Source organism: Ochotona curzoniae, unplaced genomic scaffold, assembly GCF_017591425.1.
Source record: "Ochotona curzoniae isolate NIBS_2020 unplaced genomic scaffold, NIBS_Ocur_1.0 contig_3622, whole genome shotgun sequence".
NCBI lineage: Eukaryota > Metazoa > Chordata > Mammalia > Lagomorpha > Ochotonidae > Ochotona > Ochotona curzoniae.
In genome coordinates, this window is record NW_024465926.1 from 2,421,392 (window position 1) to 2,550,497 (window position 129,106).

Consider the following 129,106-nt stretch of genomic DNA (forward strand, 5'->3'; position numbering starts at 1 on the left):
CTTTGTGTTTGAGATCTGTGCTCACACGAGGCTGCGCCCTTGCACACCACGTGCGAGCTGCCGGCAGCCCAGTCCATCCTGCACACGAGCCGGTTCCTGAGGCTCGGAGGTCATTTCTCTCTACTGATGACAAAGAGGTGATCTTCCCCAACCCTACCCAGCTCACACCAAGCTCCCCATTTCTCAGGCACGGACATGAAGGCCTGGGAGGCAGCAAGCCTGGAGTCAGAAGCCCAAGCTCTGGACGCTCAGCCCAGTGCTCCCGCTGAGCTAGAAGGCAGCACCCTGTCCTGCTGCGCCCGTATGCAGCCTTGCCATCCAGCCCTGAGTGCAGCATCCTGGAAAGGGAGACAAAGGAGGTGGCCTTCTCGGCGGCAGGCCTGGCCCAGCCTGCCGCTGCTGCAGCTCCTGCAGTCAGCACGCAGAGCCGGGGGGTCAGGTGCTTGGCTGTGTGTGCCTTTCGTAACTCACCTTCGCAGTAGGGTGAACACTGAACTCCGTGTGACATGCAACTCGGGAACAAATCTGGGCACCTTGGCCTATTATTAGCCCATCCTGCCACTTCCAAAAGCTTCTACCGCACTTGGCCGATGACCAACCTGGATGCCCCACTCCACCCCTACTCCATATGCTCAGCTCAGCGGTTTCACCTCACCTCTTCCTAACCTTCTCCCCAACCTCCCTGGGCAGCCCCCAGAGAAGCATTAAACAACACCAAAAGCTGTTGCTGTGGCTTCCCTGGGGTCCTGGGGCATGGCTAGTCCTGAGGCTGGGATGTGGGAGGCGGTGGAGAGGTGGAGGGGTGGTGACAGGATGGGGAGCACCTGGGTGGGCCATGGCTGGTTTATGGGGCAGTGTTTCCTGCGGGCAAAGCCTGGCAGAGACCCAGGTGGCAGGTGGAGAGGTGAGAAAGCAAGTGTGAAAGGAGTTGAGAAAGCAGTAAGGTGAGCTGGGCTTGCAGGAAGTCCTGGCTGGGGGAGAGAGAAGGGACCGGAGTGGTGGAGCTGAGGCGGTACTAATGCGCGTGCGTGCGTGCAGCCAGGGACTGCAAGAATCAGGGTCGGCTCCCCTGAGGCACACTTGGGCCCCGTGCCCCACCAGGCCTCTGGGTTTCTCCAGAAGTCCCTGCCAGGACTGCAGATGCAAAGAGGGTCCCACGCATAGCTCAAAGGGCGGGGAAAAGCAAATGGGGTTGCCTTTGAGGTACACTGAGGCTGCGCAGCCCTGACAGTGCTTCCACAAGGGGGATTTTCCAAAGCAGTTCATTGGCCAGGCGCATTTGATGGGTGGGTTTGTGGGCCTCAGCCAGCTGATGGGTTCTGCCCAATCCTGCCTGTGTTGCACCTCCCACAGGTGCAAGTGCAGCCCTCTCACCATTCCTCTCGCTTCAGAAAACCTTGGCCTTCGAGACTTCCTGTTCTTTCACGGATACCAACAAGCACCAGTGGAAGAGGTGGGTGGGGAGGTGTGTTGCCCAAGCGGGCAGCTGGAGCTCAGGCCCCCTGGGAGATGGCGTAGACCAGGGAGAGGCCAGGGGTTTGCTGCACAAAAGCAAGCCTCATTCTCATAGCAGACTTGCCCGTCAGTGGCCTAAATACCTTCTAGAATACACTTGGACAATGACTTGTGACTTCCAAGGACAGGAAACTGATTGCATTAGACTTCATGAAACAAATAGAGGAGCCAATAAGATAAGAGTCACTGATTTCTATAACTGAAAATCCACATGGAGTTCAGACACGATTTAATCTAGTGGATCTGTCAACATGAAAACAAACAAGCTCGGATGCAATGCACCTTCCCGCTTCCTCCCTAGGAGGGTGGCTTGGCTCCAAGCACTTCTGGCCTCCTGCTCCCCAGCCCAGTGCCCAAGCAGCCAGGCGCCAGGCTGCAGGCAGGTGCCTGGGACAGACCTATAGAGACCCCACTCAGCCTGCTGGTTCACCCAGTAACCCCCCAGAAGAAGGGGAAGAAGCACAGGGCCTGCGACCAGGCAGGGCACAGGCCCCCTCCCATGCTGGAGCAAACAGGACCCAGCAGGATCACAGGCTGGGCAACCTGGCTGAGGGCTTTCCCCTCAACAAAGGTCACTCAGCCCGGGGGCACCAAGACAGGCTCTGCCTACACCTCCAAACACCATGTCACCTGCTGGTTCTGGGCCCTGGGGAGGAGGGCTGGGAAGGGGGGATCTGCAACCACCACAGGAAGCAGCACACCCCAGCCGGGGCACACCCTCCCACCTCCTCTAGCCCCTCCAGTGTGGGCAGCAGTATGGACAGTCTCTCCTCCCCGAAGCATTCCCACTTTTGTGGGCAGGAGCTAGGGCATAAACTCAGCAATGGGGGTGCAGGAAGATGTATGAATCCCAGGATGGGCTGGCAGCTGGATGCCCATACAAACAGCACGTGGAGCCCAACAACAGCATCTTTATTCAAGCCCAGGTGCTACCGCCTCCTCAGCCATATGGACCCCTTCTACCTGCCCCTGCCCCCCTCCCCGTGCCTCCCCCCGCCCGGCCCCCAGCACCACGGTGCCCTCCTCCAGCAAGGCGCTGTCCCACGGGGTCTCAGTCCAGACATCTGTCTCAGTTCCTGAATTTGCCCATGAGCGGTTTCGAGGGCCAGGCCCCCAGGCCCTGCTGGTCCAGGAGGGCAGAGAGCTGCTGGCGAGCCTCCTGGTAGGGCCCAGCCTAGGGCAGGAGACAGAGGGGCCATGAGAGAGGTGGGAGGGTACGGGGACAGAGGAAGGGACCGAGAGGGCAAGAACTGACCTTGGCTGCCTCATAGGTCTTCAGGGCCAGCAGGTGGCTCTTGCGCAGCGCACGGGCGGCCTGGCGGAAGGCCCGGAGAAAGGCTGCCTTGCAGAGGCGGGATGGAGGCCCGAGGCTGCCACTGAGCAGGGAGAAGGTGGTAGGAGCTAAGAGGAGGGGAGAGAAGAGCAGAGGCCCACCCCAGGACATCCCGTGATAACCAGCACTCGCTTACTCGGCCTTCACACGCCCCGTGGTGACATCCACCACCTCCACGTCAGGGTCCCCCAGGCTCCAATTGAGGCTCAGGTTGTGGCAGGTGTTGGAGACGGGGTTGGCAGGGGCCACAGAGGGCCCTGAAAACAGGTGCAGGGTGTTGCGGCCATAGGGTGGCGGCAGGCATGGCCCGAGGGTGCTGTCCAGGCTGGGCCGTGTATGCACGGCTCTGTTCACAGTGGGCAGGTGGTGGCAGGGGTCCGCTGAGGGCAGGGGGGCAAGGGGCCAGGTTTGAGCCATAGCTATTATGGGTGCTTCCCACACTGCACCCACAGCGTCCCGGCTGCCCCATCCCCTCACCCAAGACGAGGCTGGTGGCATAGAACGGCGGCAGGAAGTGGCTCAGCAGCGCACCACCCAGCCCCAGCACAGCCCAGCGTGCCAACTTGTCACTGGCCGACAGGCACCCCATGTGGGTGTCACGGAGTGAGGGGGCCAGGTAGCCCACAGGCTTTAGCTGCCCGTGCACATGGGCCTGCAGGCAGAAGGCGGGGCTGTGCAGGAGGCCTGCTTCCAAGGTCAGCGGGAGGCTGCAGGGGGAAGGGCACAGGGACCAAGCGTCAGCGGCCTTCCTCGGCAGCCCCTACCCTGCCGTCAGTCCCAGGCATCCCACCCAAGGGGAACCGCACGCACTAGACGTCGTGGGCTGCTCCTTTGGGCGTGTTGCTGACATAGAGATGCAGGAAGATCCGGGGCTTGAGGGCAAAGGGGGGCCCAGGGCCCAACTGAGGGGCTAGCACGGAGCGCTCCTGGCCCTTGGGGCCTCCCAGCGTGGCCAGTAGGAGTTGTCGGAAGAGGAACCTGCAAGCATGGGGCAGGCAGACAGCTGTGACGGCATCCTGGCTGGGCCGGGCTGGGCCAAGTGCTGGCCCTGCCTGCTCCTCACCTCAGCAGGGCCCTGCGGGCCACAACCAGGCCGTGGCAATCATGTAGCTGGCGGCCTGAGAACTCCAGCCGGCCGCCACAGCTGCTGCTGCCCGTGCCCAGCGCCACCAGCTGGTAGATCTCCTTGGCATAGCCCTTGGCATCTGGGATCTCTGCAGAGACAACGAACAGGGCTCGACCGTCCACTGGAGGTGCCTGAGGAGGTCCTTCCAAAGAGGGGGGACATGGCTGGGCACCCCTACCCCTTTCCAAGATGACTGCGGCCACGGTCCCCTTGCAGGCCCGGTACGGCGAGTTTTCGTCCAGCAGGCGGTCAAAGCCGGCACTGACGGCAGCTGCACAGCGCTGTTCGTGCGTCAGGATGTGCTCTGCGCAGGGGGACGAGGCGGTGGTGTGAACCCACGGCCAACCCCCACATCCCTGACATGGCCCCCGGCCAGCCCCGGCCACCCACCTACGCTCACAGAAGTGAAGGCAGGCCTGCTGGGAGTCTGCACGGGATCTAGAAGAGATGAGACTCTCCTGCTGCCCCGGGCAAGGGGGGCAGCTGGGGCCACCCGCCCAGACTTCGAGTAGAAAGGGAGGAGAGGAGGCCCAGTTTTCACCTTGTGGACACGGAGAGCTGCTCAGCTTGCCCCCAGAGTGGGTGAAGGCTCAAAGGACTTCGCATCGAGTGGGCACCCGGCCCCCTGCCCGGCCCCCTGCAGGTCAGCTCCTGGCGCCCAGACAGTCCTTGCACAACACACACTGTGCTTGCAGGTACACATGCCCACCCCGGAAGTAGGACAGCAGTCACTCCCCCCAGCCCCCTGCACCCCCTGCGTCCCCCTGGGCCGCTCTGACCTGGGCTCTCCAGCTGACTCCGGATGTAGCGGAGGGCGGACAGCGCCGCCTGCTGCTTGGCCTCCAGCTTGTCGCTGGCAGTGCCCGCCGGGCACATCACGCCATCCAGCTCCACTTGTGCCGAGAAAGGGAAGCACGCACCTGCGGGAGGGGGGCAGGGCGCAGGCCTCAGCCTGGCAAGAGGGGCATCAAGCGGCCCCCAGCCCTTGCCAGGGCCGCCCACCAACGCCAGCACCACGGGGGGAAGGGGCGCAGTGTGCTGGGGGCACAGCGGCACAAGGTGCCTGCCGGGGCGGGGTATTACACAAAGGCAAGCAGGGACAGTCAGCTGCCCTCAGCAGGCCCCGGGCCAACCTGTGCTGGCTTGCGGGACAGGCCTGGGTCACATGGTTCCTAGCAGGACCAACTTTTTTTTTTTAAGATTTATTTATTTTTATTACAAAGTCAGATATACAGAGAGGAGAAGACACATAGAGAAAGAGCTTCTGTCCATTAATTCACTCCCCAAGTGAGCGCAACGGCCGGTGCTGTGCTGATCAGAAGCCAGGAGCCAGGAGCTTCCTCCAGGTCTCCCACACGGGTGCAGGGTCCCAAGGCCTTGGGCTGTCCTCGACTGTTTTCCCAGGCCACAAGCAGGGAGCTGGATGGAAGTGGAGCTGCCGGGATTAGAACTGGCACCCATATGGGATCCCGGCATTCGAGGTGAGGACTTCAGCTGCTAGGCCACTGTGCCAGGCCCAGGATCAACTTTTTGCACGAGGACAATGCTACTACAAGGAGCCCTTGGTCTTTAGACCCGCCAGACACAGGCAGGTCGATCAACTGCTTCTGACCGCGGCTGGGCAACTGGGTGTGTGTGCCAGGCAGAAGGCCCGGAAGGCCACAAGAACACGACTGCTGCGTCCAGCTCACCATTAATACAAGTGGCTGACGGTGGTATCACAGTACCTGGGTAGGATTTCCTGTGTGAGGGTCTTCCGTTCTTAAACAGGCACTGCAGTGTCAGACCCCAAAGGACCCTTGGCCTCGGGACAGTGGATACAATATTGCTTTTACCAAGTGGGGGAGTAGCCTCACCAAGGGTTCCCATGGCAACCATAACTGTCTGCAATGGACCCTTTAAAAAACAGTTTAGATTGGAAGGCAGAAGCGGGATGCGGGTCTCCTCACCTGCCAGTGACTCAGCCACAGGAGCAGGTGTGGCCTGTGGAGCTGCGGCAGCCCCACCCAGCTCGTGGTTCCTCTGGCCTGCACCTGGGGCTGTCCCACCAAACCTCTCCCCCACAACCGTGTGTTCTGGGCGGGCAGCGCAGCGCTCCCGACTCACCTGCCCTGTGGTCCTCTCTGAAGACAAGCGAGATGCCCAGGCCTGCCGCATACTGGGCCAGCAAGGACACGGCCTGGCTAGGGGCTGGGTCTTTGAGTGGCAGGCTCATCCGTCTGGAGGCCCCTTGGAAATCTCCAGCGGGCCCTGCCGGGGGACCCGAGCCCCTCGGAGCCTTCCCCATCTGTCCCTCTACATCTTCCGCAGCCCGGGCTGTCCCTACTTCCCCAACTCCGGCCCCTTCCCCGGGGCCACCGTCCACCACCACCGAGACCAGGGCCTGCTCGGAGCCCTCCAGGTCTTCGTCCACGCTGGGAGTAGACGGGCGCTCCCAGGTGTTCCGGTTCAGGCTGGCCGAGGGGCGCCAGGGTTTGGGCCCCGGGTTGATCTGCAACGAGGCGGCCAGGCGGGGCTTCCTGCGGGCACCATCATCGGAGGCCTGGGCTGAGCTGGCCAGCGAATCCATGGCTGCTCTGGAAGATTCCACGATGCGCCCGCGTCCGTTCTGGCCTCACCCTTTTGCACGTGCCCTTGGACGTCCCACGTGGGCAGCACGCGAACCTCCCGCTGCGAGCTCCACCTGCCAGCCTCGCCGCTGGCCAATGAGGCCGCAGAGCTGGGAGGTAGGGGGCTGGAGGCAGGCGGAGCGCAGGCGACTGGTCCGCTCGGGAGGGAAGGCCAGATGCCCAGCTGGGCAGTGGGCGGGAGGCACTGCCCGGCCCCGCCCCGAGTGAAGCTTGGAAGGCTAAGCTGGGAGGACGGCTCGCTCCCACCAGCCTTGTCTCTAACTTGGGGTGATCCTGGGGGGTCCCAACACCTTGCCACGGGGTTTGGGGCTTTGAGTGCAGCTCAGACTCCAAAAAACACACAGCCCATCAGAGCCCTTAGCCTCAGCCTGGGTCCCGTGTCTGATCAACACCCCTGGGTCAGGCAGAATCCACGTTTTATGTATTTTTTAAGATTTTTTTTTTTAATCGGAAAGTCAGAATTACAGAGAGGACAAAGTTGCACCATCTGCTGGTTCACTCCCCAAATGGCCACAACAGCCAGAGCTGGGCCCATCCGAAGCCAGGAGCCTGGAGCTTTTTCTGGCTCTGCCACATGGGTGCAGGCTCCCAAGGCTTTGGGCCGTCCTCCACTGCTTTCCCAGGCCACAGGCAGGGAGCTGGATGGGAAGTGGGGCAGCTGGGACACAACCAGCTCCCATATCAGTTCTTGGCATTTGGAGGTGAAGGATTAGCTACTTGAACTAATCCCAGAATTTGCATTCTAAAACCTTACTGGCCAAAGGTTACCTGTTCCCCTTGTTCCTCTGTACTCTCCCGCGCCCCAAAAAGGATTTTGTATTAAATCATAACAATACCAGAAAACCACAGATATTAAAGGCGAATGTCTAGCGCCCAGAGATCGGGAAGGGCGTGGCCGTCTCCCCTGGGGTCTCTGGGTGGGAGCACAGCCTGCTGACCCACCTTGAACTTCTGACCTCCATAGCTGCCCCAGTGTTCATTGGTTACAGTCGCCACACAAAGCCAAAGTTAGTGCCATCCGTATTTTTGCAGAGGTAACTCTTAAAATGCTTTTTAAACAGACTATATGGCCCTGATTATTAATCACACATTTAAATAAGCACAGCAGTGACTTCAGATTTATGGTGCGTTAGTCATCCTCCTAAATGTAGTCTCCTCAATCCCCAGGAGAGGATGCCTGAGGTCACCTGCCAAGGCAAGTGCATTCCTGACGATGGACCGGCCGAAGCCATCAACGAAATCAGCCCTCCTTCCTCTGGGGGACCGCCTGATTTCATTTCTTTCATTCACGTAAAGGCGTTGATGTGTTCCCAGAATGGCCATCATTTCATCTCCTCTTTCATTGATGCAATATTTATCAAGCATCTACCCTGCCAGCATCTTGTGCGGCAGCAGGGGCCTGGTCCTAGTGGGCGGCTTTTGAGTGGTTTCCGAGGCTAGGAAAGCCCTCAGCGGGACACCCAGGTGAGGTGAGGCAGCCCAGCGGGCGGTGCGGAAGTGTCAGAGTCTGCACCTATGACAGTAGGAGACCAGTCCCTTCCTGTCTGGTCTCCAGACCTAGGGCTTAAGCTTCCAATCTCCCACCCGCCCCCTGCCCCCAGTGCTGGGGCAGCCCTGAAAGAAACGCGAACTGTTGGCAGATGCCTACAAGGCTTTCAAGCGTTTGCGGGACGCAGAACTAAGACACTGTCCAAGCGCTTCTTGAGGGAACCTGCAAATGGTCATTTAAAGCACACTCAGAATCCACGTCATCAGTGTGATGGCGTGGGGATCTGTCAGCAGGAAGGCAGGCTGTGAGTCCATGCACTCTGCAGCCCAGTGAGCCAGCAAGCCCGCCAAGGGCTTGATCCCCATGCAGCTCAAGGCCTGGGCCAACAGCGGGATGAGATCTGTGGTTGGACAGTGATTCTGAAAGCACCACCCCGGGGGCAAGCAGGGTCCTGGGCACCTGCAGCCTGGAAGGGCCAGTGAGCTGACCCAGCCACGACTTCCACCTGCTTCACCGCAGGGGGTGTGGGAACCGCTGCCTGGAGCTGCCTGCCCTGTTAGGTCGTTAAGGCACTTAAAGTTCTTACCCTTCTCATGCTGTTACACGCAGCTAATTCCCGCAGCCAAGTCCTCTGTTCACGATGTTTACCGCAAGCCCAAGTCCAGATGCAGCAGGGTGCTTAGTAGGTCCTTTATTCCAGCAGGGTAGGAACAGGAGCAGGGGTGTAGGGGGTGGAAATCTGGAAGGCACACACCTCCTGCCATGGTGGCAGGATGGGGGCTGCCAGGCATGGGAAGGGCCCAGATGGAGGAGAACGGGGAAGAGCCAGGTGAGCAGGCTCCCTCCTAAAGGCCTGGGAAAGCAACAGGATGGGACGCTGCCAACCACGTCCGAGACTTGACAGAAGCTCCTTGTCTCCTGGATTCGGTCTGACTCAGCCCGGGTCATGGCAGCTACTTGATGAGTGACCCAGCTGATCTTTCTTTGTGACTCTAAGTGGATGAAACAGGTGGGATTCGAATCGCGCCTGCTGGCCAGCGTGCAGTAAGCATGCACTTCCCGCCAGCACCGCCTCCGTGCTCGTCTGCCCTCCGCCCAGGAGGGGGCGCTGCAGGACCCGGGGAGGTGGCCCTCCAGGCGCCGAGGAGGCGGGACGGGGAGGCGGGACTTCCTGCCGTGGAAGGCGCGCTTCCGCCCAGACCCGGAAGACCGGCGCTTGGCGTTGTGTGGTGGGTCCCGGCGTGCGCGCGGTTAGTGGGGTGACCGCTGCGGGTGCCCCCCGGCACGAAGACTCGGCGAGCATTACGCGGGCATCCGAGCCACGTAGGTGAGCGCTCCGTCCGTGCAAGGGGGCGGGCGTGGGGGTGCCGGGCTCCGCCCGCTGCGTCCTCTCCATCGCGCGCCTCGCTCCTGCGGACGATGCTGTGGGCCTGTCCCGGTGCTGGACTGCCCCGAGGGCCGGGCCTGGGGCGGCGGACCTGAAAGTTCCTTGCGCCCGGCCGTGGGTGAGGATCTGGTCGCCCCAGGCTGCCGCACGTGCTCTGGCGGAGGGACCGCACCCCCTTTGGAGCGCGCAGAATTGGGGGGGGGGGCAGCCAGAGAGAGGACTCAGGGGCTCGGTTGGAGAGAGCAAGTGGGGAGGTCTTGTGATGAGGCGATCCTAAAGGTGCAGGGGGCACGGGTGGGGTGCTGTGTGTGTGGCGCTACCGTCAGAGATGCAGCCCCCTCCTCCCCGCTCCCCCGAGGGCCTGGGGGCTGAGACTGCAGTGGACAGCAGACCGGCCTACAAAGCAGGGTCTCACCAGGATCTCCCCCCGTTGCTGCCAGCGGAGGCGGCTGGCTGCAGCTGCAGCAGTGGGTACCGGAGGTGGGCAGCTGGTCCAGCGCCTATGGGGGGCACACGGTCCCGGGAGAGCTGAGGGCAAGAGGGATGCGCGGTTGGGGTGTGGCGGGCAGTAAGGCGTGATGCTGGGGGTGCGCGGATCGGGAGGCGGCTGCCCCGTCACCTGGCCTGGACTGGCCCACTGGTGCTTGCTCGGGCTGCAGCTGACCGTCAGGTGGACCCAGGCAACTGGCCACAGACAGGGGAAGCAGCAGGCCCACATTTGGTGGGTGCTGGCCCTTGGTGAGTGAGTGATGTTATTGTTTGGGGTGATGCTGTTTTGTTAACATTTTTTTTTTTAAGATTTTATTTTAATTGGAAAGGCAGATATACAGAGAGGAGGAGAGACAGAGAGGAAGAGCTTCCATCTGATGGTTCACTCCTCAAGTAGCCGCAACGGCTGGAGCTAAGCCAATCCAAAGCCAAGAGCCAGGAGCTTCTTCCAGGTCTCCTATGCTGGTGCAGGGTCCCAAGGCTTTGGGCCGTCCTCCACTGCTTTCCCAGGCCACAAGCAGGAAGCTGGATGGCAAGCAGGGCTGCTGGGATTAAAACAGTGCTCATATGGGATCTGGCTCATTTAAGGCGAGGACTTTAACCACTATGCTATCGCGCTGGGCCCTGTTTTTAACTTAAAAAGGGGTGGTGGTAGTGCTGCTGCTGTGCTGTGTAGCTGCTCATACTCAGAGGAGCTTGGGTTTCACCAATGCCCTCTGCCATGAGTGTATTTGATCAATGCGTAGTACGTTTCCTGGGCGGCAGTGGGTCTGACTCGGAGGTTGGGGAGCAGGTGATAGGGACTTGTTTCTGATCTCGAGGCAGAGGAATGGGCAGACATAAGCCCATGAGGCCAAGAGCTCCCAGGAGCTGACCACCTACCCGTGGCTGCCCCTGGACTTGTCACGTGCTGGCCCTTCCCCTCGGAGCCCCTTGGCGGTGGTGTGTCCTCCCCTCCCCACAGGCTCAGGTGTGCCCAGACAGCTTATGGGGGGGTGGTGCTTAGTGCCCCGAGTCTTGCACTTGGCATTGGCTCTCTGACGGTGCCTGACTCTCCGGGAAGCCACAGACCTCCCTGGGAGCCTGCCCACAGGCCGGTGGTGGGCCAGAGTCTGTTGGGAATGCCAGTGTGATGTTTTCTAGGCTCCCGTGGGCCAGCATGGACTTCCCCGACTGCCTCCGCCCCTCATTGTTCATGAGCGGCCCCCTGGGCCTGAGCGACACCCCTGACCTGTCCTTCATGTGCAGCTGGAGAGATGCGCTCACCCTGCCCGCGCCCCAGCCGCCCAAGGTGAGGAGGTGGCAGGAGAGACCCCTGCTGCGGCCTTGGTCTCCTGAGCTGCCTGGCCTGGCAGGGGCACACAAGGGGATCAAGGGTCCGATGGAGCTGGGTTAGGGCAGTGTGGCCTGGGAGTGCCAGGGCTCCCATCAGACAGGCTCCATGGAGCCTCAGGACTCGCCCTGGGTGTCTCAGGATAGGTGACTGTGGGGTCTCCTGAGAGGAAGGGAGAAGGGCAGTGCGCACTGGCGCGTGGGGGCCTGTGGGGGTGGTGGGCACAGGCGGCCCGGCTCACACAGCAAAGCTCCTCTCGCACCGCCACTGTCCCCCTGGGAATGGACGACCTCCCTGGCCTCAGCCCCCTGGGAAGGATGACAGTGGCCCTTGCCACGACACTACACGGTGGCTGTGAGGACGAAGCGAGCTGCAAACTGACCAGTGTTGCGCACAGAGCCCGGCCAGGTGTGCCCCATCATCACGTTGTCACCATCATCGTGTCCCCTCCAGAACAGGCTGCCACCCCTGGCCAAGGACCTGCTGTGGGAGCCGGCCACGCCGGGGCCCCTCCCCCTGCTGCCTCCTGGCCCTGGTAAGGAGCACCTTTCTGAGGGTCACCGGGCTGCCCCACCATCACTTCCCTGCAACACCTCCTGCTCCTTCCTGCAGATCCTTGGGACCCCGGTGTGACTGCGCAGGACCTCCTGTTCCGTACAGGTTACCTGTACCGCCGGCGACCACGCGTCGTGCTGGATGTCACCGAGCAGGTTGGCGGCCCCGTGGGGTTGGCGTAACGAGCGGGGGGCAGGGGCAGGGGGCTGTGCCGGGCTCCTGCTCCCACAGCTCAGCCGGTTTGTGTAGGATCATGGGGACATGAGCAGGCGGTCAGTGCCCACCGGTGGCAGCTGTGCCTGGTGACTGGCCCCTCTGCTCCCCCAGGTCGGCACCCACTGGCAGGAGGCTGTGCCTGGTGACCGGCCCCTCTGTTCCTCCAGCTCAGCCGCTTTCTGTGGGATCATGGGGACATAGCCTTTGCACCCCTGGGGAAACTGATGCTGGAGAATTTTGAACTGGACGGAGACCCGGTGAGTGAGCAGTCGCTCTCAGACCTGGCTGGCCAGGTTCGTGGCCTGCCCAGGGCACCGTGCGGGCAGCCTTCGGGCGTGCGTGGCTCTAACGAGGCCCTCCCCTACAGAAACGCACTAAGAAGCGCACGATGGTGATTGTGAAGAGGCTGCTGGAGGACCTCGGAGGATACCAGCCATGGGGGCAAGTGGCTCAGGAGAGAGGGCGGACGGACAGGCTTGGTCGCCAGGGGCGGGCCCGGGGCTGGGCCACGGCTGCAGATCCTGCGCAAAACTCCCGCCGGCCAAGGGGAAAGGGGTCTTGCGGCTGACGGACAGGACAGGGGCTGGCTGGCTGGGCACAGTTTTTGGGATGTCTGCTCGCTCTCTCATCCGCTTCCTCTGCCTGGCCAATTTCTTAGACAGCTTTCCAGTGGCGGTGACATGTTTCAGGACTGAGGGAAGGAGCCGCTGTCCTCTCTGTCGCCCACTCTGGCCTTCCCGTCCACAGGTGTCCCTGGGCTTCCCTCAGCCATCGGCAGCGCCGTTTCTCCTTCCTGGGGGGCTCAGTGCTGGGCAGGTCGGTGGCCAGCGTGCTGGGGGAGCTGCTGCACGAGGAGCTGGCCATGCGCTGGGAGCAACTCCTGCTGGACGAGGCCTTCACTGGGGGCGCCTTGGCCTGGCTCCCTGGCAGGACGCCCCGAGTCGGACAGCTGGTCTACCCTGCTGGGGGTGCCCTGGACAGCCTCCGTATCCTTTGCCCAGGTCCTTCTGGGTTCCCTCTGGCGTGGCACAGGGGTAGGAGCTGGGGGGCATGGAGGGTGGTGTGAGCACTGAGCACAGATCCTTAGCAAGGAGTCCAGACTTCCAAGAAGTCAGCCTGGCCTCCAGCGGCAGGCCGCGCGTTCTTGGAACCTCTGGACGCATCCAGCTCCGGGGACCTGTCCGGCAGGTGGTGACCTGCACCGTGCAAGGGGAGGGTAAGGCCCTTGGGCACCCCCATCCGTCCCTCCCTCGCTGACCCATTATCTGAGTGTGGGCACTGAGCCCTGAGCCCCAGCCTTCTCCTCGCTCCCTCAGCCTTGCTAGCCGTGCGCTCCAGCTACCACTGTGCCGTGTGGAAGGTGGGGAAGCAGGGGCCGCCGACCCCTCTGCAGGTGCTGCAGGTCAGGAAGGGTGCTGCGGGCATCAGCCTCAGGTGAGGGGCAGGTGTGGCTGGGCAGCAGGGCAGGGCCTGGGCCAGGGGACAGCCCGCTGACCTGTCTCCCCCTGTACTCTAGCCCTCACCTGCCAGGGGAGCTGGCAGTCAGCAGCCACTCTGGAACCATCTGTCTGTGGACCCCCGAGGATGGGTAATGCCCCTTCCCCTGGTTCCCTCCCCTCCCACCCATCCAGCCACTCCTTGCCTCACCACCCCCCGACTTTCCTCTCTTCCCAAGGCTGCGGCAAGTGTACAAGGACCCTGAGACCCTCGTGTTCCGCGACCCGTCTCCCTGGCGCTGGGCGGACTTCACTGCCCATCCTCGGGTGCTGACTGTGGGTGACCGCACTGGCGTCAAGCTGGTGGACACTCAGGTATGGGGCTGGGCCGAGGCCTCCTAAGTGCAGGAGGAGTGGGGCAGACTGAGGCTGACCCCGCATCTCCGCAGGGCCCTCCCGGCTGTGGTCTGCTGCTTTTCCGTGCTGGGGCAGAAGCTTCCTGCCAGAAGGGGGAGCGTGTGCTGCTCACCCAGTACCTGGGGCTGCCCAGCCCTGGGGCACTCCCTCCCACGATGCATCTTATCTGTACCCAGGTGAGTGCCCCCAGTCTGGTCCTCCGCTTGGCCTCAGGATCGCCACAGCCTGCTTCTGGGCTGACGCAAGGCCATGTGCCTGGTGGGCAGGCCAGCGGAGAGGAAGCTCTGCAGTGTGACCACGGGTGGCAGGTAGAGCAGTCCCATGGGAGGAGCAGCTGAGGTGACCACCACCACCATGCAAAGCCAGGATGTTAGTGGGCATGCCTCAAGCCCACATCAGGGTCAGCCAGATGTGGATATGGCCACTGAGACCCTGCAGCTCCACCTGGGCTAGGCCTACAGGGGCCTTAGCCAACCCCTGAGCCCACCGCCTTCTCGTCCCCAGTTCTCGCTCTATCTGGTGGACGAGCGCTGCCCTCTGGTGCCAATGCTCAAGTGGGACCATGGCCTCCCCTCCCCACCCCTGCTGGCCCGGCTGCTGCCCCCACCTCAGCCTGGCTACCCACAGCCCCTGCTCCTGGGCGCTCATGGCGGGCAGCTGCAGCTGCTTCAGCTCACAGGTGAGAACCCACCAGGGTGGGGTGGAGGTGGGTGGAGGTGGGTGGGCTGGCCAGCCCTGAGCAGGGCCTCATGCATCTGTCCTTCCTGCAGGAGACATGAGCTCCACACCCAGGCTGGCAGGACCGCCCCAGTCGCTCCCGTCCAGGACCGACTCCCTCTCTGCCTTCCCCTTGCTGGAGCCCAGGAGCCACTGGCAGCTGCAGGAGCGCCTGGCAGCACCAGCCATAGGTAAGCTGGGCTGGCGGGGAGGAGCACCTGGGAGCACCAGCCGTAGGTAAGCTGGGCTGGCGGAGAGAAGCGCCTGGGAGCACCAGCCATAGCTGTGTTGGGACAAACTGAGTTGGGGGCACCCCCACAGGCTTCAGGGTCCCCGTCACCCCATCTGCAGGTCTGGCTGCTGCCTTTGTCCCCATGGCCCCGACACCAGCACTGTCGGTCTTCCAACTCTCGTCGGCGGGAGACATCTTCTACCAATACCTCCACCTCCAGACCAAGTCCAGCCCCGGCCAGGACAAGCCTGTGCCTGACTGCCAGACCTCCCCGAACAAGCCACCCACATGCCCCACTTCCTGGACGCCCCAGGCCACTGCCTGCTGCGCCCGGTGGCTGGATGCCTTGCTGGAAGTACCCCCGACCCCCCCAGTTTGGGCTGCGCCCACCTTTTCCCACCGACGACTGCTCCCTCGACTGGACGCCCAGTATGTTGGAGGGAAGGTGCCAGAAGTCCTCCGGACGGCCATGGCTGAAGGGCGGCTTCTGCAGCCCAAGGACCTGGGCTCGCTGCCTGCAGCTGAGCCACCTCCCGCACCGGAGTTGGGCCCAGAGGACGAGCTCAGTGAGCGCCTCGGGGAGGCCTGGGAAGGCCGCGGGGCCGCCTGGTGGGAGCGGCGGCAAGGCGGGTCAGTGGAGCCCCGCAGGCAGCTCAGGCGGGCCAAGCGGCGGACACAGCTGTCCAGCACCTTCTCCTTGCTCAGCAGCCAACTGGACCTCTCCGGTGCCAACAGCCCGCCTCCCACCCTGGACCGGACATGCCTGGAGGCCAGACCATGTTCCCCAGTTACTTCAGCTTCCCAGGAGTCCAGGGCTCAGGGTGTCCTCTTGGAGCGGCGGCAGAGCCTCCGGAGCTACGGGGCTGAGCTACCCCTGCAGAAGGACACCCCAGACTGTGCCGCCACAACCCCCTCTCAGGTCGCTGGCCTCCGGGCCACCCCTTCCCAGCATCGCACCCCTGTCTTCCCCAGCCCTCAGCCCCAGCGCAAGAGGCCTCGCATGGGCTTCTGAGGGTGCAGGCTGGGTGCCTGGTGCCTTCCACGGGACATAGCAACCTCCAGCCTGCCCTGGGCTGAGGGATCCCAGTGTGGCTTGCAGCAAGTCTGAGGGTACTTGACCTGTTTGCCTGCTGGTAATTGCATAAGGCCATTGCAAGGTACTGGCAGTCTGACCCTCTTGGTGGTACCAGGAGGCAGGTTCTCAGGTGAACCAGGTGGGCAGTGACAGCCCCTTGCCAGTGCACTACCTGGCAGTGCCACTCGGGGACAGTGCAGCATGGTGTACAACTGCTATGGGTGTGAGTAGAGAGAGGCACTGACTGCCAGCTCAGGGCAAATAAAATGAACCACTCTCCTGGACTGGGCTCTTGGCACCAGATGCGGGAGGCCTTGTTTCTTGTGCAGTACACATCTGTTCTCCCATGGGAGACAGCTCTCACGGGAAACCTTCCAGGCCCCAGGGTCTGATCAGGGTAGTGTGTGGCTCACAGCAGTGTTAGTGACACACACGTGGATATGAAAATGCTTAAGGCATTTGCAGGTGTACAGTTGATACTACAAATATGGGAAACTAGTGTTTTGGGTACAAGTTGCACAGTGCCCCTCTGCCAGGGCTGGGGGCAGGAGGTGTGAAGAGACCGGGGCGCAGGTGGGGTCCGAGGTCCCAGCAGCTGGAGGGGGGCCAAGGGAGGCAGGCTGCACCTGTTCAGTCCTGGACGGGCCATGCCACAGTCAGTCCAGGCCAAATTCAATGTCCTCGTGGCCTGGCCCTGCCCCATGCTTCTTGGGCTCCACTGCAGACAGCGCCTCGTACCCAGCCATGTGGTTCCCTAGAGGGTTCAAGAAGAAGGCCACTGGGCATTCCTGCGTGCAGGTCTAGGACCTGCTGTGGTGCTGCCACCACAGGACCAATACCCACCAGACCTGGCCAGCAGTCTGCAGGACTGCCCGGCAACAGCTGCTGACCCAGGCACATCCTGGCCTGCTTGTCCACACTATGTCCTCCAGTACCAGCACCCACCTGCTACGTCAGGCCTCTGCATGCAGGCCCTACATGGCACATCAGACCTCTGTCATCCCAGCCTCAGGGAGCCCTCTAGAAAGCAGCCCTGTGCTGGCACCCTGTCTTTGCTCCCCCTTGCCAGCCACAACATCCATGGCCCCTCCCTCCTTCACAGTTTGGTCTACTGGCTGAGGGACAAGGAGGAGGTGGCTGAAAATGCTGCTTCCAGACCTGCTGAGCCAGGAGATCTGGGACCCGTGCAGGGGCCTGCACACAGTGCTTGCCTGCTCACACACACATGCACTGGTGGCTTTGGAGCCCTCCACCTGGGAAGGTGATCTGTCCAGTGGCCCTCTGAGTACAGAGCCCAGCGGATGGTCAGCAGTGGGTCCCAGCCAGGTGGGAGCGGCGGCTGCATTACCTGGTGCAGAGACTGCATGGAGGCCACTGTCCCCATCCTTGCTGCTGTTGGGGGGCATCGGGGGGCTGTGTGGCAGCTCGGAGTCACTGAGCTCCTCTATCAGCGGTTGGGGAGGCCCTGCGTCATGAGCTGGGGTCCTCTTGGCCTCCTCTGTGAGTAAGTCTGCAAAAGGCAACGTGGCCTTCACAGATATGTCCTTGGAGATGGCAAATATGCTTGAGAGGGTGTCTGTGGGTGGCTGTCCCAGCACTGAGAGGGGCGGGCAGTCCAGGTCAGGCTCACTGTCATCGCTCAGGTTGGAGACAGCCTCGATCCTTGGGATGCACATTTCCTTTTGGAAACAGGAGAGCTGTGTTGGAACCACACCCTTCCCACAGTTCCAGTCACACTTGGTAACACTGGCAATGTTCAGGGGGGACCAGGGGATCACTCCCTCTGCATCTCTCCAAGCTTCTGGGTCTTTGGGCCCTGTGCCCCAATCCTCTGTCCTTCCCGTGTCCCTGAGCCCCAGCCTCTGCTGGCACATCCCTTAGCCCAGCTTTGTTCACTGTAGTGAGGACTAAGGGCTGATGTGGAAATGCCATCCTGGGCATCATTCCCCTTGGGCATGGCATGGCTCTGGGGGCATTGCAGAGGAGTTCCTGTTAGCTCCCGGCACCCCTGCTCTTTCTCTTTGCCGCCTGCCTGGGCCATTCCACCTGGACACACTCCTGAGATGTGCACAGGGATGGGGCGTCCACGCACAACATGCCCCCGGCTGGACCTGCACGCACAGTGCTACAGCTCAGCCAGAAAGCCCAAGTGGTGGACGGGAAACCCTAAATGAGCAGGAACAAGCAGCTGCTCGTCCATCGGGCCTAAGTCGGCGGGCAGCCCTGCATTCCTCCAAGGAGCATGCTACTGCCAGGTGAAGGAGACGCCTAAGGGATCTTGCCAAGTTCATAGAAAATGCATTCTATGAAAACACTGGGCGCCAGAGCTTTCAAAGCTTTGGGCACCAAAACAAACTCGTCCTTCAATTCCATTTTCCATGTGCTTTGTGAATGACGAGAATGAAAGTGAGATTGGGTGGGCTGTGGGGGACGCACACCCCAATAACCTGACCTGGTCTTGCCCAGATTCTCTTGTGCCATCGATGTCTTCCAAGTCGGGGAGGTCCTAAAAGAGCAGCATGTCACAGGGAGCACATGCACCCCAGGCCCGGAGAGGACCGGAGGAGGCTCCCTTGCCCAGTGCAGAGCAGTGAGCAATCGCCTGACCCGCTCAGACGGCCCCTGCCCGCTACCGGAGAAGCCACCTGGGCACCCCCTCATCACCATCGGGCCAAGAGAGGGAGAATGCCCGAGGTGTGCTGTGGCTGGGGCACCTCCAGGCCCTCCTCGGGGTGCAGGAGAGACAAAGGGACCCCAGGCAAATGTGGGAGTGTCTGAGCACTGTGTGGCACGAACTCATCTGGCACTTCCCCCAGACTTGTACCACTTTCCAGTTATTGTGCTGTGGGCTTTTGTTTGGCATCCTCTGTAGCAACTGGCACAAAAGTGGGGGAGCTAGCATGGTATGTGGAGTGGCTGCACGCCAGTTCCCAGCTGTGTGGCTTTGGACAAGGCATGTCACCTTTCTGCCCTCCAGCCGCCCCCTCCGAAGCTAGGCTGACGGCAGCCTAGACATCTTGGAGTAACTGGCGGGACCACATGAGCAGTAATGGGTTCCACCCAGAACACCAGTGCAGCACAGGCTGGCAACGGCACGGACATTCTAGACATGGTCAGCTCTCAGAAGGGGGAGACCAAGCCGACCTCCCTTCACACCTGAAGGTGCCAGCCATGACCAACTTGGCTCTGGGTGAGTCCCGTGACATTGTCAAACATGGGGCACTCTGAGCCACAGTGTGAGCTTGAGTGGGGAAGTGGGTGGGGGCAGGCTGTGTGCCCCAGGCTGGCCATGAGCACGTACGCTGATCAAGAGCGGCCTCTCCTCCACGTTCATGTCTGTGGTCGCCATGTCTTCGGTTCCAGCTCGGCCGGCTTCGGTGAGCAGGGCACTCAAAGCAGCCACCGGCTCGGGAGCAGCTTCTAAGGAACAATGCCAGTGACTCAGTGGCTGAAACGACAAGCCCTAGGGGAAAAGTGGGTCCTAGGAGCAGTGACAGGCCCTCCTCAGGGGGCTGGAGGTCCGGTGGGGGGCAGAAGCCACAGAGCAACAGCTTGGAGTGGTGCTGCAAAATGTCACAATGACAGTTCTTGCACTGAGTCCCTGGTGAGGTGACCAGATTTATAGTTTAACCCACTTTTTTCTAAAAACACATTTCAGAGATAAATTTACTTGGGTTCAAGAAATTTTTGAAACCCAGGCCTTCTGATGGAAGGGCCTTCAGAAAACCCATGGGAAAAGCCATTGTGTGTGGATTTTGTACTTTTGGCACTCAAACTGTCTCCTTCCACTCCAGACATGCCTCCAGGATGCCTGCCGGGCAGCCCTGCTGCAGACACTGCCAACCTACAGGACCCACGTGTGAGAAGCGACCCGGTATCCCCCGTGCAGCCCCGCCCATATGGGCGCCTCTCAGCATGCCTACCTTCCCTGGCAGCCCCAAGGGCTGGCGGGCTGGGGACTTCGGCCAGGAGGGCCTCCCCAGGCTCCTGATGGTCCGTGCTCCCGACAGCCTGGGCCGGCAGCTCCTCTTCTTCGTAGGCCTTCTCCGGGAACAGCTCATCTTTGGCCTCAAAACTTTCCTCAACAAACAGCTCCATCTTCCGCTGCTTTTCTCCATCCTCTGGTGGCTCATCAGCACCTTCCACGCTGGCACGCCTGCTCTCACCACCACTGGGTGGAGGTGTTTCCCCTGAATAAGGCAAAGACTCAGGTGAGTCTGGCTATGCCTGGCCGACCTGGACATCTATGCTTCTGAGAGCAGAGCCTGGAGCCTCAAGGGGGCTCGTCACAGCACTGCCTGGGAGCCCACGCAGGGTGCTAGGTGGGAAGGAGGGAGGACAGCTGCTCCATGTGGCAGGCAAGGTTGTCAAGAGAGCAAGTCAGAAGATGCAAGTGCTGCATCTGAGGCTTAAGACCTGCTGGTCGGCCTCCCCAATCCAGTGGCTCAGGAGAAAATCAGTGTGTGTGTGTGTGTGTGTGTGTGTGTGTGTGTGTGTGTGTGAGAGAGAGAGAGAGAGAGAGAGAGAGAGAGAGAATGAACACCGAAGAGAGGAGAGAGGTGCAGGTGCAAACAGCTAGGCCACCAGACACACCAGCATCCTCTACTGGAGCGCCAGTTCCAGTCCCAGCTGACTGCTGCCGATCCAGTTAACACACCGGGGAAGGCTGCAGGTGGTGGCCCAAGTACCCGGACCCCTCCCACCCATGCAGAAGGTGGATGGAGTTCCATGCTCCTGGCGACAGCCGGGCCTTGGTCTGGCCAGTGCAGGCATTTGAGGAGTGAGCAGGTAGATGAAAAACAGATCTCTGTCTGTCTAAGGCTGTCTAGGGGCTGGGTGTACTTTCTTAGGGCATTACAAGCTCAGCTGATAAATAAATAAATAAGTAAATAAATCTTTAAAAAGAAACAGTAGGCAGAAAGTAATATCAGTATGCCATTGTAGAAAAGAGATAGAAAAATACCAAGTAACCTTTGGCTTTTCTGTGATTTCATTCATAGCAAACATGTTTTCTTTTCTAAGATTTATTTTTATTGGAAAGTCAGATAGACAGAGAGGAGCAGAGACAGAGAGGAAGATTTTTTACTTGCTGGTTCATTCCCCAAGTGAGCACAACAGCCAGAGCTGCTCCAATCCACAGCCAGGAGCCAGGAGCTTCCTCCAGGTCTCCCACATGGGTGCAGGGTCCCAAGGCTTTGGGCCGTCCTCGACTGCTTTCCCAGGCCACAAGCAGGGAGCTGGATGGGAAGTGGAGCTGCTGGGATTAGAACCAGTGCTCATATGGGGTCCTGGTCACGATCAAGGCGAGGACTTAAACCTCTAGTTTCTAAAATCACTTGAGAGCTCCTGAAATCCTAGTAGCGAGGCATGCTATGAGACTCTTTACTTTTTATTTAGCTTTAAAGATGTACTTGAAAGAGCTACTGAGGCAGAGGGAGAGAGACGGGTTGAAGCTGGGGGCTTCCTCCAGCTCTCCCACTTGGGCGGTCCTCTGGCTTTCCCAGGCTTTTGACAGGGGCTGGATGGGAAGTGGAGCAGTGGGACGGGAGCTGCTGCCCAGGAGATGGAGGTGTTGGTGCATGTCACACCACGGCACCCAGCCAGATGGTCTTTACTTCTAATATTTGATGTCTGACGCCGGTTTGGGGCATAGGATGACAGGGGCAGCTTTTGTTCTGATGAGGTGCTTCTTGCTGGGTTCCCGCATGGGGCTGGTTACCAGGAAGACTAAGCCACTTTCAGAAACCTGAGACTTTCTGTCCCACCCACTGCGGTCTCCAGACCGAGGACGGGGCTGGAAATGAAGCCAGTCTCTCCTGTGCATGCGGGGACGTCTCCATAAAGACCACCGAGCCATGGGGTCAGAGCTTCCGGAGGGTGGGACTCTCGCAGGTGCCTGGCGGGTGGCTGGCTCAGGGCAAGGGGAAGCCGCAGCCTGCCCCTGCACCTTCACTGCAGCTCACCTGCAGCCTTTATCACACCTTTCCCAGCACAAGCAACCGCAAACCCCATGCCTGCTGTGAGCCAGCACAGCACGCTACTGCATTCCAAGGGTGGGAACCACCTGGGACTTGGAATCAGCGTCTGAAGTGGGGGCAGTCATGTGAGGCTGCACCTTCAGCCTGGGCCTGCCTCTTAGGTGGGTGAGGTCGCCTGCAGCTGGATCTGTGGAGAGCTCAGGGACCCTGACCCTCCTGAGCTGCCCAGGGGGCCTCGGGGTGCTGTGGCTATGACTCCTAAGCTCGCCAGGGGCAGACGTGCACCCTCTCGGGTCATATGCTGATGGCACCCACTTCCCGGGTCTGGGAGCTGGGCCTGATGGGAGGACCTGCCCCAAATGGGAGTTGGGGTAAGGCTCCAGGATCTGCGCTGGGGTTGTTCCCCTCCACCACTGCCGCCCTCTGGCCTCACAGCATGCTCATGGCAAGGGGCGTGCCTGCCCGTGACCCTCCAAGACCCGAGAACCCGCGTCCCTTGGGGCTGGGCAGGTCCGCAGCGCCTACCCCTCTCCTGGCTCTCTTTCTGTCTCCTTCTCTCCTCGGCGCGCCGCTTGATCATGGCCAAGGCCTCGATGCTGTCCGTGATCTTCTTCTGCTCCCTGCTCTCCCACCGCTGCCTCTCCTCCTTCTCGGCCGCGTACCCTCCCCTGGCCCAGGCCTCGGCACAAGCTCTGTCAGAAGCACAGAAGAGAGGGTTGAGATGGATTTATCTGGAAGACAGAGTGACAGAGAGATCGTCCAACTGCTTCACTCCCTGGATGGCGGTGCCAGCCAGGGCCTGGCCACACTGAAGCCAGGAGCCAGGAATTCCATCCTGCTCTCCCATGTGGGTGCAGGGGCCCAAGAAGTTGTGCCATCTTCTGCCACCTTCCCAGGTGAATCACCAGGGCGCTGGCTCAGAACACTGGCATTCCAAAATGCAATGCTGGCATCGCAAGTGGTGCGTTAGCCCGCTGTAGCATGCGACTGCCACGACGCTGGCCCCCGGGGGTACAGTTTAGTGTGTCCTGTCTAAGGGCTGGGTGCGCTTTCTCAGTTACGGCACCACAAGCTCAGCTGACAAGAGGCAAACCAGTAACAAGATTCCATCAACATTGAAGCTTCTATAATGCAAAACATACCATTAATAAAGTAAAAAGGCAGGCTGCGGAATGTGGGAAGAGTTTTTGTAAACCATCTATCTCCCGAGGCCTAGAGAAAGGAAGCACCACTCACTGCCTGCTGGGGAGCGAGTCTGAGTCCTGGAAGACTGCAAGCTACCCAGGCATGGGCAGCCTCGGAGAACGCACCACTTCTGCCTTCCAGTCAGCGAGATGACCGCAGAGCCCTGGATCTCAAGGTGGGCACAGGCCAGGTGCCATCTGGGGGCTGGGGCTGGGATCCACAGTGAGCACCAGTTAGCCTGGCATGGGCTGGGACATCAGTGACGCTCAGCAGGAGTGTTCCCAAAGCCCCGGGCCACATTCTTTCTTCTGGACCACCTCGGGGAGTCCTTGGCCAGAGGTCAGAAACATATACCCGGGGTCAAAGGCCTGGAAACACCCGTCCATGCTCCTGTCACGGGCAATTCTATAGCCACAAAGTCTGCATCCTTAGCCAGGCGTAAAAACGCCCAAAGCTCAGCAACGCCAAAAAGGCTGTGAAGCAGGTTCAACTACTCAGCACTACGATGGCAGGAAAAGGCGTCTCTCCTCCTACCTGTCCTTTGGAAAGACGGGTCTGTCATCCAGGTACGTTAGGTGTTTCAGTCGCACGGTGACAGTCCTCCTGTAGCTAGGAATGTGCTTGATCACGGGGTTGCCCATCAAGTTGAGTACTCGCTGTGTGCAAACAAGAACCCAGTCAGCTGGCTGCAAAAACCCATGTGGTTAAGTCACTTTGTATGGTGCAAAAGTCTCATCTGGGCGTGTGCTGGGGAGTTGGGGGAGAAGCATGCCATAGCCTGGATCAGAGACGGGGAGGTGGTCGGTGTTGCCCTTGCACTGTGCTGCCTGACCAGGGCCAGTGAGCGCGCTTGCTTTGCTGCCCCTTCTCCGTTCCTGAAATGAAACTTGATCTAATGATTGTTCCCCTCCCTTCCCAGCCAGGACCTGCTGAGAGCTAAGGCTCTTGGTTCCCAGGGACGGATGCCTGTCTCCTGCAGGGGACCAGGGTGATGAGGAGTCAGCAATGCCTACAAGCCACCATTCCCTGTTACACACTGTCACCTGCCCTCCTGCCCTGAGTATCCCACAGGAAGTGCAAGGTTAGGGTCCTGTGCGGGTGAACCATCTGTTTGCCAGAAGCAAGGGAACGCTTTTCGTGTCCACTGAAGTGGATTTCATCGCCAGGAAAGAGAGACGTACGGAACCCTTCCCACACCACGCCCCACGATGTTCTTGCCATCCTTGCTGCAGGAGTGGGGTGGCTGGAGCGCCCGCTGCATGGGCAGGCCAGGAAAAACGCGCATTGGGATGAGGCATGTGAAAACCCTCGCAGAACAGCTGTATGGAGCTGGACTGTGACCTCCCTGAGAGCCTCGGCCCCCAGAATGGGACTGAGTCTTTATAGAGGCGTCAAGGGAGGGCCTGAAGGTGACATGACCCATGTCAGGACTCAGTAGGCGTGCGGCACAGAGAATGACCGAGGGCAGACACGGGGAGGAGGTGGTAGCAGCCGGCGAGCCCAGCTCGATGGCATCACTGTGCACAGGTGTTTGTCCCTCCTCGTCGCTCACTCTGCAGAGCGTGGCCACCACGGTTCACTTGCTGCCCCTCCTTCACCTGAGTCCATTTTCCCTTGAATCATCCATGCCCTCAGCACTGTGTGCTCGCTTGGATCACTTTTCTGACGCACATCCCAACACGCACGTGTGCCACCAGGGCCTCCACTTATTTCCCTGACAGATGATCAATACTGGGTCAGAGGCCAGCACCTCCTGTCCTCGGTAGCAGGCAGCAGTGGGGGGTGGGCAAAGCCTGCTGATAAGCACAAGCAGAGAAGGAGTGGCCTGCCTGCTATGGAACATCGCATGTCCCCAGGCTTGTCAGTACTGCTGGCACGACTGGCAGGCACACGGGAGCCTCCGCTGGGTCAGCTGATCCCACCTGAACCCACTCATTGACCTGAGCCCCATAGAAAAGAGACAGGCTGGCAAACACCACCAGCCCCCTCACATAAGGCAACACCTTAACGTGAGATCACATGTTAAGTGCCCGGCCCCCCAGCTGCGGCACAGTGAAGGTCAGGCAAGTGGGAGGAGTCCAGGCAGCCCGGTGTGTGGTATGGGACCCCATCTCCCTGTCACAGGAAGGTGGTGGACAACAGGAAGAGGGCACTGCCTTAAAACAAAGCAATCCCAATGCAACATCTGTAGACGCCTTGAGTTTGAATAACCCAGTCGCCCAAACGTGTCTTTAGATGGGAGAGGGGCCGCCGCACCCCCTTCAGCAGCCAGTTCCTGCTCTACTTCTGATCTAGCTGGTTGCTGCTGGCCTGGCAACGCCCACAGTGGGTGGCCCAAGTGTTTGGACCCCTGCCATGTGGACGGAAGACACACATCAGGTTCCTGGCTCCTGGCTTTGGCCTGGCCGGGCTGTCTGGTGATGGAACCAGCAGAGGGGAAGACCTGTTTGTGTCGCCCTCTCTGTAACTGAAATAAATATATATATATATATATTTAAATAGATTAATTAAAGAGATTGCTGCATGTAGATTGGGTAGACTGGGTGTTAAGTGCGCTCATTCTGGCATCTTCCTTGTTGTGGCAGTGGCCTGACTGTGCAGACAAGCAGACACCCCGAGACTCAGCGGCGACGTACCAGATCGGGCATGCGCTCCAGCACGCGCAGGATCTCCGGGTTGCTCAGCCTGTTGTGAGACAGGTCCAAGACGCAGAGCTTCCGGCACTCCTGTAGGTGCTCGATGTCTTCCACCGTCTCCAGGTGGTTGTGGGCCATCTGTAGCGTGTTCAGGACGGGCAGGCAGGCTGCAGGCAGAGGGCGGCAGAGGGCGGCAGGGAGCGGGCAGTCAGCACGCAGGCCTCTGCTGGGACGGTGCGCCACGGGCGGGAGCTGGTCCCCCGCCACTCACCGAGGTTCTCGATGGTCTTGATGTAGTTGTTGCTGAGGTTCAGGGCGTCCAGCTTCTGCAGGGGCTCCAGGTTCTCAATTCTGTGCAGCAAGTTCACTTGCAGGAAGAGGCAGCGCAGTTCCGTCTGGGCCTCCAGGTTCTCGATTTTCTGGATCCCGTTGCACTCGAGCCAGAGACAGCGCAGGCCCGTGTACTCCTCCAGGTTCTCGATGCGATCGAAGCCTGGCAAGGGTGGGGTGGGGGTCTCTCAGGCCTTGGGGTCACAGCCTCCCTGGACCCTGGCTTCTCAACAGCAAGAGCCATGATGGGCAGCCTTACTCATTGGGATTCTGTCACCAAGACAATGAATCTGTCTTCATTGTTCTTGATACCTTTGTCTTTTCCAAACTTGCTGTACACCTATCATGTGGTCTCAGTTACATTTAATTATAGCTGCAGCACAGGTAAGATTTTTTTGAGGTTTTCTTTCAAATCCTTTTAAATAAGAATGCTTACAACATAAGAATTTCCCATGTTGCCTTCCTTCCTGCCCTGCTTTTTTCCTTAAAGATGACCACAAGTGTGACGCAAGCCACATGTGTTCCCGGATGGCACCAAGCGGCCACTCCCTGGGCACGTGTCTTTGCTCGGACTGTTTTCTGTGAAGCAGATGGTGAGTCAGGTCTAGACACCGTCTTCAGGAGACTGGAGCCCCGGCTCTGTCCATCTCTGCAGCCAGTGACATCTGACGGCTCTGTCCCCTTGCTGTCATTGTTGTCCTGCCTACGACAAGGTCCCCTCCCAGCGGGCCTTCTCTCCTTTTCCTGGATTTCTCTGGGAGGGACCCTAGGTCGGGCACTCATTTTGTGCTCACTAGTGTTTCAGGTGCAGTAGGATGGGGACCCACCCTGGGATCAGACAACAACACAGCAGCAGGGGTGACGGGCCGCTGGCAGGGACCAAGGCTCCCTCCTGGGTCTCCCTGTCCCGGGTGCCAGGCTCCCTCCTGGGTACGAGGCTCCCTCCCTGGGTCTCCCTGTCCCAGGTACCAGGCTCCCTCCTGGGTACGAGGCTCCCTCCCTGGGTCTCCCTGTTCTGGATAACTTGCATTGCAGGACGACCCAGTGACTCTCCTGGGTCATGGCCAGTGAGGACTCTGAGGCCTGGCGCTGGGGTGTGGGCCCTCAGGGAGATAGATATTCATGCAGTGACAGGTGACACAGGACCTCTCCCTGCAGCCCTCCTGGCTTTTTGAATCATCCTCCTTAGTCTAACATGTGGATTCCTCTTCCCTCCTGTCATGTGCTGTGCCCCAGCCTGCCCTGCTATCGCCACTGCCCACGTGCAGGCTGCTGGCTGGAAACTTCAGGGGGTGTTTCAAGTGGAGTGGAGGCACCCAGCACGGCCCTGTTACTGTTCCGCCAGCCACTTGTGCTGTGGGAGGCCCAATGCAACCCTGGGAGACCACCCCACACCCCTCGGAACTCACCCAAAGCCATCCTGACCCTACCCCTCCTTTCTAGCTCTGGATTCAAGGCCAGACAGAGGGGGCTCTTGGAAAATAAGCAGCGAATGATTTTATGCATCAACAAATGGCAGGAGAAGTAACTGCCCCAACCTCAGCTCCTCAATACCACTGCCAGGAATGGCCCTGCCCGTGAACCTGAGCTTGAGATGCCAATCTGGAGCTCCAGGGGGTGCCTGTTTACCCCGCTCCAGTCTGAGAATCCTGAGACCTTCTTCACTTGTTCTCCATAACAGTGGGCCTTCACAACATATCCCATTCCTACCCACCCCAAGCTCTTACAAACCAGACCCTGTTGTGAGCAATTCTAAATCAGGACAGGCATGTGGGACATTAAAATCACCACTTGGGACATCTACACCCTCTCCTGGATGCCTAGGTGGATGAGCCCCTGGCACTCTGCATCTGATCCAGGTTCCTGCTGGCGTGTGCCCTGGGAGGCACCAGGCAATGGCTCCAGGACCTGGGTCCCTGTGCTTGTACTGGGACTTGGGTGGGGTCTAGATCTCTCTATCTCTGGAATACAATGAAGGTAATATTTTTTTAATTAAAGAAAAATTCTATGTCCTTAGAAAACATAAATAAAAGCATATCAGTGTGCTGCTTTGGTATTCATATATCCATACTGTCAGGCAAGACCTTTCCTCAGGATAAACACGATTCCTTTTCCATGAATCTCGTATCGTCTGCTTAACAACACGAGCTGGGGCGCAGGGGCGCAGGGCGGATGACGCTGCGTTCGCCCGGCAGCCCGCTCCCGCTGGAGGCAGCTGCCCTGCCAGTGCTCACCTTTAAAGTGCAAATACAGCGTGTCATTCAGCGCTGGGGTGACGTAAAGCTTGTGTTGCTTGCAGAGTTTCTGCAGGAAACGTTTAGTCATTCTGTCAAAGTGGAAAACGTCAGTGAGAAATGTATTTCAGGGGTCAGCACAGTGACACAGCAGGCTAATTCCCAGCCCTGTGGCACTGGCATCCCGTGTGGACACTGATTTGTGTCCTGGAGGCTCCACTTCCATCCGGCTCCCGGCTTGTGGCCTGGGAAATCAGTGCAGAATGGCCCAAGGCCTTGGACCCCTGCACTCACATGGAGACCTGGAGGAGCCCAGGCTCCCAGCTTCAGGTTGGCTCAGTTCTGGCCATTGCGGCATTTGGGGGGTGAACCAGTGGATGGAAGATCTCTCTCTCTCTCTGTAAATCTGCCTTTCAAATTAAGTAAATAAATCTTTAAATTCATTCATCTATCTATCTATCTATCTATCTATTTCATCCTTCCCCAATTTTCTTACCATATTCCTGTGAGAGCAGCCCCAAAATGCTTGGAAAAGGTGTGCTATGATGAAACTGTGTGTGGATTTAAACACTTTTTGGACCAAATTTGTCAGTCCATCTCTCTACAATCTTTTGTAAATTCCCCTGGATGTGCCTTATTTACTTGAAAGGCAAACACACGCACACACACACACACACGCACACACACACACATACACACACACACACACACACAGAGTAGCTATCTCTGGTTCAGTCCCTGAATGCATACAATTTCCAGGGCCAAGCCAGACTGGACCAGGAGCCTGGACCCTCCTCCAGACCTCGCTTGTGGGGAGCAGGGGCCCACACACTGCAGGGGTCAGGGCGCTATCAGTGGAGCGCTGGACTGGAAGGGGAGGTGCTGGGACTTGAGCCACGCACTCCGAGAAGCGATGCAGGCAACCCTGATGGGGCTCTAACCCTCTGTACTAATGTTAAGTTCTCCTTGTTGTTGTTCCACTTTCAGGGCCTCATCCGATACTGTCTCCTTCAGCAGTCTGAAAAATTGCCATATGTGTTCAAATAAAAATACCATTAGCAGTGTCAGGAAGAGAGCTTGCTTTCTTCAGGCCAGCCATGAAAGTTTAATGAGGGAGCGTCCCGAGGGCTGCACCATCCTGGCTCCTCCACTCCACACATCTCAGACACTGGGCAGACAATCCCACCTCCACGAGCTCGTAGGAGAGGCCGAGTCCATCCTTCGCGCAGCACGTCCACGCACCTGGGGCCCCGATCTTCCCTGTCATCATCCCGTGGGGGTGCTAAGTGGCCGTCCGGCCTGCTGTCGCCGCCCTGCTTCAGCTGGTTTTGGTAGGAAGAGTCAAGAGGAGCGACGCAGGCTTCCTTAGCATCACCAATGTCTGTAAGACAAAAGACATCAGGGTCTAGGGAGATCAGATTCACACGTGTCTGCCTTCAGCACGCTGCACACCGGTGCTGCTCCGATGTTCAGCCAGGCGGAGAGCGTGGGCAAAGCCACAGAATGTCCCACCCAGAGAGCTCCTCTCCAAAGCTGCCCTGCAGCCGAGAGCACGATGGGGACACACTTTTCAGTTCTTAGTGTACAGGCATTTGTTATGTTTTCTGTTCTTTAGTTTGTAAATAAATTTTCTTAAAAGGAAACATGTGAAAACACATAGAATAAAGGAAATGTCTTTGGTAAGAAAGAAAGGAGCACATTTAAGTGCATGGAGTTTTTATTTTAAAGATTTTTTTTTTGAAAAGCAAATTATATTTACAGAAAGACAGAAAGATCTTCCATCCAGTGGTTCACTCCCTAAAATGGCTGCAATGGGCAGAGCTGAGCCAATCCAAAACCAGGAGCCAGGAGCTTCTTCCAGGCTTCCCATGTAGGTGCAGGGTCCAAAGGCTTTGGACCGTCCTCCACTGCTTTCCCATGCCACAGGCAGGGGACTGTGTGAGAAGTGCAGCAGCTGGGACTAGAACCAGCGCCCATACGGGATCCTGGCACTTGCAAGGTGATTTAGCTACTGAACCACTGTACCAGCTCCCCACCTTTGTTTTTTTTTTTTTTAAGATTTATGTATTTTTACTGGAAAGGCAGATCAGATTTACAGATAAGGGAAGTCAGAGAGAAAGATGCGTTATTTTTTTTTAAGCCCACTCAAGCCTGGTGCTGTGGGCTGTCAGCTGCTGCCTCGTGTGTGGTCTGTTGAAGCCGACTAAAGGCTCCGCACTGGGATTTTGCATTCCCTGTTTTCCCACTGCGTGCAATGTCTAGTGAATGATTATAGAAGAAACAAACAAACAAACACCAGGTATACACAGTTGATTGGTCACATTAACGAGGACTATATCCAGTAGAGGTCCATCTCATGTCAGATGTGACCACTGCACAAGCCTGCGCAGACAGAGACACAAAGGCTGCATGCCGAAGCTGCCCACGCTGACAGTCGGAAAGCCGCCTGGCAGGGCTGCTGCAGGGGGAACCCAGCCTGGGCTCTCCACCGAGCAGCACTGCTCACCAGGCAGTGGCTGGCCTGCACAGCCAGGGCTCTAGGTGGGTTGCTGACTGGGCTCAGCCACGGTCCAGCGTTCAACACAACAGCTAAGACGTGGCTTGGGATAGTTGAGCTTGAGTCTTGACCCCACTTCTGATTGGTGCGCCCCGCCGGTGTACACCCTCAAGGCACCGGGGTATGTGCCATGTGGGAGACTGCACTGAGTTCCTGGCTTCTGGCTGGCCTGATCCCAATTCTTCTAGGCATTTGGTCTTAGCCAAAAGGCCGAGAAGCGATTGTTGTAGGCATCTGGATGGAAGATCTCTCTGTTCTTTCTTTTTTAAAGATTTATTTATTCGGGCCTGGCGTGATAGCCTAGCAGTTAAAGTCCTCACCTTGAATGCGCCAGGATCCTGTATGGGCGCTGGTTCCCAGGTCACAAGCAGGGAGCTGGATGGGAAGAGGAGCCGCCAGGATTAGAACTGGCAGCCATATGGGATCCTGGTGTATTCAAAGCAAGGAGTTAAGCCGCTAGGCCTCTGTGTCGAGCCCTGTCTCTCTACTTTTTAAATAAGAACAAAAACATGGGGTTCATCCTTTGCCTGTGGTGCCGGCATCCCATATGAGCGCTGGTTTGTGTCCCGGCTGCTCCACCTCCCAGCCCTCTCTCTGCTTGCCATCTGGGAAACCCACATAGGAGACCAGGAAGCTCAGCTGGGCCCACCTCTGGCTGCTGTGGCCATCTGGGGAGTGCATCAGTAAATGGAAGATCTCTTTCCCTCCCTCTCGCCCTGCAATTCTTTCAAGTAAAATAAATAAATAAATAAATAAATAAATTTTAAAATGCAAAGTGGCTTCTTCAACTAGTCATTAAAAGATTTCGCTTAGAGCCTAGTGGGCAAGTCTGTCTTTGAAACCTAATCCTGGAAACTTTGCTAAGAGGACAGGCACTGACCCCCAATACCACCGACCCCTCGGTCTGTACCACCTGTTGGTGGGACCCGTATGTCCTGCAGGCTCAAGGGGAAAGACACCTTCCATCTCACACGTTGAGAGCAATACTGGGATCCTTCAAGACATCAAGTTGAGAGTGGGAAGAACTGCGTGTCGGACAAGAGGCTGGGCTCTGGAGTCACCTGCGAGCCTGGGACCCTGCCCTGTGGAGCAAGTGTCGTGTGGAGCAAGTGTTACAGCCTATTTAAGCCTTGGTTTCCTCAACAGCGGCTGCAGGTGCTCGGCACCCCATACTAGCGGATGCTGAGTGCTGCTGATTGCTGGCTGTGCAGGTAGGTAGCAGGGTGTGGGAGGAGGCTGCAGCGCCCAGTCACAGCGGCCCACCACCCCCCTCGCCCTCCCTGGGGCGACGGTCGGCACCTTCCTTGCGGCCCGCAACGCTCCTGTCCCTGTGGTCACCCGCGGATTCCTCCTGCACGCAGTCCGGCTCCGCTGTCCCGTCGGCCGCTGGCTCCGAGGCCTCGGGGTGCATGTTTGTTCTTCTGACACGGAACACTCCGTATTCCGCGGGGTCGTTACGGCCGGCCGATCCCCGGTCCCTTTCTCAGACGCCCGGCTTTCGTTCCCGGCAGACCACACCGGCCTGCGTCGTTGGCGGCCCAACGCCTCCCCGTCGCCGTGGCAACCGTGGCGCACGCGCTCTCGAGGACGCCGAGGGCGGGGCCTGAGCGGGCGCCGCCCCCGGCGCGTGCGCGCGTCACGTGGGGCGCGGACCGTCGGCAGCTGCGGCGGGACCCGGCCTGGACACTGCGCCGCCTGCAGGTACCGCGCCCGGGCCCGCGTCTCCCCGCGTCGTCCCGCGCCTCCCTCGCGGCCCTTCGCGCGGGGCCCGTCTCGTCCTCTTCAGTCCCGGCTGGCTGCCGGCCGACCCCGCGCTCGGCGCCCCCGGCCACGCCCCCGGGCCCCGGGTCCCCCATTTCCCTCAGCCCGCCTCGTCCCAGCCCGAGCCCAGCTTCCCTGCATCCCGTTCGGCTGTGGCCCTTCACTTGGCGGCCACCGGGCCTGCACCCACTGCCCCTCTGTGGGCTGCAAGTCGCCGCTGCTTTATTCTGGAATCTGCACAGGGCAGTGTGAGCAGGACTTTGTCTCTGAATAATGGGGCGGGGAGGGCAGGGCACACGCGTCCCGGGCCGCGGCCGTTGGTTCCCCCATCGCGCGCGGTGGAGAAAGAGAGAGAGAGACAGAGACAGACAGAGACAGAGAGAGAGAGACCAACCCCTCGGCTGGGCCCTGAGTTGCCCCATCTGTCAAGTGGGGGTAATGAACAGAGCATCGGGTGAGACCATGGGCAGCGGTTGTGCCCAGGGTCGCTGATGCAAGAAGGCGTGACCCCACCCAGGACGCATCTCACTCCCCATTCTGCGGGAGGGCCAAGGGTACAAGGAAGTGGGGTCACTTTTGCTTTTCTTGGAATAGAATTCACATGGCATTCATCCTTTGAGTCATTTGAAAGGTGTAGGGCTTGCTAGTGTTTAGTGCTTTTGTAATCCCAGAACGCCACTCCCAAAGGAAAGCCCAGCCCTATTAGCAGTAGCTTTCTGTTGCCCCCACTGCCCTTCAGTGATTGGGAAGACAGCTGCCCAGCGGCCACTGGTTCACTCTCCGGGCCTGGGCTGGGATGAAGGTGGGAGGCTGTCAGTGCAGTGGCCGAGGGCTGCTTGGGACCCTGTTACTCGGGCCCTCAGCAGGAGTCCTCTGTGTGGTGCAGGCTACCTGGTCAGCACCCTCCCTGCTAGGCGAACGGTCCTCCCGGCCCCCTCTGCTCTGTCCCTGGAAGGGCTGACCCACCCTGGACACCCCGTGCAGTTCCCGCTTCAGGACTCACGGCCTCCTGTGTCTGGTTTGTCCTCTGGCGGTGAGTGCTTAAGGTCCGTCCGTGGCGTGGCCCGTGTCCTGCACTCCTCTCCCTGCCGAGTGGTACTCCGTGGTGTGGGTGGACTGCATCTGCTTAGTCCTGTATTCACTGGTGCTCGTGGGGGTGTTTTCCTGCTTTGGGCTCCCTGAATAAGGCTGCTGTGAACACTATGGCCAAGGTTTCCAGCTGTCTTGGATACACACCTAGGATGGGGTTGATGCTGTTATTTTAATTCCTGCTGTATACAGGAGACATAAAGATTAGGAACTCTGGAATTTGGATAAGAATACAGATTTCTATTCCCCTGTTGTTGCCTTTGCCACGCCCACAGTGGAAGGCAAGAGAATGCAAAGTGACTTTCCCAAGTGCTGACACTAAGTTTGGGTCTTAAATTGTTCCTCCTCAGGAGTGAAATTTGAGCTTTGAGACAAAGCAATATTTGATTCTGTTTGTTAAATGGAGCATGTACCCAGAGTAGCTTGCCAGGTTCTGTGGAGGAATATTAAGGGTGTAAGAGACTTGAGCCTCACTTCGTCACAGATCTGCGGGGGGATATTTCACTTAAACCCGGAAAATAAGGCTGTGACACTCCGAGAAGGTAGTGTGGGGCTAAGGTGGGGGTTCCTGGTGTAACACGAGATGGGAGAAGTATGGAGAAGTTTGGAAATGAAGGTCTTTGCTTCCTCAGGTGTGCTGTAAAGAGCTGTGAAAGGTAGAGGCTGTGTCCACATGTGTGGAAGGATGCTCCGGTGCAGGTGCTCACCGTGGGGGGGAGGTTAGGACGTGTGGCTTGGTATCTATCCAAGTGCTCGCAGTGATCTGGGAGGAGCAGCGATGATGCCTCATGCTTGGGTCCCTGCCACCCACGTGGGAGCCTGGATGGAGCTGCTGCCTCCTGATTCTGCCTGGCATCTGGGGAGCGCATCCGTGCATGGGAGCTTGTCATATGTCAGTGTGTGGAAGGGAGCTTGCCGTGTGTGTGTGTATGGGAGCTTGCCGTGTGTGTGTGTGTGTGTGTGTGTGTGTGTGGATGGGAGCTTGCCGTGTGTGTGTGTGTGTGTGTAAGGGAGCTTGCCGTGTGTGTGTGTGTGTGTGTGTGTGTGTGGATGGGAGTGAAGGAACAGGAGAGCGGCCTTCTTTCTGCTGGCTCACTCCTCCAATGGCCACAGGGAGCCAGGAGCGCCGTCTGAGCCTCCCACACGGGCGCTGGGACCCAGGCGCTGGGGCAACCCTCCACCCTTTTTCCAGGTGTGTTTTCCAGGGAGCTGGAGCAGAAGCAGAGCAGCAGCGATCCAACTGACTCTCCAGTGTGAAAGGATGACTCTGCAAGTGGAGAGAGGCCTAGCCCCCTCCCTGCCCCTGACATTCTTTTTTATAATTTTTATTTTAATAGATTAAATGAGCGCTGGTTCTGGTCCCAGCAGCCCTGCTTCCCATCCAGCTCCCTGCATGTGGCCTGGGAAAGCAGTCGAGGACGGGCCAAAGCCATGGGACCCTGTACCCATGTAGGAGACCCAGAAGAGCTCCTGGCTCTTGGCTTTGGATTGGCTCAGCTCTGGCCATTGCGGCTGCTTGGGGAGTGAATCAATGGATGGAAGATTTTCTTCTGTATCTCTTCTCTCTGTATATAAAAATAAATAAATACTTTTTAAAAATTTATTTTAAGGGGAAAGTTAGATTTTCCATCATCTGGTTCACTCCCAGAATGGCTGCTGAGGGCCTGAGCAGGCTGGAGGCAGGAGCCAGGAACGGCATCCACGTGTCACAGGCACTGCACGGGAAGTGGGGCAGCTGAGGCTTCATCCTGGCATTTGGAAGTGTGGAACAGGATGCCTGGTGTCAAAAGCAGCAGCTCTCAACTATTAAAAAAAAATCATAAAATTGTGAGAAAAGAAATCTTAACAGAAAAAAGGGCAATGATGGGAGTGGCATTTCTCAGAGTGGAAAGCTTGACATCGTGCACCTGTCACAGGCGTTTCAGCCTTACCTGTGATCTGCGATGACACCGCTCTGTTGGAGGAGGCCAGCCGCTGGCCCTTCCTGCCGCTGGTGGTGTGGCAGTGAGAACGTGCACCTGCCTCTGCTGGGTGTGCACATTAGCCCTGCCACCTTGCAAAGTGGCTGAGGGCTTGTGGCCTGGCGTTCAGGGCACTTGCACAAACCTGTTCAGCATAGTGCTGTCGGCATCTGTGGGCCCAGAACCCCACCCCCACAAGCCCGTCAGCGACAGGGTGGCCGTGTGCATTTATGGCAGGAGGCACTGGACAGCAGTGGCCACCCCGCTGCGGATCCTTCCCAGGGAGCACTCTGCGGTACTGCGTCTCAGAGTGCATGCTTGCAGGGTCCAGCTGCAAGGAGAAAGGCGGGGGACGCCTGCTGTGCAGTCTTTGAGTTATCCGCTGGATGGAGGAGGCCCTGTGACCAGCAGACAAGGCCACAGGGCCTTCAGGGCACTGGATTTGTTTGGGAAGTAGTCCGATGGCATAGTGTGGGTAGGTTTTGTTTTTTGAAGGTTTTACACAACTTCTGTGTTTTTCTGAATCACAGGGCAATTAGTTTAGCTAGGTCCCTCACCCTCTGGAGACCTGTTCTAATTGGAGAGCCCGAGAAATGAGGTGAGTCTTTAAACTAAGGCCATGTGGATGGCGGGGGCGATGCAGTGGTGCAGGCTGGCTTGGCGAGCAGGCGGGAGATGCGCGGGCAGTGTGTGCCACTCGGGCTGCCTGGAGAACTCAGCGCCTCCCGGAGCCCGCAGTTGAGGCTGGGAGGGACCTCGGCTCTGGCCTGCTCTCCCAGGAGTCTCTGCAAACTTAGTGGCTCCAGAATACGCTTGATGGGTCCGGGCTGGGTGCGGGGGGCCTTCTGCCAAAGTCATTGGATATTATAAAATCAGTCAGTCTTGGGTCTACAAAACTAAAACTTAGCCTGTTATAGATTTATTGAACTTCAAGTGCTGCCTTGTGGTTGCCTTACTGGGTCAGACCAAAGGTTGTTTTTTTTTTTTTCACAACTGTCTCATACTTTATTTATTTATTTACTTTATTTATTTTTACTGGAAAGTCAGATCCACAGAGAGAAGGAGACGTGGAGACATAGATCCTCCATCTACTGGTTCACTGCCCAAGTGGCCGCAGTGGCCGAAGCTGAGCTCATCTGAGCTGCTTCTGGGTCTCCCACACAGGTGCAGTCCTCCATGCATTTAGGCTGTAACCCATTGCCATCTCGGGCCACACGCAGGGGACTGGATGGAAGGCGGAGCAGCTAAGACTAGAACCAGTGCTCCTGTGAGGATGCCGGCACTGCTGACGGAGGCATAGTGTGCTGTGCTACCATGCTGGCCCTGTATTGATTTATTTGAAGGCAGAATTACAAAGAGGGAGAGATGTAGAGACAGACGGATCTTCTCTCTGCTGCTTACTCCCTAAATGGCTGTGCTGAGCAAGGCTAGGCCATGCTGAAGCCAGGAGCCAGGAATTCTGTTGGGTCTCCCATGTGGGTGGGGAGCTGGCTGTGCAGTGGAGCAGCTGGGGGTCAAGCTGCCCTCGGATGGGATGTTGGTATTGCGGTGGTGGTTGGATGTGCTGTGCCACTGCGTGGGCCCCAGGCTGGCAGGACTTACATGGCTGAGATTGTTCAATTTTCAGCTTGTCCCTGTTGTCTTAAGAGCGACTGGTGAGTGCTCTGAGTATGTGTGTTCCGTCATGTTACACCAGGCCACTGTGGGCCTGTGGTTCTGCAGCTGGTCGGTTGTGTGTGTCTGCTCTCCCCGGCCGGCATCCTCCTGCTGCTGGAAAACACTGTGGCCACTGTGCCTGAGTCCTGCGACCTGCCACCCCAGCTGTCCTGCTTCTGTGTGGCTTGATTGCGTCTGTGTTCAGCCAACATGTTTCCCGATTGATGAGGGTGTGTGTGGGGAGCGGCTTTTGGGTTTTGTCTTCATGCTGCTAGCTGGAGTCGGCTGCGGGCCTGCCTGGCGTGATAGGCGCCAGCAGTGGCACGGGGCAGGGGTGGCCTTGCCCTTGGTTCTGATGCCTGTTGCCCTGTGGAAGAAACGCGTCCAAGACAGAGGGGAGTTGCTTTTGTCCCTAGCTTGGAGAAAGTTCTGATTTTGTTTTGTTCACCTTCTATATTTTTGAGGTATCATTGACAGAATTGTATACAGCTTGGTGGACAGTACAATTCAGGCACCTTGCAAAATTAACAGAAAAAATAAAATTGAAAGTATGACTATTTTGGAGCAAAATTTTTTTCCGTGGTATGTGAAAAACATGTATTCTGGAAAAGCTGTGCTTGGATTTCAAACCTGTTTTTGTGCCAAAATAAACTCATTTTTAAAATTCCATTCTCCACCAGCTTTCTGAAGTAGCTGGGTACCTGCACATTGTGAAAGAACCTGAGGCAGCCACCACACCCCTCTCCTCACATTGTCTCCTTCTGCTTGGCTGTGGGGAAAGGCTTGGCCACCTGCCCCGTCCTAGAACCTGGCCCTTGAGCCCAGCAGACAGCTGGTGGAGCAGAGAATGCTGTGCACACCTCCAGGCCACAGGGCCACAGGGCCCCCCAGCTCTTGCAGGCAGGCCCCGGTTCTCCCTGGGTGCTGTGCCAGGCCCTGGGGGCTGCTGACTGTTCTAATGATGTGGATTTCCTGTCCCAGGTGTCTGGCCACAGTTTTGTAATTTCTCCTCACATTTAGTTTGAGAAGGTTGTACTGTAGGAACGATTATTCTTTGCTTTTATTTTCCTCGTGGTGTGGGATCTGATTAGTTATGACAAAAGCCATGTGATATTTTATTTTACTTATTTTTTAAAATCTGTATTTATTTATTTTTATGGAAAGACAGATTTACAGAGAGAAGAATCTTCTGTCCACTGGTTTACTCCCCAGTGGCCACAGTGGCTGGAGCTGAGCTGATCTGAAGCCAGGAGCCAGGAGCCTCTTCCGGGTCTCCCATGCGGGTGCAGAGTCCCAAGGACTTGGGCTGTCCTTTGCTGCTTTCCCAGGCCACAAGTAAGGAGCTAGATTGGAAGTGGAGCAGCTAGGGCACAAAACTGTCCAAATGAGATGCTGGTGCCACAGGGTGGGGGATTAGCCTGTTGAGCCGTGGTGCTCATGCCTGTTTTATTTATCTGGAATGTGCAGACAGAGCCCTCCGCCCTCTGCTTCATGCCTCAAATGCTCAAGAGCCGCTAGGGTTGGACCAGGCCACGCTTGGCAGTCAGGAACATGGTTGGTGGGGACCCAGCCCCTGAGTGCTTACCATTGCCTCCCCTGGTACGCATCAACGGAAGCTGGCATCCAGGTTCAGCCAGGACCTAGAGCCTGACGCTCCATGGTGGCATGCAGGCACCCCAAGTGCCAAGTGAAAGAGACAAAGATTTTCCATCCACTGGTTGAAATGGCCACAACAGCCAAGACAAGTCCAGGCAGAAGCCGGGAGCCTGGGCACTGTGGGGTCTCCCGTGTGGCCGTCAGGGGCCCGGGAGCCTGGGCACTGTGGGGTCTCCCGTGTGGCTGTCAGGGGCCCGGGAGCCTGGACACTGTGGGGTCTCCCGTGTGGCCGTCAGGGGCCCGGGCACCTGGGCCCTCCTGCCCTGGTTTCTCAGGTGCATTAGGGAGTTGGATTGGAAGTGGAGACGCCAGAAAGTGCCAGCCTCCAAGGGGCACCCTAATTGCTGTCCCAGCTGTGTGCCCCAGGAAACAGCATTTTACCCGTAGGAAATCAAATCTGCCTCAGTGAGACAGCGCACATCTGCTGGTCACTCCCACTTGTCCACGGTGACAGGTGAGGAGGGGGCGTGGGGGGGCAGGAGCCAGCTGATGGAGGCCGTGGGGACTCAGCCAGGGAGTGCTCCAGCAGCGCGCTGGGACAGGACCCCACGTGCTCCAGCTGTTCCCGTGTTACAGGACCAGGTGTGAACCCACCTCCTCACTTTTCCCTGGAGGGAGACATTCTGACTCCATGCTGTCGGGCAGCTCAGGAGCCCCTGGCTTGGACAGTGCCTTACCATGGGGCATACAGTAGCACTCCGCCGGTGACTTCTTCCGTTTTCTGCTGTGTTTCTGTTGTGTGTATGGTTGGCTTATAATCTGGACAACACATTCAAATGTTGATTCAACAGTGGTTTCCATATTCCATGGGCCTTTTCACACAGTAGCATAATTCTGGTGTGTGTGCCATTTCCTATGGCTTAGTTTCACTTTGTTCTATAGAACTTGTTTTAGCTCAGATTACATTCCAGGGGAGTAAGTGGGAAGGAACCCGCTCCTTAGTTCGCTGCTATTGTTAGGTGTTTTCTTAGTTTTGGGGACTCCCCCCTTTGTTCAAGGGATTGAAGAGGGGCTCTGCCTGGAAGGTTTGTATTTCTCTTGATTGGCTTGCGTGCACTTTATCCCTGTGTCTGAGCAGCGCAGCTCCGTAGAGTCCAGGCCCGTCTGCTGGTGCGCCCTCCCCTGTCAGCTCCCGTTGGGAACAGTACTGCGGCTCCCTGTCTGAGCCAGCGTGGAGTGCAGGGCCCTGGAGTGTGTCCTCCACCTGGGCCTGCCCCGCGTCTGCCTCAGAGGGGCTCTTTCTCACTGCAGGCACATGGGCATCTGCCTCAGCCGGACACGATGATTTAATTCACCTGTGACACGTTAGCCTGTGTCGCAGGGAGACGCTGAGAGCCAGAGGCGGTGCTTGGCGAGTTCTCCGAGGTTGTCAGACCTCGGGGGCTGAGGCAGAAATGCAGGTGTCTGAGTCAAGGTGGTGACACAGAGAACTCAGCCTGTCGCATGTAAGAACACCATTTCTTCTGGTTTGGGATTTCTCTCTGCTAAAGGTTGTGAAAGCTGGCTTTGGTCTCAAGTGAACTGTGAGCTCCTTGAGGCCAAGGCTTGCTCATTCGCACTCTGTCTGGTGTCTGTGGCTTCTAGGTGGGTGCTATCCTGTGTATTTGCTGGTTGTGGATGAAGCGGAGACCCGTGTGCCTCCTGGCAGTGCCCTTGTTACGTGGCGGCGTTTCTGGGGCGCAGAGCATGTGCCGATTCCCTCTCTGCAATGTCTGGATTTCAGGAGAAACTTGTCCTCCTCGGAGGACAGTAACTGTTAACTTGATATGCTAAGCAATGAGATGGTGAATTGTGCTGAATATATGAGCTGCTTGCTTTTGAAGTTATTCTTGAGTGCCAAGTGGCTAACATTCCATGTCCTCTGAGGTCTTTCTTTACTCACGTGGCGCATTTTTCTTTAAAGTATGAAGCAAAGAACCTCTGTCTTCCCCCTCCTTGTAGGTTGCCATGGCGGCCGTTGACAGCTTCTACCTCCTGTACAGGGAAATTGCCAGGTCTTGTAACTGCTATATGGAAGCCCTAGCCCTGGTTGGGGCCTGGTACACGGCCAGGAAGAGCATCACCGTCATCTGTGACTTCTACAGCCTGATCCGGCTGCATTTCATCCCTCGACTGGGGAGCAGAGCAGACCTCAGCAAGCAGTACGGAAGATGGGCTGTCATCAGCGGTAACGTAACTGAAAATCAGAATGATCTTTCCTCTTGAAATGGTGTTTTCAGTTGGGTGCCTTGCCCGAGGAGCTGGTGGATTTAGTCGGGTGGTGTTTCCTGAAGCGTGCTGTTCGAGGGGGTGTCCACAAGCCTTGCTGCCCTCTGCCGAGGAAGCACCGCCTCCTGCTGTCTGTCCTGACTCCGGCTGCTCCTGATGCCAGAACACTCCAGCTGCTTTCCTGCCCCCTTCCTGGCCTTTTCCAAAATTATTCTTAGAAACTGCCACCATGTTCAGAAATGCCTCACCTTTTTTTAAAAAAGGGATTTATTTATTTTTCTTGGACAGGCAGAGAGGAGAAACAGAGAGAGAATGATCTTCCATCCACTGGTTCACTCCCCAAATGGCTATAGTGGCCAGAGCTGAGCTAATCCAAAGCCAGAAGTCAGGAGCCTCTTCCCACATCTTTCTTGTGGCTGCAGGGTCCCAGAGCTTTGGGCCATCCTCTGCTGCTTTCCCAGGCCATAAGCAGGGAGCTGGATGGGAAGTGGAGTAGCCAGGACAAAACTGGTGCCTATATGGTAGCTGGTGGTTCCAGGTGAAAGATTAGCCAATTGAATTTTTGCACTACCCTTGAATTTTATTTTAATTTATTCTTCTTCAAAAAAGCACCTCTTGGCACTCATTGAATCCAGATAGGCTTTTGAAGACACCTTCTTGTTGTGTCTCATAATTAATTTGGTAACTAGAAAATGACCCCCCGACCTTGCGTGTTGTTCCCTGCTTGAGTGCCCCTGACGGAGCCCTGAGGGGAGTGTCTGGTAAACCTGACAACAGGTACTTATGGTTCCACGTAGAGGTGACGCTGTGGGACCAATGCGCTCCCTTTCCGGGCCGGCCTTGCAGGTGCAACAGATGGCATTGGGAAAGCCTATGCCGAAGAGCTGGCAAGCCGCGGACTCAACATCATCCTCATTAGCCGCTGTGAGGAAAAGCTGCAGGCTGTGGCTAAAGACATAGCTGACACCTACAAGGTAGAGACGGATGTGATAGTCGCCGACTTCAGCAGCGGCCGAGAGATCTATGTGCCCATTCGTGAAGCCCTGGAAGACAAAGACATTGGCATCTTGGTAAACAACGTGGGTGTGTCCTATCCCTACCCGCAGTATTTCACGCAGGTCTCAGAGGACAAGCTCTGGGACATCATAAACGTGAACATCGCCGCCGCGAGCCTGATGGTCCGCATGGTGCTGCCGGGGATGGTGGAGAGGAAGAGAGGCGCCATCGTCACCATCTCGTCTGGCTCCTGCTGCAAACCCACTCCCCAGTTGGCTGCGTACTCTGCTTCGAAGGTCAGGCATCCCCCGAAATGGACACTCAGCCAGCAGGGCATCTGTTAGCACTGCTGGGGCAGAGCACGGGGCCCCTGGTCACGGCATCTGTTGGCCCAGCGTGGGTTGGGTCAAAGTCATGGAGCCCCTGGTCACAGCACGAGTTGGTTGTAAGTGTGTCTGTCTGTCTTCTGAATTTCAAGTTTTCCTAAATGAAGAGCCTTTTCCTCTACTCTGTTCTAACAGGCTTACCTCGACCACTTGAGCAGAGCGCTGCAGTATGAATACGCTTCCAAAGGCATCTTCGTGCAGAGCCTCATCCCGTTCTATGTAGCCACCAACATGACTGCACCCAGCAGCTTTCTGCACAAGTGCCCATGGCTGGTGCCTTCGCCAAAAGTATACGCACATCATGCTGTCTCTACCCTTGGAATTTCCAAAAGGACCACAGGATACTGGTCCCATTCTATTCAGGTAGCAGTGTGCCTCCAGTTCTCTTAAATAGATCATGCATTCTAAACCTTGTCCATGACACAGGACATGTGGCTGAAGCCAGAAGTGCAAAGATGAACATGGCAAAGTTTACGTAATAATTTCGGTGAAGGTATTAAGAACTTTGACAAGTCAGCCTAGCAGGAGAAAAGACTGAGACGTTTGTTTCACTCACCTTCCCCCGGCCTGCTAACCCTCTGCAGCCTACGCGGAGGCTCCCACACACAGGCTCAAGTGTGGCTACTCTCCTGCAGTTTCTGGTAGCCAGGGACTTGGCCTTCCCTTCCAGTAACTGGTGTTAGCTGAAGGGATTGAGGAGGCAGTCCCTTGGGCTTATTTATCCAGTCCTGGAGGACTCGCTTCCTCTCTCCTCCTCTGTTAGGCCCTGTCTGCTCAGGGCCGGCACGGATTGCCTGAGCTCAGTCAGAAGCCCGGTCAGGGGCTTTCGTTACTGAGTGAGGTGCCCTGCATGGCCAGACTGTGCTTGGCAAGAGTGTGCCCACAGTATTGCTCAGCGCACAAAACCATTGTGCTGTGTGCGGGATCAGGAGATCTGTTGGAGAGGGCAGGGTTCCCCCCTCCAGCCGAGTCCGTCTCTGGAGTGGCTGCTTCCTGCTGTGGGCACGTGCCGTGCGTTGCACTGGGTGAAACAGCCTCAGCCTCTGCTCGTCACAGATACCTGCGCACCCACCCCCAGCGAGGCAGCCAGATGTGTTTCTGGATGTTGCCTTATGTCCCCTGGTAGAGACCCCTGGAACCAGGGCACAGAGCAGCATCAGCAGAATCCCCTCCTGGTTCCCTGAGCCCCTCATCTCAACTCAAGACATTTCCAAGATCCTAGCATTGGATTCTCTGAACTGCTCCATCTGGCCCTCAGACCCTGTTGTTCTCGCACAGGACTTGGTGTGTACATCTCTGCATCCCACCTGCTTTATTGCTCAAGTGGATTTGTGGTTCTCGAACAGTGCATATACTGTTCATGTCACATTAGGATGGAATCTTGTTACTTGTGCAGGTCTATCCAGCCTCTTAAGAAAGGGGGTGGAGGAGTGGGGATTGTGTTTCTGTTTTCCAGGGCCTCCAGGATAGACGTGTGTGGGGACACAGTCCCCAGTAACCCTTCACAGGGTTGTGGTCCACTGGGGATGCAGCCCCCAGTCACCCCTTCACGGGTTGTGGTCCACTGGGGACGCAGCCCCCAGTCACCCCTTCACGGGTTGTGGTCCACTGGTCTGTGGACCTGCTCCTTCTGGGTCGATGATTTGAGGTTCTAACTGTGCTGTCTTTCTCTTTGTTTCTAGTTTCTTTTTGCACAGTACATGCCTGAGTGGCTGTGGGTGTGGGGAGCAAACCTTCTCAACCGTTCGTTGCGCAAGGAGGCCTTATCGTGCAGAGCCTGAACCGGGTCAGCCGAGAGCGTAGCCGTTCAGGGTAGCCTGCAGTCTTCCGCCGTTGGGAACACCGACACTTCATTTACGCTGCGTGCTTCTTTGATTGCTGATTGTCTAGTGTAGGAGAGTCGTCATTTGCAAAGCAGACATAATGCTGCCGAGTGCTGTGACAGCCCCTCTGCGGTGCTGCGGCCTTGGGCTTCTGGGGTCTCAGCACCAGCACAGGACACCTGCACTTCCAGGCTGCTCCAGGAGCTGTGGCAGTCAGAGACTGGAATGTTACATGATGTGTCAGCTCTTAAAATTCTTTGTGCTGGCTGTTAAGGGAAACAACCTACCTTCCCTTTCCAGATGACTTACAGTATTGGGTCTCAAATATTCATCAGGAAAAACAATTGAGAAGTGTTTTGTGACTGAAATTGCTGGTGTTATTAGCAGTAGACGTCTGTATGTGTGCTGTTGTGTAGCCCCAGCTGTTGTCCTGTATGTGAAAGCTCAGCTCTTGCACAGAGGCTTCGGCAGAGAACCCTGTGTGGATGTGTTGCCGGAGTGCCTCGGGCTGTGGTCACTCCACAGAGGCGCCTGGAGGAAGCTGAACTCGGAGCCTTACGCGGCGTTCCAGAATTGGACCGTTCTAGTAAATGAGGCTGCCCAGCTCTGGGCCTTGGCTCTGCCATGTGTGCCACTTCCTCTACTATGTCTTTGTGTTTTCTAATGTATGGAATAAATTCATTTCTAGATGTAGCTATGGGTGACCCTCAGCCATCTTTGGATTTGGAAGATAATTATGGTGAAGCAGTGGTTCCTCAGCCTGTGAGCCACTGTGTAAGTGAAATTTATCCTTAGAGCTCTTTATGTAACATTAGTCTGTTCCACCAGCATTACTGATATAAACATCTGGTATTTGAGGAATGGTAGTTATGGACAAATTATGTGTGTGATGTGTAGCTGTTGAACTAAGTTAGCAGCTCATTCTTGGTTCCTGCAGTGAGATTCTGTGCCGTGGCGTGTGTTTACTGGCTTGGGTTGGCACTGAAGCCTACTGTGAAATGTCTTTAATTTTGCTCCTACAAATGCAGCTGTTCTGGAGGACCACATGCCTCGTGCTTTAAAATCTGTAAGTCACTGCATCGATCGGACTGTGTGTCATTAGAATCCAGAGCCTAGGAGTGTGACGTGGGTGAAGCACTACTGCATGGGCTCAGAGTCGGACTTGTGTGGAACTGTCTCCCGTGCGGTGATGGCCCGCTGCAACAGACCCGCTCTGAGAGGCACACTTGGTTGTTGAGCACACGGTCCTGCCTGTGACATTGCCCCGTGCTATTCCAGCTGAGATTGGTTAAATTCCACAGTTCTACTCTGAGATCCTGACTTCAAAATCTAAGATGTGCAAAACTACACACTGGGGATATTACATCAAACCAAAGGTTTTGTGGAATTAGTTTGGAATCCTCTTAATTTCATGTCATGTTGATCTGAGCTTTAGTTGATGTGTAATAAATAGCAACTTATGTGAAAGCATTGTCAGATTATCACGTGTACAGTTGTGTCTGACACTTAGGTAAGGGCTCGCTGCTGTGTGATGACACCCAGCCGACCCACTCGTCAGCCACGGGTCGCCCTCTCCTGGGCCTGGGCGAGTGTGCTGAGTGTCGTGGCGCTGGCGGAAAGCTGTCAGCGCCTTAGTGCAGGATCGGACCAAGAGTTTCCATAGGGCTCTCAGTTTTCATTAAATACCTCTGCTCCCAGCTCCTTTGGGAGTTCATTGGACCACTGTGGATGGAGTTGCTTAATAAAATGTAGGAAATAAGACCCTCTGAAACTTAATCTTTGAATTCAAAGTTTAATACTAAAAACGGTTGCTTCTGTCTCCTCTGGAAGAGACTTTGGTCCAAATGTAAGTTACATTTTTCCCCCTGTAGAAATGCTCACAAAAATTTAACCTGTGAGCACATGGGATCCATATCATTAAAGCTGATGTTTCCATCACAATATTGTATGTCACAGTGTGCTTGTGAACCTGTGGAAGCAACTAAGTTGATTTCCTGGTGTCATTCCCCGTAGATTCAGTAAAATGAGCACTTCTTGGGTCACTGCATTTGCTGTGTGAAGACTGTTGATATTGCTGTGAGCCATTTAATTGAGTGGAGAGGGGAGCAGAAAGCTGGGTTGTAGGGGATTCTAGAAAGAGTGTGAGGAGAGACTAGCAATGCTTCCAGGAATCTCTTTGTCTTCCTGTGAGGACGTAAGATCATGGTTGGGAACCAGAGGGTTAGTTGGTGTGTCCTCTGAGCCCAGCTGCACACAGTCCCTGCCTCCGAGTGTTTCAGTTAGGGACTGTGCGGCTTTGCAGTGGTGTGAAAGCACGCTTGATAGAAACTGTGCACGGAGGTTTTATCTTTCCTGTTCCCAGGCTAAGCATGTTCAGCAGAACCCTCACCCAGGGCATGAGTGTGTCTGCTGCAGATTGGCTCTAGGACACACCCACCTTGGGGCCTGACGGCTTTCCTATAAAATGTAGGGGGATTTGCTTATAACTTAAGCACATCCACCTGAAGACTTTTTTTTTTTTTAAAGATTTTCATTTTTATTTGAAAGGCAGATTTTACAAAGAGAGCAGAGAGCTCTTCCATTCACTGGTTTACTCCTCAGCTGCAGCATCTGGAGATGAGCCAGTCCACACCCAGGAGCTTCCTTTGGGCCTCCCACCTGGGTGCAGGGTCCCAAGGACTTGAGCCATCCTCTGCTGCTTTCTCAGGACACAAGCAGGGAGCTAGATGGGAAATGGAGCAGCTGGGACACAAACAATGCCAGTGTTTGCAGTGAGAGGATTAGTCTGATATGCTACTATGCTAGCCAGCACCTCTACAACTTTGACATCCTTTCCATATTACTTGTAATACCTTACACAATGTAAATATTCTATAAATCACTATTATTTTCTATTGCTTAGAGAATAATGACAAGGGGAAAGAAAGACTGTACTTCCTGTTCGGTACAAATGGGGTTTCTGCCGAGTGTTTTCAGCCTGCGGCTGCTTGAGGCCGAGGACACAGAGGCCCCAGGGACGAGCTGCCCAGCTGGAGGCACCGGGAGGGCTCCTAGCACCTGCCAGGTGGGTTAGGGCGACCCAAGCATCACCAGGAAAGTTCCCACGCACAGGTAGTAACTGCATAGTCCATCCAGGAGCACCTGCTGGGGCTTGAAGTTAGGCTTTCTTCTCATTTCTTAAAAATTTGCACTTGTTTAATGTTTAGAAAGTCAAGCAAAAGATAGTCCTGAATGCAAGAGAAGTATTTCATGCAGTTCCTATGGTGGGGTTGAGAGGAAAGCATATGTAAACGGAATGCACCCTTCCCCTGCCGGATGAAGATGTCCTCTGCCTGCCCCAGGGCTAAGGATACATGCAAAAAGCACCAATGCAGCACTTGGGAGCAGGGCCAGTCTCAGGCGCTGGCAGGAGGAGGCCCAGCAGCGGCAAAGGCTGGACTCAGCTCTGCCACTAGCTCAGCAAGGTGGGGGAGTCTGGGAGCTGGCCCAGCTGTTGCAGCAGCCATTCTTGGAGGAGGTGCAGGTCACACTGCCGCTAATGGTGGACACAGGCTGAGCTTGGGATGCGCCTGGAAAAAGGCGACCTACAGGAGCCGTTACTGCCTTGCAGGTGCAGAACCAGGGGTGCAGAAGGAGTTGAGAACTCAGGGTGATAAGGCAATTCGCAGGTCATCTGCTGTGTTTAGCGTGATTAACGTAACCCTTAAGTTACAAGCAGAAGAACTAAATAGTCCTTTGAAGATTTGAAAATTACAAAGCTCAAATTCACGGAGATCCAAGTTTTGGGAGGGACTTCATTTAAGGAATTACACAAGTAACTAAGGTATTAGTATCCCTAACTGGGCTGACAAAGCTGAGATACAGCGGCTTCTCAGCTCGGATCCGTTTCTTCGGAAAGGGTCCACACTGCGCGCTCCGGGCCCCCGACACGCAGATGGGCTCCGACTAGAGCCCCGGATGGGGGCCCAGAGCCCTCGGCCCACCAAGCCCGCCGCCCCTGTGCCCATCACGGCCCTCGCCCCGCCGCCCCCTTGGACCTCCACGGCCCAAGGCCCGCCGCGCCCTCGGCCCGCCCCGCGCGTTCCCCGCCCAAGGCCGCAAATGTCGCGAGACCTCGGGCCGTCCTCCCGGCCCCGGCTCGCGGCCCTCGCGGCGTCCGGAGCGCGCACGCAAGCCCCGGGCGCGCGGGGCACGCAGGGCGCGCAGGGCACGCCGGGCCGGCGGGGCTCGGGGTGCGCGGTGTCGCGAGAGTTGGAGGTAAACAGCCCCGAATGGAGCGCCGAGGCGTGCTGGCCGCGGCGGCGCCGTGTCCCCGGGCTTGAGGCGGCCCCAGGTAGGTTGGGGTCCGCGCGCTCGGCCGGGCCGCTCCCCAGGTCCCTCCGCACGGGGCCCGCGGCGGACAAGGCCGGCGCCCCGCGACCCCTGCGAGTCGCCGTGCGGGGTGGGGAGCCGCGCGGGCCGCGGCCTCCCGCACGGGTCTGCGGCAGCCGGGGAGGACCGCAGCCTGCGCTGCCCGCACAGCTGGTCTGCTTAAAATAATAATAACCGTCATGGTGCTGTGGCAGGCCGCGCAGGTGGGACCCCCGGGGGTGGCTGCCCGAGCCAGAGCGCTGTCGACCCGGCGGAGCTCGCCCGCAGCGCCGAGTTCCATCCCCGTTATTATTATTGTTATTTATTACTTGAGAGAGTGACAGGGAGGCCCCAGCCGCCGCGTGCCTCCCCCACATGCCCGCTGCCACCGCCACCAGGCCAGCAGTGCAGCTGTCGCCCGTGGGTGCCCCGTGCGGTGTGCCAGGCGGGAGCCCAGGGCTGGAATCTGGGGGAACGTGGCGCTTCCCTGTATTTCGGGGAGACCCCTAACAACCCCAGTTTGTTAGGAACGCCGAGGGGCTTGGGGCTGGGTCTTGCTTGGAGTGTGCAGCCAAGGCAGGGGCTTAAACAGGAACAGCATCTCCCCCATCCCTAGTTTTTTCTTTTCAGACTCCCACACCTTCCCCGCTTAAAAATATATATATATATATAGTTGGTGGAGGTGAATTTACACACTCGCGAGGTGTGTGTTGTAAGTGAAGTGTCTACCAGTTTCTCACGTGTTGGGCAGTCATGACCACCAAGTCACTGAACGTTTCCGTGGCCCCGGGAAGGCAACCCCGGTCGCAGACACGTATGGACTGGTGTGCGCACTGTCTTTCCTGAGTATTTACCAGTCCTGCGGTAACTGGTCCTTCAGGCTCTGTTTTTCCAGCGCTCACCTGCATCGTGGCGTGAGTCTCCTCCTGTAGGCAGTGTGCGTGGTCTGGATATACCGCGCTTTAGGACGCTTTGCTGAGAGCGTCAGGTGCTATGTGGTGTGAAGTCGGTGCAAGAAGGGCTGTTTGTTGGGAGTGGGCACTGGCCCCTGCCCCCCCCACCTCCGTTGCCCCCAGGTGCCCCTTTCAATCTGAGTGAGGTCCTGGTGTGCACTCAAGAGGGAGCAGGGGTCCTGGAGGTGCTGGGAGCCAGGTGGTGCTTTCCTTGCTGCGCGTTTTTATTTAAAAGCAATTTTTAAATTTGTATTTGAAAGTGATGTTGGAGAGGAAAAGGCAGAGAGAGTGAGCGCGCGAGAGGGTGCAGCCACTGGTTCCTTCCCCAAATGGCTGCAGTAGCCAAGACGGGGCCAGGTGGAAGTCAGAAGCTTCATCTGAGTCTCCGCGTGGGTGCAAGGGCCCGAGCGCTTGGGCCATCCCCTGCTGCTCGCCCAGGTGTGTCAGCAGGCGGCTGGATGGGACGAGCAGCGGGACTTGAACTGGCGCCACTCCGGTTGGTGTGTTTAGCATATTGGCTTTGCCCTGGTGCCAGACGCTGATTGCACTCATTGGAAGATCAGACAGCTTCAGCCCCTGCTGACGTGACTGCGGAGGGCTGGTGTGGAATCTGATATGTGGGCGAGGACTGAAGACCCTGCGGCTGCTTGTAGTGTTTGGCCTGTGGCCGAGTAAGGTGGTCCTGGAGGTGGGCTGCGGCTCCTCCCTGCCCTGTCGGTTTTCACGCGTGTGGAGAACCAGCAGCTGACTCGTTCTTCACCTGGCCCGTGTCCTTCTGCTGAAGCAGATGGACTTCAGTGAGTGACGACAGTGGGAAGTTGCAAGGGCCCCACGCCCGGCCCGCCAGCGCCACGGTGAGAGGCCGGAATGGCCGAGAGCAAAAGGTGAAGCCGCGGGCGGTGACAGACGCGTAGGCCAAGGTTCTCACTGTTGACACATTGGGCTGGACGCCTGATGGGCAGAATGTGCCAGAAGAAGCGGTTCGGTTAGGTTTAAGAATACACCTTTATTTTAAGATGATGTGTCCTGGCATTGCTTAATTGTTAGCCTATTAAACAATGATGACCCAGCCAAGTCTGCAGTTAGTTTGGAGGTGGTAGTTTCCAGTCAGCTTTGAATCGCGCTCTAAATGCAATTCAGTATTCGGAGTTATTTTGGGAACTTGGTTTATTAAAAAGCAAGGCAGAGCTACATAATTAGATGATTATTGGGTGATACAAGTCATTTCCTTTCATCTTAGGTTCTTTAATTACTTTCAAAAAATTATTTCAAATATGTTGTATACCTGTAAGTATAATCTCCATGGTCCGTCAGGGGTGTGGGCAGTGTGGGCCGTCGGCGGACCCGCTTCCGGGTGCCGCAGGAGAGCCTTCCTCTGCTCGTCTCCCTCTTATCCACGCCCGTCACCGCTTGTCATTGAAACTGATTGCACGTGTGTTCAGGCTGTAATCGCGTTTGCAGAGAATCCGTCCGTTTTTCAGGGTGTGCCTTTGTGTGAGAAGGTCACCAGGGCTCTGTGAATGCCCCGAGCACACCATGGGCCCCTCGGAATGCACAGCCGGGTCTCCGCTCTGCTCTGCAGAGGCCGGGCCCTTGAAACTCCATCATGTGTTGGAATGAAATTAAAGCCAATATGTCAGAAAAGTGACTTTTTAATCTTTCAGTGTATTTTTAGAAGATTTATTAAAATGCTTGTATATGTTTTGTCCAACTGTAAAATAACATTTCTGTTTGTAAAAATATAAACAAATTAGGCTGAAGCAGAAAATGTTATGTACGCACACTGATGAAAGGTGGAGCCACAGTTCATTACTATTTGATGTCTTTCAGTGTGACTTTTCCTGTACATATTTTAAAAAATCCGGACCTGAGTCCTGTGTGTAAACTGTTCCACTCAGCTTCTTGTCATTATTTTCCCACATTTGGGTTGTTGCTGTAAGAGGTCGCCACAGAGAGAGGCAGAAACCAACACGTAGTACTTGCTTTACTGTTCTGGGGTCAGAAGTCCAGGCTGGGTTTCGCTGGGCCCCATGGCGGTGCGGGCAGGGCTTGCTCCTGGGAGGCCCTGCGGAGGCCCCGCTTCCATCCGTTCTCAGCTGCCAGAGGCCACCTGCATGCCCAGACTTGGCCTCCTGCTTTCCTGCCCACGTCTGGCCACTCTCTGGCCACCCTCTGGCCCTGACCCTCTGGGTGGCAGCGGAGGCTCAGGTCCACAGTTAGCCACAGCCCAGAGCACTGTGACCTTGTCAGGTGCCCAGTGTTGGTTCTGGGCGTGAGGATTGGGATGGATGTCTCTGGCCTCTGGAGGAGCCTCCTTTGCCTTGGCCCTGTGGCATTCCCTTGTGGGATGTGTTATGGTTCCTGGGTCAGTCTGCTGTTTGTACCTTAGTTGTCCAGTTTCTCTGTTATGAGCCTGCAGGACACTCCTGGGGTGTCCATCACCCTGAGGTTCCGAGGGAGGCCTCAGAGGGCAGGATTCCATGGCCTGAGGCACCTGACCCCGGGCCAGGCAGCTGCCTCTGACTGACCCGGCCCGCAGGCATGGGCTTAGCATCTCGGGCTGCTGCATTTTCTCGTCTGAAAATGAGAGCAGACAGATTATTGTGAGGATTCAATGAGTTGGTACTTGCAAATGACTTTAGAAACATGTCTGCCCAAAACTAACACCGAAGGAGTTCCTGAATTTATTAGGCCCATTTTTTTAATGTTCATTTAAAAAGTTCAACCTTTTGAAAAAGGATTAATTATTTTGTTTATTATTTTTAAAATTATTTTATGGTACAGTTCCATAGGCCTTGGGATTTCCCTTGGCTCCACTCCTAGTCCCCTCGCCCCCCACCGAGTTCCCCTATATCGTTACTGTAGTATAGCTCATGCAGTCATATGTCCATCATTGCGGGCATCGTTGGTCTGGAAGTAGAGGTGCACACTGCATTGTATCCTCACATCTGGATATGATAGTCTCCATTACACAGTTACTACACATCCCCTTAAGTGAAAAGCCACAATACAAAATCAACAACAGGAAGAAAAATAGAAATTTGTAATGCCACGAATTTCTCAAGAGGTTTTGATAGTTCAGCAGTCCTGAATTGCTGTCAGTCCCACCGCTCCAATTGCAAAGAGATCTCTCCAGAGTCCAGTGGCTGCTGTGGTCCGCTGTAGAGTCTCCATCTGAAAATGATGAATTCTTGAAAGGTGGCGTGACAGGAGTAAGAGATCTTCTGTCTGCTGGTTCATTCCCCAAGTGGTTGTCCTGGCCAGTGGTGGTCTCCCACGTGGCGCAGGGGCCTGAGGACGTGGTCATCCTCCACTGCTTTCCCAGGCGTGTGAGGGAGCTACCTCCACATCAGTCCCGTGTCCATTCTCAGCAGTTCCAGTACAGATCGGCAGATTGCCAACTTACATGATTCTAGGAGCTTTAAGAAGCACTTACCCGTGACTTGTGGGAATACTTGTTTTACTAGATTTGCTGAATTCTTCAACATGATTTGCATTCTGTATTGGGTTTTCAATTTTTTTTCTGCCAAAATGTTGGTAGTTTTTATTATATAAATCATAGAAAACAGGTAACGTCTAGTAGAAATTTACAATGAACCTTTTCAAGAAATATTTCAGGGGCCGATACTGTGGCTGGATGGGTTAAGCTGCTACCTCTGCCGGTGGGGACCCACATGGGTGCTGGTTTTAGTCCTGGCTGGCCCACTTTCTGTCCAGCTTTCCGCTGACACACCTGCAGGCAGTTCCCTGGTACCCAGCTTGGGGACTGGAGTTGAACTCCAGGCTCTTGACTGTGACCTGGTGCAGGCAGCCATTGGGAAGTGAACTAGTAAATGGAAGATCTTTTTTTTCTTCCATTTTCCCTCCCTCAAGTTTGCTTTTTAAAGTTAAAAACAAAATTCTGTGAGATGTGGGTGAGCCGTTGGGTCTGTGTTTTGTCCCCTTGGAGATCAGACATTTTAAAAGACGCGTGCAGACTTTCTTGTCTTGCCAATATTCCCCAAGCAGTATAGCATGGTAAGTATTTACATAACATTTTGATTATGTTAGATATTATAAGGTGGCCATGATTGACAGCCGGGGTGCCATAGGAAGCCTGCAGTCATTTGGTCTGGTCTGCCAAGGCAGCCACAGATGGATGAAATCCAGTCCACCCATAGCAAGCTAGTTTTAAGTTGATAACTTATTATGGCCCGTGAGTGATGCTATGCATATCCAGGAAGAAGCTTCCCCATGCCTGATGTGTGGCATGCAGGAGGGTGTGCCTAGGTCATGTGCAAATACCAACCACAGACTTGAGCTTTTGGGGGTGATGAGGCTTGGAAGGGGTCCCCTGGGGGGTGCCTCCACTCACCAGGGTGCCCACCTCTTTGATACCTGTAAGAGCTGCTGAGTGTGAAGTTATTGTGCAGGCTGCCCACCTTGATTTAGATCACCTTACAACTTGATTCAAGCTGTGCACGTTTGGCAGGGCGTCCGCTCGGCCAGCTGGGCCCGCTCCTGTCCCCAGCTGGGCCAGCCCCTGTCCTGCAGCTGCCAGCTTGGTGATCTGGCAAAGGTTCTTCCTGTCAAGTTGCTGTTTTCTCATCTAAATGCAAATTTTATCTAGAGGCATTATAAGGCTATATAAATATCTCATTCTTCTTTGGCAGTTATTTTCTTTTTTAAAACTCTATCTGAAAAGTAGAATGACCGAGGAAAGGCAGAGAGAGATCGATCTGTACACTAGTTCACACTCCAAGTGCCACAACAGTTGAGGCTGGGCAGGCTGGAGCCGGGCACTCTGCCTCCATCTCTAGTGTGGGTGTGAGAAACGCAAGCACCCGGCTGCCAGCTGCTGTGTCCCGTGGGGTGGCTCAGCAGGGGGTTGGGTTGGAGCAGAGGTGGGCCCCAGCTCCCCGCCCTTACTGTGGGGTGCTGGCATCCCAAGCAGTGGCTCAGCCTGTGGTACCAGGAACCCCACTCCTTTCTTTGAAGCTTGCTTAGCTGTGTCTTTGGGGCTCCCATTTCCTCTCTGACTGAGTGGGTTAGGGCGCTTCCTTTGCTGGCACAATCTTGATTGCCCTGGTTTGCCAGTGAGAGCCTCTCCACCTTCTGTGCTGCCGTGACGTGTTCCTGTTGTGTGCCACTTCGTCACCACAGGGCATGGACAGGTGTTCCCTACCCGTCTTGTCCATGCCCTGCCCGGCCTGGAATTAGCTCTTTGTCCAGGGAGCCTGTCTCCCGAGGAAGGGCCCCTCAGCAGACCCCTTGCTGTTGGGGTGTCACTGTGGCTGTATCCTTTGGGCAGATAGGAAGAGAGAGAGAGAATAGATGTGTGTTTGTACACTGACTTGGGTGTATCTCTGTACATCTGGCTGTTGACAGCCTGGAGGTCACTCCTGCACTTCACACTGAGGCTGATACTAGTCAGCTTTCCCTTTTCGTGTATATGCTCCGTAAGAGGAAGCTGCCTCCTGTTATCTGAAAAGTACTTATTATTGGATCAAATCAATTTTGTCTTTTTTTAAAAATTTTTTGGAAAGTCAGATCAGATTTATAGAGAGAAGGAGAGACAGAAAGATCTTCCATCCATTTGTTCACTCCCCAAGTAGCAAAAATGGCTGGAGCTGAGCTAGTCTGAAGCCAGGAGCCAGGAGCTTCTTGTGGGTCTCCTATGTGGGTGCAGGGTCCCAGGGCTTTGGGCCGTCCTCTACTGCTTTCCAGGTCACAGGCAGGGAGCTGGATGGGAAGTGGAGCATCTGGGACATGAACCAGTGCCCATATGGGATCACGGCGCCTGCAAGGTGAGCATTTAGCCACTGAGCCATCACCCTGGACTCTCAATTTTGCCTTCAAGGTTTTTACTGCATCGTCCCGTCCTCACGCACTCAGGCTCTGAGTTCATTCACACCTGCCTCACCTTGCTCAGACCCAGCATTTCCTCGAAGGCCACCATGGTTCCCTGCTGTGCTCAGCAGAATTAATCAGAAAGAGAAGGAAAGAAAAAGACTCTTCAAAGCTGTTTGCTGGTTGTCTGTGTACCCATCTGTGTAGGTGCCCTCTGTTTAAGCTCTGCCATCCTGCGTACCTGCTTCCATCTGTGTAGGTGCCCTCTGTTTAAGCTCTGCCATCCTGCGTACCTGCTTCCATCAGTTGCTGAGCCTGTCTTGGGATGTCTTTCCGGGATTGCATTATCCCTTGAGAACCAGGAAAGATCAGTCAGTCACTGCCGGGGGGACGCTGTGTGACACACTGCAAGGGGCAGTCAGTCACTGCACCAGAAGGTGATGCATTCATTACATACAGCAAGGTATGTACCAGGTGACAGTTGGTAAAGTACAGTCAGTGGCAAGGCTCACTTGTGACTGAGTGCACCTTTCTTCTGGAAGAAGCTGGTTACCTTTGAATTCCTAAGCCTGTGGTCTCTTACCCGTACACACTTCCTCCTGCTAAATCTTTCCTTCTGGGCCCAGCACGGTGGCCTAGTGGCTCAAGTTCTCGCCTCGAACAGTCCAGGATCTCATATGGGCGCTGGTTCTAATCACAGCAGCTCCATTTCCCATCCACCTCCCTGCTTGTGGCCTGGGAAAGCAGTCGAGGACGGCCCAAAGCCTTGGGACCCTGCACCCAAGTGGGAGCCCTGGAGGAAGTTCCTGTCTCCTGGCGTCTGATCGGCACAGCACTGGCCGGTGTGATCCCTTGGGGAGTGAATCATCGGACAAAGATCTTCCTCTCTGTATATCTGACTTTACAATTCAAAAAAATCTTTCCTGCTTATTTTGATTTTTTTTTGACCTTCCTGTCACCTCTGCCAGTTGCCTCCTCTGAAAGTAAAGGTCCTGGACTGTCTGGCGTCCTACCCTGAACCCTGCTCCCCCAGCCCTCCTGTTTGCTCTGGGCCAGCACATGGCTCAGTGGAGAGTCCTTACAAGTGCTGGGATTCTGTGAGGGCACAGAATGTTCCAACTGCTCCGTTTCCCATCCAGCTCCATGCCATGGAACCCTGCACCTGTGTGGGCAACCCGGAGGAGGCTGCTGGCTTCTGCCTCTGCATCGGCTGAGCTCTGGCTGTTGTGGCCGTTTGGGGAGTGAACCTGCAGATGAACCGTCTTTGTGTCTCCACTGTAAATCTGCCTTCCCAGTGAAAATAGATCTTAAAAAACAAATGAAGTGGGCCCGGCGCGGTGGCGCAAGTGGTTAAAGGTCCTCACCTTGCACGCCCGGGATCCCATATGGGCGCCGGTTCTAGTCCCGGCAGCCCCGCTTCCCTTCCAGCTCCCTGCCTGTGGCCTGGGAAAGCAGTCGAGGACGGCCCAAAGCTTTGGGAACCTGCACCCACGTGGGAGACCCGGAAGAGGCTCCTGGCTTAGGATCGGCATAGTATCGGCCCGTTGCGCTCACTTGGGGAGTGAATCATCGGACGGAAGATCTTCCTCTCTGTCTCTCCTCTCTGTATATCCGCCTTTCCAATGAAAAAATAATAAAAATAAATCTTTAAAAAAAAAAAAAAAAAAAAAAAACAAATGAAGTGACAGAGCTCTGCCAGCCTTCCCCAGCCCGGCAGGCCTCTCTGCTGTTTCCTCGGGCAGTCAGGGGCAGGCTCCTTTGGGCTAGGTGGGTAGAGGCCTTGCTGTTGTCCTTGACCCCTGTCCATTCCTGGCATTCTGCCAGCTCCGTCGTCATGTCAGAAACATGGCCAGTGTTCTCCACTCTCCCGCCTCCTCTGCCCTGGGTATTTCTGCACAGGAGCCTCTTGTCCGGCGTGCCTGTGTCTCCTGGCTGTGCGGGTGAAAGTTGCAGTCCCTTCTTCCCTGGTGGTGCCTGGTCTGGCTCTGCACTGTGCTGCAGCCACACCCTGGCACCTTCCTTGCCCAGGGGCTTCTGCATACCTGTGCCTAGATGGTGAGGCTCACTTCCTGCAGGTCTTAGTCCAAAGGCCCTTCCTGAACTGAGTGCTCCTGTCCCTCAGGGTCGCTGCCCCTCACCAGCTCAGTTCTGAACCTTGCACTGACCTGGTTGGCACCTGTCTCCCACACGGGAAGGCCCACTGCACAGGTCGGAGTTTCCCATTGTTTTCTTCATCCCTGTGTGCTGCGTGAGGTGCTGCTGGCTGGTGGTCACTGCTCTGCAGTGTCATCCAGAGCTCTGTGGAGATGTCTGTATTGTTTGATCCTTGGAGTAGCTGCTTGAGGGCTTGCCCATCCCTCGGCTCTCGTCCTGTCTGCGCAGGCATGCCATTTGCATGATGTGCCTGTGTGTGGGGATCCCACTGCTGCTCTGCTGGCCCACCCGGCCCGGGGGCTCGCCATCCACAGGGAGCTCACCGACGGCTCCCCGCTGCTGAGCGGCTGCCGTCCTGTGGCATCCTCCTCTGCTGTGCCCAGCCTTTGCCACTTGACGCCACAGCGCTGTGTCCCTGACACACTTGGGAAGCATTGCACACCCTGGGCGTGAGCTGGGGAGGACATAGAACGCCTGGTGATGCTGTCCTGCTCTCCGGAAACCCAACACGCTTGTTCTATGAAGGAGAGTGCCATACTGATGGCACCGAGGGGTATGTTCTCTTTAAGATTTCCCAAACCTGGGTAACTGTGGCTGGCAGCTAAGATGTCTACATCCGCTGTCGCACTGTCTGGATTCAGTTCCTGGATCCCTGCCCAATTCCAATTTCCTGCTGGTGCACACCCTGGGAGGCCTGGTTGGCTTCCAGCTTCTGCCTGGTCCAGTGCCAGCGTTGTAGATGTTAAGGAGTGCCTGGAAGATGGGGGTCTGTCTCCGTGCTGGTCTCCCCCTGTCTTTCTGCCTCTAAAAAAAAAAAAAAAAAAAAAAAAAAACTTCTTGTGTTTTTCATTCAAAGTTAGGCTCTGTCTACGCTGTAAGGTGTTGATCTCGTCCCCCGTAGGGTATGTCGTAATGTAACTTGTCAGGTGGGACGGGTTTAGTTGAGGTTGATGCAGTCCGCTTGGTTCTAAGATTCTGTCACCAGCATTGCTCACTGATGGTGTAACCTGTAGCTCGCGGATGTCACTGAGTCCTCAGCTTAAGGCAAGCATTTCAGTTGTATTTGGGAGACAGAAAACTCCCGTCCGCTGGTTACTCACTTCCCAGATGCTTCCACTGGCCTGGGGTGTGGGGCCGTAGCTCCCCACGTCACCAGCTGCTGTCTCTCGGCTCCCATGTAGGTAGGAAGTGAGTCAAGAGCCAAGGATGGACCAAGGACCTCCCAAATCCCTGACCTGCGTGTGAATGAAGGAACAGCAGGTTGGCCCTCTGGTCAGTGTTTGCCAGTTCCTGTCCTGTCTGCTCTACTTGCTCTCCCGCTGCCTGCTCACGCCCGGGGAAGCAGCACACGCTGGCCCAGGGGCCTGGGGCACGGCCGCCTCCTGTGTGGAATCTGCATGATGCTCCTGGCTCAGGGCTGGCGCAGCCCTGATTCTGTGGCCATCTTGGTAGCCAGCAGACAGTCTCTCTTCCTGTCTCTTTAACTCCTTCAAATAAATGAAAAACTTTAAAAACATTTATTTTTATTTGAAAGGAAGATTTTACAAAGAAAAGGAGAGACAAAGAAAGGTCTTCCATCTGCTGGTTCACTCCCCGGATGGCTGCAGTGACTGGAATGACTGGAGCTGAGCTGATCTGATACCAGGAACTTTATCTGGGTCTCTTATGTGGGTGCAGGGGCCCAAGGGCTTGGGCCGTCCTCGACTGCTTTCCTAGGCCACAAGCAGGGAGCTGGTTGGGAAGTGGGGCCGCCAGGACATGAACTGGTGCCCTTATGGGATATTGGTGCTGCAGACAGGATCAACCTGCCAGCGCGCTGGCCCTCACTGACGTTCTGGAGCCTGAGCCTGCCGTCTAAGCATCCTCATTCCAGGAATTACTTCAGTAATGAGATGGACAGTCTGCGTTCTCACCGCATTAGCTGCTAGATTAAGTTTGAGGCTACAGGGCCTGGCGTGGTAGCCTAGCTGCTAAAGTCCTTGTTTGCATGCACCAGGATCCTGTATGGGCACCGGTTCTAATCCCCATGGCCCCGCTTCCCATCCAGCTCCCTGCTTGTGGCCTGGGAAAGTAGTCGAGGACGACCCAAGCCCTTGGGCCCCTGCACCCACATGCGAGACCTAGAAGAGGTTCCTGGCTCCTGGATTCGGATCGGCACAGCTCTGGCCATTACAACCACTTGGGAAGTGAATCAACAGATGGAAGATCTTCCTCTCTGTCTCTCCTCCTCTCTGTATATCTGACTTTCCAGTGAAAATGAATAAATTTTTTTTTAAAGATTTATTTATTTATTTTTTTTTATTGGAAAGGCGGATATACAGAGAGGAGAGAGAGAGAGGAAGATCTTCCATCTGATGATTCACTCCCCAGGTGAGCGCAACGGGCCGATACTATGCCGATCCGAACCCAGGAGCCTCTTCCGGGTCTCCCACGCGGGTGCAGGGTCCCAAAGCTTTGGGCCGTCCTCGACTGCTTTCCCAGGCCACAGGCAGGGAGCTGGAAGGGAAGGGCTGCCGGGATTAGAACCGGCGCCCATATGGGATCCCGGGCGTGCAAGGCGAGGACCTTTAACCATTTGCACCACCGCGCCGGGCCCAAAATGAATAAATCTTTAAAAAAATAGTTTGAGGCTGCAAGTAAGATAAATTTAATCGCAAAGAAATTTCTTCAGTGATCTCATAGAATTGACGGAAAGTTTGAGAATGTGAGTAATTTTAAAACAGGATCTTATAAAAGGAGGCGCTGAACAGAACTGGAAGAGAAATTACCTGCTGTTGAGGCATGTTTTCGGGTTGGAGTGGAGGGCGTGCCCCAGGCCTCTTCCTGAACACTGAGACACTGAGACCACTGGAGGGGGTTAGGGTCCTGGTTGGGGATGTGCCCTGGGGGCGAGTTGTTAGTGGTGGGATTGGACACAGACCTGGTTGAGGCCTGACAGCCCCAGGCTGCAGGTGCCCGGCCGGCCTGGAGGCCCGTCAGTCCATGGCTCCGGGTGCCCCGCTGGCCTGGAGGCCCGTCAGTCCATGGTTCCAGATGCCCCGCTGGCCTGGAGGCCCATCAGTCCATGGCTCCGGGTGCCCCGCTGGCCTGGAGGCCCGTCAGTCCATGGCTCCGGGTGCCCCGCTGGCCTGGAGGCCCGTCAGTCCATGGCTCCGGGTGCCCTGCGGGCCGTGAGCATGTGCAGGCCCAGTGTGCTTCATTTTCCCTCGCCTGCATTTGCTCACTTCTCTCATTTGTTTTACCTTTTTCCCTGTTTAATGTGGCCTTCCAACTGTTGTCCCACGCAGGTAGCAGCAAGCAGTGTGTGTCAGGCTGCGTGGCCCCTTGTCCGGCGTGTGAGTCATCCCCTGCGTGTCACCGTGCCCTTGCAGACCCACCGCCCTCAGCCTCGTCGCCTGGTTCCGTGGTGCCCATGGGGCGGAGGACTCGCTCGCCGTGGCCCCAGTGAGAGCAGCCCTGTGCCCAACATGGAGAAGAAGCGGAGAAAGAAGTGAGAGCCTGTCTTGGCGCAGCGGCCCGGGATGTGCCTGCTGCCCGCGGCGGGCAGGACTGGGAGCCAGGACTGGGAGCCGGCTCTGCCCGATGCTGCAGCGCTCGCCTGAGCCGCCCCTGCGCTCCTGACTGGGAGCAGAGCAGTACAGTTGGATTTATGCGATTTTAGGACCGTATTCACTTAGGACCATGAAGCTTGTCAACATCTGGCTGCCTCTGCTGGTGTTTTTACTTTGTGGAAAGAAGCATCTGGGTGACCGACTGGAAAAGAAGTCTGTGGAGAGAGTGCCGTGTCCTGACTGCCCCCACCTGACTCTGAAGGTGGAATTCTCCTCTGCGGTTGTGGAGTCTGGTGAGGACTGTCCCTGCTGGGCCCGCCCCGGCCCGCTCTGGTTCCAGATTCACTGAGCTGCCGGGGAGGGTCCCCTGGCTGCAGGGTCCCCCTGGCTGCAGGGTTCCCCTGCGTTGCACCCGCCGCCTGGGTGTGAGCCTCGCCCGCACTTGTCTCCCAGTGCGGGTTGCTAGCGTGAACTAAGGGCGGTGGTCTCGGTACTCATTTACTCACAGCTGGGTTCAGGGCAGCACATGTTCACGTGCCAGGGCGGGCAGTTGGCCCTAGTGCCCGGGCTGCTGTGACCGTGTGGGAGGCTGGACAGAGCTCCTGGCTGCCTGGCCCAGCCCCGCTGTTGCCACCATCTGGGGAGTGAAGCAGTGGCTGCAAGACTTCCTTCCTGTTTCTGTTGCTCCCTTTCTATAATGTTGTCTTGTAGATAATTAAGTAAAAATTTTTTTAAAATCCCACACTGGAATTTTGATGTTTCTGGTCAAGCTAGCTAAGCATTCAGTCCTGAGTTTTGTTTTTCCTGTTTAAAAAACTTAGCTTTTGCTGTAGACTCAAATTTCTGCAGTTTAATTTTTTAAAATTATTTTTTATAATTTTTTAAGATTTATTTGATTTTCTTATTGAAAATGAGATATGCAGAGAGGAGGAGAGACGGAGGATGATTGACTCCGCAAGTGGCTGCAACGGCTGGAGCTGAGCTGATCCGAAGCCAGGAGCCAGGAGCCTCTTCTGGGTCTCCCACGGAGGTGCAAGGTCCCAAGGCTTTGGGCTGTCCTCCACTGCTTTCCCAGGCCACAAGCAGGGAGCTGGATGGGAAGTGCGGACAGATGGGATTAGAGCCGGCGTCCATATGGGATCCCGGTATATTCAAGACAAAGACTTTAGCCACTAAGCTAGAGCACCAGGCCCTGCAATTACATTTGAGCTAGTCTTTTTGTTTTCTGTTGTTTTCCACTATGTCCCTTTGGATACATACATTTTCTTTTACCAGTGACATTTTAGAGTATATATAATACATATTATGTGTAATTTCTTATTTTTATCTGTGATTATTGATTTCAGAATATATTGTGGCTTTCAATGGATACTTCACAGCCAAAGCTAGAAATTCATTTATTTCAAGTGCCCTGAAGAGCAGTGAGGTAGACAACTGGAGAATTATACCTCGAAACAACCCGTCCAGTGACTACCCAAGCGATTTTGAGGTGATTCAGATAAAAGAAAAACAGAAAGTGGGGCTGCTGACACTTGAAGACCACCCCAACATCAAACGGGTGACCCCCCAGCGCAAAGTCTTTCGCTCCCTGAAGTATACGGAGTGTGAGTACCGTGTGCCCAGGCTGTCCTCGCCCCTCCTCGGAGCCCTGAGAACGGCTGCCTGTGCCTGGCGGCCCTCAGGTCCCCGCTGGGGATTGTCCCCCTGGGAGTTTCTTATTTTATTGTTGAAAGATGCTCCATGCTGAGGGCTGGTGGGACGGGGGCGGGCCGGTGCCCAGCGGGCTGGTGCAGCACGGCTGCGTGGGTGGGCCGAGGGGCTTCCCAGACGCCCCGTCACTGGGGTCTTCGCGCCCCCCAGGAAAACGTGCCCTTGTGTCCTTCTTGCTTGGGTTTTGCTTCCCGGAGTGCATCCTTTTACGTGACACTTGCAGAAATGCCTTCTCCTGCCCGGATGGGAGGGAGCAGGCGTCACTGCTGGCAGGTGTGAGGGTGGCTCGGCCCAGGGTTTAACCCTTCCTGTTCCGGCATCATTGAGTTGTCAGGATTGTGCCTATTCACAGATAACAAGCCATGTTGTTTTCCAAAGCCATTGGTGTTACCGAAGGAAAGATTTTTTTTTTACCATTTGTTGTAAGCCAGGTTGACAGATTGTGTCTGAGGTTAAAGTCTTTTCTTTCATTGGAAGGAAAAGGAAAGGTTGCTTTTTGCAGCGTGCTAGGCCCAGGGCTGCTGAGAACACACAGCTCAGGCTCACGGCTGGGGCACCTGCCTGTTCCCGAGTCAGCTCCGCCTGACTGTGCTAATCACGGTGTGTGGCCACTTTACTCCTTGAAATGATCCAGAGGATGAATGCAAGTCACACTTACTGAGGTTGCCCGGATGCGTGTGCTGGCTTTGGGGAGCTTGGACTATCTCAGGGAGCCTGGAAGGAGCTGATCGTAACACGGGGTCATTACCAGCCCCGCCAATACCTGCAGGAAGTGCTCGGGCCTGCAGCTGCCCGGGAAACCACATGCTCACGGTGCCGAATGGGAATCTCTTCTCAGCTTTTATCAGTAGAATGCTTTGCTTTTCTGTCATCTAAATAACCTGTCTCGATTTAGGTTGCATCCACTTGGCCTTGTCCCACCAGCTGACACAGAACTGTTTCCACCAGACAGCGGTTAGAGATCTGTCGTTCTGGTGCTGGAGGAGCCCAGGCTGGCCCTTTTGGGGTGTTCCTTCTCTCCCAGTGCGTGTACCCTGTGGCTTCCCATGGTTACTTGTATGCATGCGTTCAAGCCCTGTTGTGATTTTAATGGTTTTTTTTCTCAAATATCGTTAAGCTGTTTTTATGGTGTGAAACCCAGACTGAATGCACATGGAACAGGCCTGTCCTTGGTCTTGGTGTTGCTCTCAATTAGTGACTCTGCTGTTGACTTAAAGCCGGAGCCAGCGTGGGGGTCGAGGGCAGAGCAGTTTCGGTTGACCTGTGCAAACAGTTACTGGACAGTCCTGCTGCTTGCATGGGTGGGGCCCAGTAAAGCTGCAGTAACAGTAATGGTGAGTGGCTTTACAAACGGCTGCAGTTCTCGGAACTCTTAAAACCAATCTGAAATAGAATTTGTTCTCATTATAACATGGACTTTGAAAGAGAAAAGGAAAATCGTGTGGTTTTTCTTTTCCCCTTGAAAAAGGATTTACAGATAGTAAAGTGCATTCTTTTAAGAGTTCAGCTTGACAAGTTTTGGCAAAGCATACAGAGATCCACTCACCAAGTCAGAATTACAGAGTAGCCCTGGCACCCTCAGAGATGTGCTCGCCCCCATTCCTCCAGAAATCTGGCGCTGTCCACCCTCAGGATCGGCTAGTGGCCATCTTCTCCAGTAGTTTTCCCTCTTCTGCTGGGTCAGTCTGCTGCCCGGGTGAGTGGTCCCAGCCAGCTGCCATGGCAGGTGCTTGCCCGCAGGTATCAGCTTCTTCCACACTCCCTCAACTAAAGATTTTCTTCAGTTTCAATATCACAGTTGCTTTAAAGATATTGTTTTGTCAGTTTGATTTTTTTTTAACATTTATTTTTATTGGAAAGTCAGATATACAGAGAGGAGGAGGGACAGCAACAGGGGGCTGGATAGGAAGCGAGGCACCAGGACACAAACCGGCACCCATATGGAATCCTCATGTGTGCAAGGCGAGGACTCTAGCTGTTAGGGTACTGCACCTGGCCCTGTTTTGTCAGTTTTATCTGCCTTACTTTGGTTAGAAAATTTTAAGAGCTGTTTGGGGAACAATGTGTTGACTCCATAATTGACACAGTTCTGCTGGGCAGTTCTGACACAGTTCTGTCTTGGACCTGCTGTTGCTGTATTCTGGGGGTGTTGTTTGTCCTCTTCTGATGTCGTCTTTCTCCTCCTTGATTCTAGCTGACCCCATTGCGCCCTGCAATGAAACTCGGTGGAGCCAGAAGTGGCAGTCCTCACGTCCCCTGCGAAGAGCCAGTCTCTCTCTGGGTTCTGGGTTCTGGCATGCCACGGGAAGGCACTCGAGTAGACGGCTGCTGAGAGCCATCCCGCGGCAGGTGGCGCAGACGCTGCAGGCAGACGTGCTCTGGCAGATGGGCTACACAGGTGTGTGGGACTTGACAGGAAGCGCTGTGAGGCTTGTGCGTCTGTCTGTCCTGCTCTGTGTTGGGCTGCGTGTGTGCTTTGTACCAAGCACCTGCTTCCAGGGCTTTTCTGATTGTAAGCACGAGGGCAGATTGGCACCACATGTGAACTGGTGCCGCGCTGCTTGCGGCCTGACAGGCTGGTGGCCTAAGAATGTCTGCGGTGTTTCGGGGAAGGAGGTCCAGGTCAGGCATGGGTGGCTGGCTGGGGGCAGTTCTGTGGAAACTGGTTCATCGCTGGAGTTGGGCTCGCTGTATGCAGAATGCCTCAGCCTTTGATGATCGCACTTGCTGGTGGTTTTGTTTCAGGAACAGGAAATAGCAGTGACCAGATGATAGGACACAAATACAATCCAGAGCCAGGGAGGTTCCTTCCTACAGATTGGTCACTCCTGTTGTGTCCCCATGAGACATCGGTCCTGGCCTTCAGATGTCAGCTGGTTGAGGGGTCTTTGCCAGGTCTCCCAGATTTCCCACCTCTGCTTTGGTTCTTTCAACCCTACCCTCAGAAGATCTGAGATATCTGAGATGCTTGAAAGCTTGTTAAACTTGTTGGATTTGGATTGATAGTTTACCAAAAAGGTTGTCCCCTACTGAAGTTGTGTTTTTAGAGTAAGAACTCTTTCACAAAAAGATTCCATGATCACCAGAAAAGTGTTTCTATTCCCTCCAAACTAAATCGATTCCAGTTCCATGGGTATAGTGTTTTTTTTTTTTTTTTTTTAATTGGAAAGGCACATTTGCAGAGAGGAGAGGCAGGCAGAGAGGAAGATCTTCTGTCCAGTGATTTACTGCCTGCCTGTGGCCTGGGAAAGCAGTCGAAGAATGCTTGGGACCCTGCACCCACGTGGGAGACCCGGAAGAGGCTCCTGGCTCCTGGTTTGAATCAGCTCAGTTCCGGCCATTGCGGCCGCTTAGGGAGTGAACCATCGGATGGAAGATCTTCCTCTCTGTAAATCTGCCTTTGCAATAAAAATAAGTAAATCTTAAGAAAAAAAAGTGGCAGGTATTTTAACTGTCAGTGCAGTTTATAACTGAATACAATGGTGATACCATAAGACATTGCACTGATTACATTAGCTAACTGTTAAGGCAAGTGTAAAGATTTATGTATTTATTTGGAAGGCATTGCAGCACAGAGAGAGAAAGGAAGAGACAGACAGATTCTGTCAGCTGGTTCACTGCCCGAATTGCTGGCAGCGTCAGTGGCTCTGTCCGGCCCAGGTGCTGGCAGCGTCGGTGGCTCTGTCCGGCCCAGGTGCTGGCAGCGTCAGTGGCTCTGTCCGGCCCAGGTGCTGGCAGCGTCGGTGGCTCTGTCCGGCCCGGGTGCTGGCAGCATCGGTGGCTCCGTCCGGCCCAGGTGCTGGCAGCATCGGTGGCTCCGTCTGGCCCGGGTGCTGGCAGCGTCGTGGCCCCCCAGGGCATCTGCTGCTGCGTTCGCAGGTGTGTAAGTAGGAGACTGAATGAGAGGAGGAGCATATGGATGCTGGCATCACGGTGCCACATGGCAGCCACACTCCAGAATGGTTCCAAGAAGCTGGTGGTAGGTGACATCGGCGCAGCTGGCTTTTGGCCAGTATCTGAAATGCCTCCTCCTGTTAGAAACGTGATTTTCTTTGAGCTGCTGAGCCCTGCCTGTTGTTTCCGTTATCCTGAGAATGTGATGGAAGTTGCCCTCCTTGCCAGGAACAAGGAAGGCTTCCTCCTCTCTTTTTGCTGCAGCCTGTGTGTGGGAGACTCCTGAGGTGACGGCCATGAACACCTGTCCATCAGCCTCGGGGAGCCCCTGCAGGGCATGGGGCTCCTTTTCTGTGTGTTGCCATATGAGAGGAGGGTCTGAGCGATTTCCGGTTTCATCTGGTTTCTCGTTCCCTGGAGGGCTCAGCCTTGTGGGCCTCTGGAGCCCTCGGGTGTCTTCTGTTTCTTGTTATGTTCTCTGGATCCTAGGGAACAAGGGGAGATGTTTTTTAGTGAGGCGCAGAGGGAGCGCCTCTCTGGTTCCCGCCCCGCATGTCCGCAGTGGCTAGGAGCCGGGAGTTCCGTTCCGGTTTCCCACACAGATAATAGGGCTCCAGTTACTTGGGTTACTGCTGCTGCCTCCTGGGGTCTGTGTTAGCAGGAGGCCAAAGTCAGGAGCCAGAGCTGGTATTCTAGTGTGGGATTCAGGCCTTGTGACTACTGAGCTAAAGGCCTGCCCTAGTAACACATTTTGTAAACCAAAATTGAAAAGTTGATTTTTCTGAATCTGATTATTCTTAATTTTTTTTGGAATAAGGTGCTAATGTAAGAGTGGCTGTTTTTGACACTGGGCTAAGCGAGAAGCATCCCCACTTTAAAAATGTAAAGGAGAGAACCAACTGGACTAATGAGCGAACGCTGGATGATGGTGAGTCCCAGCACGGCGGGCCCGCAGGGCAGCACCCTGTCCTCTGCTTCCTGGGCCCGCGGGTTGCCAGCAGCAGGTGCTTGGACAGACTCCTGTTGTTACCGCCCTGGAGATGTCTGAGGACATGGGGAATCAGAGGAGGGAGGGCCTGGCAGAGTGCCTCCTGCTCTGGATGAGAAGAGTGGCCAGGCCCCGGAGGAGGCCGGGAGAGGGTGGGGGCACGGCCCCTGGGGGCGGGCGGGCTGCAGTGCTGACTGCTGTGCGTGCTGCTGTTTAACTTTTCCCTCTGTGGTAACAGGTTTGGGCCATGGCACGTTCGTGGCAGGTGTGATAGCCAGTATGCGGGAGTGCCAAGGATTTGCCCCAGATGCAGAACTTCATATTTTCAGGGTCTTTACTAATAATCAGGTAGGTGTTTGAGAACCTCTGAAACTTTGAAGGTGAGTGAAAGCATTGTGGAAGGGGCCAGTGTTGCGACACAGTGGGTTAAGCTGCTGCTTGGGATGGCAAGGCGTCAGGGCACTGATCTGAATCTCAGCTGCTTCTGATCCATTTCCCTGCGAATGTGCCTGGGAAGCAGCAGTTGATACTTTGAATACTTGAGTTGCTTCCTCCCTTACGGGAGACCAGAAGGGGTATCTGTCGTGAACACTGAGCCTAGTTACTCGAACAAACGCCACGAGTCGAGAGAGTGGATGCTTTGCGATCAAGCGCTTATTCAAGTGAGCACACTCCGAACAGGACGGGGGAAGCCACTGAGAGCGCCCTTGACTTCAGTCTTGTGGAAGCCTGCTGGGCTCAGTGACTGGGACCAAGACATGGGTTTTTATACAATTCAGGGAGTCAGGCAAGCAGTTGTTACAATGTTTTGATTGATTATTACATGTTATCTATCAGCAACACTTGCTTTCTCTTAGTTCTGAGAAACATGTTTTTTACATATTTATCAAGACACATTTTCTTCTTCTTTTATCATTTTTACCATAACTTTTCTTTTTTATGACATGCTTACGTACATTAGGGCTTTGTAACAGGAGTGAGAGGGGAGGGCTCACGCACATTGGAGCTTCTTGACAAGGATAAGGGCGGGCTTGCACACAGGGGAGTCTGACAGGAGGATAGGAGAGGGGCCCCATTTCCCCAGTAGCTTAGGAAGATGGAGTCACCTCTGTTCAAAAGCTCCAACATACACACTCTACCCATTATTAAGTCACAGCGTAACTTACAGAAAAGTCTATTATTGTAGCTATTTCTGGGTCATCAATCTCAGATAAAAGTGTAGTGATATTAAGGATATAATTAAGATTATTGATAATATTACTACCCATATTTCCCAAGGAGTCATTTTTATCTATACCCATTTAAGCATGTATTGATGGAGCAGTGTAGATGCAGATGGGAATACCTTAAAAAAAAGATGCGGGCCCGGCAGCGTGGTCTAGCGGCTCAAGTCCTCGCCTTGAATGCTCCGGGATCCCATATGGGCACCGATTCTAATCCCGGCAGCTCCACTTCCCATCCAGCTCCCTGCCTGTGGCCTGGGAAAGCAGTGGAGGACGGCCCCAAAGCCTTGGGTCCCTGCACCCTCGTGGGAGACCCAGAAGAGGTTCCTGGATCCTGGCTCCTGGCTCCGGATTGGCGCAGCACCGGCTGTCGTGGTCACTTGGGGAGTGATTCATTGGACGGAAGATCTTCCTCTCTGTATATCTGACTTTGTAATAAAAATAAATAAATAAGTCCTTAAAAAAAAGAAGAAAGAAAAAGATGCATTTAACTATTTGAAAGAAGGACAGAGAAGAAGGAAAAAGAAAGAATATGTCCCTTTTGTTAGTTCATTCTCCAGATGGCTTCAGTGACTGGGTCTGGGCCAGGCTGAAGCCAGGAGCTGGAAGCTTGATTTGAATCTCCCATTTGAGTGGCGGGCCCTGTCCTTGGGCCTTCTGCTTTTCCCAGGCTATTAGCAGGCAGCTAATTTGAAAGTGGAGCAGCCAGGATGCAGACTGGCACTGTATGGGATGCTGGTGTCATAGGTGGCAGCTCTTCCTGCAACAGAGCCAGTGCTGACCCCTAGAACCCCTCCACTACCCACGCCCAGTGCACAGCCACGCCTGCCGGTGACGCTGAGCTGCCCACTCTCCTTCGCTGTTCCTGGCCTTTCCTGGCGCCTGCTCTTTGCCTGTCACCTCTCTGCCTTACTTGGCTCTCAGACGCTGACCTGAGGCCACTGTGCACAGGAGTAGCTTGATGGCGCCTTCTCCCTCGTGTCCCGTCTTGACCCTGACCTGCTGGCGGTCCGTTGTGTGTGTGCTGATTGGGTTCCTGGCTTGGAGGTCGGGACTGGGCTGCTGACCTCTGCCCCAGCGCCGGTAGGGTCACTCACGTCATTTGGGCACTCTGGGAAGAGAGAAGACACTATGACCTGTCTGCTTTTGTTTCGATTGCCTTGTATGTGGCTCAAAGACATCCAAAGTCAGCCTGTTCCCACCCAGAAGGTTACTGCCTCACTCCATATTTGTCAAGTATATTTTTCTTAACTTCTTACGCCTCCTCATAGTAGGATTTCTTTTGTTTGTATAAGCAAATGTAAATGCATAGGCTTAGTTTTAAAAGTCTGTAAAAACCAATTCTTAGTCACGTCACCATATTGCCTCTCTTCCTGCTGTAAACTTAGTATGTAGAAGAACGAAGTAGTGATTCACAAGTAATTTGACTTCTGTAAGGACAGTAAGAAAAGTTACAGCTTAGAGAAATGAGGCTGTGTGCTGCTGCTGCTGCTGTTTCTCCCGCAGTCTCCGGGAAGCAGGAGCAGTGGACAGCTGCACTACGCTGGCGGCAGTGTCTTAGGGCCGGGCTCTGGGCTGGGCTGGCTCCAGGACTCAGGTCTGTGCGTGTGGCGCTTGACTTGCCAAATGCACCTGGGAGTCAATTTGATTTTAATTTAAACCACGACGAGACATACTTCATGCATTGAAGAATGCATTGAAGAACGCATTGAAGAATCTGATTTTGTCCTTAGAAATAGACACAGCATTTTAAAATGTTCCCTACAACCCTGAGGAGATGGTTTTGCTGTAACTAGGTCTCCTACACGTCTTGGTTTTTGGACGCATTCAACTACGCCATCTTGAAGAAAATTGATGTGCTCAACCTGAGCATTGGTGGCCCCGACTTCATGGATCACCCCTTTGTGGACAAGGTTGGTCGGGCTCCTCTCATCCTGCCTGCTGCCATGGCGTGGCTCCCCCGACGGCCATGCTGGGAGGACAGATGGGGGCCGCACTTGGTGTCCTGCAAGTCACACATCGGGTGGGTTTGAGGCTGGGGGCCGCGTGTGTGAGGAGTGAGTGTTCTTACCTAAACCTGTGGCCAGGGAGCCAGCCTGCTCTGTGCAGTGCACGCTGCTGTGGTCCAGGTGTGTCCCTCACCCCTGTGCTGGCCACTGCATATGGGGGCACTGCTGCTGGTTTGTAGGACTGTGGTTAGAAGTTGATGAGTTTTTTGAACAATTGTTTTTTAAATGTTATACTTTCATTAAACAACTGAACTCTTGCTGATTGGCAGGTGTGGGAGTTAACGGCTAACAATGTGATCATGGTTTCTGCCATCGGCAACGACGGCCCTCTCTATGGGTAAGCAGCTGCTGCAGCGGCAGCTTCCGGGGTGACTTCTCCCTGCAGGGACTGCGGAGCTGTCTCTGCCAGCGGGCGCCTGGTCCTGCCTGTCTGAGTAACCATTGTGGGCATTTCCTGCTTTAAAAAAGTTGAACCTGTGTGAGGAATGCCCTGGTACTCTCTGCTGGCTTCCGCAGTTGTCAGCTCAAGACTGGCTGCTTTCTGTTGAATTTTTCAAAGATCTTTGTTGTAAATAGTAATTTGCAGGCTTTAAGATTTTATTCCAACTACTTTTTTCCTCCAAAAAGAATAAGTCTGTTAGAGATGTGTGGGTTCTTCAGTGTTTGTTGACCCTGCGGGTACCAAGTGCAGGGCTATGGGGACAATACATGAGATGCCCAACTTCCTGTGAGGGGGCAGGTGTGGACAGAGCTGCAGGGCATGGCTGCCAGGGAAGCAGGTGCCAAGGGTCCTGTAGATGAGCTGCTGCTTCAGGAGTTAGGGAGAGGGCATCGAGCACTTTGCAGAAGGGCGCCTTTGTGCCAGGCTCTTGGCAGTGCACTCAGGAGTGTGGGATGAGGCTCTGGCAGGCATGGCGACACGCTTGAGGGCAGACATGTGCCAGCCTGCTGTCTGCTGCAGCTCTGATTTGACCTGTCGGCAGACCACATGGACCTGTGCTGACACACCTGTGTAGGTAGAGTTCTCACACTGCTTACGGGTGCCTAGGGCTTGTGCAGGTGAGGACCGTGAGGGAAGATTGCAGTGTGTGTGCGTCACGCAGTAGTCTGGGAGAGACTGCAGCCCCTACTGTGTGCCTCTGTGCTCCCACGAGCGGGGTGTGTGCCTGTCACAGTGTGGACACCCCAGGAGAACCTGCTGAGGGAAGGCAAGGTGTCGTGAAGACCGGCTGAGCTTAATGTCCAGGGCGCGCTGTGCGGCTCAGCTGGGTGAAGGTGGTGACTGTGAGTCAGAGTATGGGCTTGGCAGTCATGTGCTTCCAGCCTCATGGTTCCGAGAGTGAGCCTGTCCCCTTGTGAGAGGCCCTGGGTTCTGCATTTGGCTGTGGCGTCAGTGAGTCCCCTCTTTTGTCTGCTCTAGCACAGGCTGGGCTGGGCTGGACTGTGGCACTGACTGACACCGCGGGTAGCGAGTCCCACACTTCTGAGCCTTGGCTTCCTTGCTGGTCCAGGTGCACGTGGCCTGTATGTGGCAAGGGAGGATGAAGGTGGGCAGTGGGCAAAAAGCACTGTGTGGATCAGTGCCTGCTGAGTGGGTCCTTTTCCTCGTTTCTGCCGTTGGAACATAGAGGATTCTAGGAGTGTCCTGTTGAGGAGCTGCGCAGGTCGTATCCTGTCTGGTAGATGAAATAGCTTTCTTGTTTTCAGAGCCTCTCTTGGAATGGCGGACGTCCTCTGTGAAGGCTCAGAGTAGATATTTCACATCGTGGTGGCCTTGCAGCCTCCGTTGCACCTGCTCCCCTCGGCTGTTGTAATGTCTTAGCATGGTCATGCTCAGGTAGAGCTGGTTCCGGAGCAGATGAGCCAGCAGCCGTGGTCCGGCTCCAGCCACATTCTGTCGCCCTGTTTGTTTCCCACTGCTCCATGCATGACTTGCTCAGACCTGGTGTCCCCGTGTGTCTACAGTTGGACCTGTTTATCTCTGGCTCCAACTTTGTGCCTGGGCACACCTGTCAGATGGCCAGCCTTCCGTGTTGCACTGCCCTCCAGGAACCCAGAGGTGTGTGTGACAGTTGATCTTGGTGGCTTCTAATCAGAGAATGAATTCACAGCATTACAGGAGAAAAATATGGGGAGGAAGGCCGCGTCTCCACCACCCACACCTGCATGTCTGCTGCCTGTCTCTCAGGGCAGTGGGAACTGGTGCATGGTCACATCCGCCCTGTTTTACTATTCAGGACAGTAGGACTGTCCCTAGCGGGAGTTGGGGGACAGTGGCGTGTTGCTGTCTGTGTGTCTGGACCCCTCCCCCTTGATTGCGGCTGCAGCTCTGCTGTTTCCCAGCTCTGCATGCTTTCCCTTGCGTTTCCAGGGTGGGAAGCACACCCAGTATTGCAGTGATTGGCAGCTGGAGGGAAGGGAGCCTTTTCATCGGTTCCCTCGGGAGGCTCTGTCAGGGACTCCTTCCGTGCGCTGCGTCGGTTCCGCTCGGGAACACTAGGTGGGGCAGTGCCATGCTGCTCCGGCGCTGGCAGTCATAGGTGTCTGCTGAGATCTGTCACCCGGGCTCAGAGTGTTCCTTCGTGAAGCTTTCAGATGCAGCTTTGTAACCGCTTCATACTTTTAATTATTTTAGCTTCATTTTGATGTTATAGTTGTGTTTGTGTCATTATTGATCTCAGTGTAATTTGTTTGCACATGGAGTGCTTTTGCGGTTTTGTTGGCATCTTGAGTCTTTCCTCTAAGGAGCTCTGGGTGGCAGAGGAGCAGCAGGTCACCTGAGCCATGCTCCAGAAGGCCAGACCGTCCTCTGCTGCTTTACCAGGCCCTTAGCCGGGGCCGAGTAGGGGTTGGAGCAGCTGGGACATGACCGGCACCCATTTAGGATGCCAGCATTGTAGCTAATGGCTTCACCTGCCCGTGGGTGTGGTTTCCTTCCAGAGAAATGCCTCATTTAGTTGGGGAAGAAAAGCAATTGTGGGAATGGTGTGAGAATGGTGTGGTTTGTGTAGTTAGGGCTAGCGTGTGATTGTGTTAAGTTCTGTGTGGTTAGGTGCTGGCGTGTGGTCGTGTTAAGTCCTGTGTGGTTAGGTGCTGGCGTGTAGTCGTGTTAAGTTCTGTGTGGTTAGGTGCTGGCGTGTGGTCATGTTAAGTCCTGTGTGGTTTGGGACAAGAGCCTCCTGAAAGCCTGCAGTGGTGTGGGAGAGGTGAGCCTCAAGCTGGGTCTGCGTGATGGGGGACACAGGGAGGGGACGGCGGGAGGAGGAGCACTCCAGGTGAGAGGGCGCTCGAAGGGGGCGAGGCCCAGCCTTCCCCGGGACCCTGTGAGGAGCAGGGCTCGGCCGCAGGCGTGCACGGCTTGCCGGAGAAATGAAACCTCAGACTTCTGTGGGAGCATGTGGCCTTGTGGGAATTACTCACTTCAAATGATTTTCCTCCCTTGTTTTTTGTCTCCATTTAGCACACTAAACAACCCTGCCGACCAGATGGATGTGATTGGAGTAGGTGGCATTGATTTTGAAGACAACATTGCCCGCTTTTCCTCCCGAGGAATGACCACCTGGGTATGCCCTGCTGAGTTGGTTTCTTGCGGTAGACTGCCCTCCTTGCAGACCGAATGGCCAGAGACCAAGCCCTTGTGCGGCCTCACTCTGGAAGCCGAGAGCTGCTGGGCAGTCTGTCCGAGGGCTGACTCCAGGCTCGTGCTTGTAGGTCATTTGTGACTTACTCCCTCTCTGGTGAGTGGAGTCATGCTCCTAGCAGCTGGACGAGGCAGAGGCGGGCACCAAGAGACCTTCCAACTGGAGGAGGCAGCCCTCCTCAACGCTTCTTGTTTGTTGTGTTTGGCCTTCAGGAATAGAAGCCAGTGTGAGCATTTTATTATCTATTCTGCTGACTTACAGGCAGTTGTGTCTAGCTGGGTGGGACAGTCATTCCAACAAGGTCGTAATTCACCCATCAAGGTAAAGCTTGGTTCAGAGCCACATGCTCCCGCCAAGCAGTGCTCAGGTGGCACCCTCTAGTGTTCTGAATCAGGTAGTCTCTTGGTGCCCTAACCTGGCATGTGCCCAGTGCAGGGTCTCATGTGGGTCTCTGGAAAGATTCATGACATTCGGAACACAGTGGGGTTTGAGTACACCTACAGTGCTTTGTGGGATAGCCTTCCAGTTGGGTGTTAGTCAGACCCAGGGCGGCTCTTGGCTCCTGGCCTCTTACCCTGCCCCTGGCCATGACCCCTGAGATGCGGAGTGTGGTTCACCTGTGTGACAGCCAGCCCCACACTGTGCTGTGCATCCTTGGTCTGGCACGTACAGAGCGCTTGCCCTGGGCTTTGTTCTGTCCTTGGCCTTCACCACTGGCTTGGGTTTTTGTTTTTAAAGATTTATTTTTTATTTATTTGAAATGCAAAGTTAGGAGGGACACAAACACACAGAGAAAGGTCTTCCATTCACCAATGTGCTCTCTGGATGACCACAGTGACTGGAGCTAGGCAAGGCCAAAGCCAAAGCTGGTCTCTTCTTCTGGGTCTTTCACATGGGTGCAGGGGCCCAAGGACCTGGGCCGTCTTCTGCTGCTTTCTCAGGTATATTAGCAGGGAGCTGGATCCGAGGTGAAGCTGCCGGGACTTGAACTGGTGCCCGTGTGGGATGTCAGTGTCCCGGTAGTGGCTTAACTTGCTGCACTGTAGTGCTGGCCCCTGGGACTGACTTTTTTCTTTTTTTAAGATTTATTTATTGTTTTTCTTGGTAAATCAGATTTACAGAGAGAAGGTCCACTGGTTCACTGCCCAAGTAGCCGCAGTGACCAGAGCTGAGCCAATCCAAAGCCAGGAGCCAGGAGCTTCTTCTGGGTCTCCTACATGGGTGCAGGGTCCCAAGGCTTTGGGCCGTTCTCAACTGCCTTCCCAGGTGACAAGCAGGGAGCTGGATGGGAAGCAGGGCTGCTGGGATATGAAGTGGTGCCCATATGGGATCCTGCTGCAAGCGAGGCAAGGACTTTGATTTAGCCACTAGGTTACTGTGCCAGACCCGGGGCTGACTTTTTAAGGGCCTCTACAGAGCGTGTGTCTGCCAGGAAAGGCTTTCCACCTGGAGTCGGGGGATGTGGCTCTGACAGCGGGAGATCCTGTGTCCTGCCCTGTTTCCAGAAAGCTTGAGGGGGCACTCACAGGAGCAGCCCGGTTATCCTGTCATTCGGAGTGCCCAGTCACGCCACGGCAGCAGGTAGCCGCGGCCGTGGGTGCCTAAGGTCTGACTTCTGTTGTAAAGAAGCATCTTTGATTCTTGTCCTGTTTATTTAATTCTGAATTTTCTAATGTATTTCTAGTTGTTAATTTATCTAGAAATAAAGCAGTTTTCAGTGTCTAGTATTAATGATAAGACAGTGGGCAATTTTCTAGTCTTTGAACTTAGCAAGATTGAATTTTAGTTTTAGTTTTATAGCCTTGCTCTTGTGCTGGCTATCATAAAACATGCCAGCAATAATAATTTGTATTATTGTATTAATTTGTCTAAACTTCTAGTTTGAGTGAATCTTGAGGTGGTGCTGTGTTAAAGTCACTCTCGCTTGTCCTCTGAGTAACAGGCAGCCAAGGTGTGCCCTGTCGAAACCAAGCTGCTTTGTTCATAGGAGCTGCCAGGAGGTTATGGGCGCGTGAAACCGGACATCGTCACCTTTGGCGCTGGAGTGCGGGGTTCTGGCGTGAAAGAGGGCTGCCGCGCCCTCTCCGGGACCAGCGTCGCCTCTCCAGTGGTGGCGGGTGCTGTCACCTTGTTAGTGAGGTGAGTGCTGCTCAGCCGCCCAGCAGGTGTGCTGGGGCCCAGAGGGAGAGGACTGGGCTTGGTGGCTGGCTGGTGCTGTTTGCACTGCCGGGTGGCCAGCTGGTGTGTGTAAAGCAGAGGCAGCCACAGGCGCACAGCAAAGGCAGGATGACCTGTTCTCTTGTGTTCTTTGGTGTGTGTTTGTCATTTGTGTGTGCTGGAGCTGTGCTTTCTAGCCACATAATGTGTGTATACAGCAGGGAACAAAAGTAGACTCTCTGCCTCCCTCCCTTTCCTTACAGGCTCATTGTTCTAAGAAAGTGTTACTGTATTTATTTGAAAGGCAAAGTTAGATCCTCCATCTGCTGGCTTACTCCCTAAATGACCGCAGTAAAGGGGGTTGGACTAGGCCAAAGCTGGAGTCTGGGGCGCCATGTGGGTCTCCCATGTTGGCCCCGGTGCACCAGCAGGGAGTTGATCAGAAGTCATACAGCCAGGACTTGAATTGGCACTCATATGGTGCCAGTGTCACAGGCCATGGCTTAACTCACTGTGCTGATTTTTCTTCATGGCCCCATTGCCTTTTTCTCCATGAAGTGAGTGGTTTCTGGCGTGAGGTTATGAGGAACATAAATAGGTAGTTACTGTGGTGCAGCCAAGTAGTACCTCCCGTAGTGACCTGTTTGGTTTTGCTGTCCCGCCAAAGCCAGGTCCTGACCACTCCTCCAGGAGAAGGCAGGTCGGGTGTGCCTGGGGACAGCAGCACGCCCACAGTCATGTGGCTCTGTTCCTCATGCTTGGTTCTGACAAGGTTTGTCTTTGAAGCTAGCACTTATTTTGTCCCTATTTCCCTCTTGTCTATCTAGGTGAGGTCTTAGATGAGCTCTGCGTATTTGAAATTTATATCCTATGCTAATTTAAAAGTGAAATTACATTTAAAATTCTTTTTAGCATTGCTTGAGTGTTGGGAGTTTTGGTTCCCACTGCAGATAGCTTGGTCCCTGTTTCCTGCTTTCACATCCTTCCCTTCCATGTCAAAGGCAAACTCTTGAAAATGTTGACCTTGGCCGGAGTCGTCTTTGGAGAGTGACCATACACTTGCTTGGAATACAGTCTCTCCCTGGGTTGGGAGACGTGGGAAAAGGGCAAGGAGAGGTGGATCGGCTGTAACTTGGCTCTCTCAGGCCTTTTTATTTGCCAGGTAGAAGGAATTCAGCAAGGTCTGCGGTTTCTAACCTGATTGGTTGTAGAAACCAAAAATGGGGGGCTCATGGCTGTCCCCCGCCATGTGTGTTGGCAGGCAGGGAAGGTCCAGACCCACCACTGGGCCCCTCCGGAGGGAGCTGCGCAGTGATGTGAGGGGAAGGCCGTGTCCTGTCGCTGAGTCCGGATATTTTCAGCATCAAGGAAGCCTTCACCCTTCTCATCTGCAGCAGATAAAATGCCACTGAGATTGTTGAGAAGCGCCTGGCAGGCTTGACAATAGCTCACAGTGGAGGCCGGGCAACAAGGAAGTGGAACCTAACCTTTGATTTTGCTTTATGGGCTGGAAGAGGGGAAGATGGTTGACCTATAGCTTGCAGCAGTGCTTTTATCCTGCCATTAAGAATTAATGCGCCTTTATCTGCTCTTCTGTGTCGTGCTTCCCCTTTAGAAAGCAAACACCATCTGCAGAAATGGATGAGACTCAGGAAGGTTTGCTTTGTCTGCTGTCTCTCCCCTCAATTTAGGGATTAAAATGTATTCGTATTTATTCCTGTGGCTTTGCAGGAATGGATAGTTAGTGCCAGCGTTGGCTGTTCAAGTTGGTTCCGATGCGGCCTGCCAAGGCTCTGGAGGTGGGCTCAGCTCTGCACCCTGCTCCCGGGTGTTCTCTGCCAGGGCGAGCCGTCCCTTCCGCCCCTCAGATCCACAGTGGGAAAGCCCAGGCCCCCAGACCTGGTGTCCCTGACACTGCTGCCTCACGTGCTCTCTCCCAGCAGCCTTCTCCCTTACCAGCAAGCTCCCCCTGCTTGGGAACCTGTGCCCTTACCTAGTCTTGCCTCCTTCAGCCTGTGTGGTCAGTTAATTGAATTACTAGAAAAATGTGTGTTACCAATACATTGAACACGAAAGCACTAGTGCACAGAAGCCGTGTGGTCCGAGGGGGCTGCCCTGTGTGGGCCCAGCAGATGGGGAACAAGGTTGGCGGCCTCGTGTTGGCAGGGTGGGGTCTGATGTTCTTTTATTCAGAGAAAATGAGCACATGCCTGGTTTCCCCCTCAGCACGGTGCAGAAGCGGGAGCTGGTGAACCCTGCCAGCATGAAGCAGGCCCTCATCGCGTCGGCCCGCAGACTTCCTGGCGTCAATATGTTTGAGCAAGGCCATGGCAAGCTGGATCTACTCAGGGCCTACCAGATCCTCAACAGCTACAAGCCACAGGCAAGGTCAGTGTGCTGCTTCTCGGTGAGGGGTTCGCTGTGCACAGGAGCTCGTCCTTGAACCCCAGCCGCCACTGAGCAGGGCCCCGGTGCACAGTGTGTGTCTCACCGCTGTGCCGGGGTGCTGGCCAGCCACGCTCGTCACCGCTTCAGATGTTTAATGTATGGCGTCACAAATAATTGCCTCCTTTCTAGAAAGAGTGGGTAGTAATCTTGGGGTGACTGAGGTGGTTCTCCAGTGCCCTTGGGCTGGCTTCCCCTGGTGCAGCTGGCTGTTGGAATGAGTGAGTTCACGCTCACTGCGTGTCCTTAGGAAGCCATGCGTCACTCCTTTCTCCCGGTCTCCTTCTCTTGGTCTTTGTCCTGCAGGATTTGGGCTCCCACAGCATGGTGTTTTGGGGGGTCACCTTGCTTGCCTTTGACCTTTGGCACCTACTCTTATTCCTGTTCAGCTTGTACTTTGGAGCCTGCTGCTTGCTTGTTTGTAAACTGTCCTTTGATGTGGGTTTATCTGGTCTTTTCTCATGATGGTTTTACATCTGAGTTTTTGAAAACCAACACTTGTTTTGAGATGGTTCCGGAGTTACAGCGGAGTTTGATAAATACTAACTAGCCGAGCACCCTTACGATGCAGCTTTCCTGATGTTAACATGTGTAACTACGGAACAAGCTTCAAAATGTGATAGAATGCTGTGGACCAGTTACAGGCTTGGTTCAGATCTGACGCCCTGTCCCAGTCAGAGCATTGCTTGGGAACTGAACCAAGATCTGAGGCTGAGTTCAGTTTCACATTTGCTTGGATTTGTTCCTCAGTCACCGTCTTCTCAGTGGTATTCATTTCCGTTGTTTGAGTAGTGTCACTCTGGGCCAACACTAGTGTAGTCATGCAAGAGATTGACTGGGGGAAGACGCAGCCTGGTGAGGGTGAAGGAAGGGAGCAGGGAGAGGAGGGGAGAGCCGCTGAGTGTGCGGTGCTGAGAGGGTGTGGACACCTGGGGGGGTGGTAACCTGTAGGAGTGGGTCCTGAGAGGCTGGCCAGCCGGAGGTGTGGATCTGGAGGGAAGTAGTTGCTGTGTTAGCAGCAGGTGCAGCTCAGTTTGCTGTGGCCTGGGTGCCCTCTGCAGCTGGGTGCCCTCTGCAGCTGCCGAACTGGTGTGTGTGTGTCCCTGTTTCTGTGTCGGTTCCTCTGTGTATGTAGTGGAATCATGAATTCCTGCTGCTGTTAACATCGGTGTTCATTGTAGCCCTCCCTCTGCTTGTCTGTAGCTCCCCACTGCTCAGACAGCTGGCACTCACCATTGCAGTGTGTTTTCATATTTGCTTGGTCCTGGTGTAGTGTATACCATCCATCAGTTCTAGAATTACCAACCCATCCCCTGGTGGAGAGCAGATTGACGAGCTAGATAGAGAATGGTATTTCTGTAAGGTGTTTTGTGTCCTTGGCCTTACTGAATAGAATCTGTTTTTGAATGTTCCTCAGGTAATTATTTTCTTTCATTTTTAGTGCTGATGGGCTCATTTGTTATTGTTTGCTCCCGTCTGACTTGGTTGTTAGCTCCTGACTGGTCGTGGCCAGAGCTCCACACAGGTGCGCCCTGCAGTCCGCCCGTGCTTCCGGGCGGCCTGTGTGTTAACATGCATTTTTAGTTGGCACTCGACTTCCTTTCTGTGTGCCGGAAGACGTGTGGAGCAGAGCTCCTTGCCGTGCCCTGGGGACGGGGCCGTCACTCCTTCCCTCGCGCGGCCGAGCTCGTCTCCTGTGCTGCGTGCTCTGAGTGCTCTGGGCTTTATCCCTCCCACTGATTACATGGAAGGGTTTGTTTTTTTTTTTAATGGATTTGTATTAATTTTTATTTTGTTTGAAAGATGGAGATCAAAGTCTTCCATCTGCTGGTTGATTCCCCAGATGTCTTGGAGCAAGAGACTCCACTCAGGTTTCCTGCTAGGGTGGCAGAGACTCGGGGGTTTGACCAGCTGGCTGCTGCCCCCGGGTACGCACAGCAGAAAGCCAGGATTGAGGGTGGAGCTGGACTGGACCCCAGGCCCTCTGTGAGGGGACTGTGTGCCCTGACCAGTGTCTTAACCGCTGCCAAGTGCCTGCCCCGCACCTGAGTGAGTGTTTTAAGTTGTTCCCCATCTTGTGTGGCTGGAGTCTGCAGCAGTGAGTCACTCTCTGAATCTTGATAGTTGGTGCTTGTTCAAGGTGGTTCTTGGAAGTGGCAGTGCCTAGGGAATGCTGTGCCCCCTTCCAGGAGGGCGGAGAAGACGCCTGCGCCCCTCTCCCGGAGGGGCACGGAGCCCTGAAGGTGAGTGCCGTCTCGGGCGGGTTCCCTTGCATTCTGGTGCGTTTAAAGACATGGTGTTCAAGGGTCATTTAAAAAACCTTCCTTAGGAATGACCTGTTCATTTCTTTTCTCTTTTTTTTTTTTGTTCCCTGAGCGTCTGGGTTAGTGAGCCTTTGTCAGTGACGTGTACTCTGCGTCTGTCTTGAGCTTATTGACCATTCTCTGACGTCATGGTGGTTTTGACCAGGTAGTTGACTTTAAAATGGCAGTCAAATGTTGTTACCCTGTTGTTACTGCCTTTGGGTTTTGAGTCCTAGAAAGATTTTTACTGCATTAAGTGAAGGAAAAGAGATTCATCCATGTTTATTTCTAACCTTTGATTTATTGCATTTACTTGGTAATGCCTGAGCCGTCAGGAGTTTATTCTTGGATAGGGTATGAGGTGTGGCTCTAAGTTGTTCTTTTGTTAAATGGCCACTCATTTCTTGTAGCCCCCTTTGTTAAGAAGTCAGTCTGCTCCGGTGATCTGAGATGCTGTGTGTCTTCAGTGGATGTGGGATTTTCATGTATAGTTGGGTCTGACTTTGGACTTGGCCTAAGTGCATAGATGTTTGTTGGAACGTGTGTTGGGATTACACCCGATTGTAAATGAGCTTAGAATTGCTCCGAAAGAGCAGAGCCTGTGTCTTCCAGGAGGTGTCACTGTTGTCTTTCTGTAGGTTCACGCACTGCCGTAGGTGGAGTTTTCGGTTTTACCTGTTAAGTGGTTGACTTTTTTATGTCTTGCTACTTGACTGTGTGGTTGTATTATTGTTTCTCTGGGTTTTTCAGGGGAAATGGACATTCTGTGTGAGCAGAAGTTCTGCCCCTTCCTTGTCTGTTCCTGAGTCTGTTGATTTCTCTGTCGGGTTGCAAGCTGGTACCTCCGGCCCAGCGCTGGGTAGCAGCAGGGAAGGGAGCTGTGGCGCTCCTGAGTCAGGTGCACGCCTCTACTCCCCACTAGGGGGCGCTGGCTTTGTGACTGAGGTGCGGAAAGTAACATCACACAAGGCTAGCTATCACATGTGCGTTTTGCTTGGTTTTCATCAAAACTTTGTGATGAATTCCATGTTTTTAAGTATTTGCAGGCTTGTTAATGTTATATCAGTTTACTAATATTGAACCAACCCTACTTTTTGAAAATCGATTCTTGGTCATAGTGCATCATTATCTCACTAGGATGCTGACTTCTCTAGTGGACAGTGCACAGGTGTCACCTTTGCTGATCCACCCATGGGGACCGCAGGGCTTCCCCACTCACGATCTCAGGCCACTTGACAGCGCACAGGTGTCACCTTTGCTGATCCACCCATGGGGACTGCAGGGCTTCCCTACTCATGATCTCAGGCCAGGTGGTGTCTGTCCTGGATGACTGGATTGCGTGCTAATGATAACTGCCTGTGCAAGTCATAATGTCCAGAAGGTTTTTTTCTTTTTATTTTAATTTGGAAATTGAGTTGGCCCAGACCCAGTGACCTAGCAGAAGGTCCTCCCTGTGTGGTTGCTAACCTGACCTGGGCTATTCTTCCATGAGAAGTAGCAGCAGTGCGGTTTCTTGCTTGCTGAACCCAGCGCAGCTTGATGGACACAGCTCACTTACACCGATGCTCCGGTGAGGCCATCTTGGGGCACAGCCCGACTGCAACTCTTGCATCCTGCCTGTGTGTTCATCGGGTTTGCATCAGAAATAACGTTTACCCAGCACATACTTCCATTTCAAATGCAAGGAGACTGTCAAACAAACCAGTGTAGAAGAACCACATTCGGGCTTGGCATTTGGCAAGCGGGCCTCACAGAACTCTGCCAGAGTGAGTGTGGGGTTGTGTCCTAGCTGTGGATCTTACAGGAACAACACCTCGGGTGGGAAGACAGGACAGTCCCAGGAGTCAGCTCCTCAATCCGCCCTCCCTCCCACCTGGCAAGGTCCCACAGGGCTGCAGCTAGACGGAAGGAGGAAGGAGGTGTTCCCCACCCATGATGCTGTGTGTATGCAAATGCCCCGGCAGGCTGGCATGGAAGCCTCGTCGGTGCAGGAGCATCCCAAAGCCGAGTGCCCACGTGCAAGCTGAGGGCATCCTGCGGGTGCCCGCTTCCCAAGCACGGGTCTGCTGTGCTCCTTCCTGCACACTGGTGTTGCTTCTTTGCAGTTTTTTTCTTTTTTCTTTTTTTTTTTAACCTGGTCTACTCTATTCTCTGTTTCAGCTTGAGCCCCAGCTACGTAGATCTGACTGAGTGTCCCTACATGTGGCCCTACTGCTCCCAGCCCATCTACTATGGAGGAATGCCGACAGTTGTTAATGTTACCATCCTCAACGGCATGGGAGTCACAGGAAGAATTGTAGATAAGGTGAAACATCTCCCTGACTTGCTCTCTGACTTGGTGAACTTGGACCCTAGGGCCTTTACAAGTGTTCATGTCACACACCTTCAGTCTCTGTGGAGTAAGGCTGTAAATTAATGCAACCGACTTAACCTTCGTGCCGTGACCCCAAGTGTGGCCTTTTCCTCTCTGTACCCTTTCCCACCTATAATCAAAGGCACAAGCATAGATTTTATTCCTGATTTGAATGAGTGAGCCTCTGTGTTTGGAAGATGGGGTCTTTCTTTTGATTTGGAATTTATTTAAGCATTTCTTAAATGCTTCATAGATAGGACAACAGCAAGATAGAAAGCTAGAACAGACAGGGCACTTGCAGCCCAGCGGACACTGTCTGAAAACTCTGGCGTGGTCCTTATCTGGGGAAATGCCTGTTTTTTGTCCTTGTGTGGCGGGCAGAGTTGTGCAGTCTGTAAGCATGCGGGACCCAGTTAGCTGCAGGGCGGCTGGGCCCTGGAGGCGGTGGGTGTGTCCTGCAGAGCCGGCTTGCTGATGTTTGCTTCCTGTGTCCCCTGGCTGGGACAGTTAGGTGGTTTTCAGCTGCAAGCATGTCACAGACTCTTGCACACGTGGCTCTTTGCTGTCTGTCAGCCGCCCGAATCCTGTGTCTGGGCATGAATGTTGGTAGGCTCCCCAGTGGGTTGCTTTGCCTGGCTGGCAGCCAGGGGTGTTCGGGGCTGGTGCCTCCACCATGCCTACCCTGGCTCGTTAGCTTTTTTTGATTCCATGAGGTTTTGTGTTTTTTTCAGTCGATATGATATAAACAGGATTCACCCTGTTAGGTGATTTGGTGATTTTTGTGTGTGTGTTCCCCATGTTGTGCCATCATCTTCCACCAGAGACTTCCTACTTGCTGGCAGTCGCTCTCCGTTTCCGCTGTCCCTCCGACTGCCGGCAGTCCTGGCTCGCGTGGATTTCTCTGATCTGTGTGTTGCTGTCAGCGGGAGCGTGCAGTGGGGTCTCCCTTTGTGACTGGCTTTCCCATGAGCTCAGTGTTCCTGCCTCATCCATTTGTGTTTATTTGTGCGTCCATTGGGTGGCGTTTGGCTTTCCCAGGCGGTTCTTTTGGGGAGCAGGGGTTGGATGTTCAGGGCATTTTGTTCGTAAAACAGCCGTAGAGTGGGTTATTTATTTATTTATTACTTTTTAAGTTAAGTGTTTGAAAGTCAGTGATACAGACAGGTATCACGTAAACATTGATTCCCTCATGTGTCCACAGCAGTGGGCCTCCCAGGTGACCTGTCAGCTATGTGCCAAGCTCGCCGGGGGCGCACTGTCCCCCAGGAGGGATGAAGTGGGTGTCTTGGTAGCGTGCTGTGAGGCTTCTGCGCCTGTCTCCCTTGGTTTTTTTTATTATTATTATTATTATTTCATTTTATGACACAGTTTCTTAGGCTCTGGGATTCCCCCAACCCCTCCCCATGCCCTCCTCATGGTGGATTCCTCCACCTGTTGCAGTATCACAGTTCAAATCCAGTCATGCTTCCTTCTTTGCAAGCATGTACCATGCGTGGAGTCCACCTGGCTCCCTTGCTGCCAGTGTGCGTTCGCTCACTCCCTTGGGCCCTTTTCTGCTGGGCCAGGGTTTCCTTGCCCAGCGCGGACAAGGTCCTCTGGCCCCGGGGAGCTGACCCCCTGCTCTGTTCCCTGTCCAAGTCCCCCACTCATGGCTGGGATAGCAGATTCTCTTGTAAAATTCACATTCAATTTTAATTTTTAATTATTTCTTTCGTGATTTCAAAGATTTGAAACTTAACTCTCTTGAAACATAGTAAAGCCTCGCTGTGTGCGCGTGCTTGCTGATTTGCTTCTGTGTAATGATTGAATGTGGAGTTTTTCCATTTGTGTTGATTTGATACATGATGTAAGGAATGTATAGGTGGTGGCTGTGTCTCTGTTTCTAGCCAGGAGTCCCAGGAACATTATCCTGCATTGTGCTGCTGTGTTCCACAGATATTTTTGTTTTCTAGATTTTTTTTTTGATGTGCTGACTCACTTGGAGAATGTGTTCTTACTGTGTGGCTGATGAGGGAAGTGAGTCATCTATGTCGGTGTGAAGGTACAGTATGAGTTGGATATAAGAGCGAATGTGTGTTTCTTCCAGATGGTCCTTTCTCACATGTCCTCCCTTTGTGCCTTCCTCCAGGCAGGAGGCCGGCAGGCCCAGCCCCCTGACCGCACGCCCGCCCTCCTGCCTGCCTGCCGCTGCCTTAGAGCGTCCTGTTCCTTCCTGTGAATGCAGTCCTCTTGTCTCACACCTGACAGTGGCCTGCTCTCAGCTCAGTTGTCCTGCACACTTCCCTCTGACAGTGGGGGGCACCTGTGACAGCTCTCAGGAGCAGTGGGTCCTGGCCTCTCCAGGGGCCTCTTCCTAAAAGGCCCTAAGGGACTCTGGCTATAGGTCGCTCCGTGTCTGTGTTTCTTAAAAATATGTTTAGTTATTTGAGAGGCAGAGTGTCAGAGAAGAGACAGATCTTCTGTCCACTGAGTTGTTCCCCAAATGACCACAGTGACCAGGGCCGGATTACACCGAACCCAGGCACCAGGACCTTCGTCCTGGTCTCCCGCGTGGGTGGTACATGTCCAAGCACGTGGCTGTCATCCAGTGCCTTTCTAGGTGAGTTTCCAGGGAGCTGGGTCAGAGGCAGAACAGCCAGGACTCTCACTAGCGCTCTGGTGTGGGATGCTGGCAGTGCCAGTGTGGCTCAGCCCACAGTCTCACGGCCCCAGCCCTGGCATTGCCAGTGCGGCTCAGCCCACCGCTTCACACCACCAGCCCTGGCATTGCCAGTGCGGCTCAGCCCACCGCCTCGTGGCACCAGTCCTGGGGTTTGTTGTGTGTTGGCCTATTTAATAGAGTAGGCTTCTGGGCACTTGGCCCCAGCCTGGCCCAGCCCTGACCAGTAGACAAAAAATCTCTTCCCCCCTTTCTCCCTTCCCTCCTGCCCTGTTATCGTTTAAAGAAATAAAATGAATGTCTTTTAGAAACTGATTTAGGTAGTTTAAAAACAGGTTTATCTGATTTCCACATATTTCTGTTAGAGAACTTAACTTTAATCTTTGCTTTTTTTTTTTTTAATTCCTGCAGCCTGACTGGCAGCCCTATCTGCCCCAGAATGGGGACAACATTGAAGTTGCCTTCTCTTACTCCTCAGTGCTGTGGCCTTGGTCAGGGTACTTGGCCATCTCCATTTCTGTGACCAAGAAAGCAGCCTCCTGGGAGGGCATTGCTCAGGGCCACGTCATGGTCACCATTGCTTCTCCCGCTGAGGTGGAGGTAAGGATGTACTACAAAGTGGCTCTTGCTCTTTCATTGTCCCTTGCTAGCATGCCACAGGTCTCGGGGTGAGGTGCTGCCTGTAGGTTGGCCTGGCCTTGCTGGCTGGTCCTGGGGCCTCAAGAGCCACCACCAGGGTTAAGTGCAAGCTGGTGAGTGAGTAGTGGTGCTTCCTGCTGCCTTCCCAGGTGTGGACAGTATCCGAGAGAGAGTTCGCATCTGCCGAGCAGCTGCCCTGCTGAGACGGGCCGGGACGAAGCCTGTCCTCCCGTGTGAGTGGCAGGGCCCCAGTCCTTGGGCAATCTTCTGCTTTTCTAGGCTGGGAGCAGCTGGGACTCGAACTGCCTCTGGATACTGGCACTGTAGCCAGCCCTGGAGGACTTGGGGACAGATTGTAATCTCAGAAGCAACCTACCACAAAGACATGTAGCGCTCCCCCCGTGTGCTGCTAGGGGCTAGGGGACAGAGAATCTGAAGCTTTAAAAGAATTCGAGTCATTGAGATTTGCTGTGGCTGGAAATTCTTGTGTTCAAATTATTCATGTCAAATTGGCAAATGGAATTGATCCTTTAAAATCTGGAAACCTGGAAGATTTTTCTGGGAAAGAGCAACATTTCAAGTTTCTTTCTTTCTTTTTTGTTGTTGTTGTCGTTGTTCGTTTGTTTTTTAAAGTCACAAAATGGCGCAGAGCAGACTTCAACGGTGAAGCTCCCAATGAAGGTGAAGATAATTCCGACTCCCCCTCGCAGCAAGAGGGTGCTCTGGGATCAGTACCACAACCTCCGCTATCCCCCCGGCTACTTCCCGAGGGACAACTTACGCATGAAGAACGACCCTTTGGACTGGTGAGCAGCCGCCAGATGCAGCGCTCTTGCACTCCACAGCCCGCCCGTGGGGAGTGGGCTCCGCTCTTGTGCTGCCCTGGGGGAGGGGACATTGCTTGGCTTGTGGCCCTGGACCAGCTCTTGGTCCATACTGAAAATGAGAGTAAGAGGGGCTTGGAAGCCCTGACCAGAAGACTTAAAGGGTCAGATATGCCTTTTATGAAGTAAGCTGTCTCTGGAGAGCAGATTCAGGAAGCTGTGATCAGAGGCAGGTGGGCAAGAAGCTGAGGGCAGTTGGCAGAAGTCCAGACTACAGGGCAGCACGTAGCGCCAGCGCTGTGCGGACGGCCTGAGCCCCTTGGGGCAGGGAGCTGCTCCCTGGGCTCCTCGCTGGGGAGACAGTCGGCAGAGTGCCCGTGGGAAGGCGAGCACATTCCAGAGAGGCGCAGAAGCACCGTCTGTGGCAGTGATTTCTGCTATGTTGTCATCCTGGTACTTGCTCTTGGGGCTCGTTCCAGCGTGTCTGCAGCCCCACGGCTGTGTGCTAAGCTAATTTGTCAGGTGCAGATGGTTGCTGGCAGTTTTCATGAATGCCCTGTGAAGTGATGCTTCAGTGCACTTCAAAAATAGGTGTGTGCTGTGCTTGCCGGGTCTTTTCCTTGTGTGCTGTGTCCACGGATTTCTCTCAGCAGCCCAGAGACTACAGGCACGGACAAGCAGGTCTCTGGCCCAGGGCTGCCATCCCTGGCCTGCCCCACTGGTCACTCTGCTGCATTTTTCTGGGTGCAGCCAGACTCCACAAGCTTGAACCTGTGTTCAGATGGGCCTCTTATAGGCCAGAAGTGGTCACGTTGATGCTGTGGCTTACTGCTTTTCAGGAATGGTGACCACGTCCACACCAACTTCAGGGACATGTACCAGCATCTGCGGAGCATGGGCTACTTTGTGGAAGTCCTCGGCTCCCCCTTCACGTGTTTTGATGCCAGTCAGTATGGTGAGCAGTCGCGGGGGGCTGGCCTGGGGCTCTTGTCGCTGACATTGGGCGGCTGTGAAACGTGTGGGGAAGGGAGCGTGTGTGTCTGCGCGTCCTCGTGGAGGGTGGGAGCGGGGCTGACAGGACAGCGTGCGGGGGCTGCGACGCTGCCCGAATGCCAAGCTCTCAGACCAAAGGGCACAGCATTTTGTGTAGAAGTTCTGGTCTACTGCTGCTCAAGCAGGTGAGAAGCCTCCGTGTTAGGCAGCACAGACGAGAACTAAGCCCGCTCCCCGGCCTTGCTTTGCTGGGCTCTGGTCCTTAGTCCCCCCGTGCAGCGGCGGGACGGCGTTCAGCCAGCAGACGGGAGGAGGCAGTCTGAGCGCCAGTTCTCTGTGAAGCCGTGTGTGTGTGTGTGTGTGTGTGACGCTTGCGTACCCAGGTCGCTGTTCTGAGCCGTGGCACTCTGTCTGCTAGGCACCTTGCTGATGGTGGACAGTGAGGAGGAGTACTTCCCCGAAGAGATCGCCAAACTGAGGAGGGACGTGGACAACGGCCTGTCGCTGATCGTCTTCAGCGACTGGTACAACACCTCAGTGATGAGAAAAGTCAAATTTTATGATGAAAACACAAGGTACTGAAAAGAGTGGGCATTTGAATGAGAAATGTGACTTGAATGTTTTTTAAGATTTTATTTTTATTGGAAAGTGAGATACACAGAGGAGAGACAGAATATCTTCAGGCCGCTGATTCACTCTGTAAGTGACCGCAACGGCCAGAGCTGAGCTGAAGCTATGAGCCCAGAGTCTCTTCTGGGTCTCCCATGCGGGTGCAGGGTTCCAAGGCTTTGGGCCGTCCTATGCTGCTTTCCCAGGCTACAAGCAGGGAGCTGGAAGGGAAGCAAGGCCACAAGAATTAGAACCGGCGCCCATATGGGATCCCAGTGCATAAAAGGCAAGAACTTTAGCCACTAGGCTACCACACTGGGCCCAACTTGAATTTCATTTTCTACAAGCCTTGGAAGCCCAGTGTCTTAAAGGGCTGATCTTTGTGTTTAGTAGAAACCCCCCTCCCCCACGAGGGTCTCCCTGGAGGAGAGCTCTGGGGGGCGTCTGCTTGGCAGCCTGAGAGCTGATTCAAGTCCTGGCAGAAATGATTTGTCATCTTTCCTCAAAATAGTTCACAATAAATGAATTATGATTGAGGATTCCCAGTGTGACTTAAACTTTTATAAACTTTTTTCTCATCATTTCCTGCTCCAGCCAGGTTAGATGACAGGTGCTAGTGGTGCTGGTCAAGGGGGCACCATCTTCACTTCATGGAGTGCATTCAGTTTCCATATGTTGCTCTGTTCTCGTGCCCCGATGCTCGGCCTCAGTTGAGAGGGCTGGATGGTGGCAGGAGAGACCCAGTGCTGTCCTAGGCAGGCAGTGCACATGGGGTGTTCCAGCTGCTGTATCTGCCGTCACCTTTACAGGCAGTGGTGGATGCCAGACACTGGAGGAGCCAACATCCCAGCCCTGAATGAGCTGCTGTCTGTGTGGGATATGGGGTTCAGCGATGGCCTGTATGAAGGGGAGTTCACCTTGGCAAACCATGACAGTAAGGCTTGGGGTTTGTGCTGCAGGGGGCGCTGATTCCCGGAGGGCTTGGGCACCCACACCTTTCAGTCACAGTTTGACTGAATGCGCTGGTTTCTCATTACGCCGGGCTGCGGAAGGAACCAGCCAGGATTTTCAAAATTACACCTGTAAAGCTGTATGATATACATATTTATTTAGTGCTAACCTATAAAGAGTCTGAAAAGTAAATATTCCCCAACAAGAGCTGCTTCCCAGGTTCCTGCCAACATGCCAACAGGGCCATTGGCAGTGCTGGCTGACAGCTCAGTCTCCTTCCGACGGGGGTTGCCAGCCCTGGCTCCGGGGGTGTCACATCTCTACTCTCACATCCGCGCAGGAATTTTGTTAATCCTGCTTTTCCTCCTTGGTTTAAGTTGATCCCCTGCAGTTTCTGGTGTTTGAAGGGTGCATGTGGCTTCTTGAGGTGCTGGGGGAGCTGTTCCGGGGTGTTCCGGGCCCTGTAAGCAGAGCTGCTGTTTTCTAGTGTACTACGCCTCGGGCTGCAGCATCGCCAGATTTCCAGAAGAGGGCATAGTGATCACACAGACTCTGAAGGACCAAGGTAACGGCCGTGGGCTTTCCCCTCTTGTCTTCTTGCTGTATGAAGATTTTTAAATGCTTGCTAAAGCTTGTTAGGGCAGTGCCTTTCCAGGTCTTCCTCAGCCTTGTGTGGGCCTCGCTGCAGAAGGCTCCAGTCCGCTTCCCCTGGGTCACTGTCCCTGGGCGAGCCAGGGAGGAGCAGGAGTGAATTGTGCCACCTTTGCTTCTCAAAGTAGGAGCATGGGGTGGGACGAAGCTGCCAACAGAAGCCATAGGACGCCCTTCCTGGGCCCGTCGCTCCCTTCCTGGGCTTGTCACTCCTCAGTTTCCGCTCTTCCCTGCAGACAGCCTGCATGCTCGGCAGGTGGCCCCTTGTCCTGCAAGGTCAAGTTCACTGTGTGGGAAGATTGCTGTCTTGCTGTAATTGGCATTAGGGACAGTTCTGCTAGTTGAAAAAGTAGGAGTTATTTACCTAGTTGCAACTGCAGTGTAGAATTGTGTTTTATTACCTGGACAGGAATTCTTTATTTCATCAGGAAAAGGTCAGCCAGTGCATACACGCGTGTCACAGGTCTGTGTGCTAATGTCCAGTGCGCAGTGACCATGTCTTCCTGGTCATTTGACACAGTTTTCTGTGATGTGCTGACTTATCTAGAAGCAGTTGGCTGACATTGTCACTTCGCTTGGAGAGGTGGACAGGGCTGGAGCAGAGGTCTGCTGGTTGACTGGCTCCCCTGCGACAGGGAGAGAAACCGGAAGTAGGTTGAAGGATGCGTGCCTCCGTGTGTTCTGGTGCAATCTGAAATAAAAACCAATTACCTTGAGGTGCTTTATAAAGGGTTTTTTATAAAGGCTTTAGGTTGGTTAATGCTTTTGATGCAAAACAGGACTTTGAAAATCTGTTTGCTGCATCAGAAAAGACCTTGTTGTCGAACTGTCAGGCTGGCGCCCTGTGGACGGCACTGGCACGCACGCTTCCCTTTCGTCTCTCCCTCCTCCCTCTGTAGGACAGCTCCTTTCTCTCCTCAGCTCCCGGGTAATTACAGAGAGCAGGCAATGTTGTGTTTGTTCAGCTGCAGACACACTGAACATGAATAAAGTGGAACACACTGCTCCCGATGAAGATGCGTGCCTCTTCCTGGTGCTGAGGAGATAACAGGGGAGTGCTGGGGAGGGGGCCGCTGACAGTGGCTTTTGAGGAAGTAGTTTAGCTCGTTACATGGTTTGTCATGAATAAGAAAATTCTGGCGTTGGAAGTCTTTTTTGTGAAATTAATACAGCAGGCTACTGTCACGGAAGCAGGGCATGGCAGAGACGATGAGCTTAGCAGTTCAGATCATGGTGATGGCACTGTTTCAAATTGGAGTGCCTGGGTTTCATATCTGGCTGCAACTTCCTGCTAACGTGATCCCTGGGACACAGCAGGTGCTAATGGCACAAGTTAGTGGGTTCCTGGCACCTGTGTGGGAAGCTTAGCTTGAGTTCCAGCTCTTGACCTTGGTGCCTCGCCTGAGGATGTTGCAGGCATTTGGGGAAACGAGCCACTGAACGGGAGATAATAAAATGCAAACCCAGCTGTCAGTATATGCAACTCTTTGCAGACTGGCTTTCTTTTGTCTAGAAAGTGTGGAAGTGGGACAAGAGTTGGTGTTGTGTGAAAAGGGAAAGTAGTTGGAAGGTTGTAAATGGGACCTTGCACAGTCTCAGGCAGCAGAGCAGGTGTGTGTAGAACTACTCGCTTACATGTACTTTGCTAAACCCAGACTGGTTGGTGGTGTCCAACACATGGCTTTCCTGCCCTGAAAGTTTGCACATTGATTAAATATTAGATTTTACAGATTTTGTTGTTGTTTGAATTAAATCTCTAACTGGAAAATAATTGGACAAAATTCATCTCTGGTTTTGTTGTTGTGTTGATTCAGGATTGGAAGTTTTAAAGCAAGAAACAGCAACTGTTGAAAATGTCCCCATTTTGGGACTGTATCAAACTCCAGCTGAGGGTGGAGGCCGCATCGTGCTGTATGGAGACTCCAACTGCCTGGATGACAGTCACCGACAGAAGGGTGAGAGCCAGCGCATGGGCTCAAGGTCTGTCCTCTCTGCTCAGTGGATGGGCACCTACTCCCAGGAGCTAGTGGGAGCTTCTGTTACTTGGAATATGCCAGTAGGTGTCCGAAGCAAAAGCCCTAGTTCTCCCTGTCTCCATCTTTACTGTCCGTAGGCAGGTGGTGTCCACCTCCTCTGTTCCGTGGACAGGCCCTTTCCCCTGTGGCCTAAGCACCTCTCCCACTTGTACAGCCCACAGCCTTCCTCAGGGAGGGGTGTGGTGGTGTTGCCACCTTTGAGAGTGAAGGGGCACAGCGGGCACTGCCGCCCCTGCCTCCACCCTCTCTGCTCCCTCCGGGTTAGGGGCTTAAAGCCAGGAGTGAGTGATGGAAGTGCTACACATTTTACCTGGATGAGACATGGCCTCTGAGTGCCTGCGTCTCACCCTTGTGTTGGCAGCCAACACACAGGCCCAGGAGTTGTCTGTGTGCCTCTTTTGAAGTTAGAGTTGATGTTGATTGAATTCCAGGCATTTATGTAAATCTTTGGGATGTGGCTGATTTTTTTCAAATATTAAAAGTGAGCATTCAAGTCATTGTTGAAAGATTAATGGCTTATTTCCAGAGAGAATCTAAGACCTGAGCTTTCCTGATACGAATCTTTATGAAAATTTCACATCTCTGGGGCCAGCCCAGTGGCTCAGGCTAATTCTGTATCTTGCAGTACCTGCATCCCATGTGGGTGCCAGTTCTAGTCCTTGGGCCTCTGCATTCACATGGGAGACCCAGAGGAAGCCCCTGGCTTTGGTTCAGCTCGGCCCTGGCTGGTGTGGCGAGATGGAAGACCTCTCTTTGTCTCTCCATGGGAGTGATCAGCAGCCCCCAACTCAGAGTCCCCCTGGTGCTTGTGCAGTGCCTCTCCGGGGGGTCAGTGTTTTCCAGGTCCTGTCTGCCCATTGGCCTGTGTCCCCATTCCCAAGACCATTCTTTCTGTTCTGTCCATGAGGGGCCCGGGGCGGAGTGTAGTCCTGGGCTGTTAGTGCAGCCCAGCATAACGTGGTGTGGACCTGTGTGCTGCGCTGGGCCTTTAGAGTGGAGCCCATGATTGGGCCCTGCCCTGCTGTGCTGAGCTCAGGATGGGGCCCTGATCAGGGGTTGTGTCTGCATGAGAATGGGGCACCACGATGCGCTGGATTTGCTTTCACCTGCTCTTCTGACTTGGGAACTCCTATCTTGCCCTTCCTTCTGGAGGCTAGCTAGATTTTTTTTTGTTCCTGTAGTTTCCTTTTTGGAAAAAGGAATTCCTAAACGATATGTTTATTGATTCTGCAGACTGCTTTTGGCTCCTGGATGCGCTCCTTCAGTACACATCCTATGGGGTGACCCCTCCCAGCCTCAGTCACTCTGGGAACCGGCAGCGTCCTCCCAGCGGAGCAGGCTCTGCCCCTCCAGAGAGGATGGAAGGTGAGTGGGCTGTGTGACGTCTCAGTGGGGTGACTGGATCTAGCTGAAGCGATGCTGCTGTGTGGTTGCGCTGGCCGGGGATGGAACCTCTTAGTGCTGACCACTGCTTGTGTTTGCTGACACACAGTGACAAGCGAGCAGGGTCTCCGCCTGCAGAGGGTTGTCCCCGTAGTGTCAGCATGGACAGTGACAGAGGGCCCCATGTGCAATTGCTTGCCTGTGGTCACCCCAGACCGCAGGTCAGAGCTGAGGGAGAACCACCAGGCGCTGAGAGCAGGTACAGGTACCAAGCTCCAGGCTGGGTGATCCTGTGAGAGTCGGTGTGATTTCCAGCTTGGTGATGAAGGCCCAGAGCTGAGGGAAGTGCAGTTACTGCCCTGGTCACCCAGACAGGCCTGTGGTGGAGCCTGGAGCTTGACATGGACCTAGAGGACATCTCGGGGTAGAGCCACGAGTTCCAGATGTGTGCACCACAAAGCAGTGCCTGAAACTAAGGGTGAGCCACAGGTGAAATCCATTTTAGTAACACTTTATCCCAGGGCATCGAAACAGTTTATTTAAGTACTTGATCCCCTTTCAGTGGCTCAGTAACAAGGCGTGGCCACAGGCCATGTTTAGTGATACAAATCTTAAAAATACAAGGAATTTAGAAAATGCAGGAGTTTGTTTTGGTTTTGGCCAGGGAATTAAATACTTTGGGGTGGGGGCAGATTTGCCTACATAAGCCTGTCTGAGGGTCAGCTTCCTTGGGGGTAGCCTGGGGTGTGCACAGTGTATGGCTCTTCCAGGGGAGTCCTGACACTTGGCTCAGCTCTGGCAGTGAGGGCATGTGGGGTGAGAGGAGCCGGGCGGCCACGGCCCCAGCTGCACAGAGATCGGCTGCCAGCTCAGCAGGCAGAGCAGCGCTGTTGACAGCACCTGTGCGTGGCATGATGCTGAGGCTTCCCCATGTTGTTGCTGTCGCTCGTACCATAGGAAACCATCTTCATCGGTACTCCAAGGTTCTAGAGGCCCATCTGGGAGACCCGAAGCCTCGTCCTCTGCCGGCATGTCCACACTTGTCTTGGGCCAAGCCACAGCCTTTGAATGAGACGGCACCCAGGTCAGTGCCTGCCTGCCCTCCCTCTCTGTCTGCAGGCCTGAGTCATGCCTCCTCTTTTTTGTTTTTGTTTTTGTTTTTTTTAAGGAGAGAGTTGCATTTTCCTGGTGTCGTTATGAAGTGATTAGATCTTTGAGTCAGCTGTTTCTTGGGGGATAACTAAATGCTGAGCTCCATGTTGACCTTTAGAAACGTTCTACATGAAAGAGTGCTTTCTGATGCAAGTAAACTGTGGTTTAAATCTTGTTGAAAAGCCATGAGCCTACCACCAAGTCACGTGACCAAAGCTCTGGCTCCTTAGCTTGGGTGCAGGGCTGCCCTGGGCCACTGTGCTCCCTGAGTGAGATGCTGTTGGGTGCGTCCTCTGTCATGCCTTGTGCCAGATTGCTGTGAGTACATGAGTACATTGGCTGTGCTGAGGGAGCCTGGCCACCTCTGGGGGATGGTGGCACGGCCCCCCCTGCTTGTCCTGGCACCCAGCAGTATGCTCTGCATGCCGCTTGCCATCCTTTGCGGTAGCCTTTGTTTGGTCACCCCTTCATGAGCCAGTTCAGTCCTTCCGGAAGGCGCCTCCTCCATTTCTGTCTGTGGCAGCCCTGCCTGCGTGGGCCACTGCAGAGAATGGGATGCCTCCTAAGTGCCTGGATGGGGTGCTGGGGCTTGCTCTGTTGAAGCACGGACTGTGTCCAGGGACAGCTGTCAGAATGTTTCTCCCAGTCTTCAGGCTGCCCAGCGTGCTGGGTGAGCAGCTGTGATGTGGCCCAAGGGCTGCTCTCGCTGGTGCGACTGGGAAGGCTCCGGAGGCTTCTCTGCTTTGCTGACTGTCATTGGCACTCCAGGGCCAGGGTGACAGAATCAGCTACTTATTGTCTCGTCAGCAGTTTTCTTCCTGAACTTTTAATTAATGAGTACTTTTCCATTCCCATTAACATCCCATCATTTAAAAATTTCTGAGAAGTTTCCATTTTTACATCCTGCTTATTTATAACCCGTTATTATTTGAGCGTTCAGCCCAGATTGCATATTCCAGCCGTGCTCCTCAGTTCCCTCTGTGAACGGCGCTTGCTGCAGTTGCAGGAGGGCAGCTGGTGGCCACAGTGTCCTTCTCTGGCTGCCTGTCCACATCAGATAATCCAGTACTGCACTGCTCTATCAGGCGATAATGTTCAGCTCCTGGAATTGGATTTTCAGAGTTCGTATCAGTAATTCCTTTTCCTTAACACGCTGCTGGCTCTCACTTTATCTCACATTTCACATCTTGCCGAGAACACTGCTTGGTCCCCAGACAGTTCCAAATCTTCAGAAGAGCCTGAGGTGACTGATGGCCCCACACACCCTGCGGCGGGCACCCTGACTCCTGGCATGGCTGCGGCTAGCCGTGCAGCCTGGGAAGACCCCCGCTCAGGGGGTATCGAGTGCAGTGACTGTTGCCATGGCTGCTTGTCTCAAAAGTGCTCTCACGAAATGATTAGCACCACAGCACAGGTTGTCACTGTGAGAATAAAAATAGAACCATGTAGGTTCTGCTGCAGAGTCATGGACCCTAAATGTCACTGAGCGTAGCCTAATGGCGTCGGTTTCATTTTCAGGCTGATGGATCAGGAATACAGAGTTTAGCCCAGCTGTGTAAAATACAACAGGCTCTGGTCCTCATTGGCATTTCCCATACCCCCTGTATCTGGGTGCTATGGTGCCTAGAAAGCCTCTCTCAGGCCTGGCTGGGCCTCAGCTCCCTGTGGACTGTCATCGGAGAGTAGGCCGGCTTGGCGCCTTTGCCTTCACCCAGCTAGGGACAGCATGGGTGAGCAGCGTCCCGGTGGATAAGCAGCAGGACGATAGGGAGGTCGACGTTTGCTAGCATCCTACTTTCCCTTGTCTGCCAGCTACAGCAGTTTTCAGATTTTCATTTGCATCTTTGTGCTGCTGAAGGTGTCTGTCCGCCCTCCAAGGTGTTCATTTCTGGTGTTTTGGTCTGAGGTTGGTGGTGCAGTACACCTCCCACGCCCTTCGCGGCTGCTCGCTCGCCAGCTTGGTGTGTGCCCCAGTCCCTTGGCTGCCTTGCTTTGTATTTGTCAGCGGGTGTTACCTGCTGTGGCGCTGCCTCGCAAAGGTTCTTAGTCTGTCCCTGTACCACCTCCTTCCAGAGCCTGTCCCAGAGGGTCTCGGGCTGCATGGTGACATTTCTGGCTCTGGGCACAAGTGGGTGCCTGGCAGCAGAGTCAGAACCCAGCCGAGCTGTGACAGGCTCATGAGCGGGGACTGCACTGGGGCGTTTTCCTGTGCCTGGGAGCGGTCGGCGCAGCTGCTGTCATAGTGGACTCCAGGAGATGCCGGCTGATGACTCTCTCGGAGCTGCTTCTGGATTACTTTCTCTTGGGACTGAGAGTATTTTAGGTTTTAAATATCTTTAGATTTTAGAATATTTTTATATCCATTCTGAGACAGCTTGGTGACGGGATTCCAGTCTCATGAAGTCCTGTGCTGGCACACAGCACTGGGAGTGTGCAGTCCGAGTCTTGTTGTATAGTACGTTCAGTGCTCCTGGGTCCACGAGGTCACTGTGGCATTTCCCTCTGGTGGTGCCATGTTGGTAGGCAGAAAATCTGATTTTGGAGGCTTTCTGGTTTCAGGCTTCTGGGTCAGGAGAGCCTCCCAGGCTCTTACAATTGCTTATGCTTGTTTTACTACATTTTTCTGAAGTAATCTTTGGAAACATCAAAAGTTGCTCTCCATCGACCTGGACAAAGTGGTGTTACCCAACTTCCGATCTAATCGCCCTCAAGTGCGGCCCTTGTCTCCTGGAGAAAGTGGTGCCTGGGACATGCCCGGAGGTGAGTTCTTGGTCTGCGGCTAGCCTGAGCCAGGCAAGTCTCCTTCACTCCCCTAGGAGACTGCCTTCTTGAGAACTGTAGAGGTCTTAGCCTTCCTTGTGGGTCAAATCAACATGAAATTAAGACTTCATTGTTTTGCTTAGAAACGTCTACACAACTTTTCAAACTTCAACTTCTTTTTACTATGACCAGGTGTTATGGCAGTTGTGAAAACATGCTCTGCCGTGCACCCCAGACACCCCAGGCACCTCGGCTGCTGGTCCACCATTGCTCCCACAGTCTCCTGCTGCCGGGATGGTCTTGACTGAGCTAGTGGGGCGGGGGTTGGAAGGAGAGTGAGTGCTCCTTAGGGTGTAATGCCTTCTGCTCCACGGCGCCTGGGGCTGAATTCACTCCGCGGGTGGGACTGCCTGGGACAGTTGGTTCAGATCATTCCCGTAGGACATGAGCAGCCCTTTGCTCTTTAGAGGCTGGCTCCCCTGACTGGGACTTCTCCAGGTTCTAGGAATTGACTAGAGGCTTTGAGTCAGAACGATGATGGTGAATTCTGGAACCCTCAGTGGGGCTCGGACGCATTCGTACTGCCATTCTAACTCATAGTCCTGCAGTGCCACTTCTGGTTTCCAGCCACTTGCAAAGTGTGCTGCTTATCCGCCGTGTCACCTGCCTTGCACCCCAGCTTGTGGAACCCCAGCACATTCTGACTTGCAGCCTGAGGCTGGGCCCGCTTCTGCGGCTCATAGGAAGCCCTTGGAACCTCTCTTGTCCCTTGTCTGGCAGGGTGGAGCTTTGGGGTCTGTGTCTGTCTGGGCTGAACCTGGGCAGGGCAGAGGCCAATGGGGACCCTGTCTGCTCTCCCACTCTGTGCATTCCTGTTGCCAGGGTGTAAAGTTGGGGTGTACCCACAAGCCCAGCTCCTGAGGCTCGCTGGGCATACGCAGTTGCTGCTGCATGTCCGCTGGCCCAGTAGAAGCTGCAGCCAAGCTCCGAGCTCCGGGCATTATCCTGGTTGTTCTCTGATGTCCTCTTGCAGGGATCATGCCTGGCCGCTACAACCAGGAGGTCGGTCAGACCATTCCCGTCTTCGCCTTCCTGGGAGCCATGGTGGTCCTGGCCTTCTTCGTGGTCCAGATCAACAAGGCCAAGAGCAGGCCAAAGCGGAGGAAGCCCCGGGTGAAGCGCCCACAGCTCGTGCAGCAGGTTCACCCACCCAGGACCCCGTCAGTGTGAGTGCAGACTGGCCGACCGGGAGGGGCTCTGGGGGTCTGCCTCTGCACAGGCCTCCAGAATGCCACTGTGAGGCTGTGGGTCTGCGCGCTGAATGAGTCTCCTGGCCTGGGGGACACAGGCCCGCCGTGCACCTGGAAACACCTCATGGCCGAGCCCAGCCTCGGTGACGTCACTCCAGGCAGCTGTGAGCACCAAAGACGAGCAGCACTGCAGAGGCCACGTGGGGCCGTGCGCCATGCGCTGGGAGAGCGGCGCGGGTCCGAGCAAGCTGCCGTGTGTTTGTGAACGGCTATTTTCTATATTTATTGTTGGGGAAAAGTCACTTTAAAGACTTGTGCTAATTGGAAGCAAAGCATTTTTTTTTTTTGGTCAATGGAATGCAGTTTTTTTACTATTACATCATTGAGGAAGAACGCAGATTCCATGATCTCCTTTTTTGGTGAAAGGACAGACTAATATTTGAGAGAAACCTTCACATATCTGTGAAACAGAGATCTTTGCTTTATTTTTATATCAACTGCCATCGTATTTTGTAATTGGGAATCTTCATCTCACCGTTGTTGGTGAAGACAGTTTTCAGTAATACACATTACGTGTATGAAGCTGACGAGCCTGTGTTAGGGGTCTTTTCCTACCTGTCCTTTTTCTCTGGAATGAGTTCTGAACCAGCCTGTCCGTTTTTTATTGAGATAAAATTCACATACCATAAAATTACCTGTTTGAAAGCACACGGCTGAGTGGTTCTTTCTGTGTTCCGGGTTCCGCGTCGTCATGCTGGCTCTCTGCTGGCGGGTTTGCATCGTTTCCCACTCACAGTGCGTGCCTCCCTCTGCCCTGCCGTCCCCGCTCGCTGTCCGCAGCTTCTTCTGCACCACGTGGTCCTTGCAGCCCCAGGTCTCCCTAGGTGTGGCCTGGCTTGTAGACGCTGCGCGTGGGGGCAGACCCTGGAAGGGCTCACTCCTCGGCTGGTGAGCATGGGAGTCATTGTGTAGAGTGCCACTAACAAGGCTTTGTACAAGGATTTGTGTGAACGTGTTTTTTGTTTCTGCTGAGTGTATGAAGGTGCTTCGTTCATGGGAAAAGGAAATTAAAACCTGATACACATTTTCCGTTAATTGGAGAAATGCCCTCTTAGACCTATGAATGAAAGGATGCCCAGTTGTGTGTGATTTGCTGAGGAGTTGCCAAAGGTTTTCCCAGAGCAGCTGCATCTTGGCTTTTTGCCAGCGCTGCGTGGGAGTTGGTCTGCATGTCCACACCGACGCTGGAGCCACCCGTCCCTGCTGCTCGCCTCCCCAGCAGTGATGGGGGAGGGTGGCGCTCACAGGTTTGGAGTTGCCCAGCCAGCAGCAGTGCTGGTACTGGCCATTGCCTCCTCCACTCCAGGGCCCTCTGCATGTTGTTGGAGTCTTTGCCGGTTAAGGAGCGTGTTCTGTGTCTTGATGGTTGGATTGTAAGAGCTGTTTATTCCAGACACCAGTTGCTTATCAGATACGTGACATGAAGTCGGTGCGTTGTGTTCTCAGCTTCCTTGTGGCATCCTTAGAGGCATCAAGATGCTCTCACCTCGACGAAGCTCAGATCGACTCTCCCTGACTGCTGGTGTTAGGTGTGGTTCCCAGGTAGCGTCTGCCTAACCGCTGACTGCCTGCCCAGCCTGGGTGTGTGCTGTGTCCTGGCCACGCACCTGCTGCTCACAGGGCAGGAGAACTGCCCAGAAGCAGATTGGGTGCCAACCAGGGGTGCTGAGGAGGCCATGGCCAGAAAACGGCCTCAGCCGAGGGTAGAGGGAGGAGCCGCTGAGGCTCCCACCTCTCCTTTGTGATGGTGTGTCCCTGGCAGGTCACGTGAGCTCCTTGCAGCCTAAACTGCACCCCAGTTGCTGCTGAAGCTCCCTGTGTCTGCCCTTGTGTGCCGTGAACCCCTGAAGTGCTCATTCCTGGCTCAACACAAGTGGCCAGGCTGTCAGTGTTTGGCGTACACTAGGCAGCCTGCGCAGCCTCAGAAGGCGGCCACGGTCTGAGCGTGGCTTTCCGTCCAGGCCGGGTGAAGAGCCATCACTCAGGGTGCCCCTTGTCTGCCAGCCAGTCCTCTCTGCCTGAGCCACTGTCCACTCCTCAGGGCTGTAAGAGCCAGGCTCGCTGATGCATCCTGGGGCCAGGTAGGTTATAGGAATGAGGACTGCAAGGGAGGCAGCAGCAGGAGGTGGTGGGCTGAGACCCACGGGGGCACCCTAGACCCTGTCTTGAGCAGCAAAACTTTCAATTTAAGCCTGAAATCTAGGTTATATAAAATCTCTAGAGTTTTAATGTTGCCGAGTGATTGAATGAAAGACCTATTTTGTGTGAAGCAGATGGTGTTTTGATTTCCACTGAAACATGATCCTGGCTGGCTGGGTGGTATGTGTGTGTGGAACGAAGTGCTGGAACAGGGAGCGCTGCCCTGGGGGATTTAGTGTCCAGGCTGGCTGTGTGGCCTGTGGCTGCTTGTTGCCTTGGGGAGCCTCATCCCCCAAAATGGCGCTGGGACCAGGAAGAGAGGTGCCTTTCCTGTGGACCCTGGTGGGGCTCTTGAGGTTGGTGTGCCTGTGCCTGTGTGCCTCCAGCACCAGCTGGATCCTGGTCCTGTGCCAAGCACCTGATGTACACCCAGAGTGTGCATACCCCTTGGAGATTTTGTGCACAAGTCCTGGCGTGAGCAGTGGGGCCACTACTGCGCTCATGGATGACAGTCACATGGCTCTGGGGACAGTGTCTAGGCCTTGCAGGGGGAGGACAGGGGCAGAGCAGCTGGCAGTGAAGGGGCCTGTGTGTGCAGATGGCCGCCACTGAGGGCACTGCTGGCTGTTGTGTGCAGGTGAGACGCCAGGCATGCCTTGTCCTGTGTCCAGGGCTCACCTGTTGGCTACTTTCTCTGCTGCTCTGTCCTGAAGCATGTCCCACGCGGAATGGCTCTGAGAGAACCCGGCTTTGGAAGCAGGCTCCCTGTGGTGCCCCTGGCTCTGGTGACATTCCAAGCATCACACCCAGCAGAGCCCAAGCACCCAGGTCTGGCCTGGGCTGGGCTCTGCAGCCTTTGCCCACCACCCATAGTTGAAGGATGCCCCTTTGCTGGAAAGTAATGGGTGTTACTTAGGGTTTGATTTCCTGGACACAGCCAAGAGGCGAAGATTCCTGGAGGTTTTCCTTTCCATGCAGTGTTAGAAAATCATGATGCTTTTGATACGTAAGCAGACGATAACATAGGATATGGTTTTGTTTGCTATCTGGAGTAGGGTACTGCAGCTGAATAGCTTAGAAATACAGTTATGGTCCTCAGCCCAGATTTTTTTTTTTTTAATTATTTTGACAATCTTTACATAGTTGATTAGGGCACAAAGGTCAAGGGCCACAGGAAAGTGGGTAAGACTATTGTTTCCATATTATTGTTATTTTCTGTATCTAGGATAAAGGGAGAAACCCAACCCAGCCTCCCACCCATCCTAGGTCCCCGACGTGGGGCATGCTCCCTGGGTCCTGCTCGAGTGGTTTTCATGGTTCAGTAGTTCTGAATTGCTGCCAGTCTCGCCATCCCAAGCACGATGAAGTTGCTGCAGAATCCACTGTGTGACATAGTCCACCCTACAGTCTCCATTTGCCCAGATTTTCGCTGCCAACACCTGGCTGGGGTAGTTGATTGATTTGTTCTGTTCTCTGTCCTGTTGTGGTGCCAGGTGTCCTCTGCAGGTTCCGATGGACTGCCATATCCTCCCTCTGCACTTGGATATGGTGTCCACTGCTCCGTCTGAGCCTCTGAGGACGCCCAGCTCTAACACTTGCACTCCATAGTCAGACCATGGAACCTGCACTTCTCTTCACAGTTGGGGTTCTGAGTCCGGCAGTTCAATTGGGGACTCACCCCAGATTTTCCTAAACTATTTGGGAAGGGCCTGAAAATCTGTTTTAAAAGCCCCTTCCCCTTACTGTGCATGCCAGCATTCCACTCATAAGCAAACACCTGCAGGGGTTCAGACAAGGCTGTCCATGCCGGTACATAGCTGCACTGTTTGTGGAATGATGCGTTCAGTGGAGGGTGAGTGGCCTGTGCGGGCAGGGGTTGCTCTTGAGGAGTGGGTTCCGGGACATAGTGCCATGCGACACTGGGCTGAGAGCAAGAAGGCAGGTGCAGAAGAACACCTCTTGGTGTTCCCCTTGGCAGGAAGTATCCAAAATGGGTATTTAACGCAGGTTAGTGGTTGCCGGGGAAAGGGGCCTTCCTGAGGAGCAATGAGAATGCTCTAGATTGTGATGTTGCAAGGCACTGGGAATATGTGTAAAGTGTTGGATCGGACTGTGACAAATGGCTGCGCCCACCCTCCGTGCTCACAGGTGTGCACCCAGCCCCAGGCGCTCTGCCTCGAGATGGTCTAGTGTGAGTGTGACCCAAGGGGTCAGGACCAAGGTGACCCTGCCCAGTGGTCCCCTCTGCCCACGGTGGTGGGAGCAAGTGAGCCTGAAGCTGGTCGAGAGTGCTCCTCTCACTCCTGCCTGAGACTTTTCTTCCTTGACGCACACTGGGTCTCCTGATCATAACACTGGAGAAGCAGCCCTGTGTGAGAGGGAGGGGATAGGGTGCTCGGTGAGGTTTGTGCCTTAGGGCTGTCACGGCAGGCCCAGGCTGGCTGTGGGGGGGAGCTGGGTCAGGGGGCTGGTGCATACTGCTGTAGCAAGGGCACTACGCATGGGGGCTTCCAGAAACCCAAACGCAGAAACACGGGTCTGGAGTTTGGAAGAGCGGAGTCCATCTCCCCGGGCTGAAGTCGGGGCATCTGCAGGGCTCGCTCCCTCAGGGAGCCCAGAGGCACTCTGCTTCCTTTTCCAGCTTCTAGAAGCCACCCACTGCCCCAGCACGTGACCCCTGCCTCTGCCTTCCAGCACTCCGTGCCAGTCTGCTGCTGTGTGACCCGGAACCCCTCTTGGCCCTGTAATAAGGACACCATGACAGGTAGGCTGCCCTGGGTGGCCCAGGTCACTGCCCACCTTGGTGTCCTCCGCTCAGCTCGCAGGCAGTGTGACGTGATGCAGAGACACCCGGGGCCCTTGGCAGGCATCCCGTGGGGTCCCAGGTAAACTGCTACTGCTGGGGATGCCCCAGGGTGTATGATGCTCCCTTCTCTGACACAGGGCACAGAGGAGTCTGCTGCGACCCTGCCCACTCAGAAGGGTGGCTGCCTGGTTGTGCTCACAGCACGGCCAGTTCTTAAAGAGGGAGCATTGCAGAACATGTGAAGCGCTCCTCCCGCCCCCACCCCGGACCAGCAGAATCCAAGAAAGCCAAGAGCGGGGCCGGCGTTGGCAACTTGAGGAATTCCTGGGTGATTGTGGAGCGGCCAAGGTTCGGAGCAGTGTCCCAGAAGACCAGGAAGCTCAAACGCAGGTGAGGGACTCGGGCATGCGTTCTCATTTCAATGCTTACAGCTGGCATTATGTCCTGCCCCTTCTGTGGGCACTGAACCCATAGAGTCGTGGTGGCCATCCCCACCAGCCAGCTGGGCCCCTAGTCCTGCTGTCTGCTGACCTGCATGGTCTCTGCAGTTGGAACACAAAGGGTACCTTGGAGTTCCAGGACCTTCTGCGTAGAGCCCCTGGCCTGTCTTGCTGCCTTCTCCAGGGAGGTCTCAGGAGGGCCCTCAGAGCCCCAGGATGGGCGGGGACCTGCCTGGAGGGCAGCATCAGTCCCTGGGGACCGAGAGCTGGGTGCTCTTCTAAACCTTGGCTGAACCCCATCAGGGCCCACAGGGGCGCCTTGGTGTGTCCAGGGATTTCTGCCAGGCTTGGCGGGCTGGGCTGAGCCAGAGGTTGCAGTGTGGGGGAGGGGTGGAGAAGAGGGGGTGGCAGCTCGTGTGCTGCAGATGGGGCCCCGCAGGGCGCCCTCCACAGCAGCTCGGGAAAGGTCACCTGCCTAGGGGTGCCGCTGAGGGCAGATATCAAAGCCCCTCAGAATTAAGAGGTTTTTCCTCATTGCCTGGAATTTCACAGCCCAATGGCCAATTTCTAAGTCATGCACATTAATGGGCAGCTAATGAGGGACCCATGGCAGGGACAGGGAAGCCCCCAGCCCGGAGCCAGATTAAGGAGAACAAAGACCCGAGGAAGGGCTGTGCGCTGGTCTCAGGAGAGCAAGGGGTACTTTGGCAGGTGGAAGGCCTGGAGGAGCCACGTGAAAGCAGCGTGGGCTCTCCCATCCCCCATCCCCGCTGCCCCAGGCCTTCCCTCAGCGAGGGGATCGTGTTTAAAGGCTGGGTGTGGCAAGAAAAGCCGTTCCCAGCTCAGCCCTGAATGGCCTTCAGGCCAGGGTCCCACGCCCATGTGGGCCTTGCTGGCCATGGGGCTCTCGCTCGTAGCTGGGACTCGGCCTGGGGAGCCCCTGCACGGGTGCCCCAGCCATCGGTGCTTGCTTTGTTGCCGAGTGACTGATACTCTAGTATACCATGACTGGATCCCAGGTGCCCGGGCTGTGGTGGGCTGTGGTGGGCTGTGGTGGGCTGTGGTGGGCTGTGGTGGGCTGTGGTGGGCTGTGGTGGGCTGTGGTGGGCTGTGGTGGGCTGTGGTGGGCTGGCAGCCTCCCTAGTTGGCCCCTGCCATGCCCTGGAGCCTGGGAGCAGGGATTATTTAGAAAAGGGGCCTTTGCTGATGTCATTAGGACCTCATGATGAGATTATCCTGGATTGTCCAGGCAGATCCCAGATCCAGTGGCGAGGGGCCTCAGAAGACACAGGGGAGGCAGCAGTGTGGCCATTGGCAAGGACGCCAGAAGCCCCGGCCCCTGGAGAAGCCGGAGGCCAGCCCCAGTCCTTCCAGAGGAGCGCGTTCTTGCCCGCGCCTTGGTCTTGGAGCGGTAGCCTCCAGAACGGAATGGGGGTGAATTCCTGGTGTAGGCCTTTGTGACAGTGGCCATAGTAGCTCCACCTAAGAGAGCCACCACACAGCCTCCTTTTCTAGAGAGGCCCCTTCCTGGGGCCTGTTCATCCAGTCCCGTCTTCCAACTGCCCCCTGCTCCCATCACCTCTCACACTGCCTGCCCTGGGCCATGTCAGTCAGTGTGGGGCAAGGAGGGTACCGTGTTGCAGCCTTTGAAGGGTCAGGTTCATGTCCTGGTCCCTGCAAGCCACCTGCTTGGCCTGCCTGGGCCCAGCTCCTGCTCCGAGCACAGGGGAACTGGGGGGTGCCCCTGGAATCTGGTGTGGACTCCTGTGACAGCCCTGCTCCTCAGTGGTGCTGTCCGTGGCAGTCCTGAGCTCCTCCTGAGGCTGTGAGAGCCTGTAGAATTCTGTGAGAAGAGCAGGATGGTGGCCCACGTAGGTGGGCATGAGGCTGCCCACTGGATGGTGGTGGAGGGACTGAGAAGTAGGGGCCTCTCGTAGGCAGTATGGTAGCAGGACAGGTCAGAGTTGATTGTAAGGGGCAGGCTCTGGCATTAAAGACCTCTGACCAACTGCTCACAAACACAGACTCTCGGCCCCCTGAATGGGCTCCCCCTGGGGCCGGGGTCTGGCCCTGCGTGCTTGAATGACCACAGGAAGGAGCGCGGGTTCCGGAAGCACACAGGGCAGGCTCCAGTCTGCACCTCCACATGCCTGTGTCTTGCGGAAGAACTAGGCTCTGTGCTGCTTTTCCAGCAGCCGTAGCCGGAGGGCCCCAGTTTGGAGATCTCGGCCTCAAGTGAGATGAGCGCCAGCTGTGGCAGCCTGCCAGGGAGCTTGGCGGGAATGTGGGATGCTGCCCAAGGTGGAAGGAGTCGGAGTCTGCTTTCTAACAAGGCCCCCAGGTGGGTGTGAGCAGAGCCAGCTGGGGCAGGAGGGAGGGGGTGGACACAGCCTTTGCTGCAGCCCGTGCCACAGCAGATGGGACAGGGGGCTGGCTCTGCCAGCGAGTGGCGGGTTGTGAGCCCTGTGCCTGCCACCGCCCACTGCCCCTAGAGAGGGTGTAGAGGCCTCCCAGGGTGCTGCGATGAGCTCAGGTGTGGGTGCCAGGCTCAGTCACCCCAGCTGAATGCCCTCAAAGCCTGCAGGGCAGCTGGGAAACCCCGCCCTGGGGAGGGGCCTGCACGAGGGCGGGCGGCGTGGGGCCTCTTCAGACGCCCTGATTGTGTCTAACTCTCAGAAGCTGCTGGTTCTTGGGACTGGAGCCCCTGACGCCCAGCCTTTGTCCCCAGCACGTGCCTTCTAGGGCCCAATGAATGAAGGACGCACTCGTTCACCTGGAGGGAGCCTTGGCAGTGGGCGGGCTGGCTGTGCACATGGACTTGGTGGTAAGGACAGGGTCGGGCAGTGAGGAGGAACCTCGGGTTCCCCCCCCCGCGGTTGAGAGGGCAGACCCTGGAGGGTCCAGCAGGGGGCAAGTTGGAGGGGAGGAGCAGAAGTCCGGGAGGTCAGAGGGGTCCTGCTCTGGAGGGGCACAGAGGCCGAGGAGAGCTGGGCTCCCCGCGCTGGGCGAGAGGCCTGCCAGGCCCAGGGTGATGCCTTGAACTGCGCCCATCTGCCCTTCTCCAGCCATGCCACCTCAGACGCCTGAAGACAAACGCCCTCCAGAAAAGCCCCTCCCGGCTGCCACTGCATCCAGTCTGTCCTCGCTGGGTGCTGCCTTCATTCTCCTCAAGTCTGCCCTGGGCGCTGGCCTGCTCAACTTCCCCTGGGCCTTCCACAGGGCGGGAGGTGTGCTCCCTGCCCTCCTGGTGGAGCTGGTAAGTCCGAGCAGCATTTCGGGGTCTCGGGCAAGGCTGGGACCCGGAGCCTGGCTGCTGCCGAGCTGGCTGGCCTGTGAACTCTGACTCGGGGATTCGCTTGCTGGCTGGGCCGGAGAGTCCCACGGTGGCTCTGGGCGGGCGGCACGCTCTGCCGAGGCTGGTGAGAGCTGACCCACGGCAGGCCGACAGGCCAAGGCACAGGTGTGGAGCCCAGTCTGCGCGGTTGGCTTTGCAGCCAGAAGGAGCAATTTCTTAGCAGCCTGCCTAGCCAGCTGCTATGATCTACCTGCTGGTCTCAGCTCAGTACAGAAGCCAGATTCGCGTGTGCCCATGGCACCCAGAGCCGGGCCGGGGCTGTGGACCCTGGCAGGGAAGTTCCGAGTCTGAGCACCCTTGAGAAGCAGAACCGCACCTTCATCTCATTTTCGTTTTCTTCTTTTTTTTTAAAGATTTATTTTTATTGCAAAGTCATATATACAGAGAGGAGAGACAAAGAGAAATATCCGTCCGATGATTCACTCCCCAAGTGACTGCAATGGCCAGTACTGCGCCGATCCAAAGCCAGGAGCCCAGATCCTCATCTGGATCTCCTATGCGGGTGCAGGGTTTCAAGGCTTTGGGCTGTCCTCAACTGCTTTCCCAGGCCACAAGCAGGGAGCTGGATGGGAAGCGGGGCTGCTGGGATTAGAACTGGTGCCCATATGGGATCACAGTGTGTTCAAAGCTAAACCTTTAGCCACTAGGCAATGGCGCCGGGCCCTCATCTCATTTTCTAAGCAGCTCTTCCAGGCTGACAGGAACCGTGTGTGTGTTGGTGTGTATTTTAAGGTGTATGTATGTATGTAAAAGGCAGTGTGATATAAAATATCTTCATCCACTGGTTTACTTCCCAAATGGCTGCGTCACGCCAGAGGCTGGGAACTCCACCTGGGTCTCCCATGTGAGTGGCAGGCGTCCAAATCCTTAGGCCATCTTGCACTGCCTTCCCGGGCACATTAGCAGGGAGCTGGACGGGAAACAGAGCAGCCAGGACTTGAACCAGCACTGTCAGGTAGTGCTGGAGGTGTCGCCACTATGCCATGGCACTTGCTCTGAGCGGCACTTGTGTGGGGAGCTCTGTGGGGGCTTAGCATGTGGGTGTATCACAGAGCCCCTCGTGTCCCTCCACAGATGGCAGTCCCTGCTCTGCCGCGTCCAGTGGGACCCATCCCAGCCCGTGCTGGCCGAGCACTTGCCTGTGCCCTGTGTCATGGAGCTGTGCTTGAGGGAGTGGCGCCAGCCTCCTGGCCAGAAACAAGGTGCCCAGGTGCCCAGGCCCGATGTAGAAGATGGCACGGCCCTGGCTCCAACTGTGTGTGGCTTCCTTCGGGTCTGTCATCTCATGACCCCTTCTGCATGATGCAGTGTAGACAGGCATGGTCCTGTTCAGGAAATAGCGACGAGAAAGAAAGAGTGTCAACACAGATGGAGCTGAAAAAATATTCCCCCCATGCAGGAGGAGCCCGAGGGTGGGAAGGGCTGCCGTTGGCACTGGTGCCACAGAGCCAGGTGATGGCACAGAGTGGTGAGCCAAGGCTGCTCCAAGGAGCCAGCTGAGGTGACATTGGAACAGAGTCCAGGAGATATGGCAAGAAAGGAGTCCTGGATGCCCACCTGCACTGGAGGAGAGTGTCAGGCTGCCAGGCCAAGACAGGGGGAGGCAGCAGGTGGGGCTGGGGCCGGCCGGCCAGGCAGCAGGGTGGCCCCACGGCCCAGGGCTGCGGACGCCCCACGCTGCTCTCCTGCCCCTTGCTCAAACGTATCAGTCCTTTGTAGTGAGTCTGAGGCTGGGTTTCAGACACAGCTGCTTTGTGTAGGCTGAGCTCAAGGTCCCAAACTTTAGCAGACCCCAAACAAAAGGTGAGGGCACCCCTTGAGGGAGAAGACCTGCCCCTCTCCTGCCTGGGCATGGGCTGGGGCTGGGGATGAAATTGGCCTCAAGGATGACAGGTTTGAGTGGGACTTCTGCCTGTCCCCACACGTCGGCACTGGGCCCTGTTGGGTAGTCAGTGGGCAGGAACTCAAGGACTCTGCTGTCCCCTTCAGGTTGGAGGGTTCACCATGCCTGATGAAGCCCAGCCCTCCTGGGAGCTGCAGACAGTGGGCCAGGCGGGGTGTGGGGGTGGAGATCTGGGGAGGGGCAGGGCTATCCGTTGCCAGAGGTGCAGGTGCCTCTGGGGGCCACGGGCTCCTCCAGCTGGGATAGTTGCTGAGTGTTTGCGCTTGCCTGGGAGGCGCTGCCTGCCTGGGGCTAAGATGCTGGAGAAGCCCACGGTGCCAGGCAGACGCACACATCTGAGGGCAGTGGCTGGCCTAACAGATCCCCCAGGTCGGGGCCTGGACAGCAGACCTCGGTTCCGCACAGTGCTGGGGGCCAGGAGTCCGCCTCACCAGCTGTTGCCAGGGCCTCTCCTTTGTCCCTCCGTCCCTTACGAGAACATTTGCCATTGGAGTTAGGACCCACCTGGTGACCAAGGCAAGTCCATTCAAGGTCCGTAATCGCATCAGCAAAGAGCTCCTTTCGTCACGCCTGCATTACCGACACGTGTGGAAACAGCTGTCAGTCGTGCTCACAGGTTCGGGGAGTTAGGATGTGGGAGAAACCAGTTCGTCTATTAGCAGAAACAGCGGACAGGCCAGTGCTGTAACAGTGAGTGAAGGTGCTACCCGCAGCACCGTCATCTCGCGGGTACCAGTTCAGATCCTGGCTGCTCTACTTCCCTTTCGGCTTACTGGTACTGTGTCTGGGAGAGCAGAAGATGGTCCAAGTGCTTGGGCCCCTGCAGCCATGTGGGAGACCTGGAAAAACTGCTGGCTCTGGCCAGTGGATGGAGGATTCTCTCTCTCCCCCCATCCTCTGTAACTCGGCCTTTCCAGTAAACAAAAACAAAACAAAAGCTGCCACTATGGCCCTGTGTCTCAGAGCAGCATGCTGAGTGCGAGGGGCAGTGGCTGAGGGCTGCATAGGGCTGCGCTGCTGCAGCTGTGCAGAGCTGGCCGGGCGCCTGTCGCAAAGGTGAGCTGGGGCCAACGTGGAATCTAGGTGTGAATGTCAGTGCACGAGAGGGAAGGACAGAGCAAGCCCCGTGAACAGGGAGGCATGCCAGAGGATTTGAGAGCCTGGGAGGCACAGCTGAAACTTGCATGTTGCTTCCCAGTGCATCCCAGTGCTGAGACTGGTTGATGGCCATCCAGCTGCTGTCTGGTGTGAAATTGTTCATGACAAATGTCGAGGAAGAGCCTGAAGAGGATGCATGGAAACACGGTGGAGCGTAGGGCGTGCCCACCTTGTTTGGACCCCAGCACTGTGGTATGGCTTGGCCCAGTGCTTCCCATGCCACATGCTCCTGGGGGCACTGCAGCTCCAAGCAGGGGTAGTGCTGGGGAGGGCAGAGTGTGCCCACCTTGTCTGGACCCCAGCACCTCCCAAGCCGGATGCGGTCTTAGGGCCCCTCAGCTCCAAGCACACGTGGGGAGTCGGCCTCATGCCGCATGGCAGGGGAACAGCATGCCTGCCTGCTCTGTCCTGGGGTGCCGCCCTACCCACACCAGGTGATTTTGGGATTGTGGCTGGGACAGCACAGAGCTGTCCGAACCCCAGATGGACAGATGTGGGGCCCCCGAGGGTGTTGGGACCTACCTGCTTGCTCCGAGGCTCTAACTTCAGCACTGGGGGTGGCCCAGGGTGAGATGGCTGGGAGGGGCAGCCGGCACCTCCCGGACTCATGATCCTGTCCCACAGGTATCCTTGGTCTTCCTCATCACTGGCTTGGTTATCCTGGGCTATGCGGCTGCCAGCAGCGGTCAGACCACGTACCAGGGCGTGGTGCGGGGACTATGTGGGCCCACCATGGGGAAGCTGTGTGAGGCCTGCTTCATCGCCAACCTGCTCATGATCTCCGTGGCTTTTCTCCGGGTGATTGGGGACCAGCTGGGAAAGCGTGAGTACCTGTGCACGGGAAGGAAGGGAGGTGTGGGTGCAGCCCTAGGTGGCAGCATAGGCCAAGAACACACTGGAGCTCCTGGTGGGGCATGGTGGGGCGACTGGAGTCAGTGTTTGCCAGCACGATGAGAGTGGTGGCACAGCTAGTGGAGGGGACCACCCATTTCACAGATGGGGATGCATAGCCAACTGCAAGAGACCTGTTGAGAGATGCCCAGTGACACCTTTAATTGTGGGGTGCTGGGACCCTGCCCCATGTGAAGTCTTTCCCCTGAGGCCGTTTTCGCTGTGTCTTACCTGTGGCTGTATGCTCTGCTTACATTCCATTCCAAACAGCCGTGCTGTCGTCTGATGCCAGGGTGGGCAGAGTTAGGTGCTTGAATTCTCGGCTGGGCATTGTTTGCCAGATCCCGTCTTGCTTTTCTGTGTTCATTGCCTGCTGGCCGGGAGTGAGATCCCTGTGGATCTCGGTGCTGTGATCTGTTGATGCTGGGCCCGTGGCTCGGTGTCCGAGTGCTCTCAAAGCTGGGGAGTGCGGTTACAGGAGTGGGGTGCAGGAATGTCCGCTAGGTCGTGCTGGCCCGAGGCTTTGTTCACATCTCCCGAGCAGCTAGCTGATTTCGTTGTCATTTGAGTTACTCTGCCGGTTTCAAGGGGGCTGGATGTTAAAACCTCCCACTGTGACCACAGACTGGCCGTTTGTGTTCCGGTTGTTAGTGCTTGGGAACAAGGCACCCACGTTTCCTGAACCGCACTGCCTGTGGTATAGGATCGGCCCGCTCTGCTGTTGCATTCAGTCCCAGCTTGCTCAGATGCGGGGCTGCGGAGCAGCTCGCTGCCCGTTCCTTGACACTGAGCTGAGCTGAGCTGTGGGTTGGGATGGCGAAGTGAGTTTCACAGGTGACTCAAGATTAAATCATCCTGAGGATCTCTGATTTTTAATAGGAATATTTAGGCTTAGTTGGAATGGGATTTTCAATAGGGTTGATTTAAGTCTGCCACTTTGCCATAAAAAAAAGCCTTTTATTTATTTCAAAGATAGGGTAACAGGAAGAGGATTTCCCATGTGTTGTTTCCCAAATGGCTGCAGCAGCCAGGACTGGGTCAGGCCACAGCCAGGACTGGGTCAGGCCACAGCCAGGACTGCGTCAGGCCACAGCCAGGACTGGGTCAGGCCACAGCCAGGACTGGGTCAGGCCACAGCCAGGACTGCGTCAGGCCACAGCCAGGACTGGGTCAGGCCACAGCCAGGACTGGGTCAGGCCACAGCCAGGACTGGGTCAGGCCACAGCCAGGACTGCGTCAGGCCACAGCCAGGACTGGGTCAGGCCACAGCCAGGACTGGGTCAGGCCACAGCCAGGACTGCGTCAGGCCACAGCCAGGACTGGGTCAGGCCACAGCCAGGACTGGGTCAGGCCACAGCCAGGAGCCAGGAACTCCTTTCTGGTTGCCATACAGGGACCCGTGTACTTGGGCCGTCTCCCACTGCCTTCCTAGGTGTGTGAGATGGGGACGGACTAGAAGCCAGGTGGCCGCGACCTGAGCAGGCACCCCCCGTGGATGTTCACGGTGTTGGTGACAGCCTCACTCTGTCCCCCGTGGATGTTCATGGTGTTGGTGACAGCCTCACTCTGTCCCCCCGTGGATGTTCACGGTGTCGGTGACAGCCTCACTCTGTCCCCCGTGGATGTTCACGGTGTCGGTGACAGCCTCACTCTGTCCCCCCGTGGATGTTCACGGTGTTGGTGACAGCCTCACTCTGTCCCCGTGTTCCGGTGGTGACAGCCTCACTCTGTCCCCCCGTGGATGTTCACGGTGTTGGTGACAGCCTCACTCTGTCCCCCGTGGATGTTCACGGTGTCGGTGACAGCCTCACTCTGTCCCCCGTGGATGTTCACGGTGTTGGTGACAGCCTCACTCAGTGTACCACAGTGTCAGTCCCTGTTTCACTGTGTGTGTTCTCTTGATTTGTGAGGCAAAGGCTTGTGGCCGTGGCCATTAAGGTCAAGGCCTCTATGTCTTCTTAAAAGTCTTGTGGTGCTACTCTGTGAAGTACCAGGGTCGGCATGTTGGACGCCCTGCCTGCCAGTGACAGGTAGAGCTCATCTCTCCCTGCTGTAGTCAGCTGGGCGTGTAGCCGTGCTGAGGATTCTGAGACTGGCTGGTGAGAGCACTCGGCGGAGAGAGCATTGCCTGTGTCCTTCTGGTGGGGTGCTGGGTGTATGCCGTTCTGTGGGCAAGCTCGGACCCCTGGGAGGGAAGCTTGGGCCAGTCAGGACAGCACTGGTGCCAGTGAGCATGGCATTAATGAGGACCCTAAAGAGTTTCCTAGAAGCCTTCTGTTGAGCAGTCGATGCCAACTGTGTTCCCTGCTCTTGAGTGACACGGGCTGTGAGGCAGCTTTGTGTGGTGAACAGGACAGTGATGGAGCCTGGCCTCTAAAAGAAGGAGCTTGCCCATGGTCTGTGGGAGAGCCTGAGATGGCAGGAGGGGCCCCGTGTGGGCTGGAGCCGTCATGGGCCCCACAGACGAGCCCCAAGGTCAGCCTGATGACCCCCAGAGCCTTGGGCCGTCCTACCTGGTACAGGATTGACTGAGCCCTGCCCAGATTCTTCCTTGCGGTTCATGACGTCTAGAAAGTCAGGCTGCTTAAGATGATTGTGTAGCCATGATGAACCCCAGCAGCTCAGTGCTCCCTGTGGCCCCAGGCTGCCCCCAGAAGCCTTTGAGTTTCTGTGTAAAACAGAAAGTGACTTCAGTCTATTAATTTGTCTGCATGTCCTTGGTAGATCCAGCACTTACCCCCCTCCCCCACCCCGTGCCCAGCACTTGGAAGCTCAGTGAAAGGTGGCTGAACATGGTGAGCTCTAGTCTTCCTTTGTGGGGGCACAAAGCTGGCCCCCATCTTCCAGCCCATCCCTGGACCCCTGGGCCCCACTGAGTGCTGATGGTGGACTTCTCCCCAGGCTGAGAACCAGGCGGGAGGGCCCAGCCCATGCCTCTGAGCCCCCAGGGCATGACCTTGGTGTGTACTGTGGCTTAGCCCCTTGCCCGGTCTCTGCTAGTGTGCGACTCGCTCCTGCCTGGCACCCTGCTGGCCACTCAGCCCTGGTATGTCGACCAGCGCTTCACGCTACCCCTGCTCTCCGCATTGATCATCCTGCCACTGTCCTCCCCACGGGAGATCGCCTTCCAGAAGTATACCAGGTAGGAAGGCCATGGCGCCCCTTGGGCCCAACCTTGGCGAGCGCTGTGCTGGGCTGAGGGGATGTGGGCTTGGTCTTCCCCTGGAAGAAGGGGAAAGCAGTACAATAATACACAAATGACGTGGGCAGAGAGGAAGGACTCCCCCTTGGTGTCCATGGCAATCGTTCTGGGACTCCCCACAGATGTCGGAACGATGTGTTTGCACAGAACCAATTGCATCCTCTTGTGAGCACCATGTCGTTTCCAGGTGGCTTAGAATGCATGTAAAGAAACATGGAAATACTGCAGTCACATGTGCCGCTACTAATGTGTGTGTGAAATGGAACCTTGGGAAATGATAAAAAAGCTTGCACATGCCCAATATAGACACAACCAGGCAGGCCAAACAGACCAGGGTCCATGAGCAGCCCCGTGGGGCTCTATCCACAGCCGGCGGGGTCCACGAGCAGCCCCCTGGGGCTCTATCCACAGCCGGTGGGGTCCACGAGCGGCCCCCTGGGGCTCTGTCCACAGCCGGCGGGGTCCTGGGAAAAGGAGCCCACAGAGCTGGACGCTGACTATAAAGATAAGCAAAATAAGGAGGCCTGAAACATTGCTGCTGATTGTTCAGTTACTACAGACTCAGCACACAGACACACAGGCCGTGACACACAGAGGCACACACACAGAGGCAGTGACACACACAGGCTGCGACACACAGAGGCACACAGACATGCAGGCTGTGACACACACAGACTCAGGCAGTGACACACACAGACACACAGGCTGCGACACACACAGGCACACAGACATGCAGGCTGTGACACACACAGACTCAGGCAGTGACACACACAGACACACAGACATGCAGGCTGTGACACACACAAGCTGTGACGCACACGGACACACAGGTAGTGACACACACAGATACTCAGGCTGACACACAGACACACAGGTAGTGACACACACAGACACATGTAAGGAAGTACATATATTGAAGCTCACAGACTGATGCATGGAGACCCCACATTGGCAGTGAGACAGATGCCAACAAAGTCAGGCAGTGAGATATACACACAGGCTGTCATGCACACATACAGAACACGAGCAGTGAGGGGTACGCACATACGGTTACAGACATGTATGTACACAGTATCACACACATAGATGCACATGTAGACCCACAACTGTGCAGGCACGGGCAGTGACCACACAGCTATGGAGGCACTGGCAGTGACACACACACACACACACACACTCACAGAGGCCGTGTCCACACACAGCTGTGCAGGCACGGGCAGTGACACACACACACAGAGGCCGTGACCACACACACACCTTGCCTCCTGCGTTGTGTTTCCAGAGGCTTTACCTGGGCTCCTATCAGAGCATGGGCTAGCAGCCACCCCCATCCAGGTGCCCAGGTGCCTTGCTGCCTCCACAGGGGCAGTAGGCATTGACCTTGGGGACGGGCTGGCTGCCAACTCTCGGTGGCCACTGGCCTTGAGGGAAGGAAGTGATGTCCGGCACTGCAGGACTTGAGAAGTGTACCCCAAGTGACACCCCCACTCTCCCCATTACACAGATAAGGAAATGAGACTAAGGGCAAAGCCTTGCTGAGACTGGGGGAGGATAGACGGGGGTTGGATCCCCGCTGTACCTGTGTGTGATGAGCGCCTGTGTTGTCCCCTCTGTGTCAGCATCCTGGGCACCCTGGCTGCTTGCTACTTGGCCCTGGTCATCACGGTGCAGTACTACCTCCAGCCCCAGGGCCTTGTCCACGAGCCCCGTGCTCCACCGAGGTGAGTCTGGGGGAACAGCTTTCTGGGGAGGTGGTGGGGAGCCTGGGGGAGCCTGGGGGAGGACACTGCATCCGTGACTCCTCCCCCCGATGCCCTCAAGTCTTGGATGGGGTGAGTCTGGATGAGTCCCCTTTGCTGCTTCAGCACCTACATGAGCCTCTGCACAAAAGGCCCTGCTCCCCAAAGGATGCTGCCTTGGGAGGTCCTGATGGACCTGCGGGGAGGACGCTGGACAGCAAGGCTCCGACATCACCCACCAAGCCGTGCAGAAGCTCGCAGTGGGCAGCTGCCGGACGCTGCTCGGGGTGGCGAGGGACTGAGCCCTGCACACGGGATTTGGGCCTGGTGCTCGTGGAGGAGGCAGCTGCGTTAGCTCCAGTTTTGAGTTGGAGCCAGGGCGACAGCTGGGGGCTGGGGTGTAACAGTCCTGTGCTGATGGAGAGAACAGACACGGGGAGCAGCAAGGTCTGCTCATCATACAGGTGCTTGTCTGGGTGACAGGGTGGGCGACCTGGCCTCGGCAGCAGGAGGGACAGTGTAGCAAGGTGGACGTGTGTGTTTGCAGCCATAGCCAGAAACCCAGCCCACCCCCACCTGACGGCCACACGGGAGCATCAGGCTGGCGCCCGACAGTTGGCCAGGGCAGCCCGGAATGGCAACAGCACTGCCTGCATTTATCCGGGTTCCCCCCTCGCGTGTGAGGTTGCTGAGCCATGCTCCCTAATGAGTCCACACTCGCTTCTCTGTCCACAGCCCTTCCTCCTGGACCTCCGTGTTCAGCGTCTTCCCCACCATCTGCTTCGGCTTTCAGGTAATTGCAGCAGTTGTTGGAGCGTGTGACTTTCCCAGGGGCCCCTGAGCCGTGGGAAGAGCTCACCGGCCTGTTAGGGAGATGCTTGAGGGGGTTCTCAGCTGTCAGTTGTCATCTAGAGACTGCAAGTGGTGCTGTGGGGTGTCTGGCACAGGCAGACAGTGGGCATTGAACTTGTGCTTGTGAATGGGACATGTGGACACTGGGGCTGCCTGCCCCTCTGGAGCCCCACAGCTGTGCCCGGCCCCTGCTGCTCCAGGGCCCTCGGAGGGGAGCTGCTCCCCCTGGGCTAGGCGGCCAAGGGGCCGGGTCAGGGGCAGAGTGTGTAAGAGAATGGGCAAGCGTGGAGTCAGCAGAGGGGCACGCTGACTCAGAGGATACGCAGGAGGCGTCCAGGAGCTGGGAGGGCTGTCCAGGTAGAAGGGCCAGCGCAGGGCCCTGGCTTGCTTGGAGAGCTGCCAACTGCTTGGTTGGCAAGTGCTAGAGGTAGAGAAAGACCCGGCTCACCTCCTGGCTCCCTGGGGCTCTGCTGGGTTTCCTGGCAGGTGCTAGCTGGCATCTGCCCTCAGGGTTTGTCTGAGGCAATATCTCCCCCTGCCACTTTAAAGCCACTTTAAAGCCTGCCTGGTCACTGCAGTGGCAAAGCCATCCTGAGGCAGGCTCAAGTTCATGTGGGGCTTGTCTGGGACCCCAGGACCGCTGAGGCCACTCCCTCCCTCCCGCATCCTTTGGCCAGCTTCATCTTGCATTTTGAGAATGATTTTAGCAAACAAACCCTGAGCCATTTCCATCTCTCTTCCCTAAGGGAGGGCCTTGCCCTGCATCCTGGACTCGGCCATGCCTTTCTCATTTCTCACCTCTCTTGTCACACACCCTGTGTTTTGGAAGGTCCATGGAGCCGCTGGGCCATCTCCATGCACTGCACCCAGTTCCACAGCCCAGCACCACGTGTTGCTGCAGACTCACCAGGCAGGCGCCTGTCAGGGGTGCCTGCCCCTCCACCCTGGCCTCGTTGTTCTCATCCGTGTCTCCTGGCAACCACAGTTTCCAGGGACACGGATGCCATGGCGGGGCGCTGGGAGGAATGACATTTCCTTGGTGTGGGTGGTGGCTCAGGCTGGAATCAGCATGATGGACAGGGGGATGCGGGGGTCTGGGTGGAGGAGCTCAGTGGAGGAGGAGGTGACATTGGGTGGAGGGGAGGGGTCCTGCAGGGGAGCAGAAGGCCTTTATCAATACAAACCTGCCATCCTTGCCCCCTGAGGTGGCAACAGGCTGCTCCTCCCCCAGCCTGTGCAACAGACAATGTGCCAAAGGGGTGCTGGGCTCACTGTGCCCACCGTGGCCTTGCTGCATGTTTTTAAACAGCTCTGGTAAGGTCGAAGCTACACAGTCCACCCTCCTCCAACAGGCCCCTGAGCGGGTGTGCCCCTCACTATGGTACCCAACAGAGACCCCGTCACCCTTCACAGTGCTGGCCATTCTTGATTCCCCAGCCTCCTGTGAGGTGGCTCAGCCAGTCCCTGGGAGCCGGCCTGTTACTGGGCCTCGGTGTGGCTCAGTAGTGTTCAACGGGATGATCCACCATGTTATGTGTGTCTAATTGTTCTTTTGAAAACATTTTCATTTGTTATTTTATTTGAAAGGAAGAGAAAGAGGGAGGCCTTCCACCTGCTGATTGCCTCCTGAACTGCCTGGGCCAGTTGGGGTAGGGCCAGGCTCGGGCCAGTAGAGTCCCCCACCTCTGGGCATTCCACATGGGTGGCAGGGACCTGAGAGCCCTCCTGAACTGCCTGGGCCAGTTGGGGTAGGGCCAGGCTCGGGCCAGTCCCCCTCCTCTGGGCATTCCACATGGGTGGCAGGGACCTGAGAGCCATTGCTGTTACCTGCCAGGGAATGCGTTAGAAGAAAGCAATGCCCAGGACTGAGACCGATGTCATAGAGCATGGGGGTCTCCTACCCACTGTCCTTGATGGGCATTGTGGTATCGGGGTCACTTCCAGTTTTGGGGGACCACCTTAGCATGCCTCCTGCCCCATCCCACCTCTGTACTGAGATGTTGGTGGCTTACATGCTACCACCCGCTGTCACTCTTGTGCCTCATCTCCCCTTAGAAACCCAAGGCGGGAGCCACAGGGAGGGCTCCGCCTGCTGCCAACATGCCAGCGGCTCCACGTTCCTTCTCCCTGTCCATGCCTGTGCACATGGAGTTGTTGCGCTAGGGGCCTCTGCCCTGAGCTGGCATCTGTGCTCCCCTGAGGGTGATGCCCATTCCAGAGTGAACAGGGTGAGGCAGGGAGGAGGTTCGTGCCATAGGCAGCAGGTCCAGGTACCTGGACCACCCTGTGAGTGTGTAGGGGTCGGGCGATTGGCTGCACAGAGGTAGAGCCCGCCTGGTGCTGGCTTGGGGGTGTGAAGGCTCCTCTGCCTGCAGGGGCTTGGCTGGAGGGCAGCGAGCCCAGGACACAAAGTGCAGGTGAATGGCAGCCCTAAGCCTCCTCGCTGCCCACCCTGGGCCCAGATCCTGAAGGGCAGCCAATATAGCGTGTCCACCCCTATGTGAGAGCTATGTGGGTGGCTGTTGCTTTCCATGGTGTCCCCAACTATCAGCATTCAGACTCTGTTAATTCTTAAAGGAGGGAGAGCTGTGGAGCTGAGGGGGAGCCAGCAGGTTAACCCTGGGCTGTTCACAGCACGACTGAACTCAGAGCAAAGCCTGTGTGATTCATTCCGCAGCTCACAGGGCCCAGGCGGTCTGGGCTCTGAAGTGTGTAGCAGGGAGGAGGGTCTGCATGTTGGGTTTTGACCACAAGGGAGCAGGTGAACAGGGTGGGAGGAGCTGTCCAAGGTCCCAGTCTCACAAAGACCATAGTGCCTGTCCGTGTGTGTCCATGAAGGTCAGCCCTGCAGCCCTGGGAGACCCCTTGCAACTTTGTCCAAGCCACTTTGTATGGCCACCCTCTGTCACCATACAGCTGGGGCTGTGTGTCTGAGGATGACGTGGGTTCTTATGACCTAGGGCTGCTCCTGGCACCTGAGAGCCCTGACTAGGGACTGAGCGACCCCTTCTGGTGCCCAGGGCAGCACCACTGAGGCCTCGGAACTCCATGGCAGAACTGGAGCGTTGGTCTTGTAACTCTTGTGCCTGGCTTCTGTCAAATGCACACCTGCAAGGGTCCTGGTGCGGGAGCATGTGGCACTGGCCCTTCTTCAGAGGGTCCTGGTGCGGGAGCATGTGGCACTGCCCTCCTTCAGAGCCTTGCCATCTCAAATGCACCCTGCAATCCACCCTCTGTGGTCACCTGCCGCCATCGGTTGTCCTTGGGCCACTGACCCTGACCCGTCCTCACTTGGCCGCTCCGGGTGGATTGTGCCCTGTGGCTTGAGTCAGCTAAGCCACACCTCTTGTCTTCCAGTGTCATGAGGCGGCCGTTTCTGTGTATTGCAGCATGCGTGAGCAGAGCCTGTCACGCTGGGCCCTGGTCTCTGTGCTGTCCATGCTGGCCTGCTGCCTCATCTACTCCCTGACAGGTGAGGCCGTCCGGGGTTGGGGCGGGGGGCAGAGAGGCTGGAGCCCCTGTGTGCCAAGCAACATCAGGGCCTTCCCCCACGTGGGCCTGAGTGCCCTTCACTTCACAATGGGGCGACAGAGGCTTTGGGGTCTCCAGGGCCTGTCCAGGGTGTCACAGCTGGAGGTACAAAGCTGAAACCCGAACCCCAGCCTGGGTGGCTCCAAGGTACCTGCTCTTACCCCGTGACCCCTGTCCCACTGTGGAGGGCCCGGAGTAGCAGTGGTTCCAAGGCCACCCCAGGAGCATGGGCCACTGTGCCCCATGTGTGGGCTCTTCTAGGACAATGTGAGAATGGCTTGGAGGGTCTGGGACGTAGCTGAGGCCACACAGCACGTCCCTGGCCCAGATGCTGACCTTGGGCCTGGGCTGACTCAGGGCTGGCCACCGTCCATGCTCAGGGCCTCAGGGCCTCAGTGAGCTTGCGGGCAGCCTGGGACCCACTAGCCACTCCGAGGGCAATGACCAGGCAGGGCCACAGTGCTGAGTGAGCCTGGCAGGGCCACGGCTTCAGGCCAGAGATGAGAATCCCAGGATAGGAGCAGGAGGCAGTGCTGTGCTGGGCTGAGGCCACCTGGGGGGCTGGGCCTGCCTGGGTGATTGTTGACATGGGTGTCTGGGTTTGCAGCCAGCTGCTTGGCTGAGCTGTTGTGTGAGGGGTGGGGTGGGTGATGCTGTTTCTAAGGGTGCTGCCTGAGCATTCAGTGTGTAGGGGTGAGCAATAGGTTTGACTTTGGGAGGGTTGGCCTGGGATAGTAACATGGCATCTTTGGGCTGGATACTATAGGAAAGACCAAGACAGAAGCCCTTTCAGAACCTTCCGGCAGGAATCTCCTAGGAAAATGTGTGTTTGGGCGGGGGGAGGTGGCAGGGAAGGCATGTATTGCTTGTCAGCTGTCCCCGGCCCCGTGCTTGCCACCAGGTGCTTACGGCTTCCTGACCTTCGGGACACAAGTTTCTGCCGACATCTTGATGTCCTACCCGGGCAACGACATGGCCATCGTGGTGGCCCGTGTCCTCTTCGCAGTCTCAGTGGTGACTGTCTACCCCATTGTGCTCTTCCTGGGCAGGTGAGTCCTGGCCCGGGGCTGCCACTCCCCACAGTGCACTGACAGAGGCCCTTGGGAACGGGCTCGGGGTTCCCGGGCACAGGAGCTGGGCTGATCCGTGTGCTGGCTGCCCTGCGCCTCCAGGTCGGTGATGCAGGATTTCTGGACGAGGAGCTGCTGGGGGACATGGGGCCTCCGGGTGCTGGCCGACCCCTCCGGGCCGTGGGTCCGCATCCCACTGACGGTTCTGTGGGTCACCGCGACACTTGCCATGGCGCTGGCCCTGCCCAACCTCGGTGAGGTGATTGGCATCATCGGTGGCCTCAGCTCCTTCTTCATCTTCATCTTTCCAGGTGAGTCGCTACTTCCTAGGTTGTGCTGTGCCTGTCGGCAGGCCTGGACCTGGGGTCCCTGTGCTGGAGATGGAGGTTCAGGAGGTGCTGAGCCAGATTCCAGGCTAAGACTCTTGGTCCCTCCTCTGTTAAATAGGTAGGCAGCTCCTGGTGGCCACCTGCACCTCTGTGTTCCCAGGCCACAGACGGGAAGACTGAGGCCCTGAATCCACCCCAGGCAGCACAGTTGTTATGCAACAGGGCTGAGAGGCCCTCCCATAGCTGCCCTGCCTCCTGCTGCGGGATGTGTTTTCTTAGAAATGGAAGCAGAGGGGGAGGGGCACCTGACTGGAGGGGCAGAAGGCGGCCCTGGCATGGCTGTCTTTCCATGGAGCCTCTCGTGAGCCAGTGAAGGTGAAATTGAAGTTGAACAACTGGAGTTCCTCACATGGACTCCACCTGTCAGGCTGCAAGGACACCCCCCGAGGAACAGGGGCCTTGGGAAGGCAGGTGGGAGCTCCGAGACCCAGGCCTGTGGGGCGTGAGGGGTCAGGGCTCTTGCTGCGGCAGCTACTCCATCAGTCCTTGGTACTCGGCCCATGTGAGAGCCATGCGAGCTGCCACCCGAGGAGCCAGGCAGACATGGGGTGAGGATGCCCCTCGCCAGGTGTGCTGCGTGCCCCAGTGCACCCCGTGTTGGTGGGTAATAAGGAACACGAGCAGGTTCTTAAAGGTGCCCTGGGGCCAGCGCCTTGCTACCGTGGGTTAATTCACCTGCAGTGCTGGCAGCCTGTGTGGGCACTGGGTCAAGAATCAGTTGGCCCACTTTCAATCCACCTGGCTGCTAATGCTGCATGGCCCAAATGCCTAGGCCCCATATCCATGTAGGAGAGCCGGAAGAAGCTCTTGGCTTTAGTCTGGCCCACCTGTAGTGACCCACAGAGATGATTCTGTGTCTGCTTGGCAGGTCTGTGCCTCATCTGTGCCATGGACGTGGAACCCATCAGACCGCGAGCCAAGTGAGTGCCCCCACCAGTTAGCCATTGACCTGTGCCAGGGGCTTGGAGGGTGGACGGAGGAGGCTCGGCAGGCCCTCGCTGAGTGTCTGCAGCAGACTGTCATAGGGGCTGGATCTCTGGCCTGTGGGGCCCTGTGAGACACGCTCCTCCCACACCACAGTGTAGGAGACGGATGCAGAATGGTCTCCAGGCACGAGGTTGGGTGCCAGCCTCACCCCAGGGCATCATGTCTGTCCTTGGGAACAAGCTCTGTGGCCCTCCCTGCCAGGCCCCCACCCTCATCTTCCATACTCAGGGTGAGCAGCAGATGAGGCTGCAGCCGGGAAACCCAACAGGTCTCTACCTGCTCCCTCTGTTGTTCAGGAGGTGCTCCTTTGCTGGGCTTCCTCCAGGGGCCGGCCTGTGAGTCAGGCGTGGCCGAGCCCTCCTTCTGTGCCCCTTTGAGTGGCTCAGATGCTCTGAGAAAGCGAATGCACCCTGGGCCTGGCGCTGAGCTCGGGGAGGGTCTGTGCTGTTCTCGTTCCCACTGGGACAGAAAACGGGCGGAGGCTGCTAGAGCTGTGCTGTGCATTTCCTAGGATTGCTGTAGCAGACCTCCACCAACAAGGATGAGGAGCTGATGCTGTCACTGTGTGCAGCCCAGGCCCTCCCCAGCTCCTGTGGCTTGGGTCTCTCCTGTCAGCACATCATCCCCATCCCTGCCTGTCCCTCTTGCACAAACCCCTGTCATTGGGTTAATGGCCCACCGTATATCCCGGGTCTTCTCACGAGATCTTTTGCTTCATTCCCTCTGCAAGGCTGTGTTTCCAGCAAAGTCACACAGCTTGCAAGTGGACATGAACTTGGAGGCTGCTGGCCAGCCCACAGTCAGAGGGGGTGTCCAGCAGCAGACACCCACCTCGTCGCTGCCCATCCAGCCTCCACCGAGCATAAGCTTGGTTTTTCCCAAGAAATGGGTGGCTTGGCTGCCTCCCAGTTGCCTCTGGTCTGCCCTGGGCTTGGAACCTGTGCCTGATGGTCTGGCTGGCTACTGTGGTGCAACCCTGCAGCCATCCGAGGCCTCGGCTGGCCCGGGACCCAGCTCTCGGCAGCTTGCATGGAAGAGCCAGGCGGTGCGAGCTGCTCTGAGCACACTGCGGCCGGGGCCGTGTGCTTGTTGCCCCTCAGGTAACCTGCTGCAGTGCCCGCTCTGTGGGCTCTGGGGCCGGGGCCACAGTCTTGGTGTGGGCTGCACACCCTGGTCTCCGTGCGCATCTCTGCTTGCTACGGGAGCCTTACAGATGGTGCCTTGCTGGCTGCCAGCCTGGCCTCCGCCTCCCCTGGTACTGTCCCCCAGCCACCACTGTCAGCATCCTGTGTGACTCGGAGCTTCTGTCCCCTCCTTCACACATGGGGCAGTTGAGCAGATGCTAAGCAGTGGAAAGGATGCGAATGGGGAGCTAGCGTCTCCCCTTCCCACTGTTTGATAAAATGCCAGAGAGCAGCAAGGTTGTGAACAGCAGATGGAGCGAGAAGGCGGCACCTGTTGTGAAATGCCCGTCATCTTGATGGCCACCCTGTGGGCTGAGGCCAGCGCCCTGCCCGTGTCTCTTCCTGCCACAGGCTGCTCTGCGCGGCTCCTGGGTGTGCACGCCGGGGGCAGCTGGAGCTGACTGGAGCCCTTGATTGGCAGGTGCTGCCTGGAGGTGTGGGGCGTGGTCTCCGTGCTGATCGGCACCTTCATCTTCGGGCAGAGCACGCTGGCCGCTGTCCTGGAGCTGTCCTGAGGGTGTGGCACAGGGCCACCCGCGCCTGGCATGACAGCCGGGTGATTTATGTCGATCATAAAGATGCCGAAGCCATCCATGCCTCCTGGTCCCCAGCCTCTCATTGTGGTCCTGCTCACTCTTGGGGTTTCTGTAAGGGTGAGCAGATGCCACCCCATGGGTTCAAGTTCAAGGCCCAGTCAGGCCTTGCTCCCTCCCCCTCCCATAGCTTCCACTTGGTTGTTGACCCCTCTGTGCCTGTGTCATGACTGTCCATGCACTTGATCATGTCTCAGCTGCTTCCCTGGGCTGGGCCACAATCCCTGTATGCTTAGGCCGAGCACAGGCTCAGGGCTTAGAGCTTGGGTTTTTCTTCCTGGGGGACTTAGCCCCTCGTCAGGAAGCTCGCCTTGTGGTGCCAGGATTGGAGATGGGGGAAGAGCGCCCAGGAAGTATCCCATGGCATCTGCTGAGGTTGGCAATGGGCTTGAACCAGGCCTCTGGCCCAGGCCCAGGAAATGCCTACGTGCTGCCCAGACTGGGAGATGTCCAAGCAGAGATGTGCCCATGGCTGGCACAGGCGGGCTGCTGCCTGTGCCCGTGCCCTGTGCGGGTGGGGTCCCCAAGGAACACCTCCTTTGCACGTAACAGGGTATAGAAGCCTGGAAGCCAGGTGGACAGCTGGCTCCATGGAGCTTACCTGTCTTACTTGGTTCTGGGACGGGAGTCTCACCTGCTACAGAGGGCTTGGGGGCCGAAGATGCACCCCAGGGCCTGGGTGAGAGGGGGCGCAGAGAGGGGAGGATGGACTTGGCTGCTCCTGGGCCTGTGAGAGCCCAGCACTGACCCTGCGTGGGGCCAAGCCAGGCGGCTCCTCTGTGGCCAGCGCCAGGAGGAGCAGGGCTACCCCTGTGGGATAGGATGGGGACAGACCCTGCTCCTGTCACCCTGTGTCCCACAGGGCCTGCTGGCTGTGGTCGACAGTGAGAGGTCATTGTTGCCAGCCTGTGGCCACATGTGCATTAAGAACATGTGCTGTAGTTTCTGTACTGCAGACCTGTCTCCTGTTAGGGCTACAACTTGGTGGTTCTGCCCTCTTCCCAGAGCTGTCTGGCTGACCCACGGCTGTGCTGGCGTATTTCTGTCACTGTACTGTGTCTCCCCACTCACGCCCCAGTGGTCTCCGTGCACCGCCTGGTGGGACCCTACCTGCAACACAGCACAGAGTGGGGTCCCTGCCTTCCTGCCCCATTGCTTCCCTGGCACATGCCCATTTCACAGCTGAGACCCCCGAGGCTTCTGGTGTGAAGAGCTGGGATCAGAGCTGCTTGGCGTCAGTCCTGTCATGCACTCCAGGGCCCGCAAGGGGCTGTGGCCGCAGGGTTGCCCCTGACCCTGTGTGGGGTATGTGGGGCCCTGCTCCACCTCTTCACCCACTGACCCTGTGACCTGGCACACTGTTCCCCTGGTGAGGGTAGGATGGCTTTCACCAGGTGTTGGTCACCTGGGCACAAGCCAGGAGGGTGGCTGTCACTCAGCTGTTTGTCTTGCCCTGCCTGCTTCCAGTGCCGGGCACTGAGGCGGGGCTGGCGCAGACCCGTGTGCAGGGGCCTGCAGTAACCACGTGTTACTACATGCAAGCATGTAGAACTGCACGGTCGGCCCACGCACGCAGCCAGGCAAGCCCTGACTTTGGAGTCTGAGACAGCCAAGGATGTGAGTCCGGGTCCAGGAAATGCGTGAGGCTTTGCAGGGATGCTTCCCCACCAGCCAAGCGGAGGCTTCCCACGACCCTCGTGGCTCACCCTGAGGACCGAGCCACAGTGGGCACCTCAGAAGATTGGGTGAAGTTTGCCAGGGGTTCATGGAGCCTCGGTAGCCAAGGAGAAAGGGGAAATAGGGTCTAACGGCCTCACCGGAGAGGATCAAAGCTGCGTGAGCAAAGTGGCCTGGGGCCGAGGGCGGGGCATCTCCGGTGACTGACATTCCAGCTCAGGCCTGTGACCTGAGTGGTGAGGATCTAGCCTCACGTAGGACAGGGTGTCACCTTTGACTTGAGATGACAGAGTGATCCAGGGACTACCCACCAGGTGCAGGCTGGGGGACCTGGTGTCCTGCAGGACCTCCAGGCCGATTCTGCAGGTAGCCACCTGCTGCCCAGCCCCCACCCCCAGCTGAATGGCCCTGGTAAGGCCCAGCTGCCAGTGCCTGGTGCAGGTCCTCCTGTGTCCGCATGCTTCTTGCTGCTCTTCCTCACAGCCTCTCAGTGCCCTCCACAGGGAAGCTAAGGACAGCTGCCCCTGCCCGGGCACTGCGAGGCCCCGGGCACTGCGAGGCCCCGGGCACGTGGCCTGGCTCGCTGTCCTGACTGTGCTGGAGCATCACAACCTGTGGGACACCACTTGTGCCATGGCCTAGCAAGTGCCTCCTGATCTGAGCAGAGAGCGGCAGGTGCCTGAGAAAGCACCTGCCCACAGGCAATGGCTGAGGAAGGCCCAGCCCTGGGCGTTGCCCTGCAGGCACGGTCTGGATGCGGGGCCAAGTGGAACTGAAGCAGCCAACCCATGCTGGTGAGTGGATAGGGACTTCTTAATGTAGCATTTGGCTGGGGAGCACCTCGGGGTGCTGCACTGTGGTGCCTCACTCACTCTCCCATCACCTCTGGCCCTGGCTGTCCCTGCCCTGACTCCAGGATCCGCCTGTGTGCACGCTTCATGTAAGTGGAGTAGCTGCGTGGGACGTGTGCTTGTGTGTCTCATTGGGCGGTGTTTTCCCAGTGCTGCCTGCTGCTGGAGTGCGTGCCCGGGCTGTGTCCACCTCCGCCTCTGTCCTGGGGTTGGCCCACACCCTGGAGCGGGGAGAGGAGGGGAGTGCAGGGCAAGCGGATCAGTACACAGCTGAGCAGGACCCAAGCCACCCTGAATGAACTCACACACAGTCACTCCCCTACATCAGTGGGGGCCTGGGCAGTTTGCCAGCTGGCTCTGGGTCTTGCCTGAACCAGTGGTTTGCTGTGGAGTCCATCACCTGTCC

At 55.9% G+C, this 129,106-nt stretch overlaps 6 protein-coding genes across 9 annotated transcripts; 4 read left to right on the forward strand and 2 right to left on the reverse strand.

Moving 5' to 3' along the window:
• Positions 1-2,506: 2,506 nt before the first annotated feature.
• On the reverse strand, positions 2,507-6,543 carry ADAD2 (adenosine deaminase domain containing 2). The gene is made up of 10 exons (XM_040982156.1): positions 6,081-6,543; positions 4,754-4,894; positions 4,365-4,412; positions 4,153-4,278; positions 3,912-4,062; positions 3,659-3,826; positions 3,326-3,555; positions 2,985-3,228; positions 2,771-2,891; positions 2,507-2,689 (listed from the first exon to the last, which is right to left on the reverse strand). Exons 1-10 carry the CDS (start codon positions 6,541-6,543, stop codon positions 2,585-2,587), a joined length of 1,797 nt encoding a protein of 598 aa, XP_040838090.1. The 3' UTR covers positions 2,507-2,584.
• Positions 6,544-9,312: 2,769 nt separating this feature from the next.
• TAF1C (TATA-box binding protein associated factor, RNA polymerase I subunit C) lies at positions 9,313-16,334 on the forward strand. Of its 3 annotated transcripts, none has more exons than XM_040982295.1 (15): positions 9,313-9,420; positions 11,113-11,260; positions 11,756-11,837; positions 11,915-12,012; positions 12,241-12,330; positions 12,441-12,514; positions 12,821-13,059; positions 13,173-13,289; positions 13,390-13,507; positions 13,590-13,661; positions 13,749-13,884; positions 13,959-14,102; positions 14,431-14,605; positions 14,697-14,834; positions 14,995-16,334. In XM_040982295.1, the coding sequence occupies exons 2-15, from the start codon at positions 11,129-11,131 to the stop codon at positions 15,885-15,887; spliced, it is 2,508 nt and encodes an 835-aa protein (XP_040838229.1). In that variant the 5' UTR covers positions 9,313-9,420; positions 11,113-11,128; the 3' UTR covers positions 15,888-16,334. The 3 variants fall into 3 exon arrangements, with proteins under 3 accessions (XP_040838229.1, XP_040838230.1, XP_040838231.1); XM_040982296.1 differs by having other exon boundaries at positions 14,700-14,834; XM_040982297.1 differs by lacking the exons at positions 9,313-9,420; positions 11,113-11,260; positions 11,756-11,837 and having other exon boundaries at positions 11,927-12,012; positions 12,185-12,330.
• A 272-nt stretch (positions 16,335-16,606) lies between these two features.
• DNAAF1 (dynein axonemal assembly factor 1) lies at positions 16,607-32,281 on the reverse strand. The gene is made up of 12 exons (XM_040982157.1): positions 32,170-32,281; positions 29,556-29,694; positions 28,314-28,405; positions 26,021-26,242; positions 25,750-25,916; positions 23,648-23,769; positions 22,454-22,620; positions 19,874-20,140; positions 19,252-19,370; positions 18,403-18,456; positions 17,299-17,629; positions 16,607-16,704 (listed from the first exon to the last, which is right to left on the reverse strand). The coding sequence occupies exons 1-12, from the start codon at positions 32,279-32,281 to the stop codon at positions 16,607-16,609; spliced, it is 1,890 nt and encodes a 629-aa protein (XP_040838091.1).
• Positions 32,282-32,529: 248 nt separating this feature from the next.
• Positions 32,530-46,451, forward strand: HSDL1 (hydroxysteroid dehydrogenase like 1). Its single transcript, XM_040982299.1, has 5 exons — positions 32,530-32,571; positions 40,935-41,160; positions 42,048-42,493; positions 42,719-42,946; positions 44,266-46,451. The coding sequence occupies exons 2-5, from the start codon at positions 40,941-40,943 to the stop codon at positions 44,362-44,364; spliced, it is 993 nt and encodes a 330-aa protein (XP_040838233.1). The 5' UTR covers positions 32,530-32,571; positions 40,935-40,940; the 3' UTR covers positions 44,365-46,451.
• A 2,204-nt stretch (positions 46,452-48,655) lies between these two features.
• On the forward strand, positions 48,656-100,581 carry MBTPS1 (membrane bound transcription factor peptidase, site 1). 2 transcript variants are annotated; one of them, XM_040982301.1, is made up of 24 exons: positions 48,656-48,739; positions 60,980-61,182; positions 61,354-61,536; positions 62,590-62,847; positions 65,148-65,351; positions 67,665-67,775; positions 68,074-68,183; positions 70,855-70,971; positions 71,337-71,404; positions 74,528-74,630; positions 76,696-76,847; positions 79,092-79,253; positions 83,774-83,918; positions 87,037-87,225; positions 87,898-88,070; positions 88,928-89,043; positions 89,500-89,656; positions 90,500-90,624; positions 91,129-91,206; positions 93,107-93,247; positions 94,562-94,693; positions 95,669-95,795; positions 98,493-98,623; positions 99,657-100,581. In XM_040982301.1, the coding sequence occupies exons 3-24, from the start codon at positions 61,374-61,376 to the stop codon at positions 99,851-99,853; spliced, it is 3,159 nt and encodes a 1,052-aa protein (XP_040838235.1). In that variant the 5' UTR covers positions 48,656-48,739; positions 60,980-61,182; positions 61,354-61,373; the 3' UTR covers positions 99,854-100,581. The 2 variants fall into 2 exon arrangements, with proteins under 2 accessions (XP_040838235.1, XP_040838234.1); XM_040982300.1 differs by having other exon boundaries at positions 61,370-61,536.
• A 7,804-nt stretch (positions 100,582-108,385) lies between these two features.
• Positions 108,386-126,581, forward strand: SLC38A8 (solute carrier family 38 member 8). Its single transcript, XM_040982158.1, has 10 exons — positions 108,386-108,574; positions 112,359-112,557; positions 115,626-115,767; positions 117,447-117,548; positions 118,302-118,359; positions 121,776-121,890; positions 122,851-122,998; positions 123,122-123,330; positions 124,277-124,328; positions 126,001-126,581. Exons 1-10 carry the CDS (start codon positions 108,386-108,388, stop codon positions 126,092-126,094), a joined length of 1,308 nt encoding a protein of 435 aa, XP_040838092.1. The 3' UTR covers positions 126,095-126,581.
• The last annotated feature ends 2,525 nt before the right edge of the window (positions 126,582-129,106 follow it).

Bases quoted from the DNA above. Each gene is read 5' to 3' on its own strand.
- ADAD2 (XM_040982156.1), bottom strand. From the start codon at position 6,543: ATGGATTCGCTGGCCAGCTCAGCCCAGGCCTCCGATGATGGTGCCCGC. The intron at 4,279-4,364 runs GTGGGTGGCCGG...CCCCCTGCGCAG, and splicing joins CTTCACTTCTGTGAGCGTAG to AGCACATCCTGACGCACGAA. The intron at 3,556-3,658 runs GTGCGTGCGGTT...TTCCCCCTGCAG, and splicing joins GGAGCAGCCCACGACGTCTA to CCTCCCGCTGACCTTGGAAG.
- TAF1C (XM_040982295.1), top strand. From the start codon at position 11,129: ATGGACTTCCCCGACTGCCTCCGCCCCTCATTGTTCATGAGCGGCCCC. The intron at 13,885-13,958 runs GTATGGGGCTGG...GCATCTCCGCAG, and splicing joins TCAAGCTGGTGGACACTCAG to GGCCCTCCCGGCTGTGGTCT. The intron at 14,835-14,994 runs GTAAGCTGGGCT...CCCCATCTGCAG, and splicing joins CCTGGCAGCACCAGCCATAG to GTCTGGCTGCTGCCTTTGTC.
- DNAAF1 (XM_040982157.1), bottom strand. From the start codon at position 32,281: ATGCACCCCGAGGCCTCGGAGCCAGCGGCCGACGGGACAGCGGAGCCG. The intron at 29,695-32,169 runs GTGCCGACCGTC...TTTGTCTTACAG, and splicing joins CGTTGCGGGCCGCAAGGAAG to ACATTGGTGATGCTAAGGAA. The intron at 16,705-17,298 runs GTAATGCAGCCG...TGAACCCTCTAG, and splicing joins CCATGCAGTCTCTGCACCAG to GGAACCACATGGCTGGGTAC.
- HSDL1 (XM_040982299.1), top strand. From the start codon at position 40,941: ATGGCGGCCGTTGACAGCTTCTACCTCCTGTACAGGGAAATTGCCAGG. The intron at 41,161-42,047 runs GTAACGTAACTG...CCGGCCTTGCAG, and splicing joins AAGATGGGCTGTCATCAGCG to GTGCAACAGATGGCATTGGG. The intron at 42,494-42,718 runs GTCAGGCATCCC...CTGTTCTAACAG, and splicing joins CTGCGTACTCTGCTTCGAAG to GCTTACCTCGACCACTTGAG.
- MBTPS1 (XM_040982300.1), top strand. From the start codon at position 61,160: ATGGAGAAGAAGCGGAGAAAGAA. The intron at 68,184-70,854 runs GTAGGTGTTTGA...TGCTGTAACTAG, and splicing joins GGGTCTTTACTAATAATCAG to GTCTCCTACACGTCTTGGTT. The intron at 74,631-76,695 runs GTATGCCCTGCT...CTTTGTTCATAG, and splicing joins CCCGAGGAATGACCACCTGG to GAGCTGCCAGGAGGTTATGG.
- SLC38A8 (XM_040982158.1), top strand. From the start codon at position 108,386: ATGCCACCTCAGACGCCTGAAGACAAACGCCCTCCAGAAAAGCCCCTC. The intron at 108,575-112,358 runs GTAAGTCCGAGC...CCTGTCCCACAG, and splicing joins CTGCCCTCCTGGTGGAGCTG to GTATCCTTGGTCTTCCTCAT. The intron at 112,558-115,625 runs GTGAGTACCTGT...GGTCTCTGCTAG, and splicing joins TGGGGACCAGCTGGGAAAGC to TGTGCGACTCGCTCCTGCCT.